This window comes from Meles meles, chromosome 1 (genome assembly GCF_922984935.1).
Source record: "Meles meles chromosome 1, mMelMel3.1 paternal haplotype, whole genome shotgun sequence".
NCBI classification, from domain to species: domain Eukaryota; kingdom Metazoa; phylum Chordata; class Mammalia; order Carnivora; family Mustelidae; genus Meles; species Meles meles.
The window spans coordinates 73,605,815-73,749,993 of record NC_060066.1 but is presented as its reverse complement, the minus strand read 5'-3'; the positions used below and the strand labels follow the sequence as shown (position 1 = coordinate 73,749,993).

The following is a 144,179-nucleotide window of genomic DNA, read 5'->3' as shown; positions in this document are numbered from 1 at the left end:
ACTCAACACACACAAAACAGATAATCATGTCAAAAAACAGGCAGAAGACATGAACAGACACTTCTCCGAAGAAGACATACAAATGGCTAACAGACACATGAAAAAAATGTTCATTATCATTAGCCATCAGGGAGATTCAAATCAAAACCACATTGAGAGTCCACCTTACACCAGTTAGAGTGGCCCAAATTAACAAGACAGTAAACAACATGTGTTGGAGAGGGTGTGGAGAAAGGGGAGTGCTCTTAACTGTTGGTGGGAATGCAAGTTGGTACAGCCACTTTGGAAAACAGTGTGGAGATTCCTTAGGAAATTCAATATAGAGCTACCCTATGACCCTGCAATTGCACTACTGTGTATTTACACCAAAGATACAGATGTAGTAAAAGAAGAGCCATCTCTACCCCAATGTTCATAGCAGCAATGGCCATCGTGGCCAAACTGAAAGAACCAAGATGCCCTTAAACCAGCGAGTGGATAAAGAAAATATGGTGCATATATACAATGGAATATTATACCTCCATCAGAAAGGATGAAGACCTAACTTTTATATCAACATGGATGGGACTAGAAAATATTATGCTGAGTGAAATAAGTCAAGCAGCAAGAGTCAAGTATCATATGGTTTTACTTACTTGTGGACCATAAGGAATAATATGGAGAATGTAGAGGAGATGTAAGTTGGGGGAAATCAGAGGGGGAGACAAACCATGAGAGACTGTGGACTCTGAGAAACAAACTGAGGGTTTTGGAGGGGAGGGGTTTGGGTAGTTGGGTGAGCCTGGTGGTGGGTATTATGGAAGGCACATATTGCATGGAGCACTGGGTGTGGTGCATGAAAAGTGAATTTTGGAACACTGAAAATAAAACAAAATAAAATTTAAAGAAAAAAATCAAATGCTTAAATGACTGAAAAAAAAAAAAAAGAAAACCCTGAAAACTTCTCAGTAAATTAGGAATAAAGAAGAACTTTCTCAACTTGACAAAGACATCTACAAAAAACCTATAGCTAACCTTATACTTAGTGGTGAGAAAATAGATTTCCAATTAATATCAGGTACAAAGCAAGGATGTCCCTTCTTATCACTGCTTTTCAACATCAGACTGGAAATTCTTGCTAAAATAATAAGGCAGGAAAAGGAAATAAAACATACATAGATTAGGAAGGAAGACATAAAACTATTGTTGCTCACAAATGACATGATTGTTATATATTGAAAATCTGAAAGAATTGATGAAACTTTCCTGGAACTAATAAGCAATTAAAACCATGATGTAGGATATCAGGTTAATATACAAAGCTCAACTGAATTCTTATATACCACGAACAAGTAGAATTTGAAATTAAAAATACCATGTATATTGACTATCAATATAGCACAGCAAAGGAAACAGTCAACAAAACAACGAGGCAACCCACAGAATGGGAGAAGATATTCACAAATGACACTACAGACAAAGGACTGATATCTAAGATCTATAAAGAACTCCTCAAACTCAACACACACAAAACAGATAATCATGTCAAAAAACAGGCAGAAGACATGAACAGACACTTCTCCGAAGAAGACATACAAATGGCTAACAGACACATGAAAAAAATGTTCATTATCATTAGCCATCAGGGAGATTCAAATCAAAACCACATTGAGATTCCACCTTACACCAGTTAGAGTGGCCCAAATTAACAAGACAGTAAACAACATGTGTTGGAGAGGGTGTGGAGAAAGGGGAGTGCTCTTAACTGTTGGTGGGAAAGAAAATGAAATACTTTAGTACAAAACTAACAAAATAGGTACAAAGTCTGTATAGGGAAATGATAAAACTCTGATTAAAGCAATCAAAAAAAGCTAAATAAATGCAGAGATATTTCATGTTCATAAATGGAAACACTCAACATTGTCAAAATGCTTGTTCTACCCAACTTGATCTGTAGATTCAATGCAATCTCATTCAAAATCCTACCAAGTTACTTTATGGACATCAACAAACTGATGATCTAAAGTTTATGTGGAGAGGCAAAAGATCCAGAATAGCCAACACAAATATTGAAGGAAATAAAAATATATTTGGAGGACTGATGCTACCCAACTTCAATAGATACTCTAAAGCTTTAATAATCAAGACATTCTGGTATTAGTGAAGCAATAAGCAAATAGATCAGTGGAAGAGAATATCTAGCCCAGAAATACACCAATATAAAATCAGCTTGTCTTTGACAAAGGAGCAAAGGCAATACAATGGAGAAAGTTTCCTTAACAAATGAAGCTGGAACAACTGAACATCCACATACAAAGAAATTTACTTAGACACAAACCGTTATACCCTTCACAAACATTATGTCAAAATGGATCATAGACCTAACCATAAAATGAAAAATTATCAAGTTTCTAAAAAACAACATAGAAGAAAACCTAGATGACCTTAATGTGTTTTTAGATATAGCAGCGAAGACATGATCCATGAAAGAAATAATTGATAAGATGGACTTCATTAAAATCAAAAGCTTCTGTTCTATGAAAGACAATTTCAAGAGAATTAGAAGACAGTTATCTACTGCAAGGAAATTTTTGCAAAAGACACATCTGATAAAGGATTGTTATATAAAGTAGGGAAAGAACCCTTAAAATTCAATAGGAAAAGAACAAACTACCTAGTTAAAAAATGGGCCAAAGTCCTTAAAAGACACTTCACTAAAGATGACATACAGATGGCAAATAAGTTTATGAAAATTTGCTCCACATCATACGTCATCAGGGAAATGCAAATTAAAACAACAATGAGATATCACTCTATACTTATTAAAGTGGCCAAAATCCAGAACACTGACAACACCAAAGGCTGACAAAGGGGTGGTGTCACAGGAGCTCTCATACATTGCTGTTGGGAGTGCAGAATGGCACTTTGGTAGAGAGTTTGGCAACATCTCACAACACTAAACATATTCTTACCGTGTGATCAGTGATCACATTCTTCAGTATTTATCCAAAGGAATCGAAAACACATGCACAAATGTACAATGGCTGATTCTAGCAGCTTTGTTCATAATTGGCAAAACTGGGAAACAACCCAGCTGACCTTCAGTAGGTGAATGGATAGTGATATATCTGTGAAATATTAACAGTGAAATATGATTCCGCACTAAAAAGAAATAGGTATCAAGCCATGAAAAAACATGGAAGAACTTTAAATGCATATTACTAAGTGAAAGAAGCCAATCTGAAAAGGTTTCACGCATACTGTTTGATTTCAACTATATGATGTTCTAGAAAAGACAAAACAATAGAGATAATAAAGTGATCAATGGTTGCCAGAAGTAGAGGCGGAAGAGAGATAGGGAATGAATAGGCAAAGCACAGAGGATTTTTAGGGCAGAAAAAAACTCTGTTTGATATTGTAATGATGGATATATGTAATCGTATTATATATGTAATATACTTGACCAAATTCACAGAATATATAACACCAGGAAGAAACCTTAAAATAAACTATGAGCTTTGGGTGATTATGGTGTGTCCATGTAGGTTCATCCTTGGTGAAATGTACCATTCTGATGAATGGTGTTAATAATGGGGGACACTAGGCTTGTGTACAGGGAGGAGGTTTATGGGAAATATCCATACCTTCCCTTGTTTTGTTGTAAATGTAAAACTATTCTGAAAAAAAATGTAAAACTGTTCAGAAAAAAACTGTTTATGGGAAATCTCCATACCTTCCCTTGTTTTGTTGTAAATATAAAACAATTCTGAAAACTGTGCTTAAACTAATTTATAGGTGATAAAGTGAGAATCAGGAAAGTTTAATCATCTCTTAGTAAATATGTAAGTAATGGTTGGCTGAGTCAAAATTTGAAATTAGGCTGCCTTAGTGTCAATGTGCACAAATTTCTGCTCTCCTACATAATTGCTGGTTATAATGAGAGATTTCAAACTGGTTAATTGAAGAAGTCAATATTCCTTGAAGAACTTGCCTACCAAGGAACAAATGAGATACATAGTTAGCATGTCATAAAACGAGGTCTTTCAGTCTGATTGATTCAGCAACAAATATTTCCCAAGAGAAGGACTCTTTCACTGTGCTGGCATTTTTTAATACTCAAATACACAGGATTATTTTTTTATTTTACATTTTTTAAAGATGTAATGTATTTTTATCCCCAGGTGTACAGGTCTGTGAATCGCCAGATTTACACACTTCAAAGCATTCAACATAGCACATACTCTCAAAATGCTTATAACCCAAACCCCCTCTCCCAAGTCCCATCCCTCCAGCAACCCTCACGTTGTTTTGGGTGATCAAATACACAGGATTTTTTTAAATTATTCGTTTATTTGTTTATTTACAGCATAACAGTGTTCATTGTTTTGGCATCACACCCAGTGCTCCATGCAGTACGTGCCCTCCCTATTACCCACCACCTGGTTCCTCAACTTCCCACCCCCCACCCCCCGCCCTTCAAAACCCTCTTGTTGTTTTTCAGAGTCCATAGTCTCTCATGGTTCATCTCCCCTTCCAGTTTCCCTCAACTCCCTCTCCTCTCCATCTCCCCATGTCCTCCATGTTTTTTGTTATGCTCCACAAATAAGTGAGACCATATGATACTTGACTCTCTCTGCTTGACTTATTTCGCTCAGCATAATCTCTTCCAGTCCCGTCCATGTTGCTACAAAGGTTGGGTATTCATCCTTTCTGATGGAGGCATAATACTCCATTGTGTATATGGACCACATCTTCCTTATCCATTCATCCGTTGAAGGGCATCTTGGTTCTTTCCACATTTTGGCGACCGTGGCCATTGCTGCAATAAACATTGGGGTACAGATGGCCCTTCTTTTCACTACATCTGTATCTTTGGGGTAAATACCCAGCAGTGCAATTGCAGGGTCATAGGGAAGCTCTATTCTTAATTTCTTCAGGAGTCTCCACACTGTTCTCCAAAGTGGCTGCACTAACTTGCATTCCCACCAACAGTGTAAGAGGGTTCCCCTTTCTCCACATCCTCTCCAACACAGGTTGTTTCCTGTCTTGCTAATTTGGGCCATTCTAACTGGTGTCAGGTGGTATCTCAATGTTGTTTTAATTTGAATCTCCCTGATGGCTACTGATGATGAACATTTTTTCATGATCAAATACACAGGATTTTAAACAAAATTTCTGGTTAGGTAAGGTTTGCTGAATTAATTGAAGTAACCAAGCCACTTAGTCCATTCAGCTACAAACTATTACACTGCACTAAAAACGTTTCTATATAGGCAAACATTCTGATACCACCAACGCAGTGCCCACAGCAGCTCCAGGACAGCCCAGAGAAGCTCCAGAACTATATGGGGAGACATTTGGATGGCCACCAGCTGGCTCCGAAGAGACTTGTGGCTTTGTCCTCCATCATCTTCCTCTCCAGCTGTCTGAGGTGCTCTTCGGACAGCTTAGGCTCTGCCTCAAGCTTCAGGCGCAACTTCTTAATCTCACCGTCCAGGAGGGTGTTCCGAAGGTGAACAGGTACTTGCTCAGCTTGGTGGATTGTTGGGTTTCTTGGGAGCTCTTCATTCCTCTGACGGGACTTCTTCAGTGCCCTGGACGGCTTTCCTTGGTTCACCGGCTCCCGACTGAGGACAGGTGGTCAGGAGAGGAGGAGCCAGTCTCCACCTGCCTCCTTGAGCCCCCACCTTCCAGATGATCTCCAAGCAGCTCTAGCACATGCATCACCTTCAGGAGGATCTGGCTGAGGGTGTGCTGTTGGCTCTGGCCCTCACCACTGGTCTGCCACCACACTCCTCCTTCAGGAAGCTCTGGCCTGCCTGCCTGCTCTGCCTCTTCCTGCACTCTCTGTCCACAGCTGACAATCTCCTGAACCAGCAGGTCTGCACTTGCTTGCAGATCACGGCTGTCCTTGAAGCCTTCTGGTATTTGCCACCCCAGGGCTTCTCCATCTTCTTGGGGTGCTCCACAGATGGGATTTTCATCAGGCAGTTGGTGACGGCTCTTCAACAGCCTTTCCCGAACTCTCTTCAGCAGTTGCGTGGTGTTTCCCACTGACCAATACCAGGCATCTTGATTCAGGGCAGCCAGAGCAAGAAGCTGTAATGGGAGAGAACTGGCCTTCTGCTCTGATGATGCGACGGCTCCACGGGCTTGTGCATCCAGTGCCGTCTTCTCCATGCCTTTTCCAGAGACTTCATCATTCTGGGCACAGTGCCCCTTTCTTCTTCGGAAGGTGAGTCCACTCTTTACCAGGAACACCACCACTGCAGTGCACACCAGGATCTCACAGCTAAACCCAGAGACGCGTGGCACATGTGGCCAACGTTCGTAAATCACCAACCCAGCAGCCCACAGCTGCTCTAGGACAGCCCACAGCGGCTCCAGAACTGTGTGGGGGACATTTGGATGGCCCCCAGCTGGCTCCAAAGAGCCTTGTGGCTTTGTCTCCGATCACAAGTGTCTTCTGGGCTACTAGGAAGTGCTTGGAACCCCTATGAGGGTTCCGTCTCCAACGTAAACCAGTGCCTGGCAACAGGAGCTGAAGGGAGGAGGGGTGGGAGAGGTGCACCTGAGTCTCCAAAGCACATCAGTTCCTGGCAAAAGCAGCTGACAGCACTTGGGGTAGGAGAGGTGAATCACTATATTGTACACCTCAAACAAATACAACCCTATCGGTCAATTTCTCGGAAGTACAATTTTAAAAAGCAAAGTAGGTATCCAAAGGAGAAAGATAAGAAATATCCAAACAGTGAGAAAGTAACATTCCAGATGATCAAAAAACAATGATCAATCTCAATGCATTGAAGTGAAGGAAAATTAATATACAACATATTAAAATTTGTGGGACACAGCTAAATCAATGGACAGCACAATTTAGAGCACTCCATGCATACGTTAGAAAGGAGGAGGAGCATCTGTGTGGCTCAGTCAGTTAGTCCAACTCTTGATTTTGACTCTAGTCATGATCAAACTCGGGGTTGTGAGACTGAACCTGCATTGTGCTGGTGCTGGGAATGGAGGCTGCTTAATAATCCTTCTCGCTCTCTCTCTGGACCCCTTCTCTCTCTCTCTCTCTCTCTCACTCTCTCTCTCTCTCTCTCAGTCTCTCCCTGTCTCAAAACAATTAGCTCCCCGCTTCAGTACCTAGAAAATTGAGAAAATAAAACTAAAGAAGAAAATCAAAGGAATCCTTCTACCCAATCTACAGCTACAGTAATCCAAAGTGTGTGGTGTTGGTGAAGGGATAGACAAATGGAACAGAATCAAGATAGCTAAGTGGAACAGGATCAAGGACCCAGAAAGAGATTGACATCCAACATGTCAAAGGGGTTCTGACAAAGGGGAAAAGCAGATCAATGGAGGATGACAGCGTTTTGAATAAATGGTGCTAGAGCAAGTGGACTTCCAGAGACAATGAAGAAGAAGGAGAAGAAGAAGAGGGAGGGGTAGAGGAGAGGAAGTGGTGGAGGTAGAGGACGAGGAGGACGAGGATGACAATAGAAGTCTAATCCTCTGTACAAAACTTAACTCGGGGTGCCTGGGTGACTCAGCCGCTGAGGCAGCCAGCTCTTGATTTCAGCTCTTGTCATGCTCTCAGGGTCCCGGGACAAAATCAGGCTCCAAGCTCACTGGGGAGTCTGCTTAAGGATGCTCTTTTCCCTTCTCCCTCTACCCCACGCCCCACTCATGCGCAAGCTCACTCTCAAAAAGAAAAAAAAAATTTGTTAAATTAAGTCAAAATTAATCACCGCCTTATATGTAAAATGGTATATCTTATAGGGAAACAATATCCAGAATGGACAGCTAGGTAAAGAATCCTCCGACTGGACATAAAATCATTTCCCATACGGGAAAAGTTGATTCATTAGACATGATCCAACAATCAGAATTGGAAGTCTGTCCTGTGTGAAACACCTTGTGAAGAAGACCCAAAAGGGAAGCTACAAACTGGGAGAAAATAGGTGCAAACCACATACCTGATAAAGGACTCCTGTCGGAAGGAGAGAACTTCAAAAGTTGACCCCCAAAGAAGCAAGCCATCCAGCCAGAAAAAAACAAACAAACAAAAAAAATGGGCAAAAGACCGAAACACTTTACCAAAGAGTATAGAGACGGAAATCCCATAAAAAGTTGCAACAGGGCAATTCAAATTCAAACTCCAATGAGCTCTCACTGCACACCTATCACCATGATGCAAACCAAATGCAAACAAGAGGGAGAGAGAGACCCCACTCCCCATTGTAAGGCAGGATGTGGAATGACTGGATCGCTCTTGCATCGCTGTTGGGAATGGAAGATGATAGAGCTCACTCTTGAAAACAGATCACAGTTCCTTTTCCGTCCTCTGTCTTCCATTGTTTACACTCATCTCTCAGGCGTTTCTACCATCTCTTGATTTCCCTGGAATTTCAACCCCAGGAGAGGGGGGGTGGGTCAGAAGCCAAACATTTGGCGTCACACTCCTGTCTTTCTTGAAGGTTTTCCCCGAACCAATGGGCCTAAAACAACATTCATAACCTGATATGATTTCTGTGGGCCAGCCATCCAGGTGCAACTAGCCAGGTCCCTGTGGCTCAGCATCACTCACAAGGCTGCAGTCAAGAGGGCCTCTGGATCTTCAGTCATCTCCAGGCTTGTTGTGGGTAAGTCTGCTTTTGAGCTCACTCAGGTGGCTGTGAACCATTGCTGGAAGCAAGAAATAGTCATTCCTTGCCCCATGGGCCTCGCCATAATAAAGCTCTGAAGGAGCAGCTGGCTTCCCTGGGAACAGATGAGGGAGGGAGGGACGGAGGGCGGGCAAGCCCAAGAGGAGACCAGTCTCTTTGTAAACTAACCTCCGAAGTGACATCCTATCACTTTGGCCACATTCTGTCCTTTACAAGTGAGTCAGTGGTTCCTGACTCGAATGAAGAGGTGGAGTATGGAACACAAAACGATGTGTACCCAAGATGGGAATCGTTGGAGACCCTTAAAGGCTGCCCTCCCTACTTTGGTGGGACTTGACCTCAGCTAGCCACCACTATAATCTTTGCATCCTTACTAACATGTGAATGAGGAGAACATTTTACCATGCCCTTCTGGGATCCTTACAGCAGCTTGCCTAGAAGTTCCTTGCCCAAGGGTGCCTGTCAGTTCAGTGTCTGCTCCTGATTTTGGTTCAGGGCTGATCCTGTGATCTGGGAAATCCAGCCCAGTGTCCGGTTCAGCACTTGAGTCTGAAGCCTGTTGCGGAATCTCTCTCTCTCTCTGCCCCTCCCGCGCCTGCGCGTGTGTGTGTGTGTGTGTGTGTGTGTGTGTGCGCGCGCGCACCTTCTCCCTTTGTGTCTCTCCAAAGAAGAAGAAGAAGAAGAAGAAGAAGAAGAAGAAGAAGAAGAAGAAGAAGAAGAAGAAGAAGAAGAAGAAGAAGAAAAGTAGTAGGCATAGTCGTAGAAGTTATTGGCACAGCAGGTGATCATTAGACAACCCTGGTTTGGAACGGGAGCTCTGAAATTCACTAGCTGTGTGATCTTGGGGCAAGTTGTTTCCCCTGTCTGAACCTCCCTCAGACATGACAAACTGGGTTATTGGGATGATTAAGTGATTGAGAAATGACACTTCAAACCGTCCCTTGCTTGGCATAGAATCCCTTAATAAAATCCATTCTCAGTAGCAGTAGTCTCAGCAATTTGATATTTTTATTTTTATTTGCATTATGCTTAACACTGAAAACTCTTCTCTCACACTCATACGGCTCCAGGGAATATGGAGCATCAGGCTAAAGAATGGGGTGGATCTCAAGTCAAAGGAGCCATGGGTATGGCTGAAGGGGTAAGCACAGGAGCTTTTGTGCTCTGGTTGTCAGTGCTGGTGCCTACTGGGCAAGGGAATCAGACCTGCAGGGGACCCGAGAACTTGGAGTCTGGCCAGTGCACCCTTGCTCCCTTCTTGGGCTTCCTGGGTTTCAAGGGAGCCTTTGGCGCTTGAGGGTATTTGGAGGCTGTGCCCGGAACAGCAGGAACAGGAGCAGGAGGCCCCCCGGAGACAGGCTGGACCTTGGGCCCAGAGTTGGCCAGCTTCTGCCTGAGGCAATGGGTTTGGGCCTGGAGCCTTTGGAACTCCCTCTCTGCCCACACAACAGCCTTCTGGCTCTCCTCACTCTGTTCTCCACCAGGAGGCGCTCCTGGTCATGCAAGGAGGAGATTTTCTGCCATTCTCAGTGTAGGTCGGCGGCCATGTTCCTATAGAGGCCCAAGTGCCAGTGGGCAGCATCCGCCTTCCTGCGCACCTTGGCAAGCTCGTTCTTCACTTGCAGGCAGCGTGCCTTCTCCTCCATCATCTTCCTCTCCAGGTGTCTGAGGTGCTCTTTGCACAGCTTCGGCTCTGCCTCAAGCTTCAGGCGCAACTTCTGCATCTCACTGTCCAGGAGGGTGTTCCGAAGGTGAACAGGTCCTTGCTCACCTTGGTGGATTGTTGGGTTTCTTGGGAGCTCTTCATTCCTCTGACGTGCCTTCTTCAGTGCCCTGGACGGCTTTCCTTGGTTCACGGGGCTCCCGCCTGAGGGCACGTGGTCAGGGGAGGAGGAGCCAGTCTCCACCTGCCTCCTTGAGCCCCCACCTTCCAGATGATCTCCAAGCAGCTCTAGCACATGCATCACCTTCAGGAGGATCTGGCTGAGGGTGTGCTGTTGGCTCTGGCCCTCAGCGCTGGCCTGCCGCCGCACTCCTCCTTCAGGAAGCTCTGGCCTGCCTGCCTGCCCTGCCTCTGCCTGCACTCTCTGTCCACAGCTGCCAATCTCCTGAACCAGCAGGTCTGCACTTGCCTGCAGATCACGGCTGTCCTTGAAGCCTTCTGGTGTTTTCCTCACCAGGGCTTCTCCATCTTCCTGGGCTGCTCCACAGATGGGATTTTCATGAGGCAGCTGGTGAGGGCGCTTCAACAGCCTTTCCTGAACTCCCTTCAGCAGTTGCGTGGTGTTTCCCACTGACCAATACCCGGCATCTTGATTCAGGGCAGCCAGAGCAAGAAGCTGGAACGGGAGAGGACTGGCCTTCTGCTCCAATGATGTGACAGCTTCACGGGCTTGTGAGTCCGGTTCGGTCTTCTCCATGCCTTTTCCAGAGACTTCATTGTTTTAGGCACAATGCCCCTTTCTTCATCAGAAGCTGAGTCCACTCTTTCCCAGGAACACCACCACTGCAGTGCACACCAGGAGCTCCCAGTGAAACCCGGAGACTCGTGGCACATGTGGCCAAGTTCGTATATCACCAACCCAGCAGCCCACAGCTGCTCCAGCACAGCCCACAGCGGCTCCAGAACTGTGTAAGGAGGCATTTGGATGGCCACCAGCTTGCTCCAAAGAGCCTTGTGGCTTTGTCTCTGATCACCAGTGTCTTCTGGGCCACTAGGAAGTGCTTGGAACCCCTACGAGGGTTCCGTCTCCAATGCAAACCAGTGCCTGGCAACAGGAGCTGAAGGTAGGAGTGGTGGGGGAGGTGCACCTGAGTCTCCAACGCACAGCAGTGCTTGCAACAGGAGCTGACAGCAGGTGGGGTAGGGGAGGGGAATCGCTATATTGTACACCTGAAACAAAGACAACCCTATTGATCAATTTCTCGGAAGTACAATTTAAACATTAAAGAAAAAAACATTTAAAAAGCAAACTAGATATCCAAAGGAGAAAGATAACAAATATCCAAACACTGAGAAAGTAACATTCTAGATGATCAAAGATCAAAGGTCAAATCTCAATGCATTGAAGGGAAGGAAAATGAACATACAACATATGAAAATGTGTGGGACACAGCTAAATCAATGGACAGCACCATGTGGAGCACTCAATGCATATGTTAGAAAGGAGGAGGAGCATCTGGGAGGCTTAGTCAGTTAGTCCAACTCTTGATTTTGACTGGGGTCATGATCAAACTCGGGGTTGTGAGACTGAACCTGCATTGTGCTGGTGCTGGGCATGGAGGCTGCTTAATAATCCGTCTCTCTCTCTCTCTCTCTCTCTCTCTCTCTGCACCCCTTCCCTGTCTCTCTCTCTCAGTCTCTCCCTGTGTGAAACATAAGTCTTCTCAAAACAATAAGCTCTCTGCTTCAGAACCTAGAAAAAGAAGAGAAATAAAACTGAAGAAGAAAACCAAAAGAATCCTTCTACCCAATTTCAAGATCTATAGCTAGATTAATCAAAAGTGTGTGGTGTTGGTGAAGGGATAGACAAATGGAACAGAATAAAGATAGTTAAGTAAAACAGAATCAAGGACCCAGAAATAGACCGACACCAATTTGTCCAATGGGGATTTGACAAAGGTAAAAAGCAGTTCAATGGTTGAGTGACAAGTCATTTTTATGACATATGCTGATATCACTTAAAACATCGTTATGTTTATATAATGATTACTCTGGCTTTCATATAATTCCCTAGATTTTATACTGACCTGAGAGCTATAGTTCAGTGGCAGGCAATGGATCGCTGTTTACCAAATTGGTTTAGCTTTATTTCCCTTGGGCATGAACCTACACTACTTTTCTAATTTTCTCTTGTAATAAGGAGTGGTCATGGAACTGACTTGCATCTAAGGACATGCACCCAAATGTAAGGGAAAACATGGAGTGTACAGGCCCATTTAAAACAAACAATCCAAAAACTCTAACACTCCTTCAAAATGACTGTCAAGAGCTCTGCACTGAAGGAGCTTGAGCCTGTCTTCCAGGACAAAAAAACCCTGGTGCCTCCAACATCCTCCACCAGTGACTGGTTTTACCTGACAGAAAAAGTACCTTCTACAATGGGACTGTACTGAGGTTTAAATTTGTTAGAGCAGCTATTGCTAACCAATACAGTTTTCCTTCTCAGTGTTCTCAGCAATAAGTTAATTATCCCATCCTGGTGGATTTCTGCCTTTCTGAAAGGAAATATGTCAACACCTGGATTGCTTGATGAATAAGGTAAAAAGATAGTTAAAACTATTAGGCCATAAGAAATAAAGCCCATAACACGATAATTTTATGCTACGTAGCATAATATCTTACACACAGAACGAAGGAAAGAGTCAGTAGGAAATAAACAAATAGTTCACAAATAGATTTTCCCTTCTTTGCTCTACTGGGAAGACATAGTTCCTGGAAGTATGTAGCCTAAATGAGAAAGGAATCACCTGATTTCTGAAGGTCTATGATTGTATGTAAAACCTCTCGATAGTCCACCTACTTGAGCTTCAGTAGACTGCAGGACAAAACACAACATATTCCCTTCTTGACTCACATATACATTCGGGCTTGGGGTTAGAAGAAAGGAAAGAGAAGCATCCAAGAGGAAAGTCATCTAACTCAACATCTTTTCATTTTTACTTATAATTTTTGGATGATGTGTTTTAGGACACTAGATGATATGTGGTGTGTTTTCACAGTGCTAAAGAATCAAGAACAAAATCACCTACAATTTATCACTATTATCATCTATTTACTAACAATATAATTACTCCTTTATTCATTCACTGAGCAAATATTTATTGAGCACCTACATGTGATGGGCACTCCAGGTATCCTGTTCCTATAGTACTTCTATTTTGATGGGGGGCCAGAATCAATATGGGAAGTAAAGAGAGAAATAATAAATAAACAAATAAAATAGCATGATAATTTTAGAGAGTGATAAGTTCATGAAGATAATTTCAAAAATTAAAAACACAGTTTATGGTAATAGGATAAGATTCTCAAAGAGTGTCACTGAAGACATGAGTCATGAATACTGCGACTCTTGCCATTTCATTCACTGCTGTCCCTCCAGCACCTAGAAAACTCCCTGGTATATACTAGGAATTAATAAATAATAGTTGAATGAGAATTGCAAGAGCAAAGATCCTAAATGCAGAGTCATCCCAGAGAGTTTAAGGAAGAGACAGAAAACCACAGGGGCCACAGTGTAATGAGCTGGGTACAACATTATTTGCCAACTCAGAGAGGAAGTCAGGGGCCCTATTATGTGGGGCCTTGTGGGCCATGGTAAGAGATCTGGACCATAGTAAGGAAGAGGTTCCAGACTTTTCTTTGAGTGTAATGGGATGCCAGTAGATGATTATAAGCAGAAGAATGCTTTGATCTTACATTTGTTTTAAAAGGTCTCCAGCTGTTTCCTGGAGGCTGTGTCATAGGGATGGTGGACAGAAGCAGGAGCATGGAAGGAGAAGTTGTAATTGGGAAGAAGGTGGGGATCTTGGAAGTGACAGAAGTGGTCTGTTTAGTGATCTATTTTGGTGGAAGAATTCACAGGGAAACCAGGATGGTGAGGAAAAACTGGGAGAATCTAGTTCAGTTTCATCCCACTCTAACTGAAAAAAAAAAAAAAAAAAAAAAAAAAAGAACTTGAAGTAGCTTAGCCAAATACCTATATTTATTCATAATTCCCTCTTTTTCTGCTCTCCCACATTTTGCATTAGAAATTCTTCAAGCTTTACTTCTCAGTCCCATTATCACTGCATTCTTCTTTGTTATTGATCTTCTCAGGAAACTGGTGCCCTCTTGAAATGATTCCCATGATTGTATACACTGAGCTTTACACATACATTTTCAACCTCTTGCTGGGTGTTTCCCTGTGGATGTCTTATAATGATCCTGACAAAAACCCTTTATCCTCTCCCACCCTGCTCCTTCTCCTGAAGAGTCATCCCTGTCAACCAGACAGAAATCTCACAGTAACCTGATCTTGCTCTTCACTCCTCATCTCCCATATCCAACAGTTTTCAAACAGGCTGCTTCAGCTTCACCAAAGTCTCCCAGATGGGCCACTGTCATCACGCCCTAGAACACAGCCTTCATCCTCCTACTACAGGGAAAGGCAGGGGCTACCTGATGGATGGGGCTCCCCCACAGTGTCTCCAACGTCTCCACTCCACATTCCATATTGTTGCACCTAAGCATTCTGAAAGCCATGTTCTGGCCACTTTTCTGCTTAAAAGTGTCCATCATCTCCTCATCTCCTTCAGAATAAACCAAACATATTACAGCCAGAGAGTTAAGATCTTGTGGGATCAGATGTGCCCACCTCTCCCACACAACCCTTCCTCTCCAGTATATTCATCTGTGAAGTAGACTGTCTTGCCTCGTGAGAGTCTGTGCTAATTCCTAAGAGGCCACCATGAGCAATCCCACTTCCATGCCTCAGGGAAGGATGTCTTTCTTCCCTTCTGCCCTGTCAGAGTTCTACTCATTCTACAATGCCTTACATGAGGCCCTTTCCCTCATAATGCAGCCCCAAATACTCCAATTAGAACTTGCCATGTCTTCCTCCACTATCCCAGGTAAATACTTACCTGTATTTCTAATTTTTGCCTGTTTCATAGCCATTCACATTAAAATTAGCAAATATATCACCATAAACCCATACTCCACAAAATTCCCACAACTGCAGTTCTATATATATTAGGTACTTGAAATGTTAAAAATACATAAGAATCCTATAATGTAGATATTCACTATAAGCCAGATTGATTAACGGAATCAAGATGCTTCCAACTGGTGGCCAAAGAGAATAACTTAGTAATTAACAAAATAATTACCATGGTGGATGATTCCGTTTTCTAATAATGATTGTCCTAAATGTACACCTTCCTCAGGCCTGTGAATCTCTCCAATTTCCAAGAGCCATGACACAAATTCACTGCAATAGAAATCCAGTGAATTAGTTAAAGAGTTTTCCCACCCCTGCCTCCCCAAGAAGTCTATTTCTACCATGCTTTCATCAAGCGACCTTGGAAGGAGCCTCAGATATAAAGAAATATTTGCAGTGCATTTAAGCTTGCATTTTTTCACATATGCAAAGCCACAAATTATTTAAATTTTACTCTATCCTAGACAAGCCATGTCCATTCATTCATGCTTACCTAAACCCTATTATATAATACCTATTCAACTTACTGGGACCTCTGATAAACACCAAGGGAAATTTTTAGAGTAGTTTTAACTGTAAAGAGAATACAACAAGATCCTAAAGATACCAAACAGACAAAATAGGCAGAATAATAATAACTTAATATAAGAGATAGACTGGAATATGGCTTTCCAGGCACAGAAAACCAGTGTGTTTGAACTCTAAGAAGGCAAACCCAAAAAAACTGCACACCCCATATGGTAGATGGAATTCTAAACATGTTCTCTTACCCCACTATCAAGAATCCCATCCCTTGGTTTTGTAACCAAATCCTAATCTCGGTAGTGGTATGAATGGATTTTGTATAGGAAAGTAAAATTCCAAGTCAGCTGACCTCAAAATATGTAAATTATTCAAGTGAGCTTGACCCAGTCAGTTGAGCACTTTGAAGCAGAAAGTTTTCTCAGGCTGGTGGCACAAGAGTAAGAGAAAAATTAAAAGCACAAGAAAGATTCGGTGAGCCACTGCTGCCTTAGAAGATAGAGGGGCCGTGTACCAAGGAACACGGGCAGCTTCTGCGAGTGGTCCTGGCCAACAGTCAGCACAGAAGTAGGACTTATTCTTACAATCATGGGGGACTGAATTCTGTCAACAACCTGAATGTGCTTGCAAGTGAATTTTTCCTCAGACCCTTAAGATAAGGTCCAGCCACAGCTCAGCCGTTGATTTTTTTTTTTTTAATATTTTATTTATTTGCGAGAGACAGTGAGAGAGAGCATGAACGACAAGAAGGTCAGAGAGAGAAACAGACTCCCTGCGGAGCTGGGAGCCCGATGCGGGACTCGATCCCGGCACTCCGGGATCATGACCTGAGCCGAAGGCAGTGGTCCAACCAACTGAGCCACCCAGGCGTCCCTCAGCCGTTGATTTTGCCTTGATTTTGACCTTGTGAGACCCTAAGCAGACAGCCCAGCATTGCTCCCCTCAACTTCTTTCTGACGTATAGAATTATGAGCTAATGAATAGGTATTCTTTCAAGGCACTAGGAGTATTGTTATTTATTCTGCAGCAATATAAAATTAGTACACACCAACAGTTTTACTATACTGTTTTCAAGTTTTGAAGTTATTTAGTGGGGCACATGTGTGGCTCAGTTGGTTATTTTGGCTCAGGTCATGATCTCGGGGTCCTGGGATCAGTCACACCTCCAGCTCTCTGCTCGGCAGGGAGTCTGCTGCTCCCGCTCCCTCTCCCTCTGCCCCTCCCAATGCTTGTGCGCTCTCTCCCCCTCTCCTCTCAGATAATAAATAAAACTTTTAAAAATACATATACACATACCTACATACATAAATAAGGTTTTTAATAAATTCATCCTTGTATTTAAATGTCATCTGGGGAGTGTGGGTGGAGGGACCTGGGTGGCTTAGTCGCTTAAGTATCTGCCTTTGGCTCAGGTCATGTTCCTGGAGTCTGGGAATCGAGCCCCACATTGGGTTCCCTGCTCACTGAGACATCTGTTTCTCCCTTTGACCCTCCCGCCTGTTGTGCTCTCTCTCTCTGATTCTCCCTCTCTCTCAAATAAATAAATAAAATCTTAAAAAAAGGAATATTCCAGCACAAAACCACCCATCAGAACTGTCTACCACATCCATCTGCTGTGGCTGTGAAAGGCCAGGGAGGATGAACAAACCACATCTTTCACCATTTTGGGGTGTGGGGTGGAGCCCCACATCACAGATAAGTAGGATGATATTTTATAACACAGGAAAGCACCAGCTTGGTACTGTTTTTTGGGCCATGTGGCATCAGTAAAAGAACACTAAATAGAGAAACATTTTACAATAAAATATTTTATTGTGCTCATGTTATAAAAATATAACATTTGAACTTTTACATAAAGTAATGGATACATTTTAGAATGGTTTCAACTTTGCACAGAGGTCAGAGAAGCCAAGCTATACAAGGTGTCAGGAAATTACTTTTCCATTTATTTCAAAACCAAAAGCAACACCTATGGCTAAAGTCAAATAACCGAGGGGCATGGAATTCTAAAAATGGATATCTAGTCTAAAAAGTACATTTTAAGGCAGAAGAAGTTGTTAAAGTCATCCAAAAGAAAGAAAATTTTTAAAAGAAGTAAAACTTCAGTTTTTTCTTCAATAGCACAAAAATAATAATACCAATTCCAGGGATGTCTGGGTAGCTCTGTCAGTTAAGCATCTCCCTTTGGCTCAGGTCATGATCTCAGGGTCCTGGTATCAAGCACCAAATCGGGCTCTGCACTCAGCATGGAGTCTGCTTGTCCTTTTCCCTCTGCTCCCCCCCCCTCGCAAATAATTAAGTAAAATCTTGGGGAAAAAAAAGCGTATCAACTCCACAGTGCCGTCACAGGATTAAATGAGCTGATGTATGTCAGGAGCTCAGCACAGTGTATGGCACATTTTGAGCACTTATGAAACGTCAGTGGTTGACAAATGGGTTGAGCTGGTTGGTATGTAGCGAAAGCATCATTCTCTGTTCTGATGTCAGCCGATTCCTGAATATGCCAAATTAAAATGAGGAAAAGAACACACTGTAAGAACTTCTATTAATTAGGAGCATAGGGGAAGGAAAGAGAAGGGGTAAGAAAGGAAGTTACTGGCTGGCTTTATCATGGGACCTACAGAAATCACAAGATCCCATCAACACTCTGCGAAAGGATCCTGATCCAGTCAAAAACAATCTCAAACTTGGTCTATAATTAGTAACTAGTAACTAAGCTAGTGTGCTGTTACGGAAAAAGCCACAATGAACAAACTAAAATTTACCAAGTCTCTCCTGTGTATCAGGCACTGTGGAGAACGCTCACATATCATTGTAACTAACTAGCACTTTGGCCGTGTAAGATCATGTTAACTCTTTTTTCTTAGTATTATTATTATTTTTATTACCATATAATGTATTATTTGCCCCAGGGGTACAGGTCTGTGAATCATCGGGCTTACACATTTCACAGTGCTCATTAGAGCACAAACCCTCCCCAATGTCCATCACCCAGCCACCCTCTCCACACTCCACCCACGTGTTCACTCTATAGTTAACAAGACTCTGGCTCCTTTAATTAGGAAAACTTGACCCTGGGTCAGCCTTGGAGCTCTGTTTCCCTGGAACCTGATGGAGGCAGGGCATCTGCTGGGTTACCAGGCAGCATTGATCATGGCCAAAATGACTCCTGATGGCTATATGGAATATGAATACATTCTTGGTGAGAAGCTATAGCTTGAAGTGACTCCTATAAACAGGCATGTTCCTCTGACAACCCCGGAAGTGATGCCCCAGAGGTGGGTTTCTCTCCTACAAGAGCCGTCGGCTGGGGGCCTACCAAGGACAGCAACAGCAGCTTGCTGGCAGCTGAGTGCTCTGCTGTGAGGACCCCAGCCCCTGAAGGAGGGGCCCCATGCTGCCCTGCAGGCCAGGGTTTCCTGGCTTATATTCTTCTACCTGGGTTGGCAGCCGGTGTGGCCTATGGTTATTTATGGTATCTGCATAACTTATCGAGAAGACATTCTGGTAGGCATTACAGGTAAGCACTATGATCATCTTCATGTTTAGAGAGGAAAAAGACATTTAAACTTCCCACATCGCTCAACTAGCCAGAGGTAGGACCAGATTTGCATGGAGACAGTCTGACTGCGAAGTGTGGGCTTTGAACTACCACTCCAGTCTGCTTCTACAGAGTTGACATTGGCATTCACTGGTTGTATGAAGGCGGGCCTGGTAAACTCCCTGAGAGCTGGTTTCTGAATCTTTAAAAAATATAAAGATTATAAATGCAGAGTATGCATCTGAGGATTAGAAATATATAGAAACAGCCAACACGGGGCATGGCTTAAGGCAGCCGCCCTTCCCTTTGGTTCTGCACTCTTCACCCGGCAGGGACTTCCACGTGCTGCTGCCCGCAGACCCCAGAGGACTGACAGTGGGTCTATGCTCAAATCCCAGGCAACCTCTCTGCCTGTTGCTCTGTGCCAGGCCCCTTGCAGGACCCTCTTTTTCAGAGTCTTCATCGATGAAGTCAAAGTGCTGATGAATCTCGGGTTTGGACTCTGTGTCTTACATTCTTTGATTCTCTGACTTGTAGGCCCTGTACTCACATCCTTGCTAGACTTCCTCCCCCTTCAGTGAACCTGCTTCCTGCCAGCCCTGCCTGACCCCAGTGTCTGCTTCCCCCTCAGAACACCATACATCTGAAATGGTTGACGTCAGGGATGGATGGATAGATGTCTAAAATCTTCCATGATTGCGGGCTCTAGGTCCATTCCTTCACCTCACTATCATCCAGGAAATGTTGACAGTATAAAGATATTCAAAAATGCCCAGAGGAATGTTTTTCTTTTTTTTTAAGATTTTATTTATCCATTTGACAGACAGAGATGATAAGTACTCAGAGAGAGAGTGATGGAAGCAGGCTCCCCGCCAAGCAGAGAGCCCGATGCGGGGCTCGATCCCAGGACCCTGAGATCATGACCTGAGCTGAAGGCAGAGGCTTTAACCCACTGAGCCCCCCAGGCGCCCCGGAATATTTTTTTTAAAGAAGAAAAGCAAATCATTGAAGGAAGGGTAGTTGATACATGACATAGTGAAAACATGAAAGAAATCCATGCACCCAGACTATGGACCTTACCTTCCAAGGAAGCATTTAAGGAATGTGGTCAGTTTTCTTTTTCTGTCTTTGATCATATTTCCTTGTTTGCACATCATCTTGTAGAGTTTCTCGCCCTGTTCCGAGATCATTACCCAGGTGTCTTGCTCCATTCCTAATTTTAAACCTATCGAAAAGGAAACCAAGGACAGGTAACTGAAAAAGTCTCCTCACTCACTCTTGCCTGCATGAGACCAAAATTTATTGCACATCAAGCATGGGCAGGGGGTTGCAGATACAGAGCTCTCTACCACAGGGCACCTGGGTAGCTCAGTCAGTTAAGTGCCTGCCTTCAGCTCAGGTCGTGGTCTCAGTGTCTGGGATGGAGTCCTGAATCGAGCTCCCTGCTTAGCAGGGAGTCTGCTTCTCTTTCTCCCTCTGCCCCTCCCCATGTGCATTAGTTCTCTCTCTCTCACACACACACATAAATAAATAAAACCATAAAAAAAATACCTGAATTTGGAGCATAGGGGAAGGAAAGAGAAGGGGTCAAAAGGAAGTTAATGGGTGGCTTTATCATGGGACCTACATAAATCACAAGATTTCTGTGATTTTTATTTTCAGTCTTCTAACTACAAAATTTTTTACTAGAATTTTTATTTTTTACAATGGAGGAGGAATTACCATTTGTCAGTAACAGAATAATTTTTATTTTTTTAAAATATTTTATTTATTTATTTGACAGAGATCACAAGTAGGCAGAGAGAGAGAGGGGGGAAGAGAAGCAGACCCCCCCCCCCCCCCCACTGAGCAGAGAGCCTGATGTGGGGCTTGATCCCAGAACCCTGGGATCATAACCTGAGCCGAAAGCAGAGGCTTTAACCCACTGAGCCACCCAGGTGCCCCCAGAATAATTTTTATTAAGAATAGAGCCTGTTAACATAAACAAATTAACAGAACATGCTTGTCTGCTTGCTTTGCTTTCTTCGTTTTTCCCTTCCTTCTTTCCCTCCTTCCTTTTTCACTTCAGATTTATCTATACACATAGCTATTCTGAAAAAATAAAGGTTCAACTTGATGAAACATTTATTTTACCTTTGAAATGATTTGCTATGCTATCTGAATTGATTGCTAGATTCAACAAAACTTAAAGAATCAGCTATGTATTCATAATCTTTGTTTTAAATTTTTCTCACAGGCTCTCCATCCCAGATCAACCAAAGGAGTTAAGTATTTGAAATGCTTTGGAAGTTCTCAAACAAATGTGTACTATGAATATTTTAACAGAAGTAGAAGCTTTGCATGTTCTTCAAGGGAAAATTTCTGAAGTTGGAAGAAAGGGTTCTTTGTGTCCTGAAATTTTATCAGCAATGAGGTATTTTGCTCCTAAGTCTCTGGGAAAAAGGAATAAACACTGCTTTTTGTCTTATCAGTTATTTGGTAAAGAAATTAGTAGTAACACAAGCATTTCTGTTTCCTAGCTGAATTACCTAGTAATACATGTCAGATAGGTATCAATGGCTTTAATGCCTTGTTCCCTCCTACAAAAAATCACTAAGTGAGAAGTCCTGATAAATTGGTGGGGGAAAAAGATCACATTGTACATGTCTAAACACCCTCCTCCACAAATGTGTCAACCTTAAAGGGCCAGTATCACAAACTAGCATCAGTTTTTCCGACTCGGGATCCCCCCTTCCACAATCAGACCGAGATTAGCTGAGTGAAGCCAGCACTGCCGCTTAAAAGATCCCACAGTCCCACTAGTGCTACTCTTCTTTTAATCATACTCCAGGTAAAGAAAATCACAAGAACCACACGCAACCTGCAGTGATAAAATATTGAACTTATTTTAAAACGAACGTAATGTATTCTTCCCATAGAATAATGGAGGAAACACAAGTCCATGTGCCAGGCTGATGCTCTTGACCCTGCATACCGAAGTCCTGGGCCAGTCACCCCTGTAAGCTGGGTCTTCCTTCCTTCCCTTCCTCCCTGGATTATTTGATCCTGGCCTTGCTCTCTCCACACCCTGCTGACTCTTCCTTCAATATTTCATCAGGCCATTCCTTACTTCAAAAGCCTTTGGTAGCTCACCACTGAACCAAGTGAAACCATGGAAGCTTGCTTTTGTGCTTCTCCTTAAACTGACCCCACCCTATCGAACAATGCCATTTTCCACTGCGTTCTTCTGTGGCCGGGCCACCCTTTGTGGCTTTTCTCCTTGTCCTGTCAATACTTACCTGTTCTGCAGGCTGACGCTCCCATCAAGCTACCCAGCTCTGCTCTCTGCCACAAGCAACTCCTTCTTCCCTTTACAGTATACCCAGGTCCTTCATGAAGCCTTGCCTAGCCATTACAACCCGTGCATTCAGACTTCCCTTGGAAAATAAATGATTAAACTCAGAACTACACAAGTCAAGGCGCCTGGGTGGCAGTGAGTTAAGCCACTGCCTTCAATTCAGGTCGTGATCTCAGGGTCCTGGAATCAAGCCCCGCACGGGCTCTCTGCTCTGCAGGAAGCCTGCTTCCCTCTCTCTCTCTTTGCCTGCCTCTCTGCCTACTTGTGATCTCTGTCAAATAAATAAAATCTTAAAAAAAAAAGAGCTAGACAAGTCAGCATGAGATTGCATGTGGCCATTGCGTCATGAACAGAAAGCAAGACTGTAACTGACTGTTAACACTCTGCCAAGTCAAGTAATAGGTTAATAGCTGCAGCAATATAATATTTTGAAAGAATAGGTTATATAACCTAATAATTTAAATTGGAAAGACAGGGGATGCCTGGGGGTTGGTTAGGCGTAGCAATATAATATTTTGAAAGAATAGGTTATATCACCTAATAATTTAAATTGGAAAGACAGGGGATTCCTGGGGATTGGTTAGGTGTCTGCCTTCGGCTCAGGTCATGATCCCAGGGTTCTGGGATCCAGCCCCACATCAGGCTCCCTGCCCAGCTGGGAGTCTGTTTCTCCTTCTGCCATTCACCCTGCTCATTTTCTCTCTCTCCCCTCTCTCTCTCAAATAGATAAAAGATATCTCCAAAAAGATACAATTTTGTGAAGCAAATCTAGCATTATAGTAAACACTATGTAGTTTTTATTTAAATTCCAGTTAACATGTAGTATAATGTTAGTTTCAGGTGTACAATATAGTGATTCAACACTTTCATACAATACCCAGTGCCTCATTGCAAGTGCCTCCTTCATCCCCATCACTGATTTTACCCATCCCTTCACCTTCCTCCCCTTTGATAACCATCAGTTTGTTTCTAGTTCACCTCTTTCTTTCACCTATGATTATTTACGTGAACGCTATTTCTTGAAGGCAGGCATATTCTGTGCTTAGAATTTTGGATATATTCTCAAAGCAACCCTTTGAATGAGAGGGTACTGTCCTCTTCGTTTTATGGATAAAAATACTTAAAGAGGATTCGTCATTGGTCCAAAGTTGTTTGCTCAGCATCAAAACCAGGAATCCTATCTCGCTTTGTCTACTTCTTAGCCTATATATCCATTTCTTGGTTAAAAAAAAAAAAATATATATATATATATATATCTATTTGCTTTCTCAAATAGATAAAATCTTTATAAATAAATAAATTGAAAGGATAATGTTCCTTTTTAAAGTTTATGTGCTAGCCACTTTCTATCACTAATTTTAAAAATCATAATTTTAAACATGTGTAATCATGAATGCATACATACATACAACAGGCCTCAAAATGTATAAATATCACAATGATATCCGTTACCAAATTACCACTTATTTCAAAATAAGAATTAGTGATATAAAAATGGCTTCATAATTTCAGTCACAGCACATTTTTAATAACTTCATTCCAAAAAGTAAATTTGAATTCAAATTATTTATTTATTTATTTTTTTTTTGGTAAAGAAATTATTTTCTTATTTATTTGACAGAGAGATCACAAGTAGACAGAGAGGCAGGCAGAGAGAGAGAGAGAGACAGGGAAGCAGGCTCCCTGCTGAGCAGAGAGCCCAATGTGGGGCTCGATCCCAGGATCCCGAGATCATGACCTGAGCCGAAGGCAGCAGCTTAACCCACTGAGCCACCCAGGCGCCCCAAATTCAACTTATTTATTAAGAACAGTAACATAGAGAGCATGGAAGGGGTGTGTGGGTGGCTCAATTGGTTAAGCATCTGCCTTCAGCTCAGGTCATGATCCGAGTCCTGGGATCCAGCCCCATTAGCCCACGGCAGGCTCCCTGCTCAGTAGGGAGTCTGTGTCTCCCTCTGCCCCTCTCCTCCATGCTCTCTCTCTCCCTCTCTCTTTCTCTAATAAATTAAATCCTAAAACAAAACACAGAAAAGCCCAACAGTGCTTTTCCTTAGTAGAAATTTTAAAATATTTTTAATGAAAGAATAATTTATTAATGCCATATGCAGGAATTTGCAAACTTCAATGGATCTAAAATATAATTCTACAGGAAGTGTTAAAAAGGAATGGAATTAAAACTGTCATTCATTAAATGTAGAATATCCAAACTGAACTGTCTCCAGGCACCGATGTTTTTTCCAAAAAGAGAAAAATCCAAGGGGCAGCCCTGAACAACTAACTAATTACTTTGAAGCTATACAGTTTGCAAATTCCTCACTCTTAACTCAGCATAGTTTTACATAAAGAGATGAGGTTTTTCAAAAACTGATACTACTATAACTCTCAGTGGAAATACTGGTATCTTTTCAATAGTGTGAGTTTTAATGAGATGAAAGCTAGCCACTTACTGTATACTCAAGCTAGGAAATAGAAGAAACTCCCAAAAAATTTATTCAAAACATCAAGAAACTGATATCAAAACAATGTATTTAACCCTTATCCTGATGATCAATGGTGTGAATGCATAAATTTCTAGGAGAAATTTTAAAAAATCAGAATTTACTCACATTATTAATAATTAATGCTGAAAAAAAATACTTTTTGGAATAAATCTTTGATTCTATCAAATAACATAAGAAGATTTTCTGGCATCCAAAATCATTTGACATTATTTATGGCAAAAAAAAAATTTTTAAAGGTTGTAACAGATTTTTCCTTTTAAAACTAGAAGTGACCCCACTGACCTTTTTTCAATTCCCAGGAACACTCCTTTAAATTAATAACATTGAAAATTTAACTGTATCAAGAAGGAACTAATATTTCTTGGCAGTCTTTTCAACATTGTAAAGTTATGCTACTTTTTTATTAAGAAAGTATTCAATAGCGCTTATACTACAGTAGCATGGTTGTAAAGGTAATTATGGTTTGTCTATTTTATTGATGATTAAGTAACAATAAATATATCTTATGTGGATGATAAGACATGAAGACAAAGATGACTAAAATTCAAAAAATGATTCTACTTTACTGAAAAGAGGATACAAAACTATAGAGGTTCATGTTTTTAAGCATTTTATTTTTTTTAAAGATTTTTTATTTATATATTTGACAGACAGAGATCACAAGCAGGCATAGAGGCAGGCAGAGAGAGAGGAAGGGAAGCAGGCTCCCTGCTGAGCAGAGAGCCCTATGCGGGGCTCGATCCCAGGACCCTGAGATCATGACCTGAGCCGAAGGCAGAGGCTTTAACCTACTGAGCCACCCAGGCACCCCAGCATTTTAAAAATCTATGCATAAAAAGAAAATGGAAATTTTAAAAATTCTCATTTACTTCTTTTTAGGTGATGAAATTACCTAGTATTTTCAATTTTTTCTCTGTTATTTCCAAATTTTCTCTAATAAGCAAAATTTAATTTAAAAAACTCAACGAGTTTAATATCTTTAAATGGTCTAAAATATTTATATTGAAAATGACAGCTGAAATATTTCCTTAAGAAAATCAATTCACACTAAAGAACACCTTAAAGAATAAAAAATTTCCATCTTATTCAATTCAAATTTGACCATTGTATTGAAATTTGTGGTTTGCCTAACACCACTAGAGATCACATTTTCTAAAGGTTACCATTTTGCCCTCTCTCCAACTACACAAATAAATTAGTTCTTAAGAAAGAATATAAATGACCTGTTGTTACTTTCCGAATGAATGTCTAAGCATATACTATGAAAATTACCAAGGAAGTTAACTGCAGAAAGTTCAACAGCTTTCCTAGGTAGGTCTTAAGTTGGATACTTTTTATGCATCATGTTCAAACTAATATCTCGGAAAGAATCTTCAAAGAATAATTAAATTAGAATTAACCAAAATGAGAGTTGGGTCTAGACAATGGAGGAATAGAAATTTGGAGACAAACTCAATGGCAACCATCTTCCTTCAACATAAGCAGTAATGGATAACATCGATATATTAAAACAAACAAATTTTCACATTTCTACATGTCATATCATTATTGCATTATTTTTTTGTATTCTAAGATATAACTGATGTAATTCAATTTATAAAACATTATAAGTAAGAGTGTAATCAAGTTTATTTTTCAAAAGATTTAAATAGTTACACACTGGCTAAAAGCTTAGTCTCATTCCAAACGCAATTATTTCTTCTGCAAGTTTTGAGCTAAATCATTGTGATCAGTGTCTGATGGAGTCCTTTACTTAGAAAAGTATTTTACTTATACCTACAGTATGCAAAAATACCTAGTATTTTTATAATATATTCAAATAGGCGGGGGAACATTTAAACTTGTCATCAAAAGTTTTAAGCATGGGGGCGCCTGGGGGCTCAGTGGTTAAAGCCTCTGCCTTCAGCTCAGGTCATGATCCCAGGGTCCTGGGATGGAGCCCCGTGTTAGGCTCTCTGCTCGGCAGGGAGCCTGCTTCCTCCTCTCTCAAACATTCCAGAACTTTGGTATAGTGTGTCTAAGACTGGTCTTTAATCTTTAAATGTAACACGAAGTTAAAATATCCAGGTTTATAGATGAACATTTATAATAATGTATTATGTGGCTAAATGTGTTTGTAGTTGAATCACTGAACATTCAGGAGAGATTATTTTAAAAACAGGATTTTTAATTAAAGAGGAAAGATTCTAAGAAATGATTCAGGAGGATTCCAGAATACCTAGTCACTCAAAAGATTTCAATTAACTTGAACTATTCCATTTGACTCATTGACAAAATTCTGCCTAATAATTTAATATACTGAAATAATTATTCATTTGTTCCATTTGTTGTACAGACACATCTGACAAAAGTGAAGGCATAAATATTCACCAACTTCAGTGTCCCTCTCCTCCCCACCCTTGCAGTTAGATATCAGCCCTGAAGCAGGAGGAGTAGGTGCAAGGAGGGGTCACAAGGTGCTGTCCCAGTCTGAGTTCCTTCCTTGAAAGAGAATCTATGTTCCTAGGTCATCTGTCTAAAGCCTCATCAGAACTTAGTCCTTCATCCCTACTAAAAGAAACTAATTAAATAGATTAGTTAACCTGATTAGGGTTTGTCGGCCCAGGCCTTCACCATCTTGCACTCCTATGTTCATTATGAAAGTCACCTCTAAATGTCCTTTGCTAATAACCCTAAATAAATGCTACCAATTACGGATTCAGGCCATATAGTATGCAAGTTGGCATCATAGAAAGCCAGGATAGAGAAGAATGCCGAGAAGTTTAGTATGTAGATAATTGCATATTCTCCCAGGTAGGACATATTATTGTGGTCTCTTGCAAAAGAGAGTTTCTTGTAAGTTGATACATCATACTTCAATCATTTTTTTAAAAGTTTTATTCACAGGCAAAGAATCATGGTGTGGAATCTAACACTGGGTCTATTTTCCAAAGCATTAATTTACTTTGTGATCTTGTGAGTTCTGTATAGGCTTTTAAATTTCTCTTGACCCATAGATAGTAACATTCAGTATGAAATTCCACTAAGTGTCTGATCAATATTGTTAACACTTGGCTTAAAAAGAGAGATCTTCGTTCCCTTCAGAAGGTGGCTCTATTAAAGTGTATCAACTGAAAAGCTTCTGCTTTGAAAATAATTTTGCTCTATGTTTTAATGGAGAATATTTGATATCCCAATTTTCTGATTTCCCTTCTAATTAATTGTTTTAGTGGTCATCAGACACACACTGCAGGAACATTCATAATGGCAGAAAAACTAAAACAAATAAAAACCTAAAGTCCACTGATGGGAGAGTGAGTAATTAAGTTGTTATCAATATAATTGTGATAATATTCAACCAATGGAGTATTATGCAACAGTTAAATGAATAAACTATTCCTATACATATGGATAAATAATTTACAAACTATATTGTATACAAAATATAAATTGCAGAAAGCAAAATACGTTATCATACTTATAGAGCTCATTAACAAGCCAAACTAAGCCATATCATGCTTTATGTATTAACTATTATACATCATTTTTTTAAATACTAGTTTCTCCTGAGATTAATAGCATTAGTAAATTCCAGAGCTGAGATTCCTAATCAGCACTCTTGTCTTTTGTGAATGTAAATCTAGAATTCAATTCATCAAGTCCCCAGGTTTTGCAGTTAAAATATTGTGGAAATGTGGAAAAGGTTCAGTTTACTCATACTCACTAAATAATCTTTAGAGCTTCAATAATACTTGATTAAGGTGATGAAGTATCCTAAAATGAAGGGACTAGATGGTATCTTCTTACTACTCCAATTCGGGAAGTGAATAGACAATCATTTTTATGCAGTATTTCCATTTCTAGTCACTATGCATTTTGTCCATATTATATACCCATTAAGGATATTTGCTCAAAAACTAGGATTTTAGGGGCACCTGGATGGTTCAGTCAGTTAAGCGTCCAACTCTTGATGTTGGCTCAGGTCATGATCTCAGGGTCCTGGGACTAAGCCCCATGTCAGGCTCTGCACTTCAACGGGGAGAGTCTGCTTCTCTCCCTCTCCCTTTGCCCCTCCTACTGCTCACTATCTCTCTCTCTCTCTCTCAAAATAATAAAAAAAAACCTTCAGGATTTAATTTTACAAAATCTTTTCTGTTGTTTACCAATTTAAAAAGGAAAGTCATAAGACCATAAATGATATCATCACTGTACATGGCTAATCTTGCAAAAGCTTTGCACTTGAAAGCAGGCATGTATGAGATCAATTGTAATTTTAAAAAACTCATTCTCAAATGGATGCCTTTAATAATTGCACCTAGATGGATGTGTTAATTGACTTCATAGGTAAAATCCTTTCATGATGTATATCAAATCAACATGTAGTACAATTAAAATATATTACAATGTTACTTGTCAACTAGTCCTCAATAAAGCTGGATAAAAACAATTGTACCTAAACAACTTGAAGCACGTTATAATATTTTAATGAGTTATATACAAGTAAAATTAACAGCCTTTTCTACATCTTCCTGAAACGTATTTCTATGAGTCCCAATCTTGCTGCAAAATACAAAGAATTTAGAAGAGCATAGTAAAAAAATAGTCAATTCATTTTCATATGTGGTAAAAAGCATCTTTAAAAAAAAAAAAGCTCATTAAGGCAGGGATTAACAACAACTATCTTTTTTTGAAAGATTTATTATTTCTTTATTTTAAAGAGAGAGAGCATGTGTGAGATTGGGAAAGGGCAGAGTGAGAGAGAGAGAAACTCAAGCTGACACCAATTTGATGCAGAGCCTGATATGGGGCTCAATCTCACAAACCTGAGATCATAACCGGAGTCGAAACCAGGAGTTAGACACTTAACCAACTGCACCACCCAGGCAGCCCATAACTATCTTTTGACTTTAACCCAAACCTGTTCCCTTTCAGCAAGACACATGGGTAGTTCTATGCTTTCTCAGCATCACTGTATTTTTGCACTCATGTCTCCTGCTAGGGCATTCTGATACTATAATCCAAGAGGCAGAACTCCCATGTCATCAATACAGCTGCCAGCTCAGAGAACTTGCTCTTGACATCTTGTTCATTGACTTAGGAAATCCCATTTCAAAAGATGAAGAATGACTTCCCTTAAACTTGCCTCAGAAATCAGGCAGTTTTTGAGTTTCTCATTTTCATGTTACCAAAAATCTTTGGTTACACTGTCCTCATTTCTGAACCTAGAATAAACACTCATGCAAACCCAGCATCCTCAACCCATCTGTTTCACATTTAAATTTCAGGAAGCCTTTTAGTACCTTTCAACTGAAAATAATGTATCCTAGATATGGTTAGGAAGAAGTAAAGAAAGGCTCAGGAAATTTCCCAATTAAGTTCAGCTTTATTATTTTGCTTAAATAATCTGTAAAATGTTTCACCAGGAGTTCAAGGAAACATCCTATATATTAAGTACCTCCTGAAGAAAAAATTATATCCCTACTTTAAAAAAAATAACATACATCAGTAACACTGCTACATTAAATTACTTAAACTAATGATAACTAAGCTATACCAGGAACTTGCATGGGTTTCATTCATTCACTTATTCATTCATTTATTCACTTATTCAACAAATACCTCTTGAGTGTCTATTACATGGTACATGGCAGGTCCAGTCTCTGGGGAAATAGCACAGAATAAGTAGCAAGACCAGTATTCTCATTGACTTTACCATCTAACCCAGCAAAGGTGGCAACAAATAAATAAATAATGAAGGAACTATTAGCAAGAATTTTCTAGGTATCGATATAAAATTGCCGGGAGGCTATACTAGATGGGGCAATCAAGGAAAATATTTCCAAGGAAGGGGAGGAAATGACTGGGAAACAGCACTGGGAAACACGGAAGACATATTCACCTTTCCTACAGAGCCTGAGGCATGTCGGGTAGCAACAGAAAAAATTTTTTCCTCCAAAAGCTTCCTGGGAAGGTAGTGTTATTGAACGACTGTCACATTTCAGTCAGGTTTTACAAGAAGGTAACGAGAAGAATCAGAAAACAGGCTAAGAGTACGTGAATTTTACTGAGGAGATCCTGAGTTCCCGGGAGCACAGAGGAAAAGGTTGAAACTGTGAGACTGATAATTTCTTTTTTCTCAAAAAATATTTTCCAAGGTTAATAAGTTATTTCTGAAGTAGTACCTGTTTATCACCTTACCTGTGTTTCCTTTTGCAATACACCAGAAGATGATCAAAAAGAAAAAACACCCGTTCTTGAATATTTCCAGAAGAAATTTTCAGCAAGACGCCACACATTAGCATCTCAGTGCAGGTGTCGGCGATCTTGGATCTCTAGGTTAAAAAAAAAGAAAAAGAGAGAGAGAGATAATGTCTGATTACTTAACAGAAACGTTTGTGTGTAATTCTTTTTCTCATTAAAAGTCTGTTTTTATTTCAAGATACAATATACGGACAGAATAAAAGTTGAAACACCATAAATATTTATACACTGGATGGAGGTCTCTTTCCCTCCCAGACTCCTCCTCATCAGTCTCAGCAGATACAACTGTGGTTAGGAGACTCTGGGTCTTCTTTTAGCTTTCTTACACATGTAGGCATATATAAGCATGGATGATACATGTTACCGATGCTCTTTTACAAGGAGATGATTTCAAACTGATGCATAAAATTCATGTCTCTAACACTTCTCTCCCCCTCCTCTCTTCCCCTGGTGTGGGAAAAGAGCTCCACGGATATATCACAAAGTACATTAAATTCTCTAAATTTTCAACGGGTATCAACTTATTTATCCACTCCTTGGATGGAGAGAAGAAAAAGAAGAAATTAAAGAAAAAAAACCATTTAAAGAGAGCAACCTTCCATACAGCTTTAACCCAAGGTAAAAGTTAGCATAGGCACACTTGTTCCTTAAATAAGCCTTCACTGAGTGCATGCTAAGCTCAGATGACTAGTGACAAAACTAAGTCTTCACACAAGAACTAACCACTGAGAGGAGACACAGATGGAAAGAACCTGAATCATGAACAGAGGAAAGCTGCCCAATGAAGCAGAGTACAAGCATTGGACTGTTGTGTGAGCTGATTAAAAGTCTGTCCTTTGAGCCATTATAAATGTGGCAGTGTATTTGTTTCTACATCCTAAACTATCACAGCTAATGCACTGAGTTAGACAAAACAAAAAACAAAAAACAAAAAAAAAACAAAAAAAGTTTTCAGTAGATAGCTGGTAAGCATGCTCTGTTTTCAATATGTCTGGTCTTTAAATCTAGGGATAAATTTCTGATTCTTTTTCAACTCAATGCTTTTATTTTTGTTTTTGATATCTAAAAATCAGACCACGAATTGTAAATTTCATATTTCCACAGTAATCATTGATATGGTTTATCTGATTATAAAAATTTAAATTACAGTGATAACTCATACATGTCAGTAAGAAATTTCCCAAATGGGAAGTTAAGAGAATGTGATTGTGCTGAGTATCTGCATTACAAACACATTTTATTTATTTTTTATTTTTTACTAACTTTATTTTATTAAAGATCTTATTTATTTATTTGTCAGAGAGAGAGAGAGAGAGAGAGACAGAGAGAGCACAAACAGGGGGAGCAACAGGCAGAGGGAGAAGGAGGCTCAATCCCAGGACCCTGGGATCATGACCTGAGCTGAAGGCAGGTGCTTAAATGAGTGAGACACCCAGGCATCCCTACACACGTATTTTATTTTTTGTTTTTATATTTAACTTAAATTTAAAAAAAAATTAATTTTAATTCCAGGAGAGTTACCAAACAGTGTTATAGTAGTTTCAGGTGTATAATATAGTGACTCAGCAAGTCCATACCTTATTCAGTGCCCATCACGATAAGTGTATTCTTAATCCCCCTCACCTCTTTCACCCTTCCCCCGGACTCACCTCCCCTCTGGTGACCATCCATTACAAAATATTTTAGATTTAAGACATTTCCCTTTTTCTCGTCTTTCATCATAAAGGTGGACATATAATTAGAGATCTATCAAAAATTTATACAATTTCATATCCTTCCTCATGTGATAATTAAGTAAAAACTGTCATCAAATTCGAATATAAATCCCAATTTCAGTGGCAATGATTTCTTACTTAAGTACTATCCCTACCTCAGAAAAAAATTACGATAGAATACTATTAAAAATGGAAATAAGGAAACATCACATTGATTCTTGCACAAGGACCTATACAATGTTATGAAAGCGGTTTTATTGATAACAATTTTACAAAACGTACAAAATATGTCACGTTACATTATTTCTCATGGTAGCCCAAAAAAGTAAAGCAAAGAAGCTAAGTTTTTATCTAATTAAATGGGAGCTGCAAGGGAGGAGCAAGATGGGGGAGAAGTAAAAGACTTAAATATCATCAGGTCCCAGGAATTCAGCTAGAGAGTCATCAAACCATTCTGAATACCTACAAATTCAACCGGAGATCAAGGAGAAGACGACCAGTAATTCTAAGAAGAGAAAACAGACCACTTTCCAAAAGGTAGAACGTGCAGAGAAGTGAATCTGAGGCAACAGATGGGAAGACAGACTGGGGGGGAAGCGCCAGCTCCCAGCAAGAGAGGGAGCAGCAGAGCACAAAAAAGGAACTTTTAGAAGTCCACTCCACTGAGGGATGTCATTGTAGAGGCTAAGGGGTAGGGGGGTGGGGGTGGGGAGATCACTCGTGGGGATAGTATGGTCTCAGCACCCACGGGGTCAAAAAAAAAAGACCAGGGGTGTCTGAGTGTTGCAAAGCTCCCAGGTATAGAGCAGGGAAAGCCGGCTGCAGAGACAGAGCCAAGGAGGGAGAACTAAGCTCAGGGTTACCTTAAACCATGATCCGAGGCATAGTTGGGCCACAACTCTCCAAGCAGGAACCCCACAAGGGGCAGATCAGGGGAGAAAACCCTTCTTCCTCCAAGAGGAGCTGCATAGGAGCACAGTGCTGGAATCAGCTGGGTTTGGAGACTCCAAATGGGGCCATTCCACAGAGATAGAAAAACTCAGTCACAGGATGGGTGAGCTTGGAGTACAGCCAGAGACCAGGGAGACAGAGGCATTAACTGCTTTTCTCTGGGGGTGCACTGAGCAGTAGAGCCCCCAAGCACTCAGCTCCTCCAGGGCCAGAGATTGAGAGACCACCATCTTCATTCTGGTTCTCCAAAGCTATACAGAAAGTGTTCAGGAAACAAAAGCTCCCGAAAGCAAACACGAGCAGATTACTTAGCCTGGCCCCTGGCAAGGGTGGTGCAGTTCCACCTCAGGCAAGGACATCTGAGAATCATGGCAACAGGCCCCTCCCCCAGTAGATGTATAAGAACATCTAGCCAAGAATAAGTCCTCTACTCAATAAGAACTGCAGAACTCCAGAGCTAGGGGAAAGCAACACATAGAATTCATGACTTTTTTACCATGATTCTTTAGTCTTTGAAAGTTAACTTTTTAAATTTTGTTTTTTCCTTTTTCTATTTGTAAAAATTTCCTCCATCTTATTTTAACGTTTTTAAACTATTTTATCTTATCAATACCTTTTAAAAAATCTTTTTAAATTTTCATTGTTATACTCATATTCTATCCCTTCATTGTATTTAACTTTATTTTTTGGATACAGACAGGTTTTTTTTTCTTTAAAATTTTGGAACACAGATTCTTCTAATAGATCAAAATATACCCTAAATCTAGCACATGTCTTTGTTCTAGTCTCCAGCCTGATCACATTCTTTCCTCTTTTTTTCCTCCTTTTTCAAAGAATTTATCATTTCCTGTTTTAGAATCTTTTTAAATTTTCAGCTTTACAGTCATATTCCATCCCTTCATCATATTTACCGTTATTTTGTCTGTTCTATTCACCAGTCTAATATATATAAATTTTTTCTTTTTTCCTTTTTTCCTCCTTTGTTTTCCTCCCAGTTTTGGGTCTCTTCTGACTTGGTTAGTATATAATTTTCTGGGATCACTGCCACCCTTTGTTCGAGAGAACATCTTTTTTATCTGGAAAAAATGACAAGGTGGAAAAACTCACCACAAAAAAAAAAGAGAGAGAGAGAGAGAGAGAACAAGAGGCAGTACCGGTGCCTAGGGATCTACGATACAAACATTAATAATATCTCAGAACTACAGTTCAGAATGATGATTATCAAGGTGCTAGCTTGGCTTGAAAAAAGCATGGAAGACCTCAGAGAATCCCTTTCTGGAGAAAAAAAGCCCTTTCTGGAGGAATACAAGAATGAAAATCTAACTAAGTTGAAATCGAAGAAGAATTTAATGAGGTGTAATAAAAAAATGGAGGCTCTTACTTCTAGGATAAATGAGGCAGAAGAGAGAATTAAGTGATTTAGAAGACCAAATGATAGAGAATAAAGAAGCTGAGAAAAAGACAAACAACTACTGAACCACAAGGGCAGAATTTGAGAGATAAATGATACCATAAAATGAAATAATATTGGGATTATTGGGATCCCAGAAGAAGAAAGAAAGAGAGAGGCAGAAGGTATTTTGGAACAAATTATAGCAGAGAATTAATTTCCCTAATTGGGCAAAGGTACAAGCACCAAAATCCAGGAGGCACAGAGAAGCCACCTCAAAATCAATAAAAATAGGGGGGAAGGGAGTTGGGAGAGAGGGGTGGGGTTATGGACATTGGGGAGGGTATGTGCTATGGTGAGTGCTGTGAAGTGTGTAAACCTGGTGATTCACAGACCCGTACCCCTAGGGATAAAAATATGTTTATAAAAAAAATAAAAATATATTAAAAAAATTAAAAAATCAATAAAAATAGGCCCACACCCTATCATCTAATAGTAAAACTCCCAATTCCCAGTGACAAAGGGAAAATCCTGAAAGCAGCCCAGGACAAGAGGTCGGTAAACTCCAACAGTAAAAATATTAGATTGGAAGCAGACCAAGCTACAGAGATCATGCCAAAAGGACTGGCATGATATAATCAGAGCAATATAATGAGGAAAATATGCAATCAAGAATACTATATCCAGTTAGGCTGTCACTGAAAATAGAAGGAGAGATAAAAAGCTTCCAGGACAAAGACTAAAAGAATTTGCAATCACCAAACCAGCCCTACAGGAAATATTGAAAGGGGTCCTCTAATCAAAGACAGATCCTAAAAGTAACAGACCAGAAAGGAACAAAGACAACATACAGTAACCGTAACCTTACAGGCAATAGTAGGGCACTAAATGTATAGCTTGCAATAGTTACTCTGAATGTAAGTAGGCTAAATGCCCCAGTCAAAAGACACAGGGTATCAGAATGGATTAAAAAAAAAAGAAAAGAACAAGAATGAAAAGACCCATCGTTATGCTGTCTCCAAGAAACTCATTTGAGACCTAAAGACACCTCCAGATTTAAAGTCAGGAGGGGGTGTAAAACAAGTTACCATGCTAATGGACATCAAAAGAAAGCTGGCATAGCAATCCCTACATCAGATAAATTAGATTTTAAGCCAAAGACTATAGTAAGAGATGAGGAAGGACACTATATCTTACTTACAAGGTCTGTCCAAAAAGATCTAACAATTTTAAATATCTATGCCCCTAACATGGGAGCAGCCAATTATATACACCAATTAATAACAAAATCAAAGAAACATATCGATAATAATAAAATAATAGTAGGCAACTTTAACAACCCTTCACTGAAATGGACAGATCATCTAAGGAAAAGATCAACAAGGAAATGAAGCCTTTAAATGACACACTGGACATATGGAAATCACAGTTATATTTAGAACATTCCATCCCAGAATAACAGATTACACATACTTCTCTAGTGCACATGGAACATTCTACAGAATAGATCACATCCTGGGCCACAAATCAGGTCTCAACTGGCATCAAAAGATTGGGATCATTCCCCACATATTTTCAGGCCACAATTCTTTGAAACTAGAACTCAACTACAAGAGGAAAGTTGGAAAAAAAAAACTCAAATACATAGAGGCTAAAGAGAATAATGCTAAAGAATGAATGGGTCAACCAGGAAATTAAAGAATTTAAAAAAAATCATGGAAACAAATGAAAATGAAAACACAACTGTTCTAAATCCTTGGGAAACAACAAAGGGAGTCCTGATAGGAAAGTATATAGCAATACAACTCTTCTCAAGAAACAAGAAAGGTCTCAAGGACACAACCTAACCCTACACCTAAAGGAGCTGGAGAAAGAACAGTAAAGAAAGCCTAAACCCAGCAGGCGAAGAGAAATCATAAAGATCAGAGCAGAAATCAATGAAATGGAAACTAAAACAAACAAACAAACAAACAAACAAAAAAAAAACAGTAGAACAAGTCAACAAAACTAGGAGCTGGTTCTTTGAAAGAACTAATAAGATTGATAAACTCCTGGCCAGACTTATCAAAAAGAAAAGAGAAAGGACCCAAATAAATAAAAACACGAATGAAAGAGGAGAGATCACAACCAACACCAAAGAAATACAAACAATTATAAGAACATATTATGAGCAACTATTCACCAGCAAATTTGACAATCTGGAAGAAATGGATGAATTCCTAGAGACATATAAACTACCACAACTAAACCAGGAAGAAACAGAAAACCTGAACATACCCATAACCAGTAAGGAGACTGAAGCAGTCATTTAAAAAAAAAAAATCTCCCAGCTAACAAGAGCCCAGGGCCACATGGCTTCTAAGGATGTCTACCAAGCATTTAAAGAAGAATTTAGTTTCCTGAAACTATTCCAAAAAACAGAAATGGAAGGAAAACTTCCAAACTCATTTTATGAAACCAGCATTACCTTGATCCCAAAACCAGACAGAGACCCCATCAAAAAGAATTATAGACCAATATCCTTGATGAACATGGATGCAAAATATCTCACCAAAATACTAGCCAATAGGATCCAACAGTACATTAAAAGGATTATTCACCACAACCACGTGGGATTTATTCTTCAGCTGCAGGGTTGGTTCAACATCTGCAAATCAATCAATGTGATACATTAATAAAAGAAAGAACATGAACCATATGATACTTTTAATAGATGCTGAAAAAGCGTCTGACAAAGTACAGCATCCTTTCTTGATCATAACTGTCCACAGTGTAGGGATAGAGGGTACATACCTCAATATCATCAAAGCCATCTATGAAAAACTCACAGCAAATATCCATTCTCAATATCCGTTCTCAGAGAAAAACAGAACTTTTTCTCTAAGGTCAAGAACACAGAAGGGATGTCCACTATCACCACTGCTATTAAACATAATACCAGAAGTACTAACCTCAATAATCAGACAGGAAAAAGAAATTAAAGGCATCCTAATAGGTAAAGAAGAAGTGAAACTCTTGAGTCTTTGCAGATAGGATACTTTATGTGGAAAACCCAAAAGACTCCACTCCAAAACTGCTAGAACTCATACAGGAATTCAGTAAAGTGTCGGGATATAAAATCAGTGCACAGAAATCAGTTGCATTTCTATACACCAACAACAAGACAGAAGAAAGAGAAATTAAAGAGTCAATCCCATTTACAATTGCACCCAAAACCATAAGACACCTAGGAATAAACCTAACCAAAGAGGCAAGGAATCTGTGCTCAGAAAACTATAATGTATTCATGAAAGAAATTGAGGAAGACAAAAAGAAATGGAAAAGTGTTCCATGCGCATGGGTTGGAAAAACAAATATTGTGAATATGTTCATGCTACCTACCTATAGAAATCTACACATTTAATGCATTTTCTATCAAAATACCATCAATTTTTTTTCAAAGAAATGGAATAAATAATCTTAAAATTTATATGGAACCAGAAAAGACCCCAAATAGCTAGAGGAATGTTGAAAAGAAAACTAAAGTTGGCAGAATCACAATTCTGGACTTCAAGCTCTATTACAAACCTATAATCATCAAGACAGTATGGGACTGGCACAAAAACAGACACATAGGTCAATGGAACAGAATAGAGAGCCCAGAAATGGATCCTCAACTCTATGGTCAACTAATCTTTGACAAGGCAGGAAACAACGTTTAATGGAAAAAAGACAGTCTCTTCAACAAATGGTGTTGGGGAAATTGGACTGCCACATGCAGAGGGATGAAGCTGGATCATTTACTTACACCACACACAAAAACAGACTCAAAATGGATGGAATACCTCATTGTGAGACAGAAATCCATCAAAATCTTTGAGAAGAACACAGGTAGCAAAACCTCTTCAACCTCAGCCGCAGCAACTTCTTCCTAGAAACATCAGCAAAGGCAAGGCAAGTGAGGGAAAAAATGAACTATTGGGATTTCATCAAGATCAAAAGCTTTTGCACAGCAAAGGAAACAGTCAACAAAACCAGAAGACAACTGACAGAATGGGAGAAGATATCTGAAAATGACATATCTGATAAAGGACTAGTACCTAAAATCTATAAAGAACTTACCAAACTCAACACCCAAAGAACAAATAATCCAATCAAGAAATGGGCAGAAGACATGAACAGACATTTCTGCAAAGAAGACATCCAGATGGCCATCAGACACATGAAAAAGAACTCAACATCGCTCGGCATCAGGGACATACAAATCAAAACCACAGTAAGATACCATACCATACCAATGAGAATGGCTAAAATTAACAAGTCAGGAAACAATAGATGTTGAAGAGGATGGGGAGAAAGGGGAACCCTCCTACACTGTTGGTGGGAATGCAAGTTGGTGCAGCCACTCTGGAAAACAGTATAGAGGTTCCTCAAAAGGTTTAAAATAGAGCTACCCTATGACTTAGCACTCTCACTCCTGGCTATTTACCCTAACGATACAAATGTAGTAATCTGAAGGGGTACATGCACCCAAATGTCTACAGCAGTAATGTCCACAATAGCCAAACTATGGAAAGATCTGCAAGATCCCTGAAGATCTCTTCTGAACCTTCTCCAGTTTGTGAGGGTCTCCCTCAATACGGAACATCTCCAGAAGTGAACACGACCACCCAGATGCAAGCTGGTGAATAAATCATGTCGTGATATCAGTATTTCTCCAGAGCCCTACAACATATATCTTGATTCTATAAGATTGGATTAACACATTTATGGCAATCCCATCTTACAGCTAATTCCAAGTGCTCCATTAGTCAACAAACGCCTCTGGATCATTTTCCTCTATTGTATGCTGAGTTTGACTTTTGATTTAATCTAGATTGGTATCATAGCAAACTCTCAAACCCCTTACTAATATTACAAATACATTATGTTTGGGGGCACCTGAGTGGCTCAGTTGGTTAACTGTCTCTTTTCAGCTCAGGTCATGATCCCAAGGTCCTGGAATGGAGCCCTGGGTCAGGCTCAGCCTGCCTCTCCCTGTCCCTGTCCCTCCACTTGTGCTCTCTTTCTCTTTCAAATAAATACAATTTTTAAAAAATCTTTAAATCTACATTATGTTTAAGTCATTACCATAAGTTCCCATTAGCTCCTAGCTCCTGATCAAAAACCAGAATAATATTAATTGACCTCTGTGAGGTAAAACACTTCTTTTCAAAAACAGCCCAAAGCATCTGTTTAATAATCTATTAATGAAACTTTGTGGGGTAATGACATCGAGCCCAACAATCTTGTTATCTTTTAAAGTATATCTCACAATATAAACATAACATCACTCCTATTATATTTTACTAAATCCTACCAAGACGTTTCTATCCCTGTAATGATATGTCTTTAATATTTAACAGCCAGCTTTAAGAATCAGTACATTAGGTACCTTTACCATCTTCTACCAGAGTAGAATAGTAATAGTATTAGATAATAGTAAACTACTACTGTCACATGAAATGTCCATTAAATAAATCCCAGAGGACTGCTTACACACTTAAAGGAATCTGTGTTGAACATACACATTTGTCTAAATAAACTCCTTCTAAATGAATGGCCTATAGCATTTCTCTTTATACCATGTGTATAAGCTGTAAATGGTCAAGAAGAACCATTGTGCCCTTGATTTACCATGATTGAATCTGTGCATTATTACTAGGACAATGGCAACTAGAAATCAGTAAGAATCTCTTAACTACAGAGACGTACAATGTTAGAAATATTAAAAATTTGACCAAGTGTATATACCATCGTCTGTATAGTCATGATATGCCTCTCACTTCAAATCCATCCCCTGTACAAGTAGACACTTAATAAGCGTCTCTTTTAAAATAATGTTGTGTTATTTTCCCCTTGCTTACATGATAAATCTACCTTTCTCTGTAGCTAAAACAAAGGAAAACAAAACAAAACCCTCATGACTTTATCTTTAAAGTAAATGAAATATATGATATTTCGAAATTACATGCAATTTTTTTTCATTTACCTAGAAATCCCAGGAGAGCTTCTGGGGTTAGAAATAAAGAAGTCAAGCTATAAAATTCACGGAAGAAATTGAAATATAGTATGGCTATGAACATCAAATTACTAGGTAAGAGTCAGGAGCACTAAAGTCTATCAAAATGACAACGTCAGGCAAGTGAACTAGAATATAAAAAATGTCAAAGCAGTAAAACAAGCCAGGCAGATCATCAGAAGACAGCAAAGCCTCTAGGGCAATGGGTCTCAAAGGTTAGAGTTTGGGAGACACACCTGATATGCTTCTTGAAATTCCCAGGTTCCCTGGTCCTACCTTCGGAGATTGAAACTGAGTAAAGCTGGGGTAGGTCCCACGTCATTCCAGTAAATGCTGATGCATGTGGAACACTCTAAGTAAAATTGCCTTGGAGGCTTTGAGTACCTGATTCCAGGTGCTCAAGTGATCCTATGGCAACCCTGCTGACAGGGAGATAGAGGTGAGTACAGGTCTCTGCCTGAGGTAGTCCTGACTGCTTCCTAGTCCCAGGGTAGATAGGCATTGATCGTGTTACCATGGTCGCAAATATACCACATGGTCACCTCTGGTATATTTCATCACTGGTGAATATTCAATTATACCTAAGTAATGTTACATAACCTAGTTAGTGTTTTATCTTCATTTTGAAAATTGATGCTAATTTTTAAATCTAGAAATCTGTTCTTTGGCAATTCCATATTTAGTCATTGAACAATCATGTATGATAAACACTTTTCTCTAGATGAATACTAAAGTCAGGGTTTTAACATTTCTATAACATGCCAAACAATGTGTTAAACATTTTTTCCTGGTATAAATCTCTAGCAAGTAGGCTTCTCTGTAAAGTTTTAGGAAGCAAGAGGGAGAGAGGGAGACAGGAGGGAGGAAGAATAGGAGGAAGGGAGGAAGGAAGGAAGGAAGGAAGGAAGGAGGAAAGAAATATGGTGGGAGGACAGGAGGAAGGAAAATAAAAGAAAGGGAAAGATGTTTGGTTAGATCAGTTTTGTACAGTCTTTCATGGGTCACCAAATAGATGTTGAAGGCGGCAGATTATTTCACTATGGGAAAAACCCTATAGAAATACTTTTACAAAGATGGAATTTCATGTGTCTGTGAAAAAAATATTGCCCATTAAAATAAGCTATTTTAACAGTACAGTGATATATCATAGAGTCATAAACGAACATTTGAAGGCAAGGTATAAAGAATTATTTTAAAAAGTAAGAGGGGGGCGCCTGGGTGGCTCAGTGGGTTAAAGCCTCTGCCTTCGGCTCAGGTCATGATCCCAGGGTCCTGGGATCCAGCGCCGCATCAGGCTCTTTGCTCAGCAGGGAGCCTGCTTCCTCCTCTCTCTCTGCCTGCCTAGTTGTGATTTCTCTCTGTCAAATAAATAAAGTATTAAAAAAAATAAGAGGGCTTGTATAAATCATTAATTTTGGACTATCCGAAAGCTATTGCCCATAATGTAATATGTATATGTACATATTCAATACAGATTTTTTTTAAAGATTTTACTTATTTATTTGACACAGACAGAGAGAGATCACAAGCTGGCAGAGAGGCAAGCAGAGAGAGAGGGGGGAAGAAGGCTCCCTGCTGAGCAGAGCCCGGTGTGGGGCTCGATCCCACAACCCTGAGACCATGACCTGAGCCGAAGGCAGAGGCTTTAACCCACTGAGCCACCTAGGCGCCCCAGTACAGATATTTTTAAATAATGTGTTTACCCATATGATTCAGACTTTTGCTGTCTCAGCAATCCCTTAAAAAATAACCAAAATAATGTACTTTTTTCATCTAGATGATTTATCCTTTTTAACATGCATTTCCCTTTAAGAAGCAACATTTATCATGTAAAATCACACCTGTGATGAAGTATATATATATATATATATATATATATATATATATATATATATAACTAAATACAACAAAGCCCCAGCAAGGACGTTCCATGGATGGTTCTAATCCTGACCACTTTTATTAAATCAGGAAAGGGGGGCTGAGTGGCCGTTCAAGGGGAGAAGTAACCACCCATTAATAACTGCACCATGGGTGGGAATCTACTCATCCAGTGCCTCTCCTTCCAAAAGCTTCTCTTTCTAGTCCAGTCTGTGGAAACCTATCTCATCCCTCCTCCTTCACCTTGGTCCCAGCAGGTGCAAAGGCTTGGGACTTGACCCCTGTTCCAGATTCTAGTGGAAGAAACAGATATGAAAGCATAGAATTAAATGCAGTGTGATCACTGCAGTAACAGAGTAGCAACAAAATGAGAGCTGGCCTGAATTAACACTCTTAGAGATAGCTGTGTGTGTATGATTATTTGTTTATCATTAACTATATAGTTCACTCCATATCGTGGTTTCAGGTTTCAATCACTCTTTAGGGATTTTCTTTGTCAGACTTACAAAGTACACCATTTCAGTATCACCTTCTGATAGGGTGAAAAGATCAGTCTGAAATGGATGGAGCAAACCATGACTTCAGTCACTAAAGCCAGGACCCAGTGGCAGTCCATATTGGCAACCCTCCTCACCAATGGCTCCTCTTCCCACTGTGGGTGTCTCATGGTCAAGATCCAGCCAGAAAATGGTGACAATTCAGAATCTAATTTGTTAAGAAGCTGAATAATTTTGATTCAATGAATTGGAGGTATAGTCAGGTGTGAATTATATAGTCAGCATACATGAAAGACTAGTAAATTCAAAGTGCCATTACAGAATTTAATGTAATTTAATTTAATGTGGAATATGATGAATTTCCATAGGTGGACACAAGTTAGGTGACAAAGTATGCTTTCAGAAAATGACAACACCCAGAAAAGACAGGAGCGTGTGGATTTATTTTATGGCCCCTTTTCTAATTTCCAGTGTGTCTTCAAACATTAAAATGATTTATGAAGCACTGCAACAATAGAACAAAGCCCCACCTCTGAAAAAGACCCAATGAAAATACTATTGCTAAACCACATCTGGATTATTTGAAAGGTAAATCTTTTTATGTTAAGTTCTCTTAATATGTTATGGAAGGGTTCATTACTGATTCTTTGCAGCTATGAGGAGGCAAAAAATCACTATAATAGGAAACTAGTCACTAATTATCTGACCCCACTGTCAGCGCTCCCTGCTTAACACCAGAGTCTACCCCATTCATCTTGTCAACTCAATGTTGAATGTCAATACTGGAAAAATGCAGACTGCAGAGAGAAGGCATAATCTTGGCAAAGGAGGAGGATGACAGGAGGCCCTGAAACTTCCCCCAATCATATACAAAGCACTGACAGATGAAGATCTAACAAGAGCTAGACCCACTCACTGTGGAAGAAAAGAAAATTGACAAGAATGACAACTAGGTGAGCGTCTCATAAGAGAATGATTTCAGTATCAAAGGAGTGTCTCGAGAAAATGAATGAAGCATTTGAATATTCTTTCAAAAAACCTTTTAAATCTACTAGAAAAGTTAAACATGAAATGAAGAATATCACATCATTTTATCATAGACTGTCATAAAATGTATGTCCCACAGCAATATTCAGCATTTGGTTCACTCTTTTTGAGATTCAATTTATTAACTGATGTTTTAACCTAGATTCTGTCATCTATTAGATAAAACTAATAACATAAATGTTCGTTTTATCGAAATGAAGTCCCAATCAACCTTCCCCCCTCCCACTCAGGAAATTCTGCTCCCTTTCTACATAGATTGACTTTCAATGGCCTTCTTCCCAAACCACCTGTCCTTAAGTAACAAGAGCCATCTATAAATCAATTCTGTCTCAAGGCAGTAGACAAATTTGTATCTACCAAATCACCTTGTAGAAAGAAAAAAAAATTCTCATCACAACCTCTGTTAGACTCATACTCATAAAGTAAGAGAACATGACTTGAAGTCAATATACTGTCAGACACAATCATATATAAAAAGCAGGAAATGGATGTTAAAACGGTTTTGTGCCATTATATTTCTCCACGCAGAAAGCCAAGAGGTGTCAAATTTCTATTCTGTTTCTATTTCATAAAATGCAGTAACTATTTTGATCTCATTTTTTCCAGCACCTTCATATGTTAATAATTCTCCCTCTTATCTTTGAATATGATTGTTTTCAGATTTGAGAGGTCTATTCCAAACAGGGCTATCACGGATATAAAGCTGAATTACCAAGTGATATAATGCTTTTTGATACTCCCTTGTTGACAGAGTTCATTAGGACTCCAAAGATTAGAGTTACCATTACAATACTATCAATCAGCCAAAAAGCAGACCAAGACGGCGACTGGTCCTGCTCTATGATATGAATCAGTGACTCTGATTAAACAACTAATGAACTTCCTTTCCAAGCACACTGATCACTGCCCTACAATTACCTTTGGTAGAATATCCTGTGCAATGCTCTGAATGTTGGAGAAGACATAAAACTGAGATATCATAAATTATACTAATAAAAGGCAGAACTTCAAATCTGAGCAATTAAACTACAGATCTTCTGTAATGGCAGTCACTATGTAAATGATGACAAACACCTAATTTCTATAGTAAATTTACTTCTAAATGGCAAGCAATCAACGTAATCTAAAGAATTAGCTTAATTTTTTTTCTGAGTAGATACAATATTACACAGTGACAAGGAATATAGGTTTAAACTCTGCCATCCATTAGCTATAAGCACTTAGGGGTAAATCATACGGGCCCTCACTTTTTAAATCTGTGTAATGGGGATTATAAAACCTCAGCCAACGGTTAAGGGCTCACCAAGATTGCATACAATGGAAGATCAGCCTTTCCTCAAAAGGGAAGTGGCTGACTGGCCAACAAGGACCTCTGTCCTCCCCTAGGCAAGACTACAGGAATCTTAGATTTTGATCTTGAATCTTGAGTGATGTAATAAAATGGTAGAAAACATTATTAGAGTCTATCCATTTTACTCAGGGCACTGATGAACCTACCTACCAGTTTTGGCTGCCTAGACACCCTTGAGAGTGTAGCTTTTCTACTGATTCTGTGAGCTACTCCATATCTTTTAAAATTAATTTTTCTTTTAGTTTCTGTGACTTGGAGGTATCTAACCTTAAGTGAAGTGATATAATACCTTCAGTAGTCAGGAGCTTGTATTAGACAAATAGGAATTTCTCAACGGTAAAAATCCTACCATTGAACCAGAGCTTTAAAATACTTCTCATTTGCATAGGATTTTACAGTATTCAAAGCACTTCCACTTATTTCGTTTGACTCCTGTAATAATCCACATACTATGTGGGAGAGGTCTGATATATCATCCCCAAAGTAAGGGTTAGAGTCCGGACTAGAGAAAATCATGTTTCACCTCTGTGTTATCTAATTTGGGACCATAGATTTCAATCACTTGTTTACCTAAATTCAACATAAAGGAATGTAATGATAATTTATAGCACAAAATATTAGACAGGCAAGATACCAGACAGATTTTACTATAAAAAGCCTTCATTTGATTAATGAGAAAATAAGACTGGATAATTAAGTGACTTACATGAAATAAATAATCCACCTAAGGTGAAAACAATGCTAATTCATGCTGTATCAGATTCAGATCCCATTCAAGAAATTTTATAGTTACTGGAGCGAGGGTGTCATCCCTCAGGTGGTCCTCAAGGGTCTGCAGGAGCTTGGGGAAGGAACTAGACAGGGAGTTGTTTCCCAGCCTTCTTAGCTCAAGACTTCTCACCTCAAAGGCTTTTTAAGGAACTCTCCATTCTTGGCCAGCCTGCCACCTGACATCTGCCCTTGGCCGTGTCCTAATCCCACGAGAGCTACTCTAAACATACACAAAGCTCTCTGCAAGCTGAGCAGTAATCTTTGTTTGCAATTCAGAGAAAGCTCTGTAACTATCCTCCTTCCCTCCCAGGGCCTGTATTCATCCTGTAAGACTACCCCTCTCTCCTGGACAAATCGGGAGTCCTATCAGCAGTTTCTCCAAAGCTTCCAGGAACAGACAAGGTGTGAGTATTGTAAGAGCTTTCCCCCTCTCTCCAAGCTGGTGGACTGAGATGAGGAATCATGTTCTTATCAAAAGTTGCCAACCAGTTAGCTGGGCATTCCTCCAAGCTCCGTTCCCTCAATGTCCCAAAACCCCCCAAAGTAGCCTGGCTGTGTCTTATGCAATTATATTCAAATCCTACTCCAATAGAATCTGCGTCACTGCCCTTTTTTGGGACCTGAACACATATGATCTCCTCTGTGCCTGCTGGGACTGTAGTAATATCTGATTTCCTGCAGCCAGTTTCCTCTGTCCCGATGCTGCATTTTCCTCTTGCACTTCAACTGTTTGTTGTAAACAGAGAGCGCTGGTGAGATTGAGGCACCCCCTGTTAGGGACTGTAAGTAACGGAACATGATCCACACACATTCTTCCTCTGAGTAACTGCCATGCCCAGAGCAAGAAATATCAACTTTTTTATAAAGAATCTCTTAATTCTGCAGTAGATACAATTTTTTTTTTAGAATATACATGAGGAGGAACAAAATTATGACAGATTCCATTCCCCTAGAGTACCGAGAAGAACCTGTGAGGTTTTGTTTTGGGAAAAGGCCTGGCAAATATCAATGAGAAACCCTGCAGTTTAAAGCATGTTCAGTTTTTCTTCCAATGCTCGCCTGACAACAAAACGACAAAAGCAAACTTCAGTCCATTTTCCTCAACCCAGCAGGACAAGCGCTCCCCAAGAAAGGAATTATCATCATGAATCAACTGCAAAACACACAACCATTTTAACTGACTGAAATAATTAGCATTCATGCTGAAATGGGAGGTCCCCCTGGACACTTGAAATGAAAGAATATAGATGAAGAGAAAACTTCCATCCCAGCTGGATTTGAAAATTTCATGGTGAAGGGTGGATAAACTGGTGAATTCCCGGAGGTCAACGTTTGAGGTTTCTTTGCAAATCTGAATGGATATAATTTTTTAATGGATTTAATTTTAGATCTAAATGGAAACCAACATATTGAAGATATGAAACAAATCAGTCAATTATAAGGTCCTAAAGATACAAAGCAATTCTATCGAATTTGTGTGAAAACATTATTTGGTTGGAAACATTTTAAATCTTCTCTATCCCTTTAAAAAATGTCTTAATTGCTTTACTTTATAAAACTAAATGATCCCGGTTGAAAGCTCATCTCATCTCAATTAAGTCAATTTAAAGACAAAATTTCAGTTTATGCTTTATATAGCACTAAAATAACACAGGGCTCCAACCCCATGAAATAACAAGGATTCAAAGTTACCATGGATGAAAACATATAACAGAGTCTGAATATCATTCTTTGTTTGCTTCTTTTATCATTTAAAAAAATCTTTCTTTAATGAGTCATAAATCCGTAAGACTTTTCATCTTGAATGGACCTTGAAAATCACATCATAAGACAGTTTCTTCATTTAGAAATGATGAAATAATTGCAAAGAAATGCAGTTTAAGAGATTAAGTGACCTTAACATGAAATTCATCATCAAACACCTAATTTAGAATCTGAAAATAACAGTATCATAGAACACATACCGGGCGTTACTCCCCTTCCTTACTCTCTCAAGGTTTCAGGCTATGTACTTATTGATCAAAGGAAGGCAGGGAAAAGGATAATCAAGACGCACAAATACTGAAACACCAAAGCTTATAACCCACACAACATTAGAAGGCTCTATGACAAAGCTTTCAGGTTGACGTTAAGTCAATTAACTTGCCACTCTAAAGAGATTTAAAAATAATAATGACAGCACTTTGCAGAAATGGTTATAGCCCTCTGGCATTATCTGGGAAAATGACCATTTATGGCTCCATCCAATGTCAACAATTCTACATGCAGCATAAGACATAACACAACTATTTTAAGCTCCACTGTTGAGTAGAGTAAATGTACCTCCCAGCCTTCAATGTGAGACTGCCATTGCTCTAAAACTTCTAACTTCTCCATCTGCCTCTTGGCCTCGTTTATGTTGGGGTAGACAGCTTTCATGGCTTGGAGGGCTTCCATTACTGCTGCGTAGACACTGTGTTTCCTTGGAGGCCGCTTCAGCAACTCCTGTTTATACACAAAAAAAAAACAAATCGCCCTTTGATCTTCAGCTTTCTGGTATAGCAGGTTCAGAATGACCAGGAAATGAGAACTGCAGAGATCGTGAGAGCCACCTTCAGAAGGGACATCACAAACTCCACTGAAATTCAGATCAATGAATGTACGTTACCCTGACACACATTTTGCAGCTCCTTTAATTTTTTGGCTTTAAAATTATTTTGTTTTAAAAACTAAATTAGATTTCTCCTTTTGAATTGTCAAATATCTCACCTGCAGCATGTAATTTGTTTATAAGATTGACCTCTGCTCCAACAGAAATAGAACTCTGTATGTCTTCCTAGAGTCTTAGCGGAACAGTAAGTCTTTAAATAAATATGTCCCATAATTTCAAAAATAATTTCAATGCCTTATTTCCTAAAACACTTTTGAGAAACTACAAAAACATGCCATCAGTAAAGCAAAATTTTTAAATGATGTCTTATACTCTAGCAAAATAAGTAACTTACAAGTTCCATGATACTCCATCACTAACGGAGCAATTTATGCTATTTACACCAATAACTCGGTTTCACTTTCTACAGTGAATGAATTGCCATAGGCCCCTCCAAAGCTTTTTTTGTTGTTGTTTTGATTTGGGTTTGTTTTTTTTTTTTTTGGCATTTTATGGTTTTGTCCATTCAGGATATCAGAGCAAGCGTGATCTTTAATCTTTTAAATATATTAAAAGGTTTTGTTTGTTGTTTAGAAGCACGAAATTAAACATCTTCACCCACTGTCTAGACAGTTGTGACCACATTGCTTTTTCATTAGTCATTTGTCTCTTTACTACAGTTGCCATCATCACATTAACTAACACAATTACAGAAATCCTGGGGCAAGTCTTTAAAATAAGTTTCTTCATTCTTAACATCCAATGGGAAACTATGCAGTTGTTATACTCTCTTGAGGTCTGTTGCTGTTGAAACTTCTGCCATAAACTTTGACCCTGCATTCAGTATGTTCACATTCCGTTCTGCAGGGCTAGCACCAGAAGAGTGCACATTACATCACTCCCAAGACAAGATTTAAAAACTTATGTTGGATCACAAATCCATAAAAGAGATATGCTGGCTTCTCTAAAAATTCTAAAGTGCAGAAGTATTTGTAAATTATGTGAAGTGGTCAAGTCAGTCTGCAGACTGTGATTTGAGGTCCTATGGAATTGTGCCAGTGCGTATCTGTGAAGTTGAGACATGAATGTAGACAATGTGAAACAGCAAGAAAAATGAGTAGTACTAATCGTTTGTCAGTTACTTTCTATCAACATTGTACTGGTTGGCCATGCCAATAATTTCAAGTTCCACAAAGATGACCGATAGATTGTATAACACACAGCCTAACCCCTAATGCTTTTCTCCGAATAAATAAAACCAACCAAAATCAAAGAGACTATAGGCACAATGGTACAACAACAACAAAATTATCAACACCAACATATCTACTACACAAATAAATAGTTTCTTCATGTTTCTTTGTGAAGATAATCATCCAAAGAAGGGGAAAGATGTCATCTTTCCACTTCTCGAAGGAGCTCTGAGTTGATCTTTTTCTTCCTAAGCAAGGATGTGTCCATTGTTCTATCTTTGGAGAGGTCAGATCAGCCAACCCTATCTGGTGGTCATCCCCATCCAGAAGTGATTTAGAACAACTACTTAGCATGATATCCTTCTCTTAATAGCACTATCCCTTCTGACTCTTACAACAAACAAATGCCTGGGATTCCAAAATCAGGGCCAGGAATAGCTGACGTGATCTGAGTCACCAAGTCAAGAGTCTGAAAGGACTCTCAGAAAGACAGGAGTCACGTTTGCCCCAATCTTACTGAACTGAAGACCATATTAAAGGTCTGCAAAACTGAAGATCCCCATGTTAGCTTCCCTCTGTGGCTTAAGCAAGCAATTTTGACTTGTTTTTTTAATAAGGAGAAATTGTTTTCAAAGAAATTTTACACAAAAACCCAATTATGCAACTCCTGGAAGTTGTAGTTAAAAAAATTTTTTTAAGTTCAAATTCCTTACATTTGTTTCTCAAAAAGTAAATCAATAAGAACACCAGTTAATATGTGCATAACATATTGAAATATTTTAAAAATTTAGAGAGCAAGCAGTAGTTCATCTATTAAGATAAATCAGAATCAAATATATATGAATAATAGCAGCTAACATATACGGAGTACATAATAACTAACATATACGGAGTACATACTGTGCTAAATGATTTGCATAAAAGTTGAATTACTATTTTTATGTAATACATTTTCCATATGTGTGTATGTATATATGTATATACACACATACACAGACATACACATCCATTATACACATCCTTGCAGACATACGCTACAATTTCATCATCATTTTTTCTGCTTCATTAATAAAAACCCAAGGCTTTAAGAAGTTAGATTATGTGGGGGCACCTGGGTGGCTCAGTGGGTTAAAGCCTCTGTCTTCGGCTCAGATCATGATCCCAGAGGCCTGGGATCCAGCCCCGCATCCGGCTCTCTGCTCAGCGGGGAGCCTGCTTCCCTCTCTCTCTCTCTCTGCCAGCCTCTCTGCCTACTTGTGATCTCTGTCTGTCAAATAAATAAAAATAAAATCTTAAAAAAAAAAAAGAAGTTAGGTTATGTGTTCAGTCATAGTAAGCAGAATACTTAGGATCTGAACTCAGAGTTCCTGTGCTCAACCGCCAACCCAAACTGCTGTTCTAGTTCCAAGAAGCACCATTTCCAGAATTGCTATTCTAATCTATTCACATATTCTTACAGTACAAGCAGAATTAGCACATTAAAATGTGTATTTCACAGTAACACTTTTAGTCATTGTAATGAGACAATGGCCTATGACTATTAATGCGTCCACAGGCAGTATTTGCTTAGCACGGTCGTTCTACATCCTACCATTTATTGTCCCATGTGACCCACAACATTCCCTGAATACTGATTCAAAAACCAAACTGTGAAATTAGGTAACTTTCACTTTAAGTTCATTAGCATCAAGAGGAGACCAGTGTAAGGGGAAGTCAAAAAATACAACAATAGTAGATTTACTTAAGATAACGAACCCTGTAGACAATATGCAATATAAACTTGTCATAAGGTATTTAATGGGATCTATCTTGAAACTAATGCATTTACTCTAAATGAAACTCAAACGGATAAGTTTTCTACAAAGAGCACTAAAAAGTCTCTTTTCCTAAAAGATTTGTTTCCTAATCCATATATATGTGATGAAATAGCTATTTTCCCTAGTAAGTATAATCTGCCCTTTTTTTAGAAAATCAGATTATTTAAAAGAAAAACATTTTAAAGCAAAATATGCAGCAAAATATGCAGATACAAGGAAAATACTACAGTGAAATAAACACATAAAATACCTTCAAAAGGAGAGGGTATTTGCAAATTCTTTGTATTGGTGTTACTAAATATCCTTCCAGGGGAACATCTGTATTCTTCCGTCCTCCAAGTAGCATGCAGTTCTGCAGTGGAAATAAAAATAATTAATCGCAATTTTTTAAAGCTGGAGCCATGAAATTTTCTTCTATCATAAAATTTTCTGCTAAAATCTTTTGAAAGCCTGTCTTTATACCTTCTTTCTCTGAGATGAGCCTGTGAAATCACAAAGAACATTGACAGAAGACAAAGAGAAGTATTTTCGTATCACGTTAGTTATAGAAACCAAAATAAGTTTTAAATACATACCTTTAAAATTAATTTTTATGTACTATCCTCTAAAGTCTGAGGAAAAAGAAATAGGATAGAGATGGAGGAATAAATGATGGGTAGGTGGATGGATGGATGGATGGACAGATGGGTGGATGAATGGACTGATGGATAAATAAATAACAGACAAAAAGATACACAGATCAATCCTGCTTATAAAAGGAGTTGTGTTGTAGCTGAATTGTGGTGTTGTGCTGTGTTGTAAAGAGCAGGGCCTGAAGACAACCGCGTTCTATACATCCTCACCACTGACTAGTGATGTAACTTTGGGTTGATTTCAGAATGCTAGTTTTCCTGCCTATAAAACTGTCATGTTTTAACCAAGTGATTGCTCAGTCACTTTTAGCTATAATACCCCACCAGTGACAATGGCCAGTCAGTCTCTGAGAAGGAGGTCAGGTATGATCACCAGAGAGGCAAGATGAACGGAGAAATCTCAAAAGCAGCAATCAGAATAACATGAAATGGAAGGAAAATCAACTCTGATTAAAAAAAAAAAAGCCTATATCCTCTGAAGCATCTGGTCTTTATTTTATAATTTAAGTATCAATTTAAAAAAGAAAAAGATTAGAAACTTGTGCCAAATCCTTTTCCTACAATGCCTATCAGAGGGACTGGCAAAAAGAAAGTAGTCGATAAATATGTAATAAATGGAGAAAAGGGCTCCTCAGATATCATACTGATAATTTAGCAACCTTTATACCAGCATTTTACAAGGGATGAGACTACTGTCCTACATTCACTGAGAAGAGAGACCAAGAGCTGAGCAGGAAAGGATGAAAATGAAAAGACTGGGGGTAGCAGTATCTGCCCCCCAGCCCCAAATGTCGTGAGCAACTTGGCTTTAGCCAAGTGTATTTGAGTCAGCAAAACTAACATCATGACTTTAACTTCACCCAGACACTTTAGAAGACAGGGGAGCAAAGAAGTGTTCTGACTCAAGCATGCTCTTTGAGGGCTTCATCCCCCCATTGCAATCAGTTTATCAAAATATTTTTTCCAACCCCACATGGTGTTGTCCCCAGAGGAACCGTATGAAACACAACTATGTACATCTCACTGTATTTTCAGTGATGTTTCAGCATCCTTACATACGTTAGCGCCCCTTATAAACACAGCCACCCCTTTCCCTAGCCCCGCGTTGAGGTACCCTAAGAAATTCATGACTGCTTAACACACTGTTATTTCCTTGTCTAAGAGGACTGTACAGATCATGAACTGTCTTCATAATAGCAGAGGTGGGTTGTCACTTTAGACTGGCTTATGAAAGCCAACTCGCTCTCCATGTGTCTACAAAGAATATCTTCTAAATGAGCTCCCACAGATCTCCATGATGATGAAAACTGTGCCAGCATACCCAAGTACCCAAATAATACCACCACCAAATCTGTACTCTTACCTGTCTTCCCAAGGGTGACTGTTATTATCCCCCATTTTATGGAGATGGAAAATGACACCAGCGATAAAATCAATTTCTTAAAGTCATTCAGGTAATTAGAGATCACTTAGTACCAGAGCAGGTATTATAAAAGCCAGGTTTCCTACCAGACTATGCTGCAGGATCATCTAAAAACCAACACACTTTGGACTTGACTGGCATGGCTTGACACAATTCAGTCAATAAACTAGATCAAGGGGATCAAAGAGTCAACTGTGCTGAGAACAGACTGGATTCACTAAGACAATGAAGCTTTAACACCTCCTAAAAAGCTCTAAAATTTTAGTGGCATAGAAGCCTCTTCTGGCTGTGGCAGAGAAAAGGGATTAGTAAATCCTCTTCCTAAAAAAAACAACTGTAACCTCAGCAAAATTGTCGAAAATATCAACTTCAGGGCTCTGGAAATCAACTAAAGTCAAACAAAAAAACAGAGAAGTGTTTTTTCCATGAAAAACTGCGGAAATTTCTGGTAAGAAAGGTGGGAGTCTATAGCATTCTCACAAGAGCTTCTCCCACCTTCCCCCTGCCTCCCCGTGCTTCCGCCCTCCTCAGCTCGCCCTGCACAGTGGCCCTATCAAAATGGTGCTTCCACAGTGGCTCTCCTGCAGTGGCCGCATCACAGGGGCCCTGACATAGTGATAGACCCTGAAAACCTGCTTTCAGGTGGGGCTGCAGAAAGTAAATATCTCACTCCTGAGGGCGTTGTCAATAAAGTTAGCACACTATATAAGAAAAATGGAGAATGCCCACAATTCCCTTGGCCTGAGATTATAGCCCTCTTTGGAGCAGATATCAGGCTGTGCATCTGTAAAAAAGACCCAAGGGGGAAGCGGTGTCCCCATGGAAAGAAAAACCTAGATCTGACTTGAAAACTGCCTACTCTCTGAATGTCTCCCCCACCCCCCTAAAGTAACACATAGATCCATAGACAAGATGATTAACGATGTTTGGTCACCTCTGACAAACCACCGACAGAACTAAGTTAAGCAGTTACTGGAGTGACCCCTAAAAAGAGAGGCTAAATTAAAAAACAAAAAATTGAGTAGAGAGAGCAGTTGCACATACAAGAGTCACAGGTTCTTAAATCAAGTCCAGGAAAGTTACAAAAAGACAAAACAGAACAACACAAACAAAAAACAACAACCAACTTCAGGAAATAGACTTGATAAATTAAGATGAATAATGTTCTTAGAGCAATCACCCCCCCAAAAAAATAGTTCAAAAAAATCAACAGAGGAAATAAAACAGTACACTAAGGAAGGTAAGGGAGGAACAGAGGGGTAACAACAAAAACACATACAGAAAAAACAATAAAATGGTACCTGTCAATACAACAATACCAATAATTCAGTTAAAGATCAATGAATGGAACAGTCCAATCAAAAGTCAGAGATGATCAGGCTGGATAAAAAAATCAAGATCCATAATGATGTACTGTAGTTGGCTAACTGAATTTAAATAAAGTAAAATAAAAAAAAAAGGCAAGATCCAACTATATACTGTCTCCTAGAGACATGTTTTAGATTCAAAGACCTAAATAGTTTGTAAGGAAAATACTGGAAAAAGATACACAAACAGTACAAGAAGTGTCATGGCTATAATAATATCAGCCAAAACAGACTTTAAGAAAAGAAATATCCCTAGGGACAAAGAAAAACATTTTATGATCAATAGAAATACAAATACAAGCACTTTCAATGAATATATATTTAACAACAGAGCCCCAAAACATATAAAACAAAACTGACATAATTGAAAGGCAAGACAGACAATTTAACAATTATATCTATAGATTTCAATATCCTACCCTCAATAACTGACAGAACACCTAGAGGAAAAGAGAAAGAAGAGAAGAACAACACTATGAACAAAACTGACCTAACATTTATAGAACATTCCACCCAACAGTTACAGAATATGCATAGTTTTTAAGCACACATGGAGCATACAGAGAGGGGGAAAAAAACAAACAAACAAAAAACAAAAAACTCCAGGACAGACCATATGCTAAACCATAAAAATGTCTTAATGAATTTAAAAAGATTTAAGTGATTTAATTATGTTCTCTGACCAAAATGGAATTAAATTTAAAAAGTCAACTACAGGAAGAAATCTGGAAAATTCCAACCTTGGGAAATAAAATAACGGAATGTTAAAACTCATCATTCTAAGATTTTACCCTACTGACAAGCTCAAAAGTCAACCGGCCAGAGATTTCTGGATGCTGGAAGAACACATAAAACTCCTAGGCCAGAGCTACAGGACTTTTTTTTTCCCCTGAAAGCAATAGCAGTAGCCAGAGTATCATTATTTTGGGGCCAGTTTGCCAAGGCTCAGTTCCCAAATCGCAACACAAGAAAGACCAGGTGGCCCATGCACATGGATACCAGGAAAGGAGACCTGAAGCTAAGAACCATGCATCTTTCATGAGGGCAGCAGGCGTGACTGCCCGCCACTTAGGAGGAAGAGAATATCTCTACCTTCTGATATAAACATCCTTTATATCGTGATATAAACATCCTTTAAAGATCAGCCAGAACAAAAGCAGTCAGTTCCTCCGCTCCGAAAATGTGCAGGGACACAGTCCCATGCAGAACTGCCTTCCAAGACAAACTCTAAATAAAGAATAGACAGATATTACGAAGGAAACGAGACCTTTTCAATAACTGAATGAAACTGAAAACACATGTAAAATTTTATGGAATAAAACTAATGCAGTGTGTAGGACAAAATCATAGCTTTAAACACCTACGTCGGAAAAAGCAAAAAGGTCCCAATAAAAACTCTTGACAAACTATGAATATAGTGGAACTTCTTCAACTGGGAGAGGACATCTGTGACAACAGTAAACTTCACACTTCATGATGAAAAACTGATTGATTTCCCCCAAGATCAGAAACAAGGCAGGCATGTCTGTTCTTATCACTTCTATTCAATAGTAAACTGGTTCTAACCAGTGCAAAACCCAGGGGGGAAAAAAGACATCTATATTGAAAAGGAAGTAATATAACTGTCTACTCTCAGATGACTTCATTCGATATGTAAAGTGTCCTAAAGAGTCTACCAAAAAAACTCCTAGAACTAATACATGAATTTAAAGCACATGATATAAGAATATACAATAAACAAAAATAAATAAAAGTCAAATGCTTATATGGTAGCAATGAACAGTCCAAAAAATGATATTAAGATCATTCCGCTTAGTGAAATAAGTCAATCAGAGAAAGACAACTATCATATGATCTCCCTGATATGAGGACGTGGAGATGCAACATGGGGGGCTAGGGGATAGGAGAAGAATAAATGAAACGAGATGGGATTGGGAGGGAGACAAACCATAAGTGACTCTTAATCTCACAAAAAAAACCTGAGGTTTGCTGGGGGAGGGGGCTTGGGAGAGGGGGAGTGGGCTTATGGACATTGGGGAGGGTATGTGCTATGGTGAGTGCTGTGAAGTGTATGAACCTGGCGATTTACAGACCTGTACCCCTGGGGATAAAAATACATTCTATGTTTATAAAAAAAAATAAGAAATAAATAAAAAATTTTAAAAAAGAAAAGAAAAAATCATTCCGATCACAGCAGCATCAAAAAGAGCAAAATACTTGGGGAAAAAATTAACAAAGTAAGTATAAAACCTGAATACAGAATTCTTTTTTTTTTTTTTAAAGATTTTATTTATTTATTTGACAGAGAGAGATACAAGTAGGCAGAGAGGCAGGCAGAGAGAGTGAGAGGGAAGCAGGCTCCCCGCCGAGCAGAGAGCCCGATGCGGGACTCGATCCCAGGACCCTGCGATCATGACCTGAGCTGAAGGCAGCGGCTTAAACCACTGAGCCACCCAGGCGCCCCTGAATACAGACTTCTTAAATAAAATGAAAATATGTTCATATGGAAAAAATTTAATAAATCCTACTTCAACAAAATGTAAGAATTCTGATGTCCAAAAGATAACATTTTTAAACAAACCACACTGAGTGGAAATATTCACAAATTATATGTCAGATACAGAAGATGTGTTCCAAAATAAAGAACACTTATAGCTCAATATAAGATAAACATCTCAATTTAAAAATGGAACAAAAGATTTGAATAAGCATTTCACCAACAGGATATATGAATGTCTAATAAGAACATTGAAAGCATGCCTGGTATCAATGGTCATGAGAGAAATGCAAATAAATATCATCTTGAGATAAACTACACATCCACTAACCCAGCTATAATTGCAACTGGTAATACCATGTGTTTGCAAAAATATAAAGAAACTGCAAACGTACATTGCTGGTGTATATGGCACAGTCATTTTGGCAGTTTCTTAAATATACACTTACTATGACCTAGCAATTCCACTCTTAGCATCCATCCAAGAGAATGAAAATATCCAAAGACTTGTACATGAATGTTCATCTCACCATCGTTGATAAAACAGTTCAAACTGGACATTTCCTGACTTTTTCTATACTAATACCTCTCTCTGAAAAGATCTTCAAGGCCCATCATTAATCATACTTGCTTGCTGAGCCAAAGTCCATACACCGGCAAATGGATAAATAAAATATGGTATAGCCATACAACGAATACTATCCGGCAATAAAAATGAATGGCATATGGATACATGTTACAATGGAGATGAACCTCAAAACATTAACTCAGTAGAAGAAACCAGGTGTAAAATATTACATTGAACCATTCCATTTATAAGAACTATCCAGAAAAGGCAAACTACAGAGATTGAAAGTAAATCAATTGATAGCCTAGAGTTTACAGGGGTTGTAGAGATGAGCCATGAGCAGGCATGAGGGACTTTTCAGGGTGCTAGAAATCTCTATAACTGGATAGTGGGGATGGTTCCTCCACTCCACAATTGGCTAAATAGTATTGAATTGTACACTTACAATGTGGTCCTTACGGGCAATTAAATTGTCCAAATTACTACCAAAATATGCATTTCTCTGTGCTATCCTAAAGAAATAAAACATATATTCTTGGGACCTGGGTGGCTCAGTGGGTTAAAGCCTCTGCCTTCGGCTCAGGTCATGATCCCAGGGTTCTGGGATCAAGCCCCGTATCCAGCTCTCTGCTTAGCAGGGAGCCTGCTTCTCCCTCTCTCTCTGCCTGCCTCTCTGCCTACTTGTGATCTCTGTCTGTCAAATAAATAAATAAAATCTTTAAAATAACATATATTCTTATTCTTTCTGTGGAAAGTGAGTAAGGAACTTATGCAGGAGAAAGTTCAATCTTGAAATTTCTTTTCTACTATACCCACGAATCGCTTCCTTCCTGTGATGGCCCCATTTACAGCTCTCTTAGCAAAAGCAAATGAAACCCTAGGGAGCTGAGGGATATACAAGCGATGATGAACTCTGGCATAAATGTCTTCTCTCACTAAGAATCTGAGGTTCTCACAAACAATTCATAGTCAGCCAGGAGAGGCCATTATCAGTGTTTTCCCATCCATGAGCTTCTGCCAACTCTCCCTTCTTACGATTAGAGTCCTTTGTGACTTTAGTCTCCTAGCCCGGACACATTTAAAGCATTGTCCCATGAGTAATTTTTGCACCACATTGACGCTAGTCCTTGGTTCCTTAGAGAGCCTAGCAACAAATCACAGCGTATGGTAACACTCATATATATACTTACCAAAAGAAATGTGCGGATTGTTCTTATTTTGTTAAGTTCGAAAAGCAATTTCTGTGCCTTCTCATGGTTACTACAATATTCATCATAGATACCAAACTTGTCTTTCTGTGAATTTGAATAAGGATAAGTTAGAGTCATGGTAATACCTATTTGGAAAGATCAACCTGTGTGATGTTTGTGAACATATTTTATGTGTCCAAAGCGTTTACTATATTTTGGGAGCTCTACTCTGTGTATGTATCTAAGCACACTTCATTTACCAATTTTCTCTGATTCAAGAAGAATAATCTAGGAAAAAAGGTTATACGAACTAGAGTCCAATATGACGTATGCAATACTAAGTAAATGAGCCAAATGGTAGCAAATTACAGAGAAGAGGGTACTTAGCTTTCCTGAGACGGTTCAGATACAGCTTTAAAAAAAAAAAAAAAGTAGTATCTGAGCAAGGTTCAGAGAGATGAATGCATCATTCCCAGGCAGGGTGAGGGAAGAAAGCATTTTAGGAACAGGGAAAAGCATGTGCCTGATCATGCAGGAATAGAGGGACCTAATACCCTGCAGTTCACATGCACCAATCTGGACAGCTGTGTTTAGGAGGGACACGGACAAACAAGAGAATAGTCAGCAACAAGTGACTAAGATAATGATGGACTTAGAGTCTCCAAATATGAGACTCTCTGTGACAAAGTATGAGAGGTCATTTCAAGTAGAATCATTTGTTAGTATAATAAAGTAAGGAAATGGTAGCTACTTTCAGACAGCTGTCATAGTGTAATGGGACTTACAACACTGTGTAGCTCCAAAACACAAAACTAAGACCACTGGGTGGACATTGCAAGGGCAATCCATAATGGGCAGTGGTAGGCAGATTCAGGATTAACATAAAGATCTTCTAGTGTTTATAGCTTTCATTAAAAGAGATCAAGTAGGAACAAGATAAATAACCTTCGTATTTGCCACAGAAGGGGTACATTCAAAAAGGGAGTAATTTCACCATCATGACCTCTAAGCATCCTTCTGTCATTAGATTTTTCTCTCAGTGGCTAGGATTAGTATCTACCAAAGCAACTCCAATAAGAGGAAGACACAGAAAATGTATTGATCAAATATTAGAACCGAAGTACACCCTCTGGAATTTCCATGACATACATTTGGAAAGCAACACTGAGTGCTATTTTATATAGCCAGCAAAAAATATTTTGAGTTACTTATATTTTGAGTTACTTATTTCAAGAGATGGTATGACCCAAAAGGAAATACGCTTCAGAAATAGTTTAGCTAAATTCATGGATGACAGATTCATAGTGTGTTACTGAGGAAATGGATGTCAGAGTGCAAGATTCCCATGTGAGGCCCTGGACTAAGGCAGCAGATGCTCCAGCTGGCAGAAGATGTGAATTCATTCATGAAGAGGAACAGTCTGCATTAAGTGGACACAAACATGCGTGGTTTCCAGTCATACCCAAGGAAAGTACGGCTTGATCTTCCTGCGCCAAGGAGCCTCTCTCCATTTAATATTAAGTACCTTTATGAAATATTTCCTGATTATAAAAAGAACTTTTGCAGCTTTGCCCACTCCAGACAGGATTACAGACCTAAAAATTACATACCGGGGGCGCCTGGGTGGCTCAGTGGATTAAGCTGCTGCCTTCGGCTCAGGTCATGATCTCAGGGTCCTGGGATCGAGCCCCGCATAGGGCTCTCTGCTCCGCAGGGAGCCTGCTTCCTCCTCTCTCTCTGCCTGCCTCTCTGCCTACTTGTGATCTCTGTCTATCAAATAAATAAATAAAATCTTAAAAAAAAATTAAAAAAAAAATTACATACCGTTAACTTTCTAAAGGCTAAATAGAAATAAAAATAAACAAAAATTGACTTCTGTGACAAAATACTCTTTTGCATTTTTAACAAAGAGACGAAAATGATTACAGGAGCATGATGTGTAATTTGAAACAACGGAGGACTGACTGGTTATTCTTCTGCACCACTCAGTACGACCTTCTGAGAAACTACCCTTGAAAAACAAGAGACTCCTGCGTCTGTGTACCTAGAGTGACAGGGCTCCTTCACCTGCAGGCTTGTCACCAGCCCATTAACAAGGGAACATTCTGACTCACAAAAGGCTCATCAGGCCATTGTAAGAGTAAGGATTTTCTCCCTCAAAAGGGAAATGCTCTATGTTTGGGGGAAACATAAAAATCCATTCATTATGAACAGCCTGAATATTCATTAGGATTCAAAGCTACAGAGGATGCCAAGAACTAACTTGCTGGAAAAAAGAAAAGGCTGTTTGTTCTTCACTGAATAAAATGGATGATGTGAGGACCTCACCCCTTTCCTGGCTCTCAGTGGAAGATTTCATTGGCCTTAAAAGACCCCAAACTTTCGGTGTCACATTTTACTTCTACACTGAGTTCTCACATGCTACTGTGCCAAAAGCTAAACCTTAAAATCTGGGGGATGGGGCAGAGCTTCTAAAATAAACAGAAATTGATCTTACAAAGTGAAGAAAGCTGGTTCCCACTTCTTGTTGAGTGTTAGGTTCTGGATGCAGGCATTCTTCCACGCCTTTTAAAAATTCCTTAGGTACAGCAAGGATATCTTCAATATTTGAGAACAGCATCTACAAATAAATATAATAAGTGCAATAGTGAAGCAGGTCAAAAAAAAAGTCCATGAGAGGATAGTATTCTCTTTGCAAGCTGAAAATTTCAGGGCATGCTTATCCTTTCTACCCACGCAGAGGGCAGAGGACCAATTTTGTCTGGACATCCTTTCTACTCCTACACAGCTCTGGGAACCAGGAACCCATTCCTGGCTCTCAGGAAAAGCCCGAATAACTAAATCCAAGCGTGACAGTCCCCAACCCATTAGTGAGAATGGGCAGCAGGTAACATAGTGCAGGCAGATTTGCTGGCAGGCTTTTGGGGGCAAAGGCTTCTTTGGTCTCTGGAACAGCATCCTGGAATGGACAGCTTCCCCTCTGGAAAGGTGCTGTGTCTGGAAGTGATAGCTTGGACAGCTACAAGGTCATTTTGCAGGGATGAGAAGAGCCAGCCCTGGGGCAAAGCAGATAACCTGGATGAAAGTGAAGAGCTAGACAGAACCTGGCAATCTTATCCACCTCCCTGAGTCACAGGTCCTGAACCTTCTCTTCTGTCTGGAGTCCCCAAATGAGAGCTGATGTGTCTTCAACTTGTTTGAATAATAAGTGTCTATTGCTTGGGACCAAAAGCACACAAACTAAAATGCTCCCATGGTAAGAGAATTTGAAAGTTCATTTTTAATTTATAAAAAAAATAGAAGAGCCTATAAAAATCCTTGGGAATTTTTTTTTTTTTTTTTGTAAAATAAAACAGCAAATCAGCACCAAAAATAAATAATCAATAATAATTTAGGCAGCTTAAATGAATAATAACAGTAGTGTAATTAATTTTCATGTACCTCCTCCCCCTTTACAAAACTCTTCATCATTTTCCTTTCCTAAAAGGAAAGGCTTATACATGTGTTTCTGAGTTGAAGACATTATGCAGACATTTTCTGCACCACGGAACCACCCAAATCATTTACTCTTTGGTGATCAAAGATTGAAGTCACATTTGTCCACATCTTGCTTCCTAAGCCACCTCAGGCAATGCTCCTACTTAGGGCTCTGTTCCCCCCTGCTCACAGACACTGAGGTTCTTGGTCATGTGTTTGTTTTTCTTCCTCTTTTCAAACTGCCCAAAGGCCTCGGCAAAAAATTGTTCCATGTCTTCTACGCCTCTACGTCCTCATCACTCTGTTTCTTTTCCCAAAACCTCTTTCCCTTTATCTCAGGGTCGTCCACACAAGTGACTGGCACAGAACTTATAGTGGAACTGAGGAGAAGCTCAAGAGCCTAGAGTAACATCCCACAGAAGAAATTTTAACTAAAAGGGAATGTGTGCTTGGGTTGAGGGCAGACTGTGCCTCTTCTCACCTTCACTGTTTCTTCTGTTACATTTTGATCAATTTTTGATGCAGCACACTGGTTCATTCAGTGTAAGAAAACCTGCATGAAAAAAACAAAAAAAAAAAGATATTGTGAAGGCAACATTAGGTTAATAAAATAACAGGGTGTTGATTAGAACTAAATTTTTTATAGGAAACCAGAGTTTAAAAACCCAGTAACTCCTGAGAGTAATTGTTTAGTTGTAAAAGGTGAAACCCTGGTTCACAGTGGTTTCTCCCTGGGAATATATCCTTCAGAATTTGGGGGCAAGGGGCGCCTGGGTGGCTCAGTGGGTTAAGCTGCTGCCTTCGGCTCAGGTCATGATCTTAGGGTCCTGGAATCGAGTCCTGCATCGGGCTCTCTGCTCAGCGGCGAGTCTGCTTCTCTCTCTCTCTCTGCCTGCCCCTCTGTCTACTTGTGATCTCTCTCTGTCAAATAAATAAATAAAATCTTTAAAAAAAAAAAAGAATTTGGGGGCAAGACCAAAAGTGATCATGTATATATGAACTAAATTTATCCACCACGATCTCAATGTTCTGTGGTAAACAGTTAGGAGTCAAAATTTCCTAAATTTCTAAGTCTTGCGAAGTACAAAACACCAAAATCTAATGAAAAATTATGAATAATGAATAATGAAATATTGAAATATTGAATAATGAAAATAATGAAATAATGAATAATGAAAAATGTATCTCCTTCAACTTATTTTTTGTCCTCCCCACTCTTTCCGTCAGGCATGCACAGCAGATCACTCTTAAAAGTCACACAGACATGTTCATTGCTATAGCATTTTCAGATAGTTGTGGATATTCTTCTTTAATACAACACCATACCTCAGGTCATTTCTTAAAGGGTAGTCATGATTTTTAATCTGAAACCAACCATATCAGTGAACTCTCCACACTCTGTTGCATTAACACCAACTGATCTATCTGCAGTTTGAAGAGATCTATTACATGTGCTTGATGCTATAAGGTATTTTAGCAATGATTCACTGGGAGTTAAACATATCTTCAAGATATTAACACATTTTGTTATTTAATATCAAAGAAAACCCACATCACAATAGTTAGTATCAGTATCCAACTCATTAGAAAAATCTGTAAGTATGAGGAAAGTATCGAGCTCATAGATATAAATTTTCCAAAACTCAAAATTCACTTGCAAACTTGAATTTATCATCATCAGCAAATACTATCAGTTGTTTTCCTTGAGGTGACAAGCTTACTTCATCCTTTTTGAAAAAAAACTATCTGCCAAATGCCTGAATGCCAGGAAACTGAAACATAGTTTATCTCACAGTTGTTATTTCAAGTAAATATAATGTTCCATAGCAACTCAACCACAAATTCTAGTCCCTGGAGACAACCATATTTTTGAGTATGAGCAGAAGTACTAGGTATACTTCCCATTTCATCACACAGAATATTAAAAAGACACATGCTCAAGAGTCAGGACTTAATAAAACTCATAATTTTTACAGCTTTAAGTGAAATTGGTATCCCCTTGTCACTCCCTCATGAGTGAGGACCAGGAAGTATGTCGTGGCTACTAGTAGAGTTTGGTGCCACTGCTGGATTCACACTAAAACATCAGCAGTTTTACACATGACTGATTTTCCCCCACCAGTGTAAGCAACAGCACAGTAGCGGGTCAGGGGGGTGGGGGGGAAGCAAACGAAGTCTTAGAAGTCTTAGTATTACCACGAGAATAGCTTTGACCTTACATATTCTCCAAAAGGATTTTTGCAAAACGCCAAAAACCTGCAAAGCACCAGTTGAGAGCCACTGTTTTAGGTATATAAAACATATCAATAAACAAAATAGTCAAGAATTTCTGCTCTTATTCTAGTGGGAGGAGGCAGACAATATGCAATAAACATAATAAACATATTCAGCGTACTAGAAGCTAGGTGCTAAAACTGAGCAATGAACTTACTGTAATAATAACATATCTACACACAATTGAAAAAAATTATTATTAAATGTTACCAAACATTTAAATTATACCAAGTCTCTACAATCTCTTTCAGAAAACAGGAGTAGAAGAAACATTTCCTAACTTGTTTTATGAGGCCAGCATCATCCTAATACCAAAACCAAAGACTTCACAAGAAAATAACAGACCAATATCTCTTATAAGTATAAAAGTTCTAAGTGGGGCGCCTGGGTGGCTCGGTGGGTTAAAGCCTCTGCCTTAGGCTCAGGTCCTGATCTCAGGGTCCTGGGATCAAGCCCAGCATAGGCTCTCTGCTCAGTGGCGAGCCTGTTGCCTCCTCTCTCTCTGCCTGCCTCTGCCTACTTGTGATCTCTATCTGTAAAATAAATAAATACAATCTTTACAAAAGTTCTAAGCAGGGGCGCCTGGGTGGCTCAGTGGGTTAAAGCCTCTGCCTTCAGCTCAGGTCCTGATCTCAGGGTCCTGGGATCAAGCCTCGCATAGGGCTCTCTGCTCAGCAGGGAGCCTGCTTCCTCCCCTCTCTCTGCCTGCTTCTCTGCCTACTTGTGATCTCTGTCTGTCAAATAAATAAATAAAATCTTAAAAAAAAAAGAAAAGAAAAAAGTTCTAAGCAAAATATTAACAAGTAAAAGCCAAAAATGTCTAAAAACAATTGTACTCCACAACCAAGGGGAATTTACCATAGGTATGCAAAGCTGGTTCAACTTTCTAAAATCAGTTAATGAAATCCATCTCATTACCGATCTAAAAAGGAAAATCATACGATGTGATCAAAAGATGAAGAAAAAAGCATTTGACAATTCCAACACCCACTCATGACAAATACTCAGTAAACTAAGAATACAAGGGAATGTCCTCAACATTATTAAAAAAAAAATCTTTTAAAAAAACCCTACAGCTAACATCATATATAATGGTGAGAAACTAGAAAATTTCCCATTACAATCAGGACCAAGGCAAATCCTGTCACCACTCCTTTTCAGCATTGTCTTCCATTTCCTAGTTAATACAGTAAGACAAAAAGGGAAGTAAAAGGCTTATAGGTTGGAAAGGAAAAATAAAACTGTCTTTGTTCACAAACGATATGATTGTCAGTGTGGGAAATGCAAAAGAATCGACAAAAAACCTCCTGGAACTTAGAAGCAATTATAGCAAAGTTGCAGGATACGTGGTTAATATACAAAATTCACTCACTTTCCTCTGTGCCAGCAATGAACAAATGGAATTGAAATTAAAAACACAATACCATTTACATTAGCACCTCCAAAAATGAAATACTTAGGTATAAATCTAACAAAATATGTACAACAGGAGGAAAGCCACAAAACTCTGATAAAAATATACCAAAAGAGACTAAATAAATGGAGAGAGGCAGTCCACATTAATGGATAGGAAGACTCGATAATGTCAAGATGCTAGTTCTTCCCAACCTGATTTAACACAACTTTAATCAAAATTCTAGCAAGTTCTTTGGTGGATATCAACAAAACGATTATAAGTTTATATGGAGAATGAAAGACTCAGAATAGTCAAAACAGTACTAAAAAAAAATAAGGAAAAAGTCACAAGACTGACACTACTGGATTTCAAGGCTTAATATAAAGCCATAATCAAAACAGTATGGAATTGGTTAAAGAACAAATAGATAAATGAAATACAACAGAGAGCCCAGAAACAGACTCACACAAATATAGTCAACTAAGCTTTGACAAAGGAGCAAAGGCTATGCTATACAATGGAGAAAGGATAGTCTTTCTAACAAACAGTGCTGGGAACAACTGGACATCTACATGTAAAAAGATTAGAAAAAAAAATCTAGACACAGACCTTACATCCTTCAGAAGAATTAGCTCAAAATGGATCAGACCCAAATATAAAATACAAAACCCTAAAGTGCCTAGAATTAACATAGGGGGAAATTTCTAGGTGATGATATGGTGATGACTTTTTTAGATGTAACACCAAAGGCGTGATCCATGAAAAAAAAAATTGACAATACAGACATCATTAAAATTAAAAACTTTTCCTCTGTGATGACAAGAGAATGAGAAGACAAGCCACAAACCAGAAAGTATTTCCCTAAGAATTATATGACACATGTGATAAAGAATCATAGTCCAAAATGTACAAAGTAAAATTCAACAATAAGAAACTCAACAATGAAATTTAAAAATGGGCAGAACTGAACAGACACCTCACCGAAGATATACTCAAGGCAAATAAGCGTATGAAAAGGTGTTCAAATCTTGTGTCATTAGGCAGCTACAAATTAAAAGAACAATGAGATACTACACACCTATCAGAAAGGAGAAAATCCAAAATACTCAGAGTGCCAAAGGCTGGCAGGATGGGGAATAATCAGAAACACTCACTCATTGCTGGTGGGAATGCAAACTGATACAGCCACTTTGGGAAACAGTTTGGCATATTCTTACCATAAATGTTCTCACCATGCCAATTCAGCGATCGTGTTCCTTAGAAGTTACCTAAATGAGCTGAAAATTTATCCATAACAAAACCTGCACCTGCAAGTTCACAGCAGCTCTATTCATTAATGACAAAAGTGGGAAGCAATCAAGATGTCCTTCAGTAAGTGAATGGATAAATACATCCAAACGATGGAATATTCTCAACCTAAAAAAGAAATGAGCATGATCTGGCCCCTCCATCCTCTCATATTCTGTCTCATCCCAGCTTCCCCATTCTGGGCCACTGCCCAACCACAGCCACCTCTCTGTGCCTCCCCAACAAGCCACGCCTACTTCCACCTTGGCACCTTTTCACAACCTGCTTCCTCAGCCTAAAACCCTCTTCATCTGGCTGCCTCCTACTGTCACTCACTCCTAAGCTTCAGGTCTTTCATGGCCATCCAGTCTAAGTGTTCCCTTTCCCACCCCCCATCATTACCTACCTACCCCATTACTCTACTTTATCTACCCCATGGCACTACCTGCTCCTCCATGTCCCATTTTATGTATTTGTTTACTAGTCCCCCACCTTTATACCAGAGCTCTGTGAAGGCAGTCTACCTGTTTTGTTCACTTGGGTTTCCCCCGTGTCTCCCAACAATGCCTGGCACTTGGTAAGCACTCAATAACTTTAGTGGTATAAGTAAAAAATATTTTCTTCACTAGAGGGTCTTTGTTTCTAAAGACCACCAGACTGTGTAGTATTAATTCCCCTCGTGTATTATCTTCCCAGCTATTAGAATACAGCTAATCATCAGCAACTTAGAATATAAGAATATCATACAATCGCTTTTCTTTTTCATCATCATATACCAGGGTACCTCAATATTAACACTCTGGACACTTGTGTCAGAAAAATGTTGGTTGTGGGGTTTGTCCTGTACATGTAGGATGTTTAAGTGTTTCATGGCCTGCACTGACTAGATGCTAACAGCAACTACCATCCCAGTTGCAACCACCAAAAATGTCTCTCCACATTGCCATGACTCAGCACCCCCACAGTGGTGCAGTTGAGCGCCCCTGGTATATACAATCCCAAAATACCTATAGCATTATTAAGGAAATTCACAAATTTGAGACTAAAAGCTTCTGCATTATCAACATCTCTGGGCTACATGATAAAAATTTTTTCTGGCTTCCTGGGTTTTAAGCAATGTCCCATATTTCTCCATATATCTTATTTCAATGATTTTGTTAGATTATAAGTAAAAAGTCCACCACATTTTTATAAAATTATTAGGCAGAATTTAAAGTTCCTTTCAAACAAAGCAGATTTTTTAAAGCTCCCTTTGTTGTGTAGTTTCAACTCAGACACGATGAACAACAATTATAAAATACTTGGAGTTTGCATGTCTGTCCTCCATCAGACTATATAACGCTACAGAAAATGTATGGGCAGCATGTTTTCATCTTTTGGAACAGATATTAGTTTGTCCCTAGACTACCATGACAACATTCCACCCATACAAAGCTCCAAAAACAGAGAATAATAAATCACTTGTCACTCGTTCAGTAGCACTGAAGACTAACCCTCTTGGGCATCTATCTCTCTACAAACCATTAAAGGAAAATACATGTCACCCTGGGTTACTCAGATAGATGCCTAAAAAGATCACAGGGATACCAAACAGTATGTCAATCTCCAGAGGAAAAAATCTTGGAATGTTGGTGTTTTTTCATGATTCAGAACCAAAAGGATTTATTACGTCCTATTTGTTGAGAGCCTGTTAATATGTACTCAATTTCCCACAAAAAGATGTTTTATTCTTTCTCAAAACAACTATTATTTCAAAATTAACATCACCAACATCTAGAAGAAGATCATTTTTCACCATACAACCATACTTTTTAAACTTCCTTGGCTGAAACTTCTCCAGGATTTGAGGATAATTAAAACATTATTTAGTGTCTTCTGTTTGACCTCAATGTGTTAAAAGGCAGCATGACAGAACTGTGCTCTTCAGGACTTCTCAGGGGCAAGAATTTATGAAGGATCAGCATGTAATCGGTAATCTAACCACATACAAGGCACAAGATTTTAAGGATGGTTAATAGGTGGTTAGAGAGCCACTAGTGAAAATGGACAGAAGATGAAGGAAAAACCAAAACCATGATGAATGGAATCTCGGAGATGCATAAAATGAAAAGGAGAGTAAGAATCAGAATAATTATTAAGTGATTTCAAAGCATACCAAGCTTTTCTGAAGTGTGTTTTTTTGCCAATTTTTGTTATTTTGTTAAGTTTTTGGTTTTCTCTTGTGTGTTTTTGTGATTTCAATTCCTAGGTCTCATCCTCACTGCTCAGCCCATAAAAGATAAATAATAGCCATCTTTCTTGTATATTTAACTTCCATTGACTTAAGGCAGTGAGTTAAGTCTAAAGCGGAGATAGAAAGCAGTAGAGGTATTTTGAACATAACACAATTGGTTAAAATATTGTTTCAACTGCTACCGTTTAAGGAAATAAAAACATTTACATAAAAAATCAATCATTACAGTCCCTCTTCAAATGCTAGGAAAAAAAAAAAATCAACACAGGTTCCACATCCTGAATGGTAGCAATAGCCTGGAGCAAAAGCAACCACAAGTTCCCTTCACAGGCTGCAGTCATCACTATTCCCTGTTACCCTCAGACCAAAACTAAATGGCAATTGTTTTTTATTCTCAACACTAATATTGTCATCTAATTTATATAAAATTCATTTTACTGATTTTTGTGACTTAGAAATCTCTGTGGCCCTTTAAATTTTCAGCACATAATCTTGAGGTTTTGCCAAGGCCCTGTTACCTTTTATAAAGCTTTCTTTAATAGTAATCATTCTGTTAGGGTCCGTGATCAAAGGACAAAAACCAACACAAAGTGAAAGTCAAGCAAAGCTTTACTTCCAAGCATCGAAAATCAAACCAACCAGTGGGGGCCCTCTCTTACAAAGAGGCGATGACAACCAGGACACCGACTCTGGAGGTTCCCCTTACCCGGCGAGGCGGTTCCCATTACCAGGCGAGGCGAAGCGAGGCCAGGCCAGGCCAGGCCGCTCCCCTTACCCCGCGAGGCGGCGAGGCGAGGCCCAGCCGCTCCCCTTACCAGGCGAGGCAAGGCGAGGTGAGGCCAGGCTGCTCCCCTTACCTGGCAAGGCGAGGCGAGCCGAGGCCAGGCTGCTCCCCTGATGCTGGGAGAGGCGAGGCCAGGCCAGGCCGCTCCCCAGCGAGGGAGGCGGCGAGGCCGCTCCCCCGCGAGGTTCATGACGCTCTGCTCCTGACGATTACAATGCTCCCAAGGATGCTGGTCCCAAGGACCATGCTCCCGACGACTACCACGCTACCACTACTACCCCAAAGACTATTACTACCCCCCCTCCCCCCGCCTCACAGACTAACCTTTATAGAGGTGCTTGAGCCCGGCCCACACACAGATGGCCAATGAGAATGCAACACACAAGGAAAACTGCACAGTCACCCTGGGTCAGCAATAGGGGTGGCCAATTGAATCCCAATTCACCACAGCAAATATATGTGCACCCCGCTGATTGGATGTCTCCATCCAACCTGGCCCGCCCCCATATCCAGGGCCTGCAAGCAAGTTCCTCTGGGAGGGGCAGGGTCAACCCAAGCCCACAAGGAAATGGCTCTCTCTGGCCAACCAGGCCCTTACAATTCCACACTTCTAACTTCTATTTGATTTTATTTTCAAAGTTTGCTTATTTTTAGTAATCACTACACCCAACAGGGGGCTTGAACTCAGCATCCTGACATCAAGTCGCATGGTCCCCTGACTGAGCCCCCAGAGTTCTAAGTTTTAAAATGGCACTTGGTCTTAAAGTATTAGAGTGAAAAATTCCCCCGAAGAGAAGAGAAAAAGCTTGAAGAAAAAGCACAAAGAAAACCGGAGCCTATTGACTTAACATCTGTTTTTCCAAGGCATTAACAATTATATTAGATGTTAATTCTAACATAAAGTTTACATTTTTTTTTCAGATGGGCCTGTCATTTTACTTTATCAGCCTGTGTGAGTTCTGTCCATACCAAGATCATGAAGCACATCACTGAAATCAAAGCCATAGTGTGGCCTTACTCCACATACATTGTTCAACTTTTCTTAGTACTTTGTGCTCTAAGTCCTCTCAAGGATGATAGATGGGCTGCAGTCTCTATAAACACCTTACAGTTTGGTCTTGAATTAATTTTTTCTACCTTCTTTGCATTTGTTAGTTTTTAAATTTCTGAAATGTGTAGAAAATATGACTGAAGAGACTCGGCCAACTAAGCCACCCAAATATCCCAAAGTACTATTATTATTAACCTAATTTAATGTGTGAGGAAACCAAGGCTCAGAGCCTTGGCTGCATTCCCTGCCTATGAGACATACTGTATCTGCATAGGTGTGTGGTAGGTGTTTATAGGTGTGTTGAGGAGGATTAGCTCTGAGGGGTTTCAAAACAGCAGACTATAAACATTGGGCACTTCTTAATCTTATTTATTTAGTTGTTTTTTTCCTGAAGTTTGGTGTATCACTGACCATTCCGGAAAAAGACATCAATCACCCAAAACAATATAAAGGAACACAAGATCATCATGAATCAAATGATACGTGGAATATATAAGCCAAGAGAAATTTATTGCCAAAAGTCACTTTATTAAAAAATATTTAATAGTTTAAAATAAAGTAAAATGACAGGCCAACCTGAAAAAAAGTTCTACAGAAAAGTCAGGTACAGAAAAGAAGACTAATATCCTTGGAGCTGCCTTAGCTCTTCTGAATGCTATCAACTCTTTATAGCACCAAGAGAACCATTAAACAAACATGGCGCATTAGGCGAGATTATAGAACAAAAATTAAAATCTATTCCTTTATGTATTACAACTCATAATATTTGTAAAAGAGCTCAAAGTCAAATGAAAATAATGAACCTTTCATTACATTCTGAATTAATAACAAAAAAGGGTATTTCCAATATCTCAGAATTTGGGGTGCCATTTAATAAGATAAAAGTATGTTTCCGGTGTTGGTGATCGATATGGGATAAAATGAATTTCCAAGGGCCGTTCATAAGCTTATACGAACATACTTGTGAAAATGTTTCCTCAATAAAATGCCGGCTAAATTAACTTATTTTTAATATTGCACAAATATTTAGTCAGAGATGCCAGGAGACTATTGTGGTTCTAATATAATACTTCAGATTGTGCTGCTCAGGAATTCACAGTGATATCAGATAACTTAAAAAACACAGCACAATGAAAGAAAAGGCTAAGCAGGAAGTACAAAGCACACTATATAGATAATATTCTCAAGCACAAATTTTTCTCTGGCACAGGAAACTGGTCATTTCCCAAATTTAAAGTGCAGAACACTATTCCTGTTTAAGTCGTTATTTGAGAATTCAGGTCCCATGAAAAGGAAATGTAGCTGGGGCACCTGGGTGGCTCAGTAGGTTAAAGCCTCTGCCTTAGCCTCAGGTCATGATCTCAGGGTCCTGGGATCGAGCCCCACATTGGGCTCTCTGCTCAGCAGGGAGCCTGCTTCTTCCCTCTCTCTGCCTGCCTCTCTGCCTACTTGTGATCTCTATCAAATAAATAAAATATTAAAAAAAAAGAAAGAAAAGAAAATGTAGCAGTGATGTAAGGAAAAGTATTTAGTGCTGGAAAATAACCCAGAGAAATGACTTGAGGATCCCAACACAAGGATTCATCTCTGCCTGGTATCCAGACCTCATTTTTTTTTTCAAACTCTGTTCTAGCTCACTATAAAAATCCCACAAGGTAGAGAAGAAAGGTTTTTTTAAATTTGCTTCATGATACATATATGCTTGAACTAATTTTAAATTTAAATTTAAATTTTTTATTTAGAAATTTCTGTATCTATTTTACCTTTTCTTCAGAACTCCTAAAATTGTTCATTCTTATCCTTAAGATACATATGACTTTTCTACCAACATCCTTTTGCCCCTTCTGACTTACCATACCCCCTTCTCTCCTTTCTTCATGTCTAGATATTCAACATACCATCCACTTCTCAGTCTGTAGTTCTGTTTCCTTTCCATTTTCATTCTATTTGAACTCTACTTCTAAAAGGAACTAATGTATAGTAATGTTAACAGTTAGTTTGGGGCTAGTACACATCAGTGGAACAGAAGAGAGCCCAGAAAACACTCTGAGTAGGAGGGAATTCTGTATCTGAAACCAGTGGTGCTTTTTTTTTTAATTAATTTACTCATTATAGAGAAAAAGCACACTTGCGAGCATGCACAGGGGAGAGGAGAGAGGGGCAGAGGGAGGAGGAGAGAGAGAATCCTCAAGTTGACTCCATGCTGGCCCACAGCCCCACTGGAGCCCAGTCTTACAACCTTAAGATCATGACCTGAGCCGAAATCAAGAGTCTGAGCCTTAACCTACTGACCCACCCAGATGCCCCATGAAGCACGTGGTACTTTCAATCAGTGGGGAAGGAATGCACAGGTGTTGAGACAACAGACAGTCCAGTTTGTAGACTTTGTCAACTTAAAAAAAAAAAAAAGAATGTGAAGTGGTTTAAAGTTTGAATTCTGGAGCCAGTCTGCCTGGATTCAAACCCCAGGTCTACCAAATGCTAGATACAAGACATCTCACCAGTACATTTACCTCCCTGATGCAGTCCCAATATCTGTAAAATGAGAATAATATGGTATTTATTCTTATAGCCTTCATGCAAAGGTTAAATAAATTAATATTTGTGAAGCAACTATTACATCAAAAACCAATATACCACTGTTAGCTAGAACTACTAATTTTTCTTATTTTATATCACCAAATATACTTGCCAGATGTTACTCTCATTAAATAACAGTACATTTAATCTCTGATTAATTAATCTCTAAATTAATTAATTTAGATTAATTAGATTAGATTAATTAAATTAGATTAATTAATCTCTAAATTAATCTCTAAATAACAGTACATTTAATCTCTAATTAATTCTTCTTGAAGGTTCAAGAAGAATCAGTTTTTTTTTTTCTTAATATTTTATTTGACAGAGATCACAAGTAGGCAGAAAGGCAGGCAGAGAGAGAGAGAGAGAGAGAGAGAGAGGAGAAAACAGGCTCCCCATGGAGCAGAGAGCCCGATGTGGGACCCGATCCCAGGACCCTGAGATCATGACCTGAGACGAAGGCAGAGGCTTAACCACTGAGCCACCCATGCACCCTGTTTCAAAAGCCAAGAGGAAAATGAAATAGGAAATATCATAAATAGTCTGTATACTTCATGAACCAAGTAGGAGCCAGGAAAATACTATTAATGAGTTCATTTCCATAGATATTAGCTTGCAGCTCCATCAACAGCTAAATATTCATGAAGCAAGTTGGATGCAGGTAAACGAGAAAACTTCCCTTACACGAAAACAGCAATTATAACAACAAAAATTTATGCATTTTTTTCTGACCTGGGTTATGTAAAATAACAAAGAAAAAGCTAATGTCCATTCAAAACTTTATGAATTTTGTTATATAACCACAAAGATGCAATAGATTTGCTTACTGCTCCAAACAGCAAACACCCTCTAATACCAGTACTTTCTGTGTTTCAGAACACTTAAATCATCCTAGATCCTCAAGAAGCAGCCTTAGTGGGATGTACATGAAATTGTCCCTAGGCTGAGTGCACATTACTAACATGGTTTAGGGCAATTATTTGCAGAGCTTAGAGCTTGAAAATGCAAACAATATAAAGAACAAACTAAACAGTAAACTAAAATCTAATCAGAACTACATCCAATATTTGGGGGTTTGTCTGGAAGTCCTAAGTGCCCCCAGCAAGAAGACGTCAGGCAGCAATGATATTATTCAGGGATATGGGAGCATGTGTCCTGCTGTCACTGGTCTGAAAGTTATACGTATATACAGATGCTCTTTGACGTGGAGTGGGGAGAAGAGGAGGTGGGAGGAAGGGAAAAGGGCACCTACCGGGGAATAATTTTTATTGTTATGGCCTCTTCTAAATGCAATAGGATTGCATTTCTAAATGCAATAGGACTAGAGCTGATAAAGAACTGGAATAAAATTCAGAAATGAAGTAGCATGTGACTTTATAGTGCCGAGTCACACTGTAGAGGTGGGTTATCAGATTGATACTCAGGAATTGGTGTCTTTGCTCATCCCAGTCCCCTGGACCTAAGACAGTAAAACTCATTCCAGACCCTGCTTCCCAGGGTGGAAGAGGCGATGCGGTCTGTTTATCGCTTATTGCCTTGTGTTAAGTTTATGGTCCTGAAACACCCGCCACCTCCCAGTGTCCATTTATCACCTTGTTTCGTACTCTGTGCCTGTGTCCTCACCATGCCCTCTCCCTGGAATGCCCTCCTCCACTCCAAATTTAGTCAACTTCTACTCCTCCCTAACAGTGGTTCAGGGTCCTCTTCTGTAGGTAGCCTTGCGCTAATTCTCTAGGTTGGCGTTGGTTCTGCTCTTCTGGTTTCCAGAATGCCCTGTGCACTTTCTCATGATTGTACCTCATGTACTATTTGATTGTATTAAATGTATGCACCCTTCTCCCCCACTAGCTTGAAGCTGATGGGCATAAACACAGTATTTTAACCGCCTTTATACCCAGAACAACAGGCCAGTGCTGTGCACAAAGTAGAAATTCAATGTTTCATAAATAAACAATGGACTGAATGCAAGCTAGATTAAGAAATCTCTGAGACTCTGTTTCTTCATGTGTAAGCAGGGGCCAAAAATAGTATCACCTTATAGAGAAGGAAAAGAGGTAGAGGATGAGAGCAGAGAGTAAGGAGGTAAGGAGACGGCAGAGTATAGGACCTTGTTGACCATTATGAGAACGTCGACTTTTACTCATAGTGCAATGGGGAAGGTTTCCAACTGAGTAGTGACAGGATTTGGCCTATGTTTTAGATGGACTCTGGTACCTTTCTGATAATAAAAAATGAGATGCAAGCTCAGAAGCAGGAAGATGAGTGATGAAGCTACTGCATCTCTCATTCGGTGAAATAAATTTTGTTAGTACCTCCATAATTACAAATGTTTTTCACATATCCATATGCACACACACATACACACACACACACACACACACACAAGCACACCCCATTTCAATTAATAAACACCGATCCAAGTAATCCCATTTTTTATTTCTCAAAATCATTTAAAATGCCAGTTAAGGAATAGATGCATGGCTATTTCTTCTGTTCTGTTTCTCTTTTTCATTTAAATATTCCCTTCTGTTCTGTAGCCTGAACTAAGGAAGCCATCAAAAATTATGACTTATAAACTGTGTCAACAATTGCTTTCTTATGTATCACTTCATTAAGTGAAGAATAAATGGGATGTGGCCATACTGGTTTCTTTCTCATTCCAAAGTGATAGAAATGAATGATGAACTCCCCGGGTCAAAAGTCCACACTCGTTGGAATATTTGTTCAGAAATGAGAAATGCTTTATATATTTTCATATATGGATTGTGACTGTTTAAGAAAAATATTAAACATTATTTTAATCAAGTAAATTGCCTAAATACTAAACTAAAAAAGCTAAAATAAGAGTATTTCATATAAATTGGCATGGCCCTTTTCTCAGTGGCAAGAAATATAAACAACTCTGAATTCTCAGTTGGCTAAGTAAAGACAGACAAACTGCTTTGATGCCTATTCACTAAAGAATTAATTAATAAGAACACATATGAATAAAGGGACATGAAATAATTAGCCATTGCCACATGACCAGAAAAAGAAAGGTTACTGAAAAATTAAGGTTACAGAAAAATTAAGGTTACTGTTCAAACTTACTATTTCTACCACAGATAGAGCAATAATATTTAATTTATTAATTATTTAATAAATAAAGTGTCCTTTTTTTTTCACCAGTTATATCAATTAACTCAATTAATGTTTCCATAATCCTCTAAGTTTGGGTATAATCTTAGCTGAATTTTAACAATGGAGAAACTGAGTCTCAAAGAAGTGAAGTAACGTCTCCAAGGTCAAGCAGCCAGGATATGAGGGAGCCTGGAATAAATTCCTGCTTGACTCAGCACCAACTCTCCCATGGCTCACTGGATTATGAGACCCACACTCCCCCACTGGGAAATTAAAATAGTCAGGTCAGGAGACCTCATGCAGAGGCTGAAACAGAAACCAAATAAAGTTCAGTTTCTAAATTTGATTTCCAATGTTCCTAGCGCTGCTTTGGAAAAGGATGGCACTCCCTCATATCTTTGAGCACAGAAATCTTCCGCTTAAGGCTACTTGATTTGATTGTAGGGACTTTTTCCTGAAATGAATAAAAAGCACAGAATTTGAGTAAGCTCTTGTATCTGTAACAGAATATTGCTTACAGAAGACAATTCTCTGAAAATCCTGTCCTCTTAACCTAATTATAGCATGTAAGTTAAGACCACATTAAAGAGCACAATACAATTGAGTACCTACTTTCAGCTAACGAATTCCATCAGTTGCCAGGGGCAGACCAAAGTCTGCCTGGTTAGCATACTACCCACTAGTTTCACCTACAAAATATAGGAAATGGCCTTTCACCATTTGAGGAATTTAAATACTTAGAGTTACCTTGTTTTCATCCAAAATTATTGTATTACTACTACAGAGAGAAATACAGGAGCTTATAAGGGTTTAGGACATAGGATACATCCCAAACCCTGAAACCCTGAATCAGTCTTCAGACATCCAAAACAATGTACTAATGAATTCAAAACAGCATAAAATCTCCTTTGAAGATGACCAATGGAGTTAATAATGATAATAATTATCCTAAGCATTCATTCTCCATAAAGCTAACTGTTGCTTTTATGATGTTAAATCTAAGTTTTGCCCGCACCCAGACACCATTAATTAGGGTAATTAATAGGCAAACCACAGACTGGGGAAAAATATCTGTAATACATAAGTATGACAAAGGTTCCTTATGTAGAATATACAAATATTTAAATCAATAATAAAAAAAAAAGAAATACTTTACAATTTTCTAACAGGTAAACATTTGAGCAGAAAGAAGATACAAAAATGCTGATAAATGCTTAAAAGAGCAGCTTGGGTCATCCGTTATCAGGAACAATCAAATTAAAATGAAAATAAGATACACTAATACCAGGAACTAAAATAATAAAGACTAACGATACCAAGTGTTGGGGAGAATGTGGTTTTATCTAGGACTACAAATGACACTCTAAAAATAAGTTAAAGTGCCAATTCTCAATCATCTTCAGGTGAGCAATTTATATCACAGTCTGTCTGTGATACATAAGCAGTGAAAATAAAAAAATTAAAACCCATAATAAAAGGCTTATTAAGAAAATGTTATGCATTATACTAATTTTAAGGAATCTAAGCATGAAAGGCCATGTAATTCTATTCGGTAGCTTTACAATAACTCTAAACCTTATACTTCCCATTATCTGTAAAACTTTATTATATATCATTATGTACGGAGGGCAATCAACATAAAGAGTGTACTAAGTAAACTGTCTAAAAGAAGAGGAGAAAACTATGGAGCAGGAAGAAGGGAAGAAAAGAAAAAAGATGAAACAATTCTTCCCCTCAAAATATTTAAAATTTAGTTTTAGGATAGAATTATATACCTATCAAATTATATTCAAATTGTATAGATCTCCTTTGCATATACTGTCCTCTAGGGTCTAACCCCTGTGTCCTCTCCAGGCACAGCTCTTACTCTTAATGTGTCCTGGATTTTATACGGTCTGACACATAGCACAAGCTCCATACACATGTCATTATCACATACTCATTATCACATACTCATTATCTGGACTTCATGGTGAAGCAGTTCTCCTGAATACTGAGTCAGCAATGGTAGTTACTGATAAAATTCTTAAAGACCAGGATTAAATCTGTTTCCCTGGTTCTCTCACAGAATCTAGCCCAGAATCTCACGCATAACAGATGCGTAACATGCGTAATTACATGCGTAATTTAACACGTTAAATTCATTGGGTATAACGATTTCATTTCTCCAGTGTTCTTTTTTGAATTCCAATTTTCCAACAACTGCTTAATATATGATTATATGTAAATAACTCAGAGTCATCTGTATTATCTTCTGCAAGTACAGGAAGATATTTCGTTCAAGATTTAAGAGAAACAATTAGTCGACATCAAAAGGCTGTAATCAGTGAAAGAATCTTCTCTCTTCTCTACCAGAAAACTTAGAATAATACATTCAGTGACAATATTAAGGCAACTCCTACTGAATTTTTGTTCTGGTATCTATGCCATGTCGAATAATTGTCAAAGGCAAAAGAGAAGATTCCTGGGCTGGCTAATGCAGGTTTTTTCCTGTTGCCTGTCAATAGCCACCTGCTTGATGACCCATGCTGCAGGTTTCTGAGATAGTAAGTGTAGTCTACAGCCTTGGGACAGAAGCAAGCATGAGGGGCACCTGGGTGGCTCATTGGGTTAAAGCCTCTGCCTTCAGTTCAGGTCTTGATCCAGGGGTCCTGGGTTAGAGCCCCACATCGGGCTCTCTGCTCAGGGGGGAGCCTGCTTCCCCCTCTCTCTCTGCCTGCCTCTCTGCCTGCTTGGGATCTCTGTCAAATAAATAAAACCTTAAAAAAAAAAAAAAAAAGAAGAGGAAGCAGCAAGCATGATCTGGCTTGCACCAGATGTATGCTTTAACCAGTGGAATCACCCAGGACCAGATGATAGTAGATGAGCAATAATCAGTTTAAAATTATATAAATCATTCCTACAGAACTTCATCTACCTTTTTAAATATTATCGCTCAGCCATTCCTCGTCTCAAAGTCATACTCTAATTCCAGTCATTTCCCTTCAATCACCAGTGTCATTGATAAGAACTGCAGCCACCATTGCAGTGGTGAAGGAAGGTTTCAATCCATCCTCCAGGGCCTAGATCAAAGCCCACTTCCTTCCAGAAGATTTCCTCCAATCCTTTGGCCCATATTTTTTATTTCTTAATTAGATAACCAATAGAATTACTAGATAAAATACTCAATACGTAGCTACCAAACTGAAGTAGTAATTCTAAATTTTCAAAAAGTTAGACATTATTATTCTTTCAAAGAAACTAGAATTTTATGTACAAATTGAACATTTCATCTTCAATCATATGATTACAAATGGATGTTACTATCTGGAAAAAGAACACAGTCCAATAAAATGTGCTGTATGGTTAGAAAGTCGAGTTGAAGCATGGCATTAATTTCAGGACCTACTTGTATTTAAAAGAAACAGAATTCTTAAACAGGAGAACACCTATCTCTAAATACTTATAAATCTAGAACAAATTTTAATAATTATTTCCTCATCATTAAAAGAAAAAAATACAGAATATATTGAAATCTGTTTACAAACTTAAGCCAAGGATAATTTTGAACAGTTCAAGTTCTGAAATAAACAATCCATCATCTTCAAAACTTATTTTTTAAAATAAACAGTGCAATTTTTTTCATAACCTTAGGTTTTGCTAGAGAAATGTTTTCATCTGAAGTTTTTCCTTAAGAATAACTAATTACATTGCCCCTGTTTTTCTAAGGTACCAGTTATGACCCCCTACATCTCCTAAAAGAACTCAGTTTGATTCCTCTAACAAAAAGACAGTTCCTATTACGTTCAGATGAATAACTCAAACTCATGGAATCTGAACCGTGGCTATAGAGGCTATGAAAAATAAGCTTTTGACTGTTTCTAAATCAAAGTGCTATCATTCAGGTCCCATGGTTATACTGCCCTTAACAATGACATTTCTTGCAAAACACTGCACTGTTTTAAGAATTTCTAAACTATTGTGCTGTATTAGAACACTAAGGGAGAAATCTATGTCTCAAAAGTTGCTTATAACTAATGTTCCTTAACCTTAGGTATTATTTAGAAAGGCTCAATATCTGACCAAATCAGATTTGAAGCAATGTTCCTTAAAGTATAAAACACTTTATTTTTCCAAGTTCTTAAATACTTCTCAGACTGTATCTTTGTTGAATGAATAAATACTAAGACAATGTTCATCATACTTCCCAGCTGAGACTCATTAATGCACATGCAGAAAAATGAGAAATTTATACATGAAAATTAAGCAAAACCAGGATATTAAGTTGATGGGGGCAGGTTATATCTTAACACCTGTGTTTATGATATCATGATACCCTCATCTGTGCTGAACCATAGACCACAGAGATGACAAAGAAACTGGAGAGATATCCTTGCTATGACCTTCCGATCAATAAGACATTCCCATACCTGCAGCTTAGTTTAGTGTCACAAAGAACAGTATATACCAGTTTCAGAAGAGTAACACAAAGAGCTTGTGTAGATCAATGCAGGTCCTGTCTGTGGAAAGCCAAGTCCCTCCCCAAAAGAATCTACATGCTTTCTTTTCACAGAACTTAATGCATTGCTCATATTGTCTTTTCAGTATCTCTGTCCTTGACCAGGGCTTCCCTTAATGAGAACGAATGAGAACGAAGAACAGTGAAGATTGCATAATTTGTAACAGAGATTTGCTAGTTTAAAAGTTGAGGAAGATTCATATTAAAAATTCCAGATTTGGGGGGCGCCTGGGTGGGTTAAAGCCTCTGCCCTCGGCTCAGGTCATGATCTCAGGGTCCTGGGATTGAGCCCTACATCGGGCTCTCTACTCAGCCCGGAGCCTGCTTCCCCCTCTCTCTCTGCCTGCTTCTCTGCCTACTTGGGATCTCTATCTGATAAATAAATAAAATCTTTAAATAAATAAATAATTTTAAAAATTAATATTCCAGACTTTTTAGAGTACCTCTTAAAACATTAGATGAGCTAACTATACTTGCTGCCTGGCAGCAATTGGGTAGAGCAGAGGGGTGCTGCCCTCCTTGCGCTCCCCAGTCCTCACCACTCCCTAGTGTTTGCCCCTGAGCAGCTTTGGCCATTTTTGTTCCTTGCCTTACTTCATGAGCATTTTATTTAAACCCTTTGGTTTAAGCGTGTGAACTCTGCAGTTAGAATACCTGGATTTAAATCCCAACACTTCCTTCTTGTATGACCCTGGGCATATTACTTTCTTCCCTCTCCCTGCTCTTTTGTTTTCTCCTTGTAAATTTATAATAATTTTCACTACTTTTAGAGTTGTTGGGGAAATTAAAGATAACTTGGACATCAAGTACAGAGCCCAATGAATCCATAAATGCACTTATTATTAAGGAAAACACACAGACACACGAGTGGGGCTAGATTAAACCCCCTCTGCCCCACTGCATTAGGTGTATAGAGCTATAAACTCGGAGCTTTCAGCCTTAGGCCAAGGGAACACAGGCCACAGCCCCAGTAGCACAATCTGGGTAGGCTGCTGGGGACCTTGAGTGAGGTGGACCCAGGCTGAAACTCAGTGCATTGTATCAGTTATGGCTGGCATTCTCCTCGAAGTCCCAGGACTGTTCTTATACCTAGCTACACTTTACAGCCACCTGAGGAGAGTTTCGAAACTAAAGAAAACAATGCCCAAGCCCTACACCAAACCAAGCAAGTCAGATCTATTGAAGTGGATCTATATGTATCTTTAAAGCTCCTAGGTGATTCTAACGTACAGACAGGCTTGAGAACCACTGTTCCATGACACAGAGAGCACCAGCCCTCCCCAGCCATGTCTAGGACTCTCGAAAGATCCAACAAAGGGGTTCACATTTTTAAAAATGAGCAGCTTAGGAAGCATTAAAATACAGAAATTACTGATTCATCTGGCAGACAATATTCATTTTGTAAACATGTCTGCATTATGGATTAAGTGATTTACATTTTTTTAAAAATAGGAAGATCACTGTTTACAAATGTGGTATTTCTTCAAGTGTATCCCCACACAAGTGATTTTAAATGCCTGTTTTAAGTGCATTCCACAGACTGAGGGACAATAATTTTGAGTCTTTGGAAGGTGACTGAATTTGACAATACCACAGTAATTAATTAAAGGTTGACATATAAAGCTAGTTTTACTTAATAGTGAGACAACTTTAAATTTTTATAATGAAGTCATAGCTTTCTACTTAAAAATAACAAAATCATCAATAATTTTGCAGGAAATATAGAGCAACATTATTAAAATGTTGCTAATATATGTGTAAGTTCTATGCTAATTTGGCTAAACAGTTTAAATGCTTATCAAACTACATGTATAGAAAATAAAATATTAGCATTATTCTTTAGCAGTCTTTAATTAGATCTGGAAATTTTTAATTATTAAAATATCTAAGATTTAGATGTTTTTAAAATACATTTAAAGATCATTCTTAGGCAAAATTTAGGTAGAGGGATAACTAATTTGGGGAAAACTCTATTTTGAGGAAATCTGATATTCTTTGTGGTCGCTAAATTAGGATGCCATGTACATTTAAATGTAAATTTAGATGTGCCCCACTTATTTTAGCATGAATCTTTTAAATCAAATATTAACACTTTTGAATTTCTTTTTCCATATCTGTATCTCATGTACTAATTTCCTTCTCCTTTCCCCCAAACAAGGTCACAAACCCAGATCTCTACAGGATAGGGAAATCACACCAAACAGCAAAGTATGGGCGACGAGTCAGGTCCCCAGGCAGAGGCCACAAAACAGCAGTCCGGAAATCCGGTCCATACACATGATTGGTTTGCTTGTTCTGCATTTCAAAAATTTGGAAAACTCAGATAAAAATCCAGAATCCCAGCTTACTCTGGAAAAGCAGGAGCTTCTGGAACATTGGGGTCCCAGTCTTCAGCAGCAGTTGACTGGACGTGAGTATCGCTGCCCCTTTGGATGGGGCACAGGCTCCCTCCACCTGACCAGTTATCACCACCTGCTTGTTATGTATGCATTGCTTGCTTTACCTTGGGAAGCTTCTGAGTTTCCAACAAAAGGATAAACTAATCAAGTAAGAGACCCCTAACTTGGGCCCAAGGCTCCACAACTAAGTGGGGGGGGGGGGGGGACTAGAAGACAAAAAAACGAGTGGCGGGCAACAACCCTGGGAAAGAAAGAAGACACGCAAAGTCTCCTATATATATTTTGGGGAGTCAGGAAATGGTGTGGTTCAATGGAAAGAGAAGAGGGGGGATCATCTGTGCTTGAATCATGGGCTCTCCCACTATCATTGGTGGGACCTTGGGTGGAGCTCGCTCTCTGTGGATAATGGGGCTACCAATTTCTCTCTCAGTAAAGAGTCCCTCGGGTGATGAGGAGTGCACCGTGTCACGCACATTCAGGGCTTAGGAGGCTTAAGGAGTGGTAGGCGAAAGAACATGGGATTTGGTAGCAAAATCTGGCTTTGAATCCCAGCTGCACTCCGTCATCTCCATGAGCTTCAGTTTCCTCCTTGGAGGCAACATTCCTGGAGTAATGACAGAAGGGTTGCCAGGAGAATGTCTGATATGGAGTGCATTGACTTTCACCAAACCTCTATCATCAGCAGCCCTACTGCTTTGATTCTAGTCCTTGTCCCACTGCAGGGGCAAGTGGAGGAGTGCTGGCTAGAACTGAGGCCAGGCAGATGCTAGGTGGCTGTGCACTCTGTAGCATTTCATAAATGAAAAGAATGGGAAGAGAGACAATCCAAAAACTGTATGACTAGAAGGCAGAAGTGTTCGAATATTTTCTGTGGTATCAGAATGAGGCATCCATGATGTGTGGAGGCAGAAGGTGAACAGGAAGATGGAGGGTGGTCATTCAAATGGAAAAAGTATCTTTGAGTACCTGCTATTCTGCCTTATGGGACAGCAAAGACATCGGGTATATTTATGTACGTGGGAGTAGCCACATGTATACACACACACACACACACACACACACACACACACACACAACTTTCTGGTCCTCCAAAATTCCCAATGAAAAAGACAGACACATTCAAATACCTAATATGAGGCTTGCCTTAGTAAGAACAGTCTAGAAAGAAGGATTATCAGAGTAGGGAAGGAAGAAGTCAAATGCAGGTGGGGAGATTCTGGACAGATGCTTAGAAAAGGTGGAGTCTGAACATCACAGACTGAGAAGGGTTTCCAAAAAGAGGAAGAAATGGGGTATCTGGTGTCTCGAAAAGGCAATGATCGAAAAGGCCAGACCCAAGGTTAGCAGCTACCAGATCTATGTGGGAACAGTCAGTCCAGTGCACGAGATGGGGGCTTGGGGGAACAAGGCAGGAGATGAACTTGAAATATACCTGGAGAGGAACTCTCAGTCTGCGACTTCATTCTGGACACATTCAGTAACTGAACCTTTGCTCCCAATGCACACAGCTTGCCTCAGAGATAACCTCAGAATCCCTGCAGAAGTATGGCAGGTTGGAAAGAAATAATAAATATCTTAAAGGTGCCCAGCCAGGTCAGAGAAAAAGAATCCGGCTTTATGGTGTCAATAGAGGCTCTGAATTGATCTATTTAGCATTGCTAGCTAACGGTCTCTCTAGCTTACGTTCTGGGAAATGTTGACCACCTTTACATAGTTCTAGAAAGATGAAGATATTGATAATAAAAGGAGAGCAAACATAAACACATCAGAAATGAGTGATTCTATTCATCTTTAACTTTGGTTTCAGTGACTTCTAAACTCTGACACATTATCTCTATTCCCCTGACCAGAGCTGGAAAGGCCACAGGGTCACTTGAATTTCCCAGCCTTGCTGGTCTTCTTGGACCCCAGATTGCTGGGACCGTGTTCCAGAATTTCCTAAGGTGCCAGGAACGCAAGCTGGTGCCAGGGATGCAAAGTCAAACCCCTGCCTTTGGAAGGTTACAGAAGGAGAGAAGTAATATCAATGGAAATCAATAGCTTAAACCCAGTGAGATAAATCAATGCTCCATGAAGTGTTACAGAGAGTTCAGAGACCAAGCCAACTATTGCATCTACATGCTCCCCGCATGCTCAGGCAGTACAGTGTCCTGACAAAGAGCAGAAGCTCAACTCTAAGACGAGGTTCAAATCCCAGCTATGCCACTTAGCTGGGTGATTCCGGGGCAATCATTTCATCTCTCTGTGCCTCAATATCCCAACCGTAAAAAAGGCAGAATAAGAGCACTTACCTCATGGGATTACTGTGAGAATTAAAAGAATTTACACACATGGTGCACTTAATACTGTGTGTTGCACACTAAAATATTTTCATTAGTATAACCTGATTAGCCCAAAAGAGAGCCTAGAAAAATGTTAATCTTTCCTGCATTTCTCCGGTCTCCAGCGAAAAGAAGCATTATGAAAATGAACTTTTTTCTCAATACACATTTGCCAACTAAGTGAAATTAATCTTGAACTTCCATCTCCCAAGTGACAGCTGCCTGAGATCTTTCCACCACTACATGAGTCTTCTTACTCATCAAGCTTCCTGAAAGCCTCCAGCAGAGCTGTTCCCTGCTAGAAACCTCATGGTCCTGATAACAGAATTAAAGAGACATCAGTCTGGATATTTCTGGTGGGAAGCACTGGTTGTATGCAAGGTTGGAGCAGCTCCACACCCCAGATAATTTGTGGACCTTAGCCAAGCCCAAATGCCCTGTCCGGACATGGCACTCAAATTGCCTCCAATGGCCTAGCTGCTCCTCTCCCTTCCAAATGTTTGGTCATGCCAGGGAAGAGAGATTCCTTCCCGATTCCCCTTTAGCCCCCTACACTAAGCACCCTCCCCAGGATTCTCTGCCTCTGGTTTCGGGACTCTCAGGCTTCATGGCTTAGCAGTGAGAGGCCTGCTATTCCAGACTAAAAAGTTGTTTTCCCATCCTTGAAAAGAAAGAAAAATAAGTTTTGTCAGCGCACAAGTAGCTGCTCTGATCTTGGCATTTAGATCCAAAGTGGTACCTTCTCAATAACTCATCAGGTTTTTAAAAATATAACTTGGGGGTGGTACCTGGATGGCTCAGTTGGTTAAGCAACTGCCTTTGGCTCAGGTCATGATCCCAGAGTCCCGGGTCGAGTCCAGCATCTGGCCCTCAGCTCCATGGGGAGTCTACTTCTCCCTCTAACCTTCTCCTCTCTCATGCTCTCTCTCACTGTCTCTCACTCAAATAAATAAATACCTTTAAAAAAAAAAGATAACTTGGTAATATCCATCACAAATGTGTCAACATCAATGGTCAGCAGAATCTGAAAACTGTGTGTGTTCAAATTAAAGCAAACATGGCCAGTGGAATTAATATTTACAACATAATGTCCAAAAATTAGAAATAACAATCCTTAAACAGAAGAGAAAAATCAAATTTCACACGATGGTACTTCTTTACCAAAATCATCCCCTTTATTCTCATCCCTTTAAATAAAAATCTGTTAATTAGCTTGGCAGCAAAGCTGACCAAATGCTGATGAGTGTTCAGGATGCTATCGTGTTTGGCTTTGAAAACAAGTCATGATTAGGAAATCAACATGGGAACCAAACAAAACCAAACAAAAAAACTTCTGCATTGAAGCAGCGGCACAAATTTAGCCTGAAAGCTGCTGTGTGTGGGGACCTGTGTGACTGGGCTCCATGCCCACCAGTTACTAGTCAAGGAAAGGCTAGGCGGTGGGGCCCCTCCCGCTCGCAGCCCTTGGTTTCCTCCTAGCCCCGCAGTGCAGTGAGGGACCTTCAGCATTTCCTCTTCTGGGATGGCTGGGAATTGACTGTTTTTATGAAATGAACATGACCTAGAAAAGCATTCAGCATGATCCGCTTGTGTACTTCAAAGAGTCCTTAGCTGTACTCCCCATCACAAAGTGTTTGAGCTCCTGTTTATTAAAGCACAGCTTGAACCAGAGGACGCGTCAGTCTTCCAGGTGAACAGCAACAGATCTTTGGCACGGAATCACCACAACTCTCGGCTTGCATTTTTACATGGGAAGTCAGAAGATTAATTTCTTATAAACTACCAGAAGTAGTTAAATAAATGCAAACTGGCAGGAATGATTGTATTCAATCAGGCATACACTAATAAAACTACACATATGCAGATATGTATCTATATCTATCAGAATCACACAAGAACACCATGCTCTGGACCAAAGTCCAAACGAAATCTTGAAATTCAATACTACCACCACCACATTCTGTTGTAAAATGCTTTGCTGTTCAGTCAAAAAAAAAAAATTGTCCAATGATTTTATTAAAAATGATATGCTTGACACTGAGCTAGCTTCTGAGGAACCAATGATAAGTCAATAATGACTTCATGGGTTGATGATCCAGTAGAGGATACTGATATATATAAAAATATTTGCATCACAGTGTGTTCCATATAAATTTGTTTTCAAGGTTCAGAAGTAGATGGAGTATCAGATCTTTCTGAGCATGTAAAGGGTAACATGGAAAGGCTTTACTAAGAGACTGATGTCTTAGAGGAGGGTTCTAAAGCAATGGATAGAAATTCTTCAAGTAGAGAAGAAGAACTCTTAAGACAGTGGGAACAGCAGGGGTGCTTGAGTGGCTCAGCTAGTTAAGCATCTGCCTTCAGCTCAGGCCATGATCTCAGGGTCCTGGGATCAAGTCCTGCATTGGGCTCCCTGCTTAGCTGAAAGCCTGCTTCTCCCCTTCTCTCTGCCCCTCCTCCCCCCATTCATGTGTATGCTTTCTGTCAAATAAATAAATAAAATCTTTTTAAAAAATAGGGAGAACAGCAGGAACAGGAATAAAGGCATGATGACACACATTTCCAAAGCAGGACAGAGCACAGAGGTACACTGATGTACTACTTTACAAATATTAACTCAATCCTCATAACAATCCTATGACTTAGGCACTAACATAATCCCCATCTTACAGTTGTGGAAGTTGAAGGAAATAAAATTTGGATGTAGAGCCCACATCCCTAATAACTACAATAACATTTAAGGGGTTATCAAAGAGTGAATAACACAACAAAAAACTACCTATATTTCTGAGCATAAAATCTGCTCTGGGTCTGGCAGAAGGGAAAGGACAGAGAAAGACTGCTGCTAGAAATCTGTTGGGGGGAGGGGGAGATCTCAGAAGGACCCTGAGGCCAGCTTCACTGCTTGAAACTCCTGTGGCATTCTAGGTCCATGAACATGGTCAGCTCTGTGCATAGAACGTTCATGATCACGAAGGGTGGGGGCTTACCTGAGTCCAGAATGGTGGCAGGCACCTCGATGAGGAACCTAGTACAATAACTCAGGTATAAGAATTTAAACGAAGTGACAGTGAAGATGGAGAGGTGGAAGGTATTGCAAAGCATGTGCACATTCGAGCATCACTGCACCAGCATGGCTGGGTGATGAAGGGGGGCATACACATCCACACATCTGTGCAACTGAGTCAGTTAAAGGGAGCATTTAGTCTTTTTGCATGAAAGCCATTTGGGGCCAGAGTGAAATAAAGTTTCTTTCCTCCCCCACTGATTCATAATCATTGGTATGCAGATACCAGATTCAGGATCTATTTTCATTAAAGTAATGTTTGTTTTTAAAGAAGTACACAAACTTAAAATTTTAGGAATTAGCCTATCTGCTTTAAAAAAACAAACTCTAGGGGCGCCTGGGTGGCTCAGTGGGTTAAAGCCTCTGCCTTCGGCTCGGGTCATGATCTCAGGATCCTGGGATCTAGCCCCGCGTCGGGCTCTCTGCTCAGCCGGGAGCCTGCTTCTTCCTCTCTCTGCCTGCCTCTGCCTACTTGTGATTTCTCTCTCTCTCTGTCAAATAAATAAAATCTAAAAAAAAAAAAAACAAAAAAAAAACAAACTCTAGGGGGGGTGGGGGGGTGGGAGGTTGAGGAACCAGGTGGTGGGTAATAGGGAGGGCACGTACTGCATGGAGCACTGGGTGTGATGCCAAAACAATGAACACGGTTATGCTGTAAATAAACAAATAAAAATAAATAAATTAAAAAAAAACAAACAAACTCTATGGTCTACAGAAAGTAAATGTCCTGTGGATGCCTTTCAGTATTGTCTAAAGGGGTCAGTAAAAAAAAAAAAAAGGATAAAAATGAAAACTTAATAATGCGGCTCAATTCAAATAAAGACTGGAGTACCTGCATACCAGAACTGAGGTATTCCAAGAAATACCACAGAGGAGATGCTAAAGGCCAGGCCAAAACTGAGCTTCAGGTTCTTTGGAGAGTACACAAGTAACCATGATATAAATCAGGAAATAATAAGCAAGTAAGAACATTCAGGGTCGGGGGTGGGGGGTGTGTGCAGGGGTGGGCAGTTAAAGGAAAACATAATCCCATTCCAGTTTGAGGACTGGAAAAATTTTATAAAGTAAGTAGCATTTTGGATTGGTGTTGAGAGGTTGTTAACCTGAAGGATATATAACTCCAATACTGTACACCGTTCTTATACATAAATATACGAGACTACTCATGTAATCATCAACTGCTACCTGGCTCTCTCCCAAACTCCCAAGTGGAATAATATATTTTTATTTTATATATATATATAAAATATAATATGGTAATATTATATTTAATATATATATTCCCCCCCGTAAAGAATGAAGATTCTAATATTTTTTCATATTTCTTTAGCTGTGACATTCCCCCAACCCACTGCATCTCAGGGAAAACAACATGAGCTTTGGAGCCATAGTAAAAATTAAAGTATGATAGCAAACTTGTATTAAGCATCTACTATGTACTAAGCATATTTAACTCTCATCTATGTGGCAGCCACTCTTACTATCCACACTTTTCCATGGGGGAACGGAGGCATGGAGACAACGTAAGTCTCCAAAGTGACACAGCTGGCAAATGTTGGAGCTGGAATCAATCTAGTCAATCCTTTCTTTGTTCATTGATAAAAGAAGGGATATTTAATAAACTCCACCACCCAAGTCTGTTGTGATGACTAAGTCAGACAGTGTGTATAAAGTACCCAGCTGAGAATTGGGCACTAGCAGGCATTCATTTCCTAATGGCTATAATTGTTATTTCATCTCAATTTAGCAACTAGGTCATTTCCCACGAGTCAGATCTCCAATGAAAGCTCGCACACAGCCCTACCGCATGCCCAGGGCTCGCTGGCATCAGGGCTCTTAAATGCATCCAGCTGAGGCCATCTGGTTCACATACATCTTAAGGCTATCAAGAGTGTCATATTTTACATTTTCAGACATCTTCCAATGACACTCAAGGTCATTATCAAAATGCCTACAAATCACAGCATTACTGACAAGTTGGCACCCATCACAGCTTGAACACTCCCAATACACAGAGAACCCATTATCCTGGAGGTATTTCTTCCAAAGTTGTTTATTTCCCTATTGTCAATGAAAGTCGTAAGAAAGATCATAGAACTAAATTTCTTCATAGAACTAAATCTACTCCTCGGACTTCCAGTTAGTGGTTGTTGCCTTCACTCTAGACAATTCTTGCTTTTGACTGTCTTGTCTCCTTTATTCCATGGGAGGGTTGATCAGCTTCAGGTCCGTTGTCTCTTTTGCCTGCAATATTCTTCCCAGACCGTTCACCACCCTGGTTACCTCCCCAGCCATTCTCTTCTCTGTAATTATCTCTAAAAATATGGCCTCCAGGACAAAGGGAAATGGAGGTGACGCCTCCATCCAGTGTCACTTGTCTTCACCAACATCGTCCTGGTAAGACCACATTTACTTTCCCAACAGTCTTCTAATACTGTTCCCCTCTTTTAGGGGCTTGTTTAAAACACAGAACATCTCTTTCCCAGTAATTGTAGAAGTGCAGAAATTTGGATTTATGCCTTTAAACTTTACTTTCTCACTCTCAGGCCAGCCCATCTCCCTATCATAATCACTCTGTTGCCTATTTCTGCTATCAACCACATTAGTGTCTACCTAATTCCATCCAGTTGCCCTCTGGGGTTTCACCCAGGTTGATGAAGGAAGACGAAGAAATATAGAAAACCATGCCCGGTGCTCAAAGGCACTCTAATGGAGGCTTCCTTCCTTCTTAGCTGTAGCATCTCTACTTTGGGAATGACCACTGGTTACTTACTGCTCTGAGCCTATGCTGGGGTTTTACTCCCATTTGTCCTTTTTACACTTTTTTAGAAAACTCAATCCTATTTTCTTTGCTGATCAAAAAGCCTACTTTTTATTCAATTCTTGCCAATTGTACCAAGGGTTACCAGTTCCCATATTACTGTTGTGTTCCAAGATAAAAAAGAGGGTGTCATTCTGGGGGAAGGCTGTGCTTTTCATGTCTGGCAGTGGAAATGGTAACCTTCTTCATCTCAAGTCTTCCCCCTCTTCTTTATTCCAGTGTGCTTTAAGCTCTAAGAAAACCACACTTATCATTGTTTCTTGAATATGCCAAACCTCTCTCATATCTGTGCCTCTGGATTACACTACTCTCTTTGCACAGAAGATCTTTCCTTCCACTTTTTTGCTCAAATTACTATACATTCTTCATGTCTCCCTTCCAATGTTATCTGCTGTGTACAACTTCCTGGACTCCCTTAAGCAGAACGAGTTGCTCTGATCCTACTTTGCTCAGGTTTATTGATATTATATTGTATCCGTCTATATAGCTGGTATTCCCAGTACACTTGATCTCCTCCAGGGAAGAGACAAGTCTCTGAAAATGGGAGGCCCACAGTAATGTTTACCTCACAAAAAACACTCAGTAAATGTTTGAATAAATAGATGAATGGGAAGATGCAAAAGACATCACGGTATTCAAAAAAAAAAATACTAGGAATTAAAGGAACAAGGATAAACCAAGATAGAAAATGCATGGCATTTGTTCATAAACACGGATATTTTAAGCTTGGTAGTTGAAAAGATTCTTTAATCTTTTTATATATCCTTTAGATTCTTTAGAGTTAACAACAACAAACCACAAACTATAAACCATCTGAAACTAATTTAAACCTCGATGTCACTCATTTTTTTTTGTTCAAGAGTTACACTTTACCAAAAAAGAAAAAAAAAAGTCTGGTATATCAGAGTCAAACTTTTCCATATGGTATTGGCACTTAAAGTAAATTTGCTGGAATGGAAAGTAATCAGACCTGGCCTATTTGGAATAGTTTTATCATTGTAATTTTTAAAATAAATAATCCAGGTGTTATGACAAAGAGGCAAAAAACAAGAAAATTCCTCAAGTTGATTAGCTGTGAAGGAAAAAAATTTTGTAATTTTAGTACCCATTAATTTATACTATAATAAATGATATGATGCAGCTCTAAAATATAGCTCATCAAATAGAAAATATGTACTCTAACACTCTTCTCAAGTTACACACACTGATAATTTATAAGCTCTATCCTAACAAGTGATTTATTGAAGCTTAGAACCCTAAGGTATGATAATAGTACACAGAAACTTCAGTTGTTTATTACTACCCTTTCTTTTATCATTATGAGAAAAGTGATTTTCTTTCTCATGTTATTTGTAAAACAATAAACAATAGCTCTGGGGAGATGAAATATTTTCCAACAAACTGCTATTTATTCAACAGGAATGTCTAATTAAAAAGATATTCCCTATTTTTTTTGATGCTTCCATTTTATTTATTTTTTCAGCGTAACAGTATTCATTCTTTTTGCACAACACCCAGTGCTCCATGCAAAACGTGCCCTCCCCATTACCCACCACCTGTTCCCCCAACCTCCCACCCCTGACCCTTCAAAACCCTCAGGTTGTTTTTCAGAGTCCATAGTCTCTTATGGTTCACCTCCCCTCCCAAATTTTTTTTTTTTTTAATAAACATATAATGTATTTTTATCCCCAGGGGTACAGGTCTGTGAATCGCCAGGTTTACACACTTCACAGCACTCACGATAGCACTTACCCTCCCCAATGTCCATAGCCCCCTCCCCCTCTCCCAATCCCACCTCCCCCCAGCAACCCCCAGTTTGTATTGTGAGATTGAGTCATTTATGGTTTGTCTCCCTATTTTTTGTCCTTAATGACTGGAGTACAAACTCCATGATTAATTTAGAACTTTTTTTGAGAAGCCAAGCAGATGTGCTTTAAAATTTCTAAATGAACAATCAATGTATATTTCTTGAATAATTAAACTATAAACTCTGCTTGGTAGGCATTATGATAAGAAAGAGAAACACATACACCCTAGTCATTACACTCTAAAATGGCATATAGGCTACTTGTACACACAAAACTAATGCAATGCAAAATAGCCATAAAACAATTCAAAACCACCCAACAGAAAGGGGTACCTCCTTTTATCAAAGACATTTATAAGAATGCTAACAGCAAAACTAGCCATATTAGTCAACAAGAGGAAACTACTCCAATGTCCATCAAGAGCAGAATGGATAAATTGTGATACACTCACAGAATGGGATACAGTATAGCAGTTTAAAAACTACAGGTAAATTGCACAAACAGTGGTATGCGAAAAGTAGGACACACAAAACAGCTGACCTTTAACATGAGTTTAAGTGCATGGCTCTCCTTACAGGTACATTTTTACACTATAGTACAGTGACTGTGTTTTCACTTTCGTGTGATTTTCTTAACATGGCACAGTGGTCTCAGAATAGGTCCACTTCCTACATGGTGACTGGCTTCAAAGCAAAGCATCACAAAAGCAAAACTTTCTTCAAGCTGCACAGCTTCTTATGACCTAGACCTAGGAGTCTTTGGTCAACAGCAACTTGCAGGGCCAGCTCAGAGTCAAAGAAAGGATGCCAAAAAGGTGTGACCACTGGGAGGTAAAGGTCCTTGGGGAGACAACTTTGGAAACCAGCTGCGGCAGTGCATTATTATTTAAGCAAATACTTAAAAATATATGAGACACAATTCATGTATTCATTTCACAAAAACCAGTTACTGAATTCCTGATAAATACTGGGAACATTAAATGAATAAGATATGGTTGAAAAGATATAATTACATGCTAAAATATAATACTTACTTAGGCACTACTTCCTTGCCCTACTTATTGATAATAATATCCATCCAACACTTTGTTCAATTCCATTGCCCTCATCTTTTCCTATAGTTTATTCAGACTCTTATGTACTTGGAAATGTAAGAGATTTTTTAAAAAGATGTATACTAACATTTATTTGTTTCACTTTAAATGCATTTGGTTATTCATTCATTCTCTAGGTTCACTATAGGATTGGCAGTGCATTATGAACTAGTTATAGAAAATAAAAATAGGAGAAAGGCACAGTTTCTGCTTAAAGATACGTAGAGAAAACACAATGAAAAGGACATAGAGTCAGAAAAGCACAGGCTATACACTCGTAACATTGACCAGATCTATCAGTTCATTTGTTGTTGTTATTTTTTAAGGATTTTATTTATTTATTTGACAGAGGGAGATATAGCAAGAGAGGGAACACAAGCAGGGAGAGTGAGAGAGGGAGAAGCAGGCTTCCCGCTGAGCAGGGAGCCTGATGTGGGGCTCAATCCCAGGACCCTGGGATCATGACCTAAGCTGATAGCAATATCAGAAACCAAATAAATGATGATGCAAGACAAGTAGCATTAAAATGATGAAATTTGTAATATGAATAACAACATTGGGAGGTGATGAAAGGTAAGAGAGGTATGAGATGTCTTTATAGAAATGTGATATTTGAATCGAGTCTTACAAGGCAAGTAAACTATGGGTGTCCAAGAAGAGAGGAGAGTTTATTCTGGCAGAAAGAAGAGCATAAGCAGAGGCAATCAGATAAGTCAGCAAGATAACTGACTGGATTACTTGAGAAACAAACTAACCCTACAGGAGAGATTTGTTACCATGGTAAGTGTGAACAGATATGGTAAGGAGATTTTTATGAAGGTTCTAGAATGTCAGCTGGGGCAATTAGGACGTGTGAGCCTCAAGGAGGTAAGGTCTGTCTTTGGCAAAATAAATAAATAAATAAAAAGATGAAAATAGTATTTTAGCAAAACTAATCTGGGCATGTTTGTTGCATGGTTATCACTCTGCCTGTTCTGTCATTGTTACATCTTTCCTGAAAAAAGGAAGATCAATTCATTACCTAAGTAGCAGCATCTTGGACACATTTAGAAATGTTTAAACACAATCAGAAGAGGGAATCAATAGGGCATTGAAACTGGTTTGAAAGTCAGGAAATGACAGATGCTGGCGAGGATGTGGAGAAAGGGGAACCCTCCTCCACTGCTGGTGGGAATGCAAGCTGGTGCAACCACTCTGGAAAACAGCATGGAGGTTCCTCAAAATGTTGCAAATAGAACTACCCTATGACCCAGCAATTGCACTACTGGGTATTTACACTAAAGATACAAACATAGTGATCCGAAGGGGCACGTGTACCCGAATGTTTATAGCAGCAATGTCTACAATAGCCAAACTATGGAAAGAACCTAGATGTCCATCAACAGATAACTGGATAAAGAAGATGTGGTATATATACACAATGGAATACTATGCAGCCATCAAAAGAAATGAAATCTTGCCATTTGCAACGACGTGGATGGAACTGGAGCGTATCATGCTTAGTGAAATAAGTCAATCGGAGAAAGACAACTATCATATGATCTCCCTGATATGAGGACATGGAGAAGCAACATGGGGGGTTGGGGGGATAGGAGAAGAATAAATGAAACAAGATGGGATTGGGAGGGAGACAAACCATAAATGACTCTTAATCTCACAATACAAACTGGGGGTTGCTGGGGGGAGGTGGGATTGGGAGAGGGGGAGGGGGCTATGGACATTGGGGAGGGTATGTGCTATCGTGAGTGCTGTGAAGTGTGTAAACCTGGCGATTCACAGACCTGTGCCCCTGGGGATAAAAATACATTGTATGTTTATTAAAAAAAAAAAATTGGAAGGGGAGGCGGACCATAAGAGACTATGGACTCTGAAAAACAACCTGAGGGTTTTGAAGGGTCAGGGGTGGGAGGTTGGGGGAACAGGTGGTGGGTAATGGGGAGGGCACGTTTTGCATGGAGCATTGGGTGTTGTGCAAAAAGAATGAATACTGTTACGCTGAAAAAATAAATAAAATGGAAAAAAAAAAAAAAGAAAAGAAACTGGTTTGATAGGGGATAAAAAACAAGAAGACCAAAAAGACACCAAGTTTTCCAGTCTAGGGAAATTGGAAAATGCCAATTATAAGAAGGTAGTAGGGCCCAAGAGAGGAAAAATAATGACAGAATTGGAGGCAAAAGTGAAACATATGGGGCGCCTGGGTGGCTCAGTGAGTTAAGCCTCTGCCTTCGGCTCAGGTCATGATCCCAAAGTCCTGGGATCGAGCCCCGCATCGGGCTCTCTGCTCTGCAGGGAGCCTGCTTCCTCCTCTCTCTCTGCCTGCCTCTCTCCCTAGTTGTGATTTCTCTGGCAAATAAATAAAATATTTAAAAAAAAAGTGAAACATACGGTGCAATGTCCCGTATATAGAAGACATGACTTTGGAACTCGACATCTTAACTGGAATGATATATTTCACTTTATGTAAAGGTAAGTGTAGAGGTCATGATGAGTTGATAAGTTTATTAAAAAGACAGATAAAATTTATATAAAAAAGGGAATGAAAAGCCAAGAATGAGAGTTGAAAGCAAAGGGGGATATTATAGACTTTCATCAGTGAACCCAACGGATGCTACCCAAGGAGGAAATTTCAAAAAAGTAACACTGATGAGCAATATCAAATGCCACAGGGAAGCAAAAGGAGATCCTACTGGGGCAGAGTTAAACTATATGGTTAAAAGATGGTCATGGGAAAAGGTTAGGAGTCTTTCTTCTGAAAAGAAGGGTCAAGAAGCCAGGTTGGGAAAGGCTTCAAAGAAGGCAAGAAAGCAGTCAGTGCAACAGTAAATACGTACAACAGTGTGGTCAAGGGGTCTGAAAGCATTGCGAGAGAATTTCCACAGCAGCTACAAGAAGCAATGGAATCCACAGGAGGTTTCCTTCATATTTTTCAACACTAAAAGACCTGCCTAATCTCATAGTGTAAGATATTTCCATAGAAAGATATAAACTAAAATGACACTTTTTCTGCCTCTTCATATACAGTAATAGCTTACATTCTGTGGAGATCACCAGTAGACTTCATTTATAAGAATTACTGGTACTGGAAATCAAAATTCTACTATTACAGCCAAAAGCAAGGACATCTGAGCCTCTCACAATGGTGAACTTTAATTATGTGTTTAGACATAGGGATGGGATGAAAATAAAACCAAATCATTAAGGACATCACATCAAACAAGTGGTTTCATATAAATCAGTTTCTTGAATTTCAAATCTCCCTTGGCATACATATGCTTATGTTCACAAATTGGTACTTAGAAAATAACCTTCCATATTTCATCACAACAAAGGACTTTGGAAAATACATCAGCCCCCTATGGGAATCCTCTTAAGACTTTAAAATCTTAATTTCTACAACATCCTTATATCCCAAAGTAGTATACTTCCTTTCCCACACCAAAAGTACTTTCCACTAATCACTGTTGTCTTATTACACTGCTCAGACACATGGAAAATAATTAGTTGACTGCTTTCCAAGACAAATCGAAAGTTTAACAGTATCTCCTCCACTACAGTATTTCTCAGTAATTTAAAAAAGTATTATTCGGTAATCACTGAATGACATCTCCTTATAAATGCAGTCTCCTAGCTAATTTCATTTCTCTTTAGTTTCTTCTTCAGTGTTTACTTGCCTCTTAGTTTTATGAGTTAATTTTTTCAGTGTATCCCTTCTCATCATCCATTTTATTATCAATATCTACTTTGCTAAACTCTTAGCATTTATAGATCAGACTCAAATTTGTAACCCTTTACTAGATTTCTAATACCTTTCCAATGCATTGTGTATGTTTTAAGAAGTTTTCTTAACAAAGGGTTTAAATACACACATACACACACACACATATACACATATATATGTCATATGATATTGAGTATGAGTCATATCAATCGATTAAAAAACCATTTATGAACACCTACTATGTGCTAAGCATTGTTTTAGAGGTTGTGCGAATAGCCATAAACAAGCAGTCACGGATCTCCTTCATTTCCTAATGAACTCGCTTCCTAGTGGGAGAAGAACAAACAAGATACCTGAGGTATTTAGTAGGTCAGCAGGTGCTTTAGAGAAATTAAAGCAGTAAAGGTGGGTGAGGAGTGTTGTGTTGAAAGGGAAGAGATACAACTTGGTATACAGTGGTCAGGGTGGGCCTCACTGAGAAGCAGCATCTGAGCAAAGATCCGAAGTAAGCAAAGGACCTGGCCATGAGAGTACCTGGGGGGAGAGCATTCCAAGCCAAGGGAACAATAGTGCAAAGTTCCTGACACAGGAGCATGCCCAGCATTTTGAGGATCAGCAAAGGGGTGACTGTGATCAGAGAAAGGCACGTTGGAAAAAGAGCAGGAAATGAGATTGAGATGTAACAGAGAAGACCACAGATCACAAGGTCTCACAGGCCATTAGAGGGACATGGCTTTTACTCTGAACGAGATGAAAAGTATTTGAAGGGCTTAAACCAAAAGAGTGAAATGATTTGACATGCTCATAAAGAATTACCCCAGCTACCTTGGTTATAGGGATCCAGGGAAACCAAGCAGGAAGCTGCTGTGTCAGGATAACAGCAGTGGACAGAGGTAGTGAAAAATGGTTAAATTTCAAATTTTTTAAAGTCTTTATTTTAATTCCAGTTAGTTAACATACAGTGTTATATTAGTTTCAGGTGTCCACTATAGTGATTCAACACTTCCATATATCAGGGCGCCTGGGTGACTCAGTTGGTTAAGCACCTGCCTTCAATTCAGGTCATGATCCCAGGGTCTTGGGATTGAGCCCCGCATTGGGCTCTCTGCTCTGTGGGATGGGCGTGGGGGGCTGCTTCTCCCTTTCCCTCTGTCACTGCCCCTGCTTATGCTCTCTCTCTCTGTTATATAAATAAATAAAATCTTTAAAAAATAAATAAACTCTTCCTTACACCACCCAGTGTTCATCATAGCAATTGTACTCCTTAATCCCCATCACCTGTTTCATTGATGCCCCCCTCACCTCCCCTCTGGTAACCAACAGTTTGTTCTCCATAGTTATGTCTATTTCTTGGTTTGTCTCTCTTTCTTTTTTTAGGCCCTTCTGCTCATTTGTTTTGTTTCTTAAATTTCACATATGAGTGAAATCATACAATATTTGTCTTTCCCTGACTTATTTTGTTTAGCATTAATGCTCTCTAGCTCCATACATGTCCTTGCAAATGGCAAGATTTAATTTTTTTTATGGCTGAGAAATATTCCAGTGTGTGTGTGTGTGTGTGTGTGTGTGTGTACATATACCACTTTTTCTTTATCCGTTCCTCAACCGATAGACACTTGGGCTGCTTCCATATCCTGGTATTGGTAAACAATGCTGCTATAAACATAGGGGTACGTGTATCTCTTTTGAATTAGTGTTTTTCTATTCTTTGGGTAAATACTCAATAGTGTGATTGCTGAATCATAGGGTAGTTTTATTTTTAACTTTCTGAGGAACCACAGAGTTTTCCACAGTCCCTGCAGCACTTACATCCTTACCAACAGTGCAAGAAGTTTCCTTTTTCTCCACATCCTCACCAACACCTGCTGTTTCTTGTTTTTGGTCTTAGCCATTCTGAAAGGTCTGAGGTGATATCCCATTCTGATTTCAATTTGCACTTCCCTGATGATGAGTGATGTTGAACATTTTTTCATATGTCTGTTGGCCATTTGGATATCTTCTTTAGAGAAATGTCTGTTCCTGTCTTCTGCGCATTTCTAATTGGATTATTTGGCTTTTAGTGTTGAGTTGTATCGTTCTTAATACATTTTGGATACTAAGCCTTTATCAGATATGTCATTTGCAAATATCTCTTTCCATTCAGTATGTTGTCTTCTAGTTTTATTGTTCCTTTGCTATGCAGATGCATTTTATTCTTTAAAAGATTCTTAAAAATATTATTCTTTTCACAGTAGACTTTACACGTATTTTTGTGATTTTACAGTAGTTTAACACACTGTTGGATCTTTTTTTACTTTGGAGTTACATTTATATTCTCCATTGCATTTTGAAAAATTACCCACAGCAGTGATGGACCTTTATTTTTCTGTGCATGGATTTTATTTTTTAATTTTTTTTCAGTGTTCCAAGATTCATTGTTTATGCACCACACCCAGTGTTCCATGCAATACATGCCCTCTTTAATCAGATGCATTCTATTTTTTGTAAGTCCCGCTAATTTATTTTTGCTTCTGTTTCCCTTACCTCAGAAGGCATACATAGAAAAAAAGTTGCTATGGCCAATGTCAGAGAAATTATTGTCTGTGTTCTCTTCTAGGATTTTTATGGTTTGGATCTCACAAATAAGGTCTTTCCTCAACTTTTAGTTGATTTTTGAGTATGGTATAAAAAAAGTAGTCCATGGGCACCTGGGTGGCTCAGCGGGTTAAGCCTCTGCCTTCAGCTCAGGTCATGATCTCAGGGTCCTGGAGTCAAGCCCCATGTCAGAATCTCTGCTCGGCGGGGAGCATGCTTCCCCCTCCCTCTCTGCCTGCCTCTCCACCTACTTGTGATCTCTGTTTCTCTCTGTTAAATAAATAAATAAAATCTTTTAAAAAAAAAAAGTGGTCCACTTTCATTCTTTTGCATGTAGCTGTCTAGTTTTCCCAATACCATTTGTTGTAGAGACTTTTTCCTATTGCATATTGTTGCCTCCTTTTTCATAGATGGATTTCTGGGCTTTCCGTCCTGTTTCATTGATCTATGTGTCCATTTTCTATGCCAGTACCATACTGTTTTGATGACATAAGCTTTTTAAATAGGTTGAAATCTGGAATTATGATACCTCCAGCATTGTTTCACATTTTCATGATTGCTTGGGCTATTCAAAGTCTTGTGGTTCCATAAAAATTTTAGAATCGTTTGTTCTACTTCCTTGAAAAATGTTGTTAGTATTTTGATAGAGATTACATTAAATGTGTAGATTGCTTTGGTAGCATAGACATTTTAATGTATTTGTTCTAATCCATGAGGATGCACTGTCTTTCCCTATCTTTGTTCATCTTCAATTTCTTTCATCAATGTTTTACAGTTTCTAGAGTATAGGTTTATTACTAGATACCTTATAATTTTTGGTGCAGTTGTAAATGGAATTGTTTTCTTGATTTCTCTTTCAGTTGCTTCAGTATAGAAATGCAACAGATTTCCGTACTTTGATTTATATCTTGCAAATTTACGGAATTCACTTATTCATTCTAGCAGTTTTTTGTTGGAGTCTATAGGGCTTTCTATATATAATATCGTGCCATCTGCAAATAGTGAAAGTTATACTTCTTCCTTACCAATTTGGATGCCTTTTATTTCTTTTTGTTGTCTGATTGCTGTGGCTAGGACTTCCAATACTATGTTGAATAAAAGTGGTGAAAGTGAACATCCTTGTCTTCTTTCTGACCTTAGGGGAAAAGCTCTCAGTTTTTCCCCATTGAGAATGATGTTAGCTGTGGGTTTTTTACATATGTTGAGGTATGTTCCCTCTAAGCCTACTTTGTTGAGGGTTTTTATCATGAACGTATGTAAAGTCTGGATTTTCTTTTTTTTTTAATAGAGCTAAAAGGATTTGCCATTATTAAATGTGATCAATGAGAAAAGATTAAGTTGTTGTTTACTGACAAGAGTAGGATCTCAGAAAGATGAGGTTTGGCTGGGAGAAAGAATGAGGTGAGGTGTTAAGCAGTTTCATTTTGGCCATGTTAAGTTTGAGACATGTATTAGACATCCATGGAGAGACACAGACATTCAAGACTGAAGTTCAGGGTGACTACCAAAGGAATAAATGTATGTAAAGAAGAAAAGTGGTCAGAGCAATGAATCCTGTATCTCTAGGATAGATACCATGTGGCTCCAATAGCTACTTATCATGGAGAAGATGACAAACCAGCAAAGGACACTGAGATAGTGGAGTACGGAGTCAGAAACAAAGTCAATATATACTGTCCTGGAAGGAAGTGTTTCAATTAGAAAACCAACATTCCTTTAGGTCAAGCAAAAAGAGGACTGAAAAACTGGCCAATGGCCACTGGATTTAGCAATGTGGATAGCACTGGTGACTTGGATAAATATATATTTGGTGGAGTGATGAAATAAAAGCCCACAGGGTTGGGGTCAGAAAAAAAAAATGTGAGGAGAGTGAAGTGAATTTACTTGCCTCTTCAGCCTAAACCTTCTTTCTGTTCTTTGGGTATGCTCATGAACTCTGATTTCCTCTGCACACCCTCTCCTTTGTCATTTACTTTCACATAACCTTGAATGAGCCATTCATCTGGGTTATCTCTATAATACCTGAAAATGACAATAATAATACTAACCTTTGCACTCATGGTTTATCTCCACTCTTTCTCATGTCTGCTGAGACAGGACAGGTAATAAGAAATAGCACAGGCTTGGGAGCAAGAGCAGGTGTGTGCTCTCTTGAAAGCTAGAGCCTCCTTTTATTTCCTATAAAACTGGGAGGTTAATCCCTACATCACAGGACTATTGGGCAGGTTAATGATAATGTATATAAATTCCCACTGTATGGGAATTATTTGGCACACATCAATTACTTTCTCACTTTTCCTAATAAGTAGCGGAAGGGCCAGAAGTCAGATTTCACCATACCAGGTAGCCAACTTAACTATCGCACATAGTACTTTAAACTCAAAACAAACAAACAAAAAACTCCTTTTTTCCCCACAGAGATTCATGTATCTGGAGAAATAGATCAAAGCATGAAAAGGGAGAAAGAAAATTCCTAAACAACTGCAGAAAAAGTTTGTTCTGGGTCATGAGTGTGATCATTCTGCCCCATTTCTGATCATTTTGGCTGATGCAATAATGTCTTTCTGGTGGTGGTGGTTTTTAAACTACTCCATAATGCATACCAGTCCTCAACTCAACATCTTGCCTCTGTCATCTCAGAGCTCTATCTCTTTTCAAGAAAGCATGCCCACAACTTAAACCACACTTGTCGACTTTTTAGCAGCATATTGGAAAAAACATTATTCATCTCAATCCCTGATTGATACATATGTTAATGCTATTTTATTCATTTTCTTTTATTTTTTGACCTTACCTACATATTCAAATCAGCTATGAAGCCTTTTAAAAATACTAATTCCTGACTCTCCACTCTCTCTCCCATCCCAAGGTTCTAATTAAGGTGGTCTAGAGTGGGAGCCTCATCATATTCTCCACTCATTTAATCTCTTGACGTTCGTTGGGCTTCATCGGTTGGTCTCTTCCAGTCTTACCTGTGCCCAATGAAGCCATTCCTACAACCTATTGCTAAAAGACTTTCTGCCAGATGACCCTTCTTGAATCAAGGCTCAATTCTATAACTTCTGCTCAAAAAACTCCCCACCTCTCCACTGTCTACCACTAGTTCTAAACTAATCTGGCATTCAAGGCTACTCAACCATCTGACCCTAGGCTACCTTGACCACCCACGACTCCCCTACACCAATCCTTTGGTCAGACCACTTTAATCACTGTTCTACAAAAACAAAAGAATGAGACAGTCTTTCCAGTATAATCTACTCAAAAACCATAGGCCTTTCCTCTTTGGCACTAGCATGACAGATGAAGGAGAATCTGTTTGCATTAGGTAAATTAGTGTAAGAGCGTAACTGATAAATCCTTCAGACAGTGGAAACTCTGCTAGGTCAACAGGTGGAGGAAGGGAGCCCTGAACCATTGGTCTCTGTCCTGACCCTCCAGGCTCTAGTCTAGCAGGTTCTGAGGATCCTTGTGTAGGACATCATTTGTATCACAATCTTAGAAGAGGAGAATGGTCTTCTCTTGATGCATTTTGCATTTCTTACTTACTCTGAAATCAAAAGAGGATTACCTCCTGATCGAGAAAACATGAGTTTATAGCTACTAGTGTGAGAACTCTTAACTCTGAGTTATTTTTTGTGTATTTTCCCAACTGGCAGGCCAACGCAATTGCCGCGGGGGATTGGCAAGGCTGAGAACTGCAAAGTAAAATGTCAGCCTTTATTTGTAAATTGGTTCCATCAGAGACATAGAAGCGTGAAAATAGATTAGGGGTATTGTTCTTTTTACTGGGATAATTAATCCCATGTTGTTGAAAGGCTGATGATCATTACAGTATTTCTTCATGTCAATAGGAATAGCTCTCATTGAGGTTTTGGGGTTTGGGTTTTGTTTTTTTTTTTACTCATTTTTGTCTTCAGTTTGGGGTGGCAGTTTGAAAACTAAGTTCTCTCTGTACCTAATACTGTTTTATGTGAAATTCAGAGATTATGACTCTGTGAAAAAGACCTTAACCTCTCAACAACTGTTACTCAAACATACAACATCAAATTAATAAACAAAACCACTTTGCTCTTTGGTTTCCCAAAATGGAGATAACTGATTTCTCTCTTAACTTTTCTTCCATACTTCCTGAATTTCTAAACAAATTATACCAAAGGTATGAATAAAAAGGAGAAGAAATAGTCCAGGTCCTGGAACAAATCAAGCCATAGAAACTGGAATTGTAAGATGTTAAGCAAGGCTGACTCAGATGATAGGCAGAAGATTCTCTAACTCTGTTGCTTCTGTTTGGAGCAACTCACTTCATCTGTGTCAACCTGGGACCAGAAATGAACTGAAAGAAGACCCTTGTAACATTTCCACAGGGGTAGCCAAGTGAACCTGCTGATCAAAATAAACAGCAAACTTCAAAGAAGTGGTCAGGAAAGTTTTCAAGCATTTCCAAATGGCACAGTTTGTCGCTAAGACCAGACTCGAGTTATCAGGGAAGTTCTTTGAGTCTGATAAATATTCTTCAAAATTATACAAGAATCATAAAACATTAGTAAACCTTTCTAGGTGAAAAAAAATGCATTAAGGGAGTAACTATGAACCAAATGGCTTAAATGATTATTCTAATCATCTAATGAAATAAGTTTAATGAAAGCAGTCAAAATCTACCTCATCTTGGATTACAAATACTGATACTAATCTTTATCATTATGGAATTATCCACCCCTCAGAAGTTACCATAAGCCTGAAGCCCATACTCAAAGCTACCCGGTCAGTCCAGGAAAACTGTCTGCTAGAGGAACCTGAAAGTGAAAGGGGAGAGGGTATGGCTAGACCAGAGGGCACGGGAAGGAGCTAAGGAGTAGGAGCTATATTTCTCAAGTGTAAAAGATGGCAGAAATCCCCCAAAGCTGCTCCTTGGCTCTGTGTCACAGACTGCAGACCTCAGCTGTGTTAATCCTTGACCCCAACTCCTTTTGTGACCTCTGAAATGTCCAGATGTTATCTTAGACCAAATTCTAAACCCAGCCTTGTTTCCCAGGGATCACTTCATCCACATTCACTGTATTCTTGATTAAGGAGCCCCATCAGCTCTCAGCTCCTCCTCTGGGGGCTTCAGGACTGGATGAGGACTAAGAAACTGAGCAGAGTGGAGCAGAAAATCTCAAAGCCCCCACGGAAGAGCTACTGATGGCACTGAATATTTTGTTACAGAGTTAACGGAATGTTCATTCTATATCTGATCTCCCTCCTTGCATTGTATCTTGCATTATCTCATTAGACAAATGTACTTGCCTTTAAAGCTCACTGTGTATATTCTGCACACATTCTTGTGATTAGTTTGGTACAATGGCTGCTAGCATGAAGGTTGATTTTGTCCCAGTTTTGTCAGAACCACACCACACACTCAAAGCCAGTGCCACTGATAATGATAGATAAGAATCCCAAGCTTTTTCTTACTTTGAAACAATCAGGCAGACAGTCATAAACAGCATAAAGAAGTGAATGGAAGAGATTTTGACTTTCTGTGGTAATTGTGTTTGCACTTCCTTTTCACATTTATGATGTATTAGCCATAGAACGGTCTCTAAAGAGAAACGGAAGAGGAAAGCACAGAACCTTATCAAAAAATACAGCCAGCTGAATCCCTTTCCCTCAGTTATACTTTTTAAAAGTCTAATGTAAGTATAATACTCACCAATTTCTATTCTGAAATTGGTAATGACGATAGCAATAAATCTCTTTCCGTTCCTTTGTGCTACAAATTCAGTGAACTAAAGAATGAAACTCCACAAAAAGGTTGCTTAAAAAATATCATTTATAGAACTAACCCGGAAAAAAACTTCAGCACCAGAATCCAAGCTCCCAGACTCTACTGACAATAACACAAGAAACAAGGCCTTAGGATGCTGAGGGGAAAGGGAGCGTTTTCCACAGTCCTGAAGTGACCCTTTCCCTCCCCCACAGTCTCTGGCTGTGGCTCCCAATGACACTTTATAGGCCACAGAGGGGCTGCCTCCAGCTGTCCACACTTCTCCAGGGAGTCACTTCTATAGGGCCACAAGGGAGCTAATACTATCCGAACAAGGAATGGGGAGGGGTTACAAGGTACACTCCTTACCCTTCCTTTTTCCTCTCAGGGGAAGACCTTAATGGATAAAACGGAAAAAAGCATTCCATACCTTAGCTTTAACTCATCTGGGATTATCTAAGGTAACAGTTATAAAACTGGCTTGAGATCCTGCTGCACCTTCAGGATCCCCAACCTGTCACCTCCACACCTCGTCCACTCACGGCTGAAGGACACTTCATTTCCAGCAGAAGCTTCCCCGAGGTGGTGCACTGCTCAGCTGGCTAGTTCCCACCAGTGATGGATTCTAACCCCGGCTACAATTCCCACTAGACACAAAGCTGCCAGGATGTGAAACCGTATTGACAAACACTCTACAAAATAAGCTTCTCAATGGCATAAACATGTAACAGTGACAGGGTGAGGTAGATACATTGTTAGTTTGCTGAACCTCCAAAAAACCATGTGCCTACTCTATTAAAGTCAGTGTACCGAGAAATGACAGCTAAAGAATTAACTAGTTAAAGCCTTAAGTCTTACACTCACTAAGCTATTGCTAATCTGTTCCATTAAATTTATTAGCAATGTATATCTGGGTTTAATTTCATCATTAGGGGCGCCTGGGTGGCTCAGTGGTTTAAGCCGCTGCCTTCGGCTCAGGTCATGATCTCAGGGTCCTGGGATCGAGTCCCACATCGGGCTCTCTGCTCAGTGGGGAGCATGCTTCCCTCTCACTCTCTCTGCCTGCCTCTCTGCCTACTTGTGATCTCTCTCTGTCAAATAAATACGTAAAATCTTTAAAAAAAATTTTTTTAAATTAATTTCATCATTAGATTATAATCATACTGAAGAGCTGAACAAGAGACCTGAGTAGCACTTTCCTCTTAGGTACTGCCTGAGTTAAGAGTGTCAAAAAACAAAAATAAAAAAGTTATTTTTAAATATTCTTAGAGCCTTGCAGAGAGGAGTGACTTTCTGAATTTCCAACCTATATAAAATGTAAAAACATACACAAATTTTTATTCTCCATCTGCTTCACTCATTCTCATTGCCATTTAAACTAGCTAATATACCAAATAGTTCACTCATTTATCTTGTATCTACTGTTTTAGAAAGGGAGCTCCAGGGGCGCCTGGGTGGCTCAGTGGGTTAAGCCTCTGCCTTCGGCTCAGGTCATGATCTCAGGGTCCTGGGATCGAGCCCCGCATCGGGCTCTCTGCTCAGCAGGGAGCCTGCTTCCCCCTCTCTCTCTACCTGCCTCTCTATCTACTTGTGATCTCTCTCTATATATCAAATAAATAAAATCTTAAAAAAAAAAAAAAAAAGAAAGAAAGAAAGAAAGGGAGCTCCATGAAACAGGGGATTTTTAACTCCTCCTCCCAGCCTAGAACAGTGATTGGCATGCAATACGTGCTTAATGAATATGCCCTGGAATATTAAGAATCAAAATTGGTGGGCCTGTGTGGCTCAGTTGGTTAAGTGTCTGCCTTCGGCTCAGGTCATGATTCTGGAGTCCCAGGATCAAGCCCCACATGGGGCTACCTGCTCAGCTAGGAATCTGCTGCTTTCTCTGCTCCTCACCCCACTCATGCTCTCTCCCTCTCTCGCTTTCTCTTGCTCTCAGATGGATAAATAAAATCTTAAAAAAATATATCTGGGGGTGCCTGGGTGGCTCTGTCACTTAGGCATCTGACTCTTCATTTCGGCAGGGGTGGTCTCCACTGATCCTGGAATCAGGCTCTGTGCTCAGTGGGGAGTCTGCTTAAGATTCTCTTTCCCTCTCTCAAATAAATAAATAAGTCTTTAAAAAAGGAATCAAGGGTGCCTGGGTGGCTCAGTCGTTAAGCATCTGCCTTCAGCTCAGGTCATAATCCCAGGGTCCTGGAATCAAGCCCCGCATCGCATCAGGTTCCCTGCTCAGCGGGAAGCCTGCTTCTCCCTCTCCCACTCCACTCCCCAGGCTTCTCTTCCCTCTCTTGCTGTGTCTCTCTCTGTCAAATAAATAAATAAAATCTTAAAAAAAAAAATCAAAACACCTGAATCTTATGCTTTTAAAACAATTATTGAAGAGACTAAATCATAAGGCCTAGTATAAAAAAGGTTTTTTTTTTTAAGATTATTTATTTATTTATTTTTTGACAGAGACAGAGATCACAAGCAGGCAGAGAAGCAGGCAGAGAGAGAAGGAAGCAGGCTTCCTGCTGAGCAGAGAGCCCGATGCGAGGCTGGATCCCAGGACCCTGGGATCATGACCTGAGCTGAAGGCAGAGGCTTTAACCCACTGAGCCACCTAGGCGCCCCTAAAAGAGGTATTTTTTAAATTGACCTGAGACATAAATTGCACTGTTAAAAGGTTTTTCACATGTAAGTTGGTTTTGAAATAAATTTAAAAATCACTCCAATTCCATTCCTTTTTTTTTTTTTTTTTTTTTTTTACTGATTGCTTAGTTCTGTCTTTACTTATTACAAAATTACTACAGATTTCACTTGGCAAAAATTAAATTCTAGAAAAGAAAATTCTAGAATATCACAGAATAATTGGAACTTTAATACTGACAAGCTGGAAAAGAAATGGTTTGTAGAAAGAATATATAATACAATATAGTAAAGCTATAATTTTCTCTTTAAGTCTAGTTAGCAGACTTTTTCTTTTTTAAGATTTTATTCAAATATCCTGGCTGACTTCCTGGACCTCTCATTTAGGTTTGCATATATTTTTCTGATGCCATTAAAGTTGAATCTGAACCAAATACTCAACTATAGAAATGTGAATGTTTAAAATTAAGAATCTATTGAAGTTATCAACTAAACTATCAAATTTTCTGATAATCTCAATAAATTAAGAATAGAGCTTCCCTATGACCCTGCAATTGCACTGCTGGGTATTTACCCCAAAGATACAGATGTAGTGAAAAGAAGAGCCATCTGTACCCCAATGTTTATTGCAGCAATGGCCATGGTCGCCAAACTGTGGAAAGAACCAAGATGCCCTTCAACGGATGAATGGATAAGGAAGATGCGGTACCTATACACAATGGAGTATTATGCCTCCATCAGAAAGGATGAATACCCAACTTTTGTAGCAACATGGATGGGACTGGAAGAGATATGCTGAACGAAATAAGTCAAGCAGAGAGAGTCAAGTATCATATGGTCTCACTTATTTGTGGAGCACAACAAAGAACACGGAGGACTTGGGGAGATGGAGAGGAGAGGGAGTTGAGGGAAACTGGAAGGGGAGATGAACCATGAAAGACTATGGACTCTGAAAAACAACCAGAGGCTTTTGAAGGGGCGGGGGTGTAAGAGGTTGAGGAACCAGGTGGTGGGTAATAGGCAGGGCACGTTCTGCATGGAGCACTGGGTGTGGTGCAAAAACAATGAACACTGTTACGCTGAAAATAAACAAATAAAAAAATTTTTTTTCTGATAATATAACTCATTAAATTCCTTATAATTAAGTCAATTTTAAATATAAAATAATTAAAAAAAAAAAAACAGCCCTAAAGCCCAAAGAATATTTGCTATCCTCAGAAAATTTCACCATACAGAGAAGGTAAAATTTATATGTGAGAATTATTATTTCAAAATATACATGAGAAACATCAACTTCTCATATTTTATTTGAAAGCTATATTCATCTATCCATAGCATGATTCCCTTCTGGACTCTAAGATTATACAGCTGTGCTAACTGTCCTTGCTAGAAGCTAAGAAAAATGGCCCCACCTATAGAACGTGGCTTATTTATCAAACGTCATTCTGGGATTACCACAATGCCTGTTCCTCTCCCTCATCTATCCCATCAAAAGAAGTAGTCCTGGCAAATAGAGCACTTCCAGGAATAACAACCATTTGAATTATAGTTCACTTTCTCTGTGTTTTAATTACATTAATGCTTTCTACCAACGCCAATTATACAAAATCCACTGAATGCAGAACAATACATACATTCTGAAGAGTGAGGATGTGTGTCTGGGTGTGCGTGTGCGTGTGTGTACTTAATCCCTGTTTCAAATAGCATATGATTTAATCATATAGAGGACACCCATGAGCCACTTTCAACACATAAAACCAAGAGTAAGTAGTAAGTAATTAAGCACATGGAGATCCAAAATGATCCACACTGAAATCACCCTTAGCAATGATATACACTAACAGATATCCAACAGTAGAACTAAGGTTGTCTATTTTTAAATGATTCATTGCATTTCCTCATTTCTGTCCTGGAAACTCTTGACTTCTGGGTAATTGTTGGCTCCTGAGTGCTTGCCTGGCTCTGACCCCTGTCTTGGATTGACCAGGCGATTCTTGTTGCTCCTTTGCTCTTGTTCCTTTGCCTGAAATGAACTACTGTCCCTTCCTGACTTCTAGCTTCTGTGTACTTCCGGAGTCAACAAGTTCTGCGCCCTGATCCCAACATCTGCCTTGGTTCTCTGAGTCCTGATTAATCACAGTGCTCCCACAATCTAGAAATGCCTGGGCCAGTAAATACCAGCAGAACCTCTTGGAATAGCTGCACAATGGATTGGCTCAGAATCCCCCCTCTCTCACTGAGGAACCAACCAGACTATACTTAGGTATTTGTTAAAATGATACAAGCCTTGAAAGGAGTTGTGAGTTATACATGAATATCCAGTGCCTGACATACAACAAAGACATATTAAATGATCTCCAGATTTTCCTGGGACAGTTTTATCATTTGTTTGAGACTTCAGGAAAAAAAACATGTTTAATTACAAACATGTAAATTACAAAATTTCCAAACCCTCTCTTCATTCTTCCTGTAGTGAAAACCAATGGGAAAATAAAACAACAAAAACAAAAATAAAAACCACGAAAACCAAACAAAAACAAACAAACAAAAAAAAACCCTTTACATTGCTCTTACAAACATATGTGAAGAGATAGACAAAATATTAGATAGATTTCTATGTGGAAAAGAATATATTAGTTTAGGGGGAAATAATCCAAATTATATGTTAAGTAGAACAGATTCTTATAGTAAAGGAACCCAAGAATTAATATATATGATTTTCTGAGATCCAAGCCTAGGGGCACCTGGGTGGCTCAGTCATTAAGCATCTGCCTTCAGCTCAGGTCATGATCCCAGGGTCCTAGGATTGAGCCCCACATCGGGCTCCCTGCTCAGCTGGAAGCCTGCTTCTCCCTCTCCCGTCCCTCCTGCTTGTGTTCCCTCTCTCCCTGTGTCTCTGTCAAATAAATAAATAAAGTCTTAAAAAAAAAAAGAACCAATCCTAATGTTTCACTGGAGCCTAAGTTTTACACCTTGCTCCTCAATATTTATTTTCTACTTCTTCATATTAGTGCAGAACTTCCCAAATTTCAGCCGTATACATGGCTACCCAACTAGATAGCACTATTCCAGTCTCCCCTGCAGCTGGTTCAGCCATGTAATGACGTTCTGGCCAAGGGGATGAGATTGAAAGTGATGTGTGGAATTTGCCTCTGTCCCCTTAGAGCTGAAATGAGAAAGGGGTCTGTAAGCCAGCTTCGACCCCTATGGACAAGAAGACCCTCGTGTATTGGTTCTCCAACCTTCTGCACATTGGAACCACCTGGAGAAACTATATAAAATACTGATGCCTGGCTCTCTCTCCTATAGACTTTGATTTAATGGGTCCTAGGGGATGGTGGAGCAATAAGATAGAAGGACTGGGATACTCAATGACCTGATAGAGCCAAGCTGCTTACTCCTCTGAAATACTGTTAGGCAATCGAATTGAAAAATTAAATAAGCAGAGCTCCAAGACAGAACACACACACAAAAAGCCATGTTGATTACATACGGCTTTCATAGTCACAAACAATCCGTGTTGTTTAAACCACTGTTGTTTAACCTCAGTCAAAGCAGCTGAACAAATGTTCTTACAAATATACACAACAAACACACAAAACCTGGCCTTCAGGAAAAAAAAATATAGAAGCATAGGTTAAAAATTATACTGTTCTTGGGGCGCCTGGGTGGCTCAGTGGGTTAGGCCTCTGCCTTGGGCTCAGGTCATGATATCAGGGTCCTGGGATCGAGCCCCGCATCGGGCTCTCTGCTCAGCGGGGAGCCTGCTTCCTCCTCTCTCTCTGCCTCTCTGCCTACTTGTGATCTCCACCTGTCAAATAAATAAATAAAATCTTTAAAATAAATAAATAAATATACTGTTCTTTTTCTAACAACAAAAAAAGAAAGTTTACCAAGAGCAAAAGAGAGTGTAGTTTTAGTGTATTCCAGGGAAATCACTGGTGAACTTTCATTAAAGAAAAGCTAGAAATAAATTTAAAACGTTAGGATTACTCAGTGAAGACAAAGGCAGAAAAATCGATTAAAGTTTGCCAATTCATTAATAATTTGCATAAATCAGTGAAAAATTGGAAGCACAATGTAAAAATGTCAAAAAAGATGATGTTAGGGCAGAGTTAAGTAAATACTGACTTATTTTTACAGACCCATTTTTGACAGGATACCAGTTAGACTGTTTTAGTAAAGAAATGGACTCTTTCTGTTTTGTTGTTCTGTTATCCTCAACATGTGACTCCATTTCAATGAAATCGTTGTCGAAAATGGCTGCCTCATTTCCTACCATCACATCCTCACACCACCCAGGGAGAAGGGAGAGAGTGCATACTCCTCCATTATCAAGGTACACCTTGGAAGTTACCCATGCCACTTCTGCTCACAACCCACTACCCAGACCCTATTCATAGGCTCACACTTAACAGCAAGGGAGGCTGAGACATGCAATCTTAAGTTAGATAATCATGGCCTGAGCTAAAACTTTTATCACTATGGAAGAAAAGAATATTGGACATTGGGAGCGATTAGAAATCTCTGCCAGACATCTCATTATTCAAGAGATACTAGAAACCCCGGCATAAAGTGTTTAAAATATTCAAAAATTTTTAGTAGAATAAATATATGAATACAAAAATATTCCTACATAACATATAAAAATATATTAAAGTCACACAAAAGCCAACACACAGATACACAGTGTAGAAAATGAAAATTCCCTTTCCTTCCATAATTTTAGTTCTGGGGAAATAATGAACTATTAAAGCAATCTTGGAATATGCAAGTATGGGACTAACATCTAGATGATAAAATGTCTTTCCATAGCTCTCCCCCAAGTGCTACTGACAGAAAAAAAAAAAAAAACTTTGGAATGGGAGATGTTATTTCTGGAATCCTAAGATTTGTTTCTTTGGGGCAATAGTCTCAAACAAGAAAAAAACTAGAAACCAAAGGAGCATGAAAGCGAGGCCAAGGTGAAGCATTACCAGGCAGCAAAGGAAAACATCCACATTTCTTGCACAATCACTGAAAATGTGTCACCATCTATAAAGCCTCTTCTACTGTCAAGAAGACAACTTCAATAGATAATTAAAATAACAAAAGTAGCAAAGCAAAGTCAAACACAGACATCAACTCTTAGGCGACTCTCCCAGAGAAACAAAGTTTTAAAATAAATAAAAATGTTTACTCATTCATATTCTATATTACTGTATTTTTGCTATTAACCCAGAGAATATTTTTATGTCAGTATTCTAAATTTAACCCGATGCCGTCATTTCTTAAGTATTATACCATTTAACCTTTCCAAGTGAAGGGGTTGTCTTTTAATGGAAAATACTCATTTCACATTGATGACAGAACATAATGTCCTTGGCTTAGCTACTCTCCAACAACACAGGTCCTTTTTTGTACAGTATGCTTAGCTATATGGTAAGGCTAGAATACTACAAATTTATGCATGGAATCAAAGTCTGAAGTTATCTATACTAACTAGAGATGTTTAAAAACCATAACCTCAACTTAACATATCAATTTTCTTAAAATTACAATCATTGAATTCTTGGATAAAATTCAATGATTGTTCAGAGAATGGGAAAAAATTGAAAAAAAAGTTTTTATAAGATGTCTCAGGATTTGAATGAATATACTGAACACCATTTGAAAATTGGCCCAACAATAGTTTTAAGCAAAGAAACATTTATTAAGGGGTGATTTTGAATTTGTTATTGTTTGAGGCAATAATATAATAAGTCAAAGAAATCTTGATTTTAATATAGCTAATGCAATTACAATACACTGAGAATAAAAATTCATCTATTATGAAAAGTAAATATTATAGATAATAATTTTAAAGAATTCATGTAAACAGAAACAACTATTTTTAGGTTAAACTAATTGTACTCAAAACTCAAATATAACAATTTTATTTGGAATTAAAGTATAAACCAGGTATATAATAAGAGAACACTCAACAGAACAATGCTAAAAGACAGTACTGAGAAAAAAATGTAATGTTATCAAAATGTTGTCAGATAAATCAATGTTCCTTTTCAAAAGAATGTGCATAGTAATTGCTGTGTGCATTAAATGTAATAATACAGAAGTTCTACACAATTTGTGTCATGGTTTAAAAAAATGATTATGTCATTATTTCCAAGATTTGAACCTAGTCATAATATAAGAAATCAGGTGAAGCTACTTCTCTATTTTGACTTCTAAATTTATATGTTGCATTAAGAAAGTCACTTTTAAAAGAATACGCATGAGGTGCTTGGGTGGTTCATTCAGTTAAACAGCTTCTGCCTTTGGCTCTGGCTCAGTCATGATCCCATGATCCTAGGGTCCTAGGATTGAGTCATTCCCCCCTCTACCCTCGTTGAGCTCCCTGCTTAGCAGAAGAATCTACTTCTCCCTCTCCCTCTATCTCTCTCCCCACCGCTCATGCTCTCTCTCCCCCCCACTTTCAAATAAATAAATAAAATTGTTAAAAATCATAGCAAAAATAAATAAAAGAGGGTGCCTGGGTGGCTCAGTGGGTTAAGCCGCTGCCTTCGGCTCAGGTCATGATCTCAGGGTCCTGGGATCGAGTCCCACATTAGGCTCTCTGCTCAGCAGGGAGCCTGTTTCCTCTCTATCTCTCTCTCTCTGCCTGTCTCTCTGCCTACTTGTGATCTCTCTCTGTCAAATAAATAAAATCTTTAAAATAAATAAATAAATAAAAGAATGATTACACAAAGACAGTCAGACATCCAACCTCAGATACCTGAGTTCAGTTCCCCTTACTGTTCTTGAAAGTGTATGTTTCAAATCTTTACCACTGTCTTCATAGGCCTTACTCTCAGCAAAAACAAACAAAACAGAACACAAAGAAAACAATAGTTCAATTTCATAGAAAAGTAAAGGTCACCAGGCAGAAACCTCCAACTCCCCTCTCCTCTAAAATAACTCTAGGCATTGTATCCTTCGTTCCTCCCAGAGGCAAACTACTCTGCACCTTCCACACACTCCCAACCCGCATCTCCCACACCCTTACCACTCCCTCTCCTCCTCGAAGACCACACCTCACCAGCAATCCTGAAGGCCCCTCCAGCCTCCTCAGGACCTTTCTATTAAAACTTATCTATTAAAACCTCCAGTATGCTTCCAGGCTGGAAGAGAAAGGGCACAGAAGCAGGCTAGGTAGCCTCAACAACCACCAGACTCTGTCTGTGAGGCAGGAAGAGAAAGGAAAAAGAGGAAAGCCTTACTACCTATCAGGACTATACCTACAGAAGCTGATTTGAACTTGAGGCCAGCCTGTGAGATATTATTAAATGTATTTTCCAAATATGAAACCAAGCATAAAGAGGCTATGTAATTTGCCCAAAGTTACACACAGTTTGTAAGTTTCAGTGCCAGGACTTTAACCCAGGTCATCAGATTCCCTAAACCCATGCTCTGTACCATGCACCGCACCCTACTGTCCCAGCAGGATGCTGGTGAGTGTGCAAAAGGAGGCACAAAGGCCATCCCAGCAGTTCCTCACATGCTACACTAGAGAAGCAGCAGAAATTTAAAAGTATCCAAGACAGCCGGCCCACTCTTGGCATTACAGTGTGCAACACATGCAACGATGTGTTGTTGTGGGTGTTTCGTGGCAGTGAATCTTGCCAAGGATCTTCTTTATCTCCTAGTGACATGGCAGTTCCTCAAACATCCCTCGACAAAATCACCTGCTTCTGTTACTAACCTACTTCTCCCCTTGCATTTACTGACAAAGTCTCAGTATAGTTTTTCCACTGGTCTTCATCCCTCACCTTCCACTGGGGTCTCAGCTCATTGTCTGTCAGTCTTCTGCTCACACACTCCTGAACTAAAGCCCAATGATAGGCATTTAATTGCCAAATCCAGGGGCCTTTTCAGTCTTCCCACCACCTACTTCTCAAAAGTTCTAAGGAAGACTTTCTCCTGGGTACTACTAGGTCCTTCCTTGGATTTCAAGAGATCACTCTTTCCTGGTTCTCTGTTTCAACCTTTGATGGCTCAGTCTGGGTCACCCATGCAATCTACTTCTTCCTCCATCCTTCAAATGCTGGCTTTCCAACAACCTACCCTGTGTCTATATGGCTTTTTTCCTCAAGTTCATCCCCTTAGGGCATCTCATCCACCTGATGACTTCAAAAAAATATGATAAGCTAATTTCTAGAACTCTAATTTTTGCCCCAATTTCTTTCTCTTTTTTTCTTTTTTTTTAAAGATTTTATTTATTTATTTGACAGACAGAGATCACAAGTACGCAGAGAGGCAGGCAGAGAGAGAGGAAAGGAAGCAGGCTCCCTGATGGGCAGAGAGCCCGACGTGGGGCTCTATCCCAGGACCCTGGGATCATGACCTGAGCCGAAGGCAGACGCTTAAACCACTGAGCCACCCAGGCGCCCCCCAAATTCTTTCTTAACTTTCATATTCATATCTTCAAAAACAGCAGAATTTGCAGCCCAGCGAGTCCAAAACCAAATTCACCTTTTTCCTCCTCCCAATGCTCTTCTGTCCCTTGTATTCATCTTGTTTTCAAACTACAGGCTGAAGTTCCACACAATGTTCTCCCTTCTACAGAAACCTCCACTTCTGAATGAACACACCTACCAAAAGTTCCAACCAAGGATGTCTCCTAGTTGGTGGGTGCTTGTTTTCCTGTTTGTGGTTTGTTTTGGGTTTTATTCTGTTTTGGTTTGTTTATCTTCTTCATTGATTCTGTCTTAAATCAGACATTCCACATTTCTTACCTGGACCAATGCAATGGCAGAAGCTCCCAATGGGAACCAGACTCCAGTCTTCATTCCTCAATCCTACTGACAGAATTCTCTTGCTGAGAAACAAAGCTAATCTCAGTAGATACTATTCTTATATTAATGGCATTATAATAAGGTACAACTATGCAGATGAAACCATAAGACTAAAAATACATTCCTCTGTATAGGGAGTAGGCTCTGGCCATAATGATTAATATTCCAAATATCTGAATTATGAATGAACTAAGGTGTATTCACTACGAGACTCAAGACATCCTAAGGGCAGTGTCCTGAGGCCATCCTCATACATACATGTTCAAGTTAATGTTTAGAAAACAAAGCACTCCCCCAAGTCAGCCCAGGAGTAGTGCCCAGCCAGGGGGTCAGTTAGGAACTACATTGGGGCTTAAGATAAAAATAGGTCCGAGTCTCCGGCCCTGAAAGGTCACTTGGTTAGGAGCAGGAATCTCTATTATACAAGTTGGACTATGTTTGTGTTTCATGTTGTTTCTAGGATTACTGGCCTCTGTTCTTCCCTACTCAAGAATAATGTTTTGAAGATTATAACATGTCCCAGATTAAGAGAAGCAAGGAAAGGTCTTCTCTGTATGCTTAAGTGGATTGCTGAGGACCAGAGAGGTCGTAGACATAGGGAACAGAGAGAAGGAATCCCAAGGTGAAATTCAGAGACAGTGATTCAGGAAATCTTGGCCTAGTAACTTTATCCCACAAGACATCCCTTTCCGGTGCCAACTTTGGAGCTCTCAAATTTGTTTATTACTAACAGGACAGTAGGTGTCCCCTCACAATTGATTTCCTACTACTTTTAGTTAAAGTCAGGATTCTTCAATTAGGGGTGCCTGGGTGACTCAGTTGTGTCTGCCTTTGGCTCAGGTCATGCTCAGTGGAGAGTCTGTTTCTCCCTCTGTCCCTCCCCCTGCTCATGTTCTCTCCCCCACTCTCTCTTTTACATAGATTAATAAAATCTTAAAAAATAAAAATAAAAAAAGAATTCTTGGGGCGCCTGGGTGGCTCAGTGGATTGAGCTGCTGCCTTTGGCTCAGGTCATGATCTCAAGGTCCTGGGACCGAGCCCCGCATCGGGCTCTCTGCTCCGCGGGGAGCCTGCTTCCTCCTCTCTCTCTGCCTCTCTCTCTGCCTGCGTCTCTACCTACTTGTGATCTCTCTCTGTCAAATAAATAAATAAAATCTTTAAAAAAAAAAAAAAAAAAGAATTCTTGGGGCATCTGGGTGGCTCAGCTTGTTAAGAGACTGTCTTCAGCTCAGGTCATGATCATGGAGTCCCAGGATCGAGTCCAGCATCGGGCTTCCTGCTCAACAGGGAGTCTGCTTCTCCCCTCCTCATACTCTCTCTCTCTCTTCCTCTCTCATTCTCTCTCTCAAATAAATAATAAAAATAGAGAGAAAGAAAGAAAGGGAGAAAGAATTCTTAAACACACAATCCTTCTCAAACTAGACTGAACTTACTTCACCTCCTACCAATACCCAAAAGTATCCAAAAAGCATGTAGAACTTATCAGTCTCCGTCAACAAAGAATTGTCAGCATCGCCTATGCACCGTCATGCCAGCAGCCCCAAAATGTCATATGAAGATCACAGGGAACACGCTGCTCTTTCTGGATGGATAGTTAGCTGTCTTCCCAGTCTGGCATATTCTCCTCATCCCTCAGAAGCTATCCGTCACCTCTTTCCCAAAATTTCCCTTGACCCTGGACTGAAGGGGCCCCTTAATGCCTCCATGCAACTTTGCTTATTACTCTATCATTGCCTCGCCCACATGGCATTGTAATTATTTGTATACTGAGGGTTAGGATGGCAGCATATGAATTTGACGATCACACAATTCAGCCGGGATAGCACAAACCTAAAGGTAATGTGTTGAATTCGTTTATCCTTGCCTGGAAAAAGTTAGATCGTGACTGAAGGAAGTTGTTTTTGGACTCATTCAAACTGTGTGTTTGCTTTTGTTTGATTTGTTTGTTTCCCTGTGTACCTATTTACACACCACTATATTTAGGCCAAGAAAACTGTACCTAAGAGAAAAATGCACCACTCCTGTTCTCTTGGAGTTTACTATCTAGGTAAGAGGCTTTCTAACTGCTTTAGCAAAGGCACAAATCAGAAGAAGGTGGGGCTGTGCTAGGAGAGATTGAGTGGAAAGCCTGAAACCATCCAACTCAGTTCCTGCTCACCCTCTATGAGGGCCAAACCACAGAATCCTGAAGCCAAACCACAGAACCCTGGAACTCTAGGGAGCACCATTTGAAAGAGTAAGAGGCATATATATTAACCCAAATCAGATAATAAATATGCAATTATTTACTATAAACTGTAAAATGGCATACTAACTATGGTTGTTGTTTTATAGACTGCAAAGTGTTCTTGCAGTCTTAAGTCAACAGAGTATGTATAAGAATATCATGGGGCACACCTGGGTGGCTCAGTTGGTTAAGTGTCTGCCTTTGGCTCAGGTCATGATTCCAGGGTTCAAGTCCCACACTGGGCTCCCTGCTCGGCAGGGAGTCTGCTTCTCCCTCTGCCTACCACTCCCCCTGCTTGTGTGTGCGCTCACTCGCTCTCTCTCTCTGACAAGTAAATAAATAAAATCTTCTAAAAAATAAGAATATCATGGGAAGAAGGACTGCATGAAAAGAAGGGGAAACACTGGGGGAAGAAGTAAAGAAGAGACTCAGAGACAGAAAGTGTAAAGAGGAATATCACCCATGCAAAAATTAGACACTAAGGCTGACCAGTATGGGTACCTCTGTGTAGCAACTGTAGCATCAGAAGAAATAACAGTAACCATATATAGGGCACTCCTGTAAGTCAGGGACTGGGCAGAGCCCAAAGCATCCATCATCTCATCCTTACAGCAACCTTGAGAAATGCTATTGGTTCCCCATTTTACAGATGAAGAAAATGGGGCTTGAAAGGTTTAGGAATGTGTCCAAAGTTAACTAGTAAATTAGAGACAGGACTCAGATTCTGGGCTATCTGAGGTCAGCGCCTAGGCAGGTAACAAACTTCAAAATCTTTTGTTTATGACAAGACATGTAACTCATGTGCCCGCAATGGAAGAACAGCACATTCTGATTTGCCAGGAACACTCCAGGGTTACATCTGTTTCCCAGTGTAATTATTAATAACACTCCCTTTCACCCTCAGAAGTGTCCCATTTTAGACAAAAATTGTTCATAGCCAACCGGCCACAATGCCAGAGTGAAATGTGTCGACAAGATTTTCCAGGCCCAGTGCAAAATAAAAGTGTGAGGTCTTTTGCTCAAAAAGCAGGGGGAAATGTGTTATTAAAGATACTGAAATAGGGGCACCTGGGTGGCTCAGTTGGTTAAGCCTCTGCCTTCAGCTCAGGTCATGATCCCAGGGTCAGGGGATTGAGCCCTGCATTGGGCTCCCTGCTCAGCAGGAAGCCTGCTTCTCCCTCTCCCTCTCCCTGTGCTTGTGTTCCCTCTCTCATTGTCTCTCTCTGTCAAATAAAGTCTTTAAAAAAAGAGGTATTAAAATATAAAGCTTTTCTCTTTCTTTCATATATATATTAGCTCTACTCACACTACTATCCCAATGGACTTCACTTGTAAAACACAAGTTCAAAGATAAAACTAGCACAAATTTCAAGACAGTGTTATCAGAGCTCTAAACCAAGTTCCAGGTCCTTCTGAGTACGAAGCCCAGAGCAAAGCGCACAGCATGCACACCCATGAAGCTGGCCCTGCTCTGCCCTTCTTCTGTTCACTCAGATGGGTCTGGGAAGACATCCTGATCTTGGTATGGCCTATGATTTCACAAGCACTGCACAAAATTCTGTGGAAAAACACACAAGTAAAATATCGGCCTGTCCTCAAGAAGCTTACATTCTAATAGAATGAGACCAAAGTAAACACATACATGTATAAGCCTCCTTTGGTGCAGGGAAGAAGAAACTACAAAGCAGTGAGCACTGTAGCCTGGCATGGGGTAGGGGGGACAGCAGAGAGGACAGGATTATGAAGTTTCCTCAAGGAATGGAGCCCTGAAAGCCCAGTGGGAATACAAAAGGATAGAAGGGCTAGTAAGAAACAAAAGAAGCCAGAGATCCCATGGGAAGCGAGAATCACTCTATATACCAGCTATCTGTGGGGTGGGAAAGTTGTTCCCGCTTTAAAAAATGAAAGGGTTGGAAATGAGAACAGAAAGGAATTAGAAGTATAAAAGATCTTAGGGGTACCTGGGTGACTCTGTCAGTTAAGCATCTGACTTAAATGCTCAGGTCTTAATCCCAGAGTCCTAGAATAGAACCCCAGTCAGGCTCCCCTTAGCAGGGACTCTGCTTCTCCTTTTCCTTCTCCCTCTGCCTCTCCCCTGGTTCATGATCACATGCTCTTTTTCTATCTCTCTCAAATAAAATTTTTAAAAAATCTTTAAGAGAAAAAGAAGTATAAAAGATCTTAGTATGAAAAGTTTTCCCCTTCAGGTCATATGATCATTTCATCAAGAGAAAAAATACCATTTTGTTTGATTATTTATGGGCTTGTAAGTCAAAAATATGTTCTTGATAAAACTAAAAATACATTTTCTATCTCTTCATAATAAAAATAAGAGTTACCCTTCCTGCATGTTAATGGCTGAAACAATGACAGAAATCTAAAACAATGACTAATCTAACAAATATTTACATTTGGCTTAGAAATGCACTACCAGATTTTTTACAACAAATGTACCCCTTATTTAATACTAGTGCTAACTTTTTTTAAAAATCACTTTTATGGTTTGTCTACATTTCTGATCAGTCCTTCAAGATGGACTCCTAGAAAAAGAATTGCCAGGCCAAAGAGTTTGAATATTTTTAAAGCTTGGTATATTATTACCTTACGTTAAAGTTAGAACTAGATTGACTACATCAACAGAAGGTGAACAAGTAATAATACATGCATAGTCAGTGTTACTATAAATAATAATGAAAAAATAAATACTCAGAAAAAATCTAAAAGTGTATTACAAGTAGATCTGAGGCTTTCAATGATTATGATTAACAAGAAGTCAGGGTAAACTTTTGTTTAGGATGACAGGCCAATTAGTGTGTTTGTGTGTGTGTGAACATGTTTGTGCATAAGTACTGGATGTACGTGCACAAAATAATGGACAAAGAAAAATAAAAGTGGAAGAGTCAATAATTTCTGAATGAAATAAGAAGAATGAAATCATTAAATGAACTACTTGTAAATAGGGACATATAATTAATTTACTTTATACCTCCCACAATTTCTTTTTTTTCTTTTTAAGATTTTATTTATTTATTTGTCAGAGAGAGATCATAAGCAGGGGAAGCAGCAGGCAGAGAGAGAAGCAGGCTCCCTGCTAAGCAAAGACTCCAATGTGGGGCTCAATCCCAGAACCCTGGGATCATGACCAGAGCCAAAGGCAGATGCTTAACCAACTGAGCCACCCATGTGTCCCCTCCCACAATTTCCTACCCAACTCTATCTAGCAATAAGTTTTCAATTTTAATAATCAAGTGCTAAGGTTAGAGGAAAAACGCATATATTAAATAAAGATCAACAAATTAGTTTTTGATGTAGATTAGGTTAGATCTCTATTTCTACAATTCAGGACTCTGCACAGTACTTTTTTCATATACCTCTAGAAAGAAGTAACTAATACAGTTTAAAAAGTGGCTCAGATTTTTCAAAAGTCAAAGAACTTTGTCACCAATGAAGTTTCATGAAAGGCAAATCTGAAGCTATTAAAAGTCAAATCTCCACCTCACATCAGTCAGAATGGCTAGTATCAAAAAAAACAAGAAATAACAAGTGCTGGTAAAGACATGGAGGAAAAGAAACCCTCATGCACTGTTGGTGGTAATGTAAATTTGTGGGGCCCTTTTGGAAAACAGTATGGAAGTTCCTCAAGTAATTAAAAATAGAAGTATCATATGATTCGTAACTCCAGTTCTGGGCATTTGCCTGAGGAAAATGAAAACATCAACTCAAAAAGATATATGTACACCTATGTTTGTTGCAGCATTATTTACAGTATGTAAGCAACTTATGCATCCATCTATAGATGAATTGATCTAGAAGATGTCGTATGGAATAGAATATGAAATTCACAATGGAATATTACTCAGACATTAAAAAGCATTAAATCTGGCCATTTGTGACAACACAGATAGTAGTATGCCAAGTGAAGTAAGTCAGACAGAAAGACACCATATAATTTAATTTACAGTGGAATCTAAAAAACAAAACAAGCAAACAACAACAAAGAAAAACAGATTCATAAATACAGAGAACAAACAAGCAGTTGCCAGCAGGGAGGGGGGTGGGAGGATAAGTGAAATAGATGAAGAGGATTAAGAAGTACACACTTCTGATTATAAAATGTCATAGAAACATACAACATAGGGAATATAGTCAATAATATTGTAATAACTTTGTAAAAAAAAAAGTCAAATCTTAAAAACATGCTTTTTAGAACATTGCTGCATGGAAGTGTACAACAATCCAATTTATCACCAATTACACATATATTCTCAAATATCTAAATATTTCCAAAGAATGTGGCCCCAGGGGCTCAGGTATACTGATTTTAATTTGAGAAGTCAACCAGAAGTCAACCTGTGTTGAAACATTGTTCTCTCCTTCTTGACATAGCAAAGAAGTGAATTCCTCTACCATAATTATAAGCAGAAAGTTTACATCTTACAGAACACTGAGCGGAAAGTTTTGGCCTTTGAAACATTTCCCTTTGGACCACGAGGGCACGCAACACGGAGGTGGAAGGAGCAGAAGGTTTGAAGATGTGAGTTAGATTGCAAAGGCTAAGAGCTCCTCAGTCCTATGCTCTCCCAGGCATCTGGGTGGAAAGGAGCCAATGCTCTTTTGTCTTTGCAACAATGAATAGAAAAAATTCAATTTCTGAGTGATGTCTCAGAAGTTTCTTTCACTCAGTTTTGCCCCTTCTGGCTCTAAAATGAATGAAACGTTTCCAGAGCAGCCTTCCAATACGTCAAGCTGAAACTTTGAAACAAAGTTCCTGCCAGTTCTTTCTATGAAATCTTGAAGTTTTTTGACACTAGTTTTATTATACTACTCTCCTGGGCTCAGTGTGAACAGAGAATCCAGAAGCTGAGCGGGGAACAAATTTAAACCCGGGATGGAGGATGGGGGTAGGAGACTGCAGAGCTAGAACACGGTAAGCACCACAGGTGGCTTTAATAGCCAACAGCAGCTAGAGATCATAACCCCGCTGCTAGTTCTCTAGCCCCCGCCAGAATCCTATGTTTCAAAGATTATTATAACTAAGGGACTTCGCTGCCATCTAATCTGAATAATGAACTCAAGCTCTAAAGCAATCAAGGATTTTTTTTTTCTTTTAACTAAATGTGCCTGAATGTGGTAAACTGACTTTAATCACCAAGCCAAAGTCTTAAAATCCCAGGGGAGGAAGAGAAGAGGGTAAAAAAATTACATAAGGCAGCCGGGGACGGGGTAAAGAGTGAGGAAAGATGGGGTAAGCAGGGATTCCGGGGACAAGAGCCTTCTCCCATTGGAGCTAACTTTTCAAGCCCGCCTATCTCCAAGGCCCTGGCAAACTCATTGCGTGTCCAGGCGTGAAACAGCCCCGCCCGGGGTCCACGTGCGGGCGAGCATAGTGTCCGTGCGCGGGTTCATGGTCCCGCAACGCTGGGAGCGGTACCCCATCCCCAGTAGACAATGCCGCGCGCGCTTCCAGCGGCCTCTCCTGGATCCGCGCCCCGCGCCACCCGCCACCCCCTGCCTCGCCGCGCGGGGACACACTCACCAACACCAGGAACTCCAGCGTGCCCACATAGTCCCGCTCGGTCTTCTGGAGCTCGCTGAGCATGCAACAGGCGCAGGCGAAGCTGTTTCTCCAGGTCTTGGGCGCTCTCGGCGCTGGCATCCCCGCGGCTCTCGTCGGTCACGAGGTGGGCGGCGGGACGCAGGGCTGCAGTCCTGCGCGCTATGCCGGGTGCCGACTGGTGCCCCGCCCCGCGCCGGCCAGAGGGGAAGGTTGCTGCCTCTGAGAAGTCCGAGGAGGTATGGGCGACTTTACATGCCGGGGAGAGGCTGGGGTGTTGGGAGAGTAGAGTGCGCTAGCTGGAACTCCGGCGCGGGAGGCGCGAGGCTCTGAGCAGACAAGGAGATGGCTCCTGCCCGGGACCTGTAGGCTGAGCCCCGTGGCTCCGGCCTCACGCGGCCGGGGCTGGAGGAGAGGCAGCTCCGACAGCCACAGCGGTGACTTGGACATTCATCAAATGCTTTGTATCCATGTGACTCCGACACTTTACCCTTCGCCAAATCTCAGGAAAAAGGAAACAACCCTGGGGAAGTGTGTTGCATGCCGGCTAACTAAGCACACACACGCGCACACACACACACGGAGTCAGCACTTGAGATAAAACTAATTGGAGATTCCCAAACCCAGGAGGAGGAACTCCAAGACACAGCTCCAGGGTTGCTTCTATGACTCCCGCCTATTGTTTAGCTTTAATGTGTTTTGTACAAATCCTGAAAGCAAAGAAACAAGTTCCCAAGGTTACATAACTGGATGGGAACAAAACAACCATGGTATTAACCCTCCCATCTTTGAAAAGAAACACATTGATTTTTGGTTTTGTTTGGGCACAAAATAGGTTTGCTTTTAAAAGCCCCCCAACCGAGAATAATTCACAGAGCAGATACCCTCCTGCCTGCCCTTGGAAAGTCAGTTAGCATAATAAATGAAGACACTATGGGAAAATGACAGCCCTGGCCCAAACAAACAGACTCCAGATAGAATAAGCATCCCCCTTTGCACTGTGCTGTTTTGGAGGGGTGCTTTGCATGCCTATGACTTTTTTTCAATAGCAAGATAGTATGTGAATTTAATCACAGGCAAAAATACTTGTGCCAATTTTGTTTCTAAGAGGTGCTATGATTTAACACAGTGTCACTAAATGAGCAGCTTTGTCTAAAGCTGTTATTGAGTGGTTATCAAAAGATATGTAGATACACGTAAAGGTATAGAGATACAGATATATTCTTAGGATTTGAAAAAGGAGAGAAACACAGAGCATGGCCTGATTGTAATGTGTATGTTTATTGCCTTTTCTCACTTGGAAACAGAATCAGAAGCTAATGAGCACTGAACATTTACAATTCCAAGCAGAATAATCCATATATATTTTTGTCTTTATATTATCCACATTGATTTTTCAGTGTCATTTTATTCCTACTTAGAACTGGAAGCACTCCACACTAATGACATTTAAATATACTGAAGAGTGAATGGTTTTGATGAAAGAAAGTAGCATGTTAATTTTTTCCAATAGTTGAAAGCATTAGCAAAACTCTAAAAATAAAAGATATTTTCCACATTACTTACATTAAAATAATTATCAGAGATATCTTTTCAGAGCATGATGAATCCCTACATCCCTCAAAGAGCAAAGAGGGAGTGAAATATTCTTCTTTTATTAAGGGCACAGCTTTTGAATGTGTGAGGAGCTGATGGACAAGATATGATTTTCCTTTGTTTTGTGCATGCCTATCTACAGGTAGCTCTGAGCAAAGGACAAATAAGCAAATGGCTTCACACCTTGTGGCAGAAGAACAAAGGAGGAGGGGCATTAAAGAGCAGATCTCATAACTCCTAGTAAACAATAAACAAAAGAAACAAGGGAGGACAAGGGAAACACACATCCAGCAATGAATGGGAAAATCAAACATGGTTTAGCCTTTACACAATGTACCACAAGGAATGAATGCATTTCCTCCTTACATCCACCCTTCTCCAATATAAAAAGTGAGTAAATAAATCAGGCTTTCCATTCAGGCACTCTTATAGATAAATATATACATATATATATATATATATATATATATTTCTAACCAATTGCCCCCCCCAAGTTTGAGAGCTGTTTATGCCATTATCCTTTTATCAAAAATAATTAGTTTATATACAACCCACTAGAGCTTCAGCCTTATCTCTGAGAGTAATATATTGAGCTTGAATCTCCAGTGGGGTTTTACCTACCCAAACCATTTGCCTTGAATCTACAAACGTGTGTATTGAGTAACTCTACATGCATTGCATGGACCTATGGCCTGAGGACCACAGAGACTTGATCTCTAGGCAAATATTTCTGAAGGTATTTCACAGACCATTACACGAAGGTCTTGTTAAACATTTCTGGGCCTCATCCTAGATGTATTGAAGGAGAATCTCAGAGATGCAAGCCCTAAACTCTTTTGACGGGTTTTCATATTATTCTTAGCCCTGCTAATATTTGAGAGCCACCATTTTAAGGAATTATAATTGAGTAGGAGAGTGTTATAAATATAAGTAATTCTGTTAAAAGGAAGCTGCAAGGCATGCTTTGAAAAAATAAAAAAGTGCAAGGACGTTAACAGAAAAATATTCAAGTGTGCACATCCAATTGTCTCTCAAAAGTGCCCATAGAAATTATTATGATATTAACAGTTTCTCCCCATTCTTCTGTTCCTCGGTGTATTATTCCTCAATACCATTTGTAATTAATAAACAGCTTCAGAACACCATGTAGTGCCTTCTGCCAGGCACCTCTCAGTGTCTTCTGTAGCCCTGGCAGGAGTTCTTAATTCCTTATCAAAGACTTGAGAGCATAAGAAAAGAGGGCCCTCATATCTGGAAACCTTCACTTTGATGGTAAATAAGGTCTTTCATAAACTCTGAATGTGTTGTATCCCTCCCCACTTCCTCTATTGAAACTTTAAGCTCTGTCTGCCAGGAAAAAGAAAGCGACAACAAAAATGATGGACAAGACCCAGTTTTTCCCTGAAATAGTAATGAGGTTGAAGCATCCAATAAAAAGGGGATGGGAAAAAAGAAGATAGTGAGAAAAGGCTAAGTGGTAAACTAGCCCAGCCATTAAGTTTATTTCATATGCATGAACTTGTTCGGGTTAGAATCTGTTATTATACAGTTCAAAGAGCCAAAGTACAATGCACAGTAGGTTTTCTTTGGTCAGAATTAGAGAAGAACAACTCCTGGACAGAAGAACCCAAGATGGTCTCTCTAAAAAAAAAAGAGTTCCCAGCTTGTATTTCTGATAGAGATCATTTTAGCTTGCCTGCCATTCCGGTACTAGTATTTGCCCAGGTGAAGTAATAAATCAGATTTGATGTGGAAGTCATCAAAAGACAATAGCACTGGCTAAAAAAAAGAAAGATTACTTCATTGCACGGCCATCTTGTTAAACAGAGAATTCTAGGAGTCAGACTTTTTTATTCATAAGTAAAATTGATTCTGGCATTTCCTTTACTACTCTAGCCTATAATAGATGATTCTAGACTATACTAGTATAAAGATATAGGTATGTTGGAGCTGCATAAAGCATAATTAGGAGTCTTGGACAAGAAATAATTCTAAAAATACTTATTACTTTAGGATTTTAGAATGTGTATTACCTGAAAGGACAAAATTTAGTTTCACAGCCATATTTTAATTTTAGATACAATGTTCATGGCATAGCAAACAAAATAAATGTTTGAATAGGATTCCTTTGGGAAGACTCTCAAGTTCTTAAAAGTGTGGTCCTTTCTACACTAGCTTGATCAAACCCAAATCATCCTCACAGCCGTAATCTAACATGTAATGGATAATCACTTTCCTCATTATGGAAACTTGACCTACAGCTGTTAGGTCCGTAATCAAAGGAGTGAGACTGATACAAAGCGAAAGTCAAGCAAAGCTTTATTTCGCGCCAAGCATCGAGAATCAAACCAACCGTTCAGGGCCACCTCTTACAGAGAGGGCAGCCACCCCCCAGCCTCACAGACTAACTTTTATAAAGCAAAGGCCATGTGGTTGAGCATGGCCACACACAGGTGGCCAATGAGATTGCAACACACAGAGAAAGCTGCAGTCATGGTAGGTCACACATGGGTGGCCAATTGAATTACGGTTCAACCCATAGTAGCTATTTGAACTAGTCTATCTCCTTAGTCAGAATTGGCGCCCAAAAGTTGCCCAAAAGGCAGGGCCCACACTCCTTGGTAGCTAGGGAGACAATATGCATACTCCACTGATTGGATGTCTCCACTTGACCGACTCATCCCTAAATTCGGGCTCTGTTATTGCCACCTGATCGGACCGACCCTTGTATTTGGGCTCTGTTAGCAGGAACTGGTCAACCATATTTTACTGGTTTCCTGGACTTGCTTTTAAGTAAGTTCCCGTGGGAGGGGGGAGGGGGCGGGGGCAGGGTCAGTTTAATTTTACTGCATAAACAACAAAATGGCTGTTCAACCAAGGTGGAGCCACTCTGGCTAAATATGCCCTTACACAGCCATGCCTGCAAAATAAGCAGCCAGTTTTTGTCTATGGTTAATCTCAGAAGAATATCATTCTTACATCATACCATCTGCCTGCTTAGCTCCCTTTAAAAATCCTCTCCAACCTCATAAACCTCAAGCTATACCTTATTTCTCTCATCCCCGTAAAAACTTCTACCCGGTTGTCTTGTTGCCTCTATGAACACCCTCTCTTGTGTCCTCCAAGGTTTTCATTCTAATATATATAAATGTACATGAGATATATAATATATTATATATAATAGTATCTTATTATTATCAATATCTATATATAATATATGAAATTTATAAAAATTATATGTCTTTCATGTCATTGCCTGTGTGTCTTATCCTGGATTCCTTAGAAAGCAGAGAGGAGACAATAGCTAACGTGAAGATAATATATAGGTAATGTGATCCTGGGGGTGGGGGGAGAGTGAGGCAAGAAGGAGTGAAACAGAGAAAAAGGGAAAACCAATACAAGAATACAAAATAGAGTTGACCATTCCAGTGGGAAACTAGATGCTCTCTTCTACAGGACCTTCTGAGTAGTCTTTTGAAATACAGCTCAGAACTATCCTGGGGGAAGAAAGAGGGAAGCATTTAATCATTATTTCCTATCCCCAGGTGGTCAAGGATTGCTCCATAAGGCATTCATAGGACCTTGTACTTGCATGGTGCCCTTGCATGAATGCTTAGAGGTTTGCACAGATAAAACTGGAGTCAGGAAGCAAGAAGGGTGAGGCACTCTTAGATTGTTCCTGTATGAAGTTGGTGAGGGCATTTGAGGAACTGCATCCATGGTCATCAAGAGTAAGAGAAGAGGTCAAGAGAGTTTTTCCTGGAATACAAGAAGGGTTTGAATCTACTTCAAATCCCTCAGGATAAAGGCAAATGTCATTTATGACCCAGCCTCTCAGGGTTTATTTCATGCCACTCCCACCTTGGCAAACGAACCCCAGCCATGCAGGAGTACTTTCAGAATTCTTAAGTGCCAAGATCCATAGCACAGTCCTTCTTCCTTATCATAGCATCCGTTATGTTCATTGTAATTGCCAGATCAATTGACGGAATTCTTTACAGGACCACAGTATCTTGAAGGAAAAGACAGTGTCACCACAGCTTCTCCAGAATCTGGCATACAGTCTTGTTAAATATATATTTGTTGATCAAATGAATGAATGAATTGCACTGGAACTCTTTAATCATTCTATCTCTAAACAAAAATGGTCTTTGTTTAGAGGTGGCCTTTTGCTTCTCCTCTATCATTTCTTCAGGGGAAGGCAAGATAGATACCCTTTTATTTTCTTAGAGAAAAATGGTGTATATGTAAATGACTGTGTCTGTGAATTATGAGCCTGTTTAGGGGACCAGAAGAAACTACAAATATTACATTTCTTGTATTCTCAAAGAAGTACCATTCATCTCACCTGAAATGTGGCAATCACATAATTAAAATCCATATACACTATTCCTAAACCAATCATGGAAAACTGAACGAAATATATGATAATAAATCCAGGAAAAAAAAATCACATTACCAAAGCAGAAAAGCAAGTTTACTGAAAACAGGTATATAATGTATTAGGCTAGAGAGTTCCTATAAACCCCCTTATATTCCACCTTCCCAACATAGATTTTCTTATTGTGAACATCTTGCATTAGTGTGGCACACTTGTTACAATTAATCAGCCAATGTGTATAAATTATTTTTAATGAAAATCTATAGTTTACATTAGAATCCACTCCTTGTGTTGCACATTCTGTGTGTTTTAACAGATGTATGATATATGGGTGCCTGGGTGGCTTAGTCTGTTAAATGTCGAACGCTTGATTTTGGCTCAGGTCATGATCTCAGGGTGCAGAGATTGAGCCCTGCATCAGGCTCTGTGCTAATAGGGGAGTCTGCTTCTCTGCCTCTCTCTCTCTCTCTCTCTGCCCCTTCCACCTTGCTCTTTTGCTCTCTTTCTCTTCAATAAATAAGTAAATCTTTTTAAAAATGGATGACATATATCCACCATTACAGGTCAGAAAATAATTTCTAAAAGTGCCCTGCTCTCTATGTATTTACTCCTCTCTCCATTCCCCATCCTGGCAATTACTGATCTTTTTACTGTCTCTGTAGTTTTGTCTTTTACAGAGTGACATATAATTGGAATCATACATTATGTACATTTTCAGACAGGCTTCTTCCACTTAGAAATCTGCATTTAAGTTTCCTCCATGTCTTTTCATGGCTTGATAGCTCATTTCTTTTTATCACTGAATAAAATTCCATTATCAGGATGTACCAGCTTATCAACTTACCTGTTGAAGGACATCTTGAATGTTTCCAAGTTTGGGCAATTGGGAAGAAAGCTACTATGAACATTATTGGGCAGGTTTTATACAGATAGAACATTTCAGCTCCTTCGAGTAAATACCAAGGAGTATGACTGCTGGATCACAAGATGAGAGTGTATTTCTGCCAAACTGTTCTGAAGAGACTGTATCATTTTTCATTCCCATCAGCAGTGAATGAACATTCTTGTTGTTCCACATCCTCACCAGCCTTTGGCAGTATCAGGATTTTGGATTTCGGCCATTCTAATTGGTATGTAGTTGCATCCTATTGTTGTTTTATTTTATAATTCCCTAGTGCCATACAAGACTGAATATCTTTTCATATGCATACTTGTCATCTGTATATCCTCTTTCATAATCTGTCTGTTAAGGTCTTTGGTCGTCCATTTTTAATTAGGTTTTTTTATTATTACTGAGCTATAAGAGATATTTGTATATCTTGTACAATGGTCCTTTTATCAGATGTGTCTTTTGCAAATATTTTCTCCCAGTCTGTGGCTCCTCTTTTTATTCTTTTGACGTTGTCTTTTGGCAGAGAAGATCTTGATTTTAATGAAGACCAACTTATCAAGATTTTCTTTCATAGATCACATTTTTGGCACTCTATCCAAAAAATGTTTGGCTTTATCATTGTCACACCCAAAGTCACCCAGATTTTCTCTTAGGTTGTCTTCTCAGATGTTTAGCTTTGCATTTTACATTCAGGCCCATGATCCATGAGTTAATATTTTTGAGAAGTGTAAGGTCTTTGCCTAGATTTGTGGGGGTTTTTTGGTTTGTTTTTTGCATGGGTTGTCCAGTTGTTCCTGCATGATTTGATGAAAAGACTATCCTTTCTCCATTAAATCGCCTTTGCTCCTTTTTCAAAGATCAATTGATTATGTTAGTGTGGGTCTTTTTCTGGACTCTTTATTCTCTTTCCTTGATCTATTTGTCTATTCTTTCCCCAGTACCGCACTGTATTGATTACTCTAGATTTATACCATGTCTTAAAGTTACTCCTCTGACTTTGTTCTTCGCCATATCGGATTGGCTTTTCTGGGTCTTTTGCCTCTCCATATCAACTTTAGAATAGTTTTTTTCAATATTCACAAGTTAGCTTGCTGAAATTTTGTTTGGAATTATGTTGAATCTATATATCAAGTTAGAAAGAACTGACGTACTTACAATATGAAATATTTCTATCCATGAACATAGAATATCTCTTCATTTATTTGGATCTTCATTGATTTCTTTCATCAGAGTTTCAGTATGTTTCTCATATAGCTATTACATATACATTGTTAACAATATACCTAAGTATAATTTTTGGTACTAAAAATAAGAATGAAGCTGCGATAAACTTTAGTGTGCAGGTTTTTGTGTGGACATGAGGTTTACCAAGTAAATGGTCTTGTGTTTTTTATTTCAAATTTTAATTATTCATTTCTAGTATAGCAGAAAGCAATTGGCTTTTTATATTTGCCTCGTATCCTTCTAGCTTGTTTTAATCACTTACTAGTAACAGGAGGTTTTTATTGTTATTGTTTTGGATTTCCACATAGACAATCATGTCATCCTACAGCAAGGACAGTTTTATTCCTTCCTTATCTGTATACTTTTTATTTCCTTTTCTTATTTTATTGCATTAGCTAGGATTTAATACAATATAAAATAGAAGTGGTGAGAGCACATATATTTGCCTTATTCTTGATCTTAGAGGGAAAGCATCTAGTTGCTACCATTAAGTATGATATTAGCTGTAGGTTTTCAAGGATGTTCTTTATCAAGTTGAGAGAGGGTATGCCCTTTTTTATTTTTAAAGATTTTTATTTATTTATTTTGAGAGAGAGAAAGAGACAGAGTGAGAGAAAGCATGAGAGGGGAGGTCAGAGGGAGAAGCAGACTCCTCATAGAGCTGGGAGCCTGATGTGGGACTTGATGCCAGGACTCTGAGACTATGACCTGAGCCGAAGGCAGTTGCTTTACCAACTGAGCCACCCAGGCGCCCAGGTATGCCCATTTTTGATAGTTGTTTTAATTCTTATATTGGCGACATCTGTAAATAAGCAGCACACTTAAAATACTCCTTCCTGTTACAGAAAAGTTATGCAATGTCTCCTGACTACCTACTGTATTATTACATGAGACTATTAACAATTCTGCCTTTCTTTCTCTGACTCACCACCTTCCACCTTTACCTTTTAATTGGTATCTTTAGTTCTGTACTGTCAGGATTGATAATATTTATCTTGTATTCTGTAACTACATTTGAGACATCCACGTTTCTTTTTAAAAGTTTAAAATCAATTAACAATGTATTTATGATATGACTACTTAAATAATGCTCATTGCATAAATAAGTAGTACAATAAAATTGTACTTCCTTCTCCTTAGGTCCAAATTCATAACACTCAGGACACTCAGGGACCTCTTCTAGGTTAAATGGGTTCTGTTTCATAACACACCATCAATTGCTGAAAGACCTGCATGACATTGGGTTTCTTTCATATCTGAACCATGACTTTATTACACAGTCTCTTAGGTTTTGGTTTTATTTTCTACTTTTGGTAGAGATTCTACTTTTCTGTGAAAAGAAGAACTATATCCTTTCTTTGGAAAATCACTAATATTCTCCAGCCCCTTAGGTACTCTCTGTTGCTCTGTTTTGTCTTTATTCTGTTCATTCTTCTTGGAGCCCTTGATTGCATTCCCACACTGGACTGATTGATTAAGTACCTGATCAAAAACTGTCATCCTGGGATTGTTTTTCCAAAGCCTTCAGGTGAATTCCACCATCTCTCTTTTCAGAGTCTTTTATCTTGGTATACTCATTTTCCAGGGCTGCCATAACTAAGTTTTAACAGCTCACAGTACTGGAAGCTGAAAGTATAAGATCAAGAGGTTAAAAAGGTTGATTTCTTCTAAGGTCCGTGAGGGAGAATCTGGTCATCCCTCTCTCCTATTGCTGGATATCCTCAGATATTCCTTAGTTTGTAGATGTGTTCTCCCCATGTCTTCACATTGTTTTTCTTCTGTTCATGTCTGTGTTCCCTTTTTAGAAGGACACAGTCATATTGGATTATGGTCTCTTCTAATGACCTCATCTTAAATTGATCTGAAAAACTTTGGTCCAAAGAAGGTCACATTCATAGGTACTGGGGACTAGAATGACAAAATCTTTTGGGGGCATACAATTCAACTGACAACACTTGATATCTACACCCATTTTACTGGATTATATCTCAAATGACTTCCTTTAGAAGAGTGCATGAGATATAAATTTTCCGAGTCCTGGGATCTCTAAAATGTAGTTATTTTGCCATGATGCATTTGCTTCAGAATTATTATCCATTAGAACTGGAAATACCATTGCTCATTTTTCTCTTACCAGTTGTGTTGGTGATTAGAAGTCCAGTGAGACTTTGACTCTCTATCCTTTGTAAATGACCTGTTTTATCTAAGTGAAAGTTTTTTGGAATTCTCTTTCTTTTGTGTTCTGACAGAAAGATTTCAGGCATATGTTTACATGTGAATTTTCTCTTAATTTACTAGGAACTTGATAGACTCAAACAGAATAGTGTTTTCTGACCTCTGAGAAAGTTTTTTTGTAGTATTTCTTTAAAATTTCTTTCTCTTAGTGGGGCACCTGGGTGGCTCAGTTGGTTAAATGTCTGACTCTTAATGTCAACTCAGATCTTGATCTCAGGGTTGTGAGTTCAAGCCCATTGAACTCCATGCTAGGCATAGAAAATTTTTTAATTAAAATTTAAAATTAAAATTAAAATTTCTTTAACTTTGTTAATGTATGCCCATTTTTCTGGAAATCCTGTTAGTTGAGTTGGATCTCTTAGAATTATACTCTGAATATCTTATCTATTTCAAGTGTTCAATCTCCTCGTTTTGTTGTTGTTGCCTCTGTCTCATTCAATCTCTTTGTTTTTTTCTTTATGTTGTGCGAGAACTACTCACATTATATTCTAACACTTCTTTAAATATTTCATTTGGCATATAATTAAATATATAATAAATGTTCTAATTTGTACCTTGACTGTTCTTTCTTGTAGCATTCTGCTCTTGTACTCGGGGGTACTACCTTCTCAAATCTTTCTCTGAAATTTCTTTGTTTCTTCTAGCAACAATTTTTCTGTTGTTGTTGGTTTTTTGGGTTTTTTCTTTTTCTTCTTTTTTTTTCTTTTGTCTTGTCTTTCTTTTATCCAGTCCTTTTGTGATGTTGACAGTATATTCATTCCAATTAAGAAAAGGGGATGGGATTGTTTCTCTCTGTAACAAGGATGTGTTTCCTCTATTTATGTGGGTTTGTTTTTCTACTTGGTTTCTCTCATTAATAGACATTTACTGAGACCTTTATGTAGGTGTCTAGGACTTGTCTAAATGAAATGAATTATTTAATGGGTACAGGCAGGTAACAGGTCTTTAGCTGTGGAGGTTCCAACTGCCAAAATGGGAGAACTTTACTCTGGGGTGCTGGCACCAAAAGTTCCAATTCTGCCTATATCGATGCTTCCATCTTATTAGAGAAGAATCCTTAGGTGTTTGTAGTCTGAGACTGATGCTTGATTTTTACACTAAGCATCAGAAAACACAGAGAAGGAAAGCAAAGAAATGAGCATGTCAGGAAGAAAACATTAGGCTGCTGTGCAAATAGCCTTCTCAGATATGCCACTCTTCTCACTCTTGTTGGCTTTACACCTTTCAACTTTCCTCTAGGTCGACCTTCTCCTGTTTTGTGCTCTACACCTGCCTCACTCTCTTTTCCTTGTTGAAAATCTTCCATCCTCTTTTTATCTTTCATAAATGTGTGGCAATCTCTCCCCTGCTCAAGTTTCTATTTCATTCCCTTTGCAGAAATGGGTGTTTTCTTTTACTCTTACCTAACGTTGGCAGGGGGTTTGAAGGGATTAAGGAAAAACACATACCCTCTGCCCGTTATCTTGTACCATCTATAAATACAAATTTCAAATTCTGTGTAACACTGATGCCAGTGGAACATTTAAATAAAAAAGTCTGTATTACCAAAAAGAGAAAACTAGTGGTGACTTCATATCTTGATTAACGACATGTATACATACACTTAAATAAGTGTACACACACAAGATGTGGTAGAACAAATAGCCAGTTCTAAGAGGAAAGTTATGGAACTGAAATACACTAGATGGAAGAGTTTACATAATTTTTAAAAAATAATAAATGGCTCTTTTTTTTTTAAAGATTTTGTTTATTTGTTTGACAGAGAGAGACATCACAAGTAGGCAGAGAGGCAGGCAGAGAGAAAGGGGGAAACAGGCTCCCTGCTGAGCAGAAAGCCCAATGTAGGGCTCAATCCTAGGACCCTAAGATCATGACCTGAGCCAAGGGCAGCGGCATTAACTCACTGAGACACCCAGGCGCCCCTACATAAGTTTTTAAAGATAATACTAGATAGTGGGTTACACAACATGTGGTATTTTACAGCATAACTGATCTCATTCAATGATTGTAGGTAGATAATGCCCCTTGATGAATTCCCTATATCCACATCATTTAATAATTTCACAATTTGGTTGCTCCCACTAAGGCATAGAGTCTTTTTTCCCACTTACTTAAGTCTTAACTGACCTTGTGAATTGCCTTTTCCAAAAGAATGTGATAGAAGTGATGATCTATAAGTTCCAGAGATTAAGCCCTTAGAAAAACTTGTAACTTCCATTTTTGCCCTCTTGAAAACCTGAGATCATCATCTAGACAAAAGCCCAGAGTAACCTACTGTAGGATTGGAAGCCACGTGGAGAAGAGCCAAAGTACCTTAACCAACAGTCATCATCAGTTGTCAGACATGAGAGTGATAACATCTGGGACTCTAGTTCCAAGTGAGCTGTCACATGACTGCAACCATATGAAAGAGCTCAGGCAAGACAAGAAGAAGAAACACGTGGTCTACTCACAAAATTAAGAAAAATAATAAATTTTGATGTTTTAAGTCACTAAGTTTTGGAATGTATTTTTTTTTCTTGAGCAATGGATTTTTTTTTTAAAAGATTGTATTTACTTATTTGACAGACAGAGATCACAAGTAGGCAGAGAAGCAGGCAGAGAGAGAGGAGGAAGCAGGCTCCCCAATGAGCAGAGAGCCCAATGTGGGACTTGATCCCACAACCCTGAGATCATGACCTGAGCCAAAGACAGAGGCTTTAACCCACTGAGCCACCCACACGCCCTGAGCAATGGATTTTTAAAAACAACCTCTAACAGAAGTTCTGAACTTTGTGTCTAATTGAACATTTTTAGGGGTTGGGGAGGGGCAGAGGGAAAGGGAGAGAAAGAATCTTAAGCAGGCTCATGCCCAGCATGACATGGGGCTCTGTTTTAGAACCCTGAGAAAATGACGTGAGCCAAAATCAAGAGTTCAATGCGTCACCAACTGAGCTACCAAGGTGACCCTCTTATTGGACCATTTTAATGGTACAGATTCATTCCTTCAACAATCAATGTGACTGAAGGAATTATGTATACTCATTGGCTTAGGTCTGAATCTTTGCTTTTCCTTGAACTAGTTAGTGTAGCAAGAAGTTGTCATGAGTGGCTTAGGTCAAACCAGGTCATCCCTAGCACTGAGGGTGGGTTCAATCTCATGGAAACCAGTGGAGTAGGAGTAAAGGGGATGCTACAGAGGCAATTACAATGTCTAGGACAGGTGGGAGGAGGCTAGTAACTCACCTTGGAAAAGTTTCTGTTCATGACCATTATCCATTGTTGCTTCTCTTGAACCCAACATTATCACTATGGAAACTGCTGGCACCTTTGCCAACTTACAACTATTAGAATTGTCACCTTTGAGTCTACCTAATCGCTGCTGCCATTACTTCAAGCCATTGCTGCCAACATTATGAAACTACTCCATAGCTTCAGTAATCATGACTTTCAGCGTGAGCTGCAGCTACTGCCAAAGTGCTGGACTGCGTTCCAACCTAAACTGAACTGAGAACAGGGTATAGAGAAGGTCTAACCGAAAGGTAAAGTTGGAAAGACAGAAGACATGAGGCAGAAATAAAGGACAAACGGGGAAGAAGAGGAGAGTATGTGGCCCCACCTTGGTGGCAAAGGCACAGAATTCAAAGGTGATCTGGAAAAGACTGTGTGTCCCTGCCATTAGAAGCACAGTAGCTTTGGGGGTGACAAGAACAGCTCTGACTGCAAAATCATCTATAAAAGAGAGAAAAGTCAATGTCCAGTGGAGGAGCCAGAATTTTAGGAAGTACTCTGAGTTCTGACACTCGCCATACCTGCCACCCAGAATGATCTGTGGGCCTGCCTTGGAAGTCAAACATCTGGATCCCTGAAGAGTGTCTCATTGCCTCCAGGATCTCATTCATACATTCCCTAAATAGCTGCCAGAGAGGATTTTCTCACTTTAACAACTGTGAAGCCCTAGGAGGTTCTGTGTATTCCCACTTCTTATGTTTGGCTGCTGCTTTGAAAGTGCTCTACAGTTGCACCCCAGGTCTGGTTGACATGTGTAGTCTGTGGGATGTGGGGAGAGTGAAAAAGAAAAAGCTGGAAGGGGATATGCATATCCCAGGCAGAATTCTCTCAGCTCTTACATTCTGTCCTCTCACATTTGTATGCATTTCAGTCATATTTTATTTTTTAAAATGTGGTACCAAATTAATGGGTTCTACTTGATTATATTTTCTATTTGAGTGTGCATCCATATTCATAAAAACATTGGATCCCTAGTTTTCCTTTTTTGTGCTCTCCTTAACAAATTTTATTATTAAAGTTAACCTGAATTCTTACCATAAATGAGAAATCATCTAAAAAAATCTGTGATCTGGAATAGTTTAATAACATTGAAATTATCTGGATTAAACATGTGAGCTGGAAGACAGTTGTTAAGATAACCCATCCAATAGTATTCCCTATTTAAATAGTAGTGATTAACCTAACTTGCAACATCTATTTATATTCGATTATGAGAAATTTTTTAAATAAATTTTTTATTTCTTATTTTTTTATAAACATATAATGGATTTTTATCCCCAGGGGTACAGGTCTATGAATCACCAGGTTTACACACTTCACAGCACTCACCATAGCACATACCCTCCCCAATGTCCATAACCCCCCTCCTCCTCTCCCAAACCCTCCTCCCCCCCAGCAACCCTCTGTTTTGTGAGATTAAGAGTCACTTATGGTTTGTCTCCCTCCCAATCCCATCTCGATTCACTTATTCTTCTACTATCCCCTAACACCCCATGTTGCATCACCATGTCCTCATATCAGGGAGATCATATGACAGTTGTCTTTCTCCGATTGACTTATTTCACTAAGGATGATACCCTCTCGTTCCATCCATGTCGTCGCAAATGGCAAGATTTCATTTCTTTTCATGGCTGCATAGTATTCCATTGTGTATATATACCACACCTTCTTTATCCATTCATCTGTTGATGGACATCTAGGTTCTTTCCATAATTTGGCTATTGTAGACATTGCTGCTATAAGCATTAACATTCGTGTGCACGTGCCCCTTCGGATCACTACGTTTGTATCTTAGGGTAAATACCCAGTAGTGCAATTGTTGTGTCATAGGGTAGTTCTATTTTCAACATTTTGAGGAACCTCCTTGCTCTTCTCCAGAGTGGCTGCACCAATTTGCATTCCCACCAACAGTTGAGGAGGGTTCCCCTTTCTCTGCATCCTCGCCAACATCTGTCATTTCCTGACTTGTTAATTTTAGCCATTCTGACTGGTGTGAGGTGATATCTCATTGTGGTTTTGATTTGTATTTCCCTGATGCCGAGTCATGTGGAACACTTTTTCATGTGTCTGTTGGCCATCTGGATGTCTTCTTTGCAGGAATGTCTGTTCATGTCCTCTACCCATTTCTTGATTGGATTGTTTGTTCTTTGGGTGTTGAGTTTGCTAAGCTCTTTATAGATTTTGGACACTAACCCTTTATCTGATATGTCGTTTGCAAATATCTTCTCCCATTCTGTCAGTTGTCTTTTGGTTTTGTTAACTGTTTCCTTTGCTGTGCAAAAGCTTTTGATCTTGATGAAGTCCCTATAGTGCATTTTTGCCCTTGCTTCCCTTGCCTTTGCCGATGTTCCTAGGAAGATGTTGCTGCGGCTGAGGTCGAAGAAGTTGCTGCCTGTGTTCTCCTCAAGGATTTTGATGGATTCCTTTCTCACATTGAGGTCCTTCATCCACTTTGAGTCTATTTTCATGTGTGGTGTAAGGAAGTGGTCCAATTTCATTTTTCTGCATGTGGCTGTCCAATCTTCCCAGCACCATTTATTGAAGAGGATACCTTTTTTCGACTGGACATTCTTTCCTGCTCTGTCAAAGATCAGTTGACCATAGAGTTGAGGGTCTATTTCTGGGCTCTCTATTCTGTTCCATTGATCTATGTGTCTGTTTTT

General features: G+C 39.3%; 1 pseudogene; it reads right to left on the bottom strand.

The window, feature by feature from the left end:
* Nucleotides 1–34,583: 34,583 nt before the first annotated feature.
* LOC123946053 lies at nt 34,584–132,277 on the bottom strand (annotated as a pseudogene).
* Nucleotides 132,278–144,179: the final 11,902 nt, after the last annotated feature.